Genomic DNA, 144,179 nt, shown 5'->3' with positions numbered 1-144,179 from the left:
TTTCTCTCATGTGAGAGATTATGATAATGATGATGATAATAATATCACAACAAATTTAAATGATAATAAACATTTGTGTTGTCTTCAGAATAACATGATATCAAATTAAATATATTTGTGTTTTTAAGACAAACATGAAAACAAATTTAAAATTTCACAATTGTTCTCGCCGGTTGATTTTGACAAATCAATTTAATATTTTATTGAATTGATTTAATTATGAATTAAAAAAGAATTTTATTATTATTCATTATTTCATGAATTCTAAAAGAAATGAGTTGAACTTCATTTTTCTAATAATTCAATTTTGTAATATTGATTGATTTATGCATTACTCTTTTATAAATGGATGTTACAAATATGAGTTTTTGTTTAAAATAAAGGAGCAATATCAACTTTGTTAATATTTCTCCTTTATATTGGATTAGTAATCTTTTTTTTTTAGATTTATACATACATTTTTTATTTATACAACTGGTGTTATCACCATAACCATGGACCTCCTAAACACCCAATCAATGAAGACCTCATTTCATTTTACCAAAGCCACCACCATCTCCTCGACTGGTACACTGAAAACATAACCCAATCCCCAACCCACACCATAATGGTGACGACGAACTTTGGAAATTTCCCTAAAGGAAAACCCTTCACCGAAATCTTTGGCAACACTCCCTTAAGTTCTTCATCGTGTTGCCTAGACCTAAACAAGCCGCTTCCACCTCTTCTCACGTTGTTAATGATGACTTTTTTACGGCAAGTGCATAGCGTTTGTCAGAAGTAAGAATTGTCCCTAAGGACAGATATCGATCCCACAAGGAACAATGAATTATCGAGTACAATATTCGCTAAATATAACAACATAACAATAAAAAAGTTTGAAGTGATGATGTTTGCACTGATCAATAAGAAAAACAAACAAAGAATTAGTTGCTTCAATTGGAAAAATAGGGATTAGGTTTCATCTCTTTCACTCTCATGTATTTTGATTAGCATGTTAATATTAAGTTCTTTGATTGAAATTGATGCCCGTAGAAAATTCATTTATATCGATCTCGCATATAAAATTCTTAAGAATGTTTCCTAAATATCGATCTCTCGCATACTTATAAAAACAACTTAGAAATCACACTCAGACGTTAATGACAATTAACATTTCAAGTCTATCTCTAGCACTCAAATATGCTAAGTATTGATGTTTAGGTCTGAACCCCAAAAATACCTCTCGGTCAGATTTAAGATTCTCAATTTGTCACGAAAAGTTAAAAGTAAAACAACAATACCAATAATCAATCAAGAACTGAATATTAATATATAAGATATCACCTCAATACATAAGAGTTTGAGCAGATTACTCACAATCCCAAAGGGTAGAATTAGCTACGCATACTTCTAGCACCTTCCATTCTCCCAATTGGTTACAATTCACTCTATGTTGTTTTCCTCTCAATCTGGCACACTAAGGTTGAGCCTCTAGCCCTCTATTTATCCTAGTTTTCTAGGGTTAGGTTGTTTATTGTGTCGCGCTAATGGGCTAAATGATAAAACATAAAAAAGGCCCAATCTTTCTTTGCATCTTTTTAAATTTTGGGACCTTCTATCTTTATCTTTTTAGCTCAAATCATTCATCTTTAATCCAAATCTCCAATCTTCCTTAGAAATCTGCAATTAACACCAAATTTGGGAATAAAATACTCTTATTCAAATAAAGATCATAAAAAATGTAAAAAGGTATAAATTCATAAATTAGGGATTATTTTATATGTAAAATAGCAATAAATCCTCATAAGTGCCTATATTTTCATATGAAATATTACTGAAATTAGACACTTATCAGTTAACACTGCGTCGAAGATAAGCGTCGAGCGGGTCGCGTCGCTAGTGTTTCTAGTGTGGAAGGTGAAGAGAATGTTGAATGTGAGGTTAGAGAAGGCTCTGAAGGAAGCCGTGAAGCTGGTACACAAGTCAGCGATGAAGATCGTAAAAGTAAAGAAAGATGAAATCACATCTAATGGAAGAAAAGGCTGCACCGATTTGCTGGTACGGTTGCTGGAGGCAGGCAAGGCAAGAGGAGACAATGGTGAGGGATATGGTTATAAGTATGATAATGGCTGGGAGAGACACCACATCCGCGACGTTGACGTGGTTGTTCTGGTTGTTATCGAAGCAAGGAGAGGAAGACGCGTTACTTGTGAATGAGATTTATTGTGCAAATGAGAAAAATGAGAGTTTGAATTATGAGTGTTTCAAAGAGATAAATTGTTAAAGTCGTGTTTGTGTTACCTGATGAGACCCACATTCGGAAAAGGATTAGAGTGACTCATTTTCCATGGTGAGAATGAAGGGTTTGTGGGGGAAGGATTGTTGTTGTTAGTATGTATGGCTTTAAACTAGAGGGGGGGGGGTGAATGGTTTAAAGAGGGTTTTCTTAAACTTTTAAGCCAAGAATGAAATTATTTCGAGAAACACTTGAATCAGAATTCAGTTTGCCAAAACACAAAGCAAATAAGCACACCACCAGAAAAACAATCGGTTGTTTCGTAGAAACAATCGGTTGTTTATACCAGTCCAAAAATATAAAAACTAAATTTAAAGAGATTAAGGATAGAGAGAATGCACACAGAGGTTTATACTGGTTCACTCTAAACCCAGAGCTACATCCAGTCTTCCCAGAAACCACTAGGAAATCCACTAAGCAATCAACCCTAGATTACTTACAACACAACCAAAGAAGTGACCTTGATCCCCTCAAGACACACACTTCCTTTGGTCAAGCACAACAACACTAAGAATGCTGATCTTGATCCCCTCAAGAACACACAACACTTCTCAGCAATACACACAAAGTTTCTTTCAAAGATACAAAGGATTACACTTGTTACAAAACAAATCTGAAATCAATACAAGATGAAAATCCTATCTCACACTCTTTGATCAATGCAATCTTTAAGCAATTCTCAACTTTTCAAAATCTCAAATCAGTTGAAAAACTCAAATCTGTTTTTCTGTATTTAAAACAAAGTTGTTTGTTGCATAATCTTAACAAACTATTAATTGCATTTAAAGATTGGTCAAAGCATTAAAAACTAGAGCGTAAACAGTTAGAAAATCAATTAATGCTCAGTCAAAGCACAAAACAATTTTCTGTTATGGTCCCTGTTCCGTCCGGTTGACCGGGACGTCTTCGTGCACGACCTCAATCGTCAGCTGGGGTCTCCTTCCCGCTGGTTGCCCGCGGATTCCTGCAAAAAAGAGGACAAAGAGGCGCCCTAGCGGCCGTGTGCACTCCGACGCTCAAGTCAGCCAGCAAGAAACACCAAAAAACTGTCCACCCACGTATCTGAGCACCGCGTGTGGCACTCTGAAGGTGGTAAAAGAACTGTGTATATGTGTGTGTTGTCTCCTTCAGGCAAAATTATTCTCCAGTCACTTGTACGTAACCTTAAAGCACGGGCAAGCAACCAGAGAGTTTTTCGTAAATTTGCCAAAGGTTCCAACCTTTTTCCGACATTCCCAGCGCTATTTAAACTGCCCCAGCATTTAAAAGCGCCTTAAAGCGCTTTTAATCTCAAACGTAACGCACTCATTAAAGCGCTTAATTACGAAACGTAGCGCATTTAAGACGTTGAAACGCTCGGGAGCCATAATAGTACCTGAATGCTCGAAAGGGAAACTGTATTGAATATCTTTAATTACCTGGCACCTGACTAGAGGGTGTTTCTATTCCGGCATGGCCGTCGTACACGTGGAGGGCCTCACGACGCCATGACCCCATCTGGGGGCGTTTCTGCCCATCTGGGGATGTCTCTACGTGTGAGTCCTCCTGCTTGGGAGTGCTGCTGCGCTAGGGGTGACTTTTTGGGTGCAAACTCATGCCCCCAAGTATCTAGCCACTTACTTTGAGAGCGTATCTGCCTTCCTCTCGTACCCTGCACCCGCTTACCCTGGGCGTGACCTTCCTCTTGGGTCGTATCTGTCCCGAAGGCGTCTCTGGGGTGGCAGGGGTACTTCACGAGTCAGGCTGCCCTACCCTTATGGCCTTGAAGCCACCTTTTTTTCCTCTTTATCACTTTCCCGAGATATCGGGTCATGAGGCTTTCCCACGGCGTCGCTCCCTCCATGGTCTTTCCTACCCATGGGTATCGGGGAACCATACCGTGATTGCCTTACTTTTACACTGTTTGATCTGGCTACACCCTGGTTGGGCGACGCCTCCACCCAGGCGACACCTTGCCTTGGCGACGCCTCCACCCAGGCGACGCCTTGCCTTGGCGACGCCTTGTCCTATCTTGGCGACGCTTCCTCTTGGCGTCTCTACATCTGGGCGACACCTTGAGTTGACTTTGACTTTCCAGTCGTTGACTTTGACTTAGTCAACGCCCTGATACGGGACGGTACACAAGGCCCCCAGTCTTAAGCCGAAGACTTGTCTTCAGCGCAAAGACTAAAGCCTTGCCCCCACCATCCGCGTGCCTTCCTGATGACGTGTCATTCTCTGCTGACTCAGCAATTTTTTGAATTACTGACGCGACACTTTCTGAACCACAGGGTATTCTTAATGACCGATTGGACATTCCCTGAAATGGGGATGATAACGCCTTTTGGGCTACCCTTGATCGCGCGCCACGTGGCCCATCGCGTGGTCCTCCTTTAGGGACCTTTGCGTTTCCCCTGGGCAATCGACCCTCTGACGCGTGGCCCGATCCTGCGGCCCTTAGTTTGCACCTCTTGAGTTGCGAAATGTAACGTTTAAGTTACTCCAAACCCCGCGCTCACCCTACTGTTACATTCATTCACTCTGCTACTTCGCACTGTTCATCGCCTCCAAAACCTTTTTTCTCTGCAATTGCGATTCTCCCCTTCCTGCGCTCTCCTACTGCCTCCATTTCAACAGCAAAGGTATGGTTTCGAGCACTCACAACTCTTCACTTTCGTCGCATTATAGGAAACTGCCTGGGACTGTTGTTACTCTCGTATTTCCCTGGATATTGTTTGTATGCTTCGTTGTTCCTCTCGCTTCCCTTCGTTCTCTTGTGGGTAGGGCGCTCCTAGGGTTCTTCCATTTTCCCCTTTTCTTCTCCCCAACCCCTTTTCTCTGAACCCTTTCTTTCTCTTTTGATCTCCAGCATTGGCATTGATGGCGAAAACCAAGACCACCGCGCCTCCCCCGCTCCCTAAGTCTTATTATAAGGGCGAATATGACTGGGCCCCCGACGAACTTCTGGACGAATGTTCCCTCCTAAACTCTGTTGAGGACGTGGAGGCTCACAGGGGGGACCCTGCTCTCTATAACTTCAATGCGTTCCACAAAAATCACGACTCCCAAGTCCTGGTAAGCCGGGTGCGACCTGGGATGCCCGTTTGTGCGGACTCACGGGATACTAGGGGATGCCCTTTCTTCTTCCTCTATCAGATGGTGCTCAAGAGGGTGGGCCTGCGTCTACCCCTCACTCCCTTTGAAAAAGAGCTACTGACAGAGATAAACACTGCTCCTGCCCAACTCCATCCCAACAGTTGGGCTTTCGTGAGGGGGTTCCAAATTCTCTGCGGCTATCTAGGCGTTCCTTCCTCTGTGGACGTTTTTCTTCACTTCTTCGAGGTAAAGAAGCAAGGGAAGAGTCTCTGGATGAGCTTTTCTGGCATCGCCGGGCGCATCATCCTTACGCTCTTCCAGAATTCGTTCAAAGGATGGAAGGGGAAATTCTTCAAGGTACGCGCGACCAAGCGCGATCCTTCCATCCTAGAGGGCTTTCCCCTGTACTGGACAGACAAACCCATAACCATGAAGCCCTTGGCTCTGGACGAGCTCGCCCCGCCTGACCGGGATGTATGCAAAGCCTTGGCGGGACTGGGAATAGTCTTCGATACCGCCAAACTCATCACGAACGAATTCAATGACCATGGGCTTTCTACCTACTTCGGTATCTGCTCTTGGTGATTTATGATGCATTAGTTGTTGTGGTTATCTGCATGTATTTGGCCATAGAATCTTCCTTCTGATTCATCTGAATTAAACTCATGCTACCATTTTTCGCTGTACAATGTTACTTGCATTTTCACGCCTCTTCATGTATTGTGAATTCGCATAACGGTTCTAGTGCTAATCCTTCTTGTTTGGCCTGTCTTGATATAGGATCGGTGATGGGTGTTTCCAAAAGAATAATGTTGGCGAAAGCACTAAAGGAGGCTCGTGCCGCCAAAGCAGGCGTCTCCTCCAGCCCTGTGGCCAATCCAGTTCTCCCACCGGCTCCGTCATCGCCGCCTCCAGTCACTGCTGAAGCTGCTTCTAGCCCATCTCCGACGTCTCCACCTGGCTCCGACTTGCTTCCAACTCCCAACTCTCCTTCGCCTATCGCCGCTGTCCCCCTAGCTGCAGCCTCGTCACCGGCTCCAACCCCCCTTGACAAAGGGAAAAGGGTTTTGGAGATTCTGTCAAATGACGAGGATTCGGAAGGGGTGGCACCCTTCAGAAGGAGAAAATCCGCGCGGGTTCCTCTTCTGGTAGAGACGTCGCCGCAGGGAGGGAACCCCTTTATGCACAACCCTCCAAGCGCAACCTCACTCCCTCCTAGGATACTCCAAGAGGAAAGGGGCGAAGGCGCCGAATCTGCGCCGCCTCCGCCGCCACCAGAAACCACTGCTTCCCCGGCTCCCGACGCTGCTGCCCCCGACTTCATCGCCATCCCTCCTCCAATCATGCATCTGATGAGGGGTTTCAGTGGCGGGACTATGCCAGAAGGTACCGACAGGAGGGAAGGCATGCCTTTCTATTTGGGGGCCTTCTTGGCGGTGGCTCTCGAATGGCGCTCCCAGGCCAGAAACGCGGTCTTGCAAGCTCAAACCCTCCAAGCCTTGGAAACAAAAGCATCTACTCTGGAAGAGGAAATGAGGACCTTGGGACGCCAGAACGAAGCCTATCAAACTTCTCTGAGACAAATACAAGAGTCTAAAGCGGAAACAGAGAGGCAACTGGCGGAGGCATTGGAGCTCCAGGCAGGCTTCTACACTCGGGAAGTTGCTCTCCAAGTACAGGTAGCGGGTCTTCAGGAATTGGTCAAAGCGGATGCAGAAACTCAAAAGGACCTGAAGGACCGTTGCTGTGAACAGGCTGCCAAGGCGGAGCGAATGGAGGAGGAAATGGCCACCCAGGCCAAAGCTATGGACCTTCTCCGAGTTGACTACGACAAACTGCGGGTCGAGGTTAGCCGGCTTCGCATGGAGAAAGAGGCTCTGGAGAAGCAGGTGACCTCTGGAGACGCCGCCATTGAGGAACTGGAGAAGGAGAAAAAGTCCCTTATCCAGGAGATGGCGGGTACCTTCGAGGAGGGGTTCCAAGAGGCCCTGACCCAGGCGTCCTGCGAGAATCCTGGCATCAACCTTTCGAACTGCGACCCCACACACCACGTCGTCGACGGGAAGGTCGTGCCCATGGATCTGGATGACTGAACCGCTGCCTCTCATCCGCCGCCTTCCTCTTCAAGCTCAACTCTTTTATTCTTTACCTTCGTTTTTTGATTTTATCTGTCAAAACTTGTAATTCTTTGAACTATCCGCACTCTTGTTACTGATTTGGGACGTTCGCATGGTTGTCTTTATTTCTTTGTCACATACGATTCTGCCTATGCGATCTCATTCTCATCTTTTCCCTTCACACGCTTCAATTATTTTATCTGTGTTCTGCCCATTTCTAACACTTCGTTGGGCGGTTTGGTATGATCGGGAAAGGTTGCGCGCCAACCCTCACGCCCATGGAGAGGCTCACTAAGTGGCGCCGTATCGTCCACGGGACGTCTCTGATACCGAAAGGCCCTTTTCTTGATCTTTAACGCTCGGCGCCCACGCCTAAGGAGAGGCCTGCTAAAGCAGCACCGTATCGTCCCCGGGTGTCTAAAACGCTGAGTGCTGTGGGGGTCTGTTCCCTCCATGGTCTTTCCTTCCCATAGGTATCGGGGAACACCCTGCCAGCGATTCGCTGGCGTTTGGCGATCTCATCTCCCTCCACAGTCTTTCCTACCTGTGGGTATCGGGGAGGTAACGCCTGTGACTAACTTTGCCTTTCTTTGATTTCTTCTCCCTCCACAGTCTTTCCTACCTGTGGGTATCGGGGAGGTGACGCCAGTCGGTATTTGGGTTGGCGACGCCCGCGACATCTCGCGCTGTCGTCGCCCTTTACATCCTTCCTGGCAACGCCTCGGGCGTTACCTTTACTTCGACATTGACCTTAATTCTTGCCTTGGTCAACGCCTGATAACAGCGAAGAGCCCAAGGCTTTGCCTGTGCCATCCACGTGGCGCTCCTTGTATAGCTGATGGGACCTTCTGTCATTCGACTTGATCCACGTGGCGCTGTTTGCATGGTTGATGGGGTATCTAGTCATTCCATTTTCTGACTCCTGCTGTACCCCTGGCTCACTTTCGACGGCGCATCGTACCACTGGATATTCTGCTGATACGACGTTTTCTGACTTAAACCAGTGGTGCCAGCGTCATCCTTTCATCTTCTGCCACGTGTATCAATCGCGCGGTGCATCCGTTCGCGTCGTTTGGCGCTCTAACCGCTTTATTTAACTCTTCAAACTCTGGAACTATCTTCATCATTTTCTCACTCTTCATAACCTACTTGCGTTCTTTCTCCTCGCACCCTTCCTTCTTGCACCCTTTCTTCTCTGTCGAAGGGTTGTTCTAACCTTCGCTCCCCTCGCTCAACTCTTGCATTTCTGGCCATCCTGATCTTGTTAAAGAATGTCTTCTCACGATGCTTCCTCCAGGGTCCGTCCCAAAGACTTGTACCCTTGGGCCTCGAGTGAACTTCTTAATGAGTGTTCATGCTTGCTCTCCACCAGGGCCGTACGGGAACACAAAGGGGAGTTATGCTCTTATGACCACCGGGCCTTCGCAAGGAGGCACGATGACGACATCGTTGTGCTCCCTTGCACTCTGGGGGAGCCAGTGTGTGGAGACGAACGGGCCAACGACGGGGTCCCCTTCTTTTACTTTTACCAGGTGGCGTTCAAGACCATCGGGGTGCGCTTACCCTTCTCCTGGTTCGAGAAGGAACTGCTGACGGAGATCAACGTTGCTCCGGCCCAGTTATACCCCAACAGTTGGGCCTTTGTCAAAGCCTTCGACGTTCTCTTCGGGTTTCTGGGTTGTGCACCCTCGGTTGACCTCTTTCTTCACTTCTTTGAGGTGAAGAGACAGAGACACAACCTCTGGGTAACTCTCAGTAATGTGCCCGGGAGGGTTCTCTTCACACCCTTCCAGAGCTCGTTCACCGGGTGGAAAGGCCGGTTCTTCAAGATCTGTCGTACTGACCTTGTTCCCGACGCTCTGGATGGGTTTCCGCTGTATTGGGTGAGAGAGGAAAAGGCCCTCAAAGCCAAACCCCTCAAGAATATGGCTCCAAGTGATCAAATAGCTTGCCGGATTCTTGCTGAGGCGGGAGGCTTTGACTCTGCTACGGTGATCAGCTTGGAGTTCAACGCTAGGACTCTTGAGAAGTACATATGTGAGAACCACCGCCTTAGGCAACTTCGGCCTTCGTTACTTTCTAACTGTGCCTGTCTTTCTTCACGGTGTCTCTAATACATCTGTTCCCTTTGTGCAGGTTCGAAAATAAGCCAAGAAAAGAGGACACGACTTACTCGAGCGCTGTGGGCTGGGAAAGGGGCTTCGCCTTCCTCCAGTGATGACTCTGATGAGCGCTGAGAAGTGGCTTGTTTGTGTTTTTGCATGATTTGTAGCGTTTGCTCCGTTTCTGCCGAACATTGCTTGTAACAACAGCTTTTCAATATCATAATTCTTTACAACGCCACTTTACTTTGCATATGCTTCATATACCGCGCGACTTCCTTTTGTCTCGTTCTGCCAACGATGCATGCTTTTGTTTGGGCGACGCCTTCTTTCTGGGCGACGCCAAGACATAGGCGACGCCTTCTTCCTTGGCGACACCATGGCCTAGGCGGCGCCTTCTTCCTTGGCGACACCATGGCCTGGGCGGCGCATCACATTATTTCTAACAAGGAAAGATAAAGGCTGAAAACCAAGGCACTTCTTTTTCTCAACTGGTTTTTCCATTTATTAGGGTGACCTCATTAAAAAACCCCCGAAAGGGAAAAAGAGCGTCCCCTTCAACTAAATTGTTACATGCTGCTTACATAGGTCAACTGAAATAAAATTTTAAGTTGGCTGCATTCCAACTGCGCGGGATAGGGCCTCCATCTAAAGTCTCCAGGTTGTACGAACCGTTGCCCTTAGCCTGAGTAACTCTGAAGGGCCCGGTCCACTTGGGAGACAGCTTATTCTCCAACTCGTATGGGTGAGCTTTCCTCATCACTAGGTCGCCCACCTGAAACTGTCGTGGCTTTACCTTAGAGCTATATTGCCGCTCCACTCTCCTCTTCATCGCTTCAGCTTTTATTCTAGCTTCTTCCCTGGCCTCTTCTAGCAGATCCAGGTTTACCCGTCTCTCCTCATTAGATTCCTCCACCACAAAGTTTTGAAAACGCGGTGAGCTTTCGTGTATTTCTACTGGAATCATCGCGTCCGACCCGTACACCAAACTGAAAGGCGTCTCCATAGTAGAGGATTGGGGCGTGGTGTGGTATGCCCATACAATCCTTGGCACCTCTTCCGCCCACGCCCCTTTGGCCTTCTCTAACCTTCTTTTTAGCCCCCTCAGCAGAACTCTGTTTGCTGACTCTACTTGTCCATTGGTCTGGGGGTGTTCGACCGACGCGAACACTTGCTTGATTCCCACTTCAGCGCACAGATTTCTCAACTGCTGACTGGCGAACTGGGTCCCGTTGTCGGATATCAGGCGCCTGGGTACGCCAAAGCGACACACGATGTTTCTCCACACAAAATGCTGTACCTTATGCGCAGTGATTTGTGCCACGGGCTCTGCCTCTATCCACTTAGTGAAGTATTCGATGGCGACGATCAGATACTTCATCTGCCTGATTGCCAGTGGGAAAGGGCCCAGGATGTCAATTCCCCATGTGTGGAAAGGCCACGGGCTGTATATGGACCGCAACTCTTCTGGCGGCGCCTTGTGCCAGTCGGCGAGCTTTTGGCATTGCTTACACCGCTGGGCGTGCCGTTCACAATCCTCTTTCACTGTTGGCCAGAAGAAACCTGCACGTATTACCTTGGAGGCTAAGGACCTTCCTCCTACATGGCTTCCGCAGATGCCTTCGTGTAGCTCCGCCATATCCTGGTGCACTCATCGCCACTGACGCATGTTAGGATAGGGTGAGTGAAACCGTGCTTGAACAGCACCCCATCCACCAAAGTATATCTTGCGGCATTTCTTTTGATTTTCTTACCCTCATCAGGGTCCACTGGAAGAGCCCCATCCGCCAGGTATCGTTTATAGGGCGTCATTCAGGTGTCTCCCTTGGACAGGACACAGACCTGCATCTGCTCTTCCTCAGACACACCCGCGTATATACTGATGCGGGGCGCCCTCTGCGTATCTTGGGTCAAAGAGGAGTGACTCCTCGGCCTTCCCCTTGATGCATAAATCTGGAGGACATCCACCCTGTTGTCTTCCACGAATCGACGCGGAGCTTTGAGAGTCTCCTGGATCACTGTCCTTTGTCTACCCCCCTTGCCTGAGCTGGCCAGCTTTGCGAGCAGGTCAGCTCTAGCATTCTGCTCCCTCGGGACGTGTATTAACTCAAGAGCGTTGAACGCCCCTCTCAACAACTGGACGTATTTTAGATACGCCGCCATCTGTGGGTCCTTCGCCTGGAACTCACCCGACACCTGCCCCATAATCAACTGGGAGTCGCTCTTCACTAGGAGGTTCTGTGCACCCATCTCCTTGGCCAAGAGCATTCCTGCAATCAGGGCTTCATATTCTGCTTGATTGTTACTTGCCTTGAAGGCAAAACGCAAGGCCTGCTCGATCAGTATGCCGTCGGGTCCTTCCAGCACTATTCCCGCACCACTCCCTTGTTGGTTTGAGGAGCCATCAACCGAGAGCAGCCACTGTGAACTCGCTTCCACCTCCTGCTCACCTCCGGACGAAAGCTCTGCTACAAAATCCGCGTACACCTGCCCTTTGATGGATCCTCTAGGCTCGTACTGTATGTCGAATTCTGACAGTTCCACTGCCCAGCGTACCATTCTTCCTGCCACATCGGGTTTCTGCAGCACCTTCTGTATAGGGAGGTTGGTCATCACCACCACCGTAAAACTGTGGAAGTAATGACGGAGCCTCCTAGCCGAGAACACTACCGCCAGCGCCGCCTTCTCCAGTGCTTGGTACCTTGTCTCAGCCCCCTGTAAGGCCTTGCTTACAAAGTAGATGGGCTTCTGATTCTGGTCCTGCTCTTGGACCAACACAGAACTGATGGCCCGCTCCGTTACAGTAAAATACAACCGGAGGGGCATGCCCGTTACCGGCTTGCAGAGAACCGGAGGCGTCGCCAGGTACTCCTTCAGCTTAACGAAAGCCGCTTCACATTCCTCAGTCCATGCAAAGCGACTGTTTCTCTTGAGGCACTGGAAGTACGGGTGCCCCTTTTCTCCTCCGGCGGAAACGAACCTCGAGAGCGCCGCCATCCGCCCTGTCAACTGTTGCACCTCCTTTACCGATGTCGGACTCCGCATGGCGATAATAGCTGCACATTTGTCGGGGTTCGCCTCTATCCCCCTCTCGGTGAGCAGAAAACCCAAGAATTTACCGGCCTCTACCCCGAAAACACACTTCTCGGGGTTCAACTTGAGGCAGTATTTGGATATTGTGTTGAACAACTCCTCCAAGTCTGCCATGTGCTGCGCCCTGTTCTGCGACGCCACCACCATGTCGTCTACATAAGCGTATACGTTCCTCCCAAGCATTGGCGCCAGGACCTTGTCCATTAACCTCTGGTACGTGGCGCCCGCATTTTTGAGCCCGAAGGGCATCACCTTATAGCAATAACTGCATGTTTCAGTCATGAACGCAGTCTTGCTCTCGTCTCTTGGGTGCATCTTGATTTGGTTGTACCCTGAGAAGGCGTCCAGGAAGCTTAACACCTTGCTGCCGGACGCGCTGTCCACTAAGGCGTCGATGCTGGGCAACGGATAGGAATCCTTTGGGCACGCCTTGTTCAGGTCCGTGAAGTCAACGCACATTCTCCACTTCCCGCTCGCCTTTTTCACCAAGACGACGTTGGCGAGCCACTCAGGGTACTGAATCTCCCTAATGTGGCCAGCACTCAGCAGCTTCTGCGTTTCGTCTTTCACCACCTGTTGTCGCTCCTCATTGAACTTCCTCCTTCTCTGACGCACAGGGCGGACCGTGGCGTCCATGCTGAGGTGGTGACACAGGAAATCGGGGTCAATGCCCGGCATATCCGAGGCGGACCATGCGAAGGCATCCAGGTGGCGCGAAATCACTTCTGCCACCCCTTCCTGTTCCTTTGGACTTAGCGAACTTCCTAACTTGAAAGCTTTGCCGCCAATCTCCCTTTCTATAGCTGCAGGTTGCTCCCTACTATCATCCTCGACAGGCGCCGCTTCTTCTACGGGCGCCTCCTCCATTGGCACATCTGCTTCGGGCGTCGCCCTCTCTGCTATGGCCTCTTCAGACGTCAGCCCAGCGGGCGTCGCCTCAATCATCGTTGCGTCCGCGCTCGGCGGACGTTCGTACACCATGAATACGCCTCTCTTCGTCTTCAGGCTGTTTTCGTAGCATTTCCTCGCCTCCTCCTGGTCTGATCTGATGACTATCACTCGGCCGCTGAGGTCTGGTAGCTTCATCTTCACGTGACGGGTGGAGGACACTGCGCTTAAACGGTTTAACGCCGGTCTGCCCAGCAAAATATTGTAGGCAGAATTAGCGTTCACGACGAGGTACCGGATACTCTCGGTGCGGGAGGCCTCTCCGTCCGTGAACGTAGTCCTCAACTCCAGGTACCCCCGGACTTCTACCTGGTTGTCCCCGAACCCATACAAACATCCTGTATAGGGACTCAGCAGATCGGGGGACAACCGTAACTTGTTAAAGGTCGACAGAAACATGACGTCTGCCGAACTTCCTTGATCAACAAGCACTCTGTGAACCTTCCTTCCGGCCGTGACAACAGAGATGACAACGGGATCGTTGTCGTGGGGTACCACATCTCGGAGGTCTCTTCGGGTGAACACGATATCTGACTCCCATGGCTCCCCCGAGAGCCTCTCTTCAACTGAATTTACCCCCCTCGCGTATTTCTTCCGCTGGGAGGCGGTGGGCCCTCCGCCAGAGAAACCTCCAGCAATGGTATGGACCTCGCCAAGCACTGGCATCTCGTGCGCTGGTTCATCTGCCGGCGGCGGCGAAGCGGTGGTCGTTGTGGGATCTGTGACATAGTCTTTCAAAAATCCAGTCCTCACCAGCTCATCTAGCTGGTAGCCCAACGACAGGCAATTATCAATTTGGTGTCCGAACGCCTCGTGGAATTCGCACCAAGAGTCTTTACGGGGCCCTAACACCTTGTCGGTCTTCGCCGGTCGCCTCAGCCTCTCGGCTATGTTGGGTACGGCGATCAAATCCTTCAACTCAACCACAAAGTTGTACCTCGCCGGTCTTGCTCTTTCTCTGGCGGGGCGTTGGTCTCCTGCTGGACCCCGGGGCTGGGGCTTTCTGGCCTCGTAGGGGCGTCTCGCCTCTGGTTTCTTTCTTCCCGTCGTGGTCTCATTGACTCGGACGGGTTGAACTCGTGTTGGTCCCCTCGGGCGTGAGGGTACGGCGCTGGTGCGCTTCACACATACCTCCCCTTCCGAAGCAATATGCTCTACCGCCCTACGCCGTAATTCAACGAAGGTCCTAGGGCGATTGCGGATAATAGATTCTCCAAAGGGGCCGGGGCATACGCCTTTCACAAATGCGTACACGATCATAGGCTCCTCTGTTGTACCAACCTTCACGACCTGGGCCCCGAAGCGATTGATATACTCCTTCAGGGTCTCCCCCTGATACTGCTTCACATCAAACAGATCGTAAGAGACCGGCGGCGGGGCCTTGTTGGCCAAGTACTGTTCTCTAAATAACCGCGACAATTGGCGGAAAGATGTGATATGGCCCTCGGGGAGGCTAATGAACCAGTCCATAGCCATCCCGGTCAGGGTGCTCATGAAGAGCTTGCACTTGGCAGCATCAGAACCGCCTATCAGGACCATCTGTGTGTGAAATGCAGCAAGGTGCGTCTCTGGGTCCTCCATCCCAGTGAAGATTACCATGGGTCCCGCGAACGTGTTCGGGATCGCTGCGTCTAGGATCTCCTGCGAGAAAGGAGTGGAAAACTCCCTTGGTGGGGAATGGTTCTCCGTCTCGTCATGCCCAGGCCGCCTCCTATCGTTTCTCAGGCCCTGGCGCAACTCCTCATTCACACGGTGGAGTTCTTCGTTCCGCTCATGCGAGGCGTCAAGGTCTGCCTGCATGCGTTCCTGCTCCATTTTCGAATCCGCCATGTCCTGTTGCAGCCCCCTCATTATTTCCAGGACCTGCTGCATGGATAGGTCTGCTGGGGCTGCGCGCGCTGCTCTTCGTCTGGTGGGGGCCATTGTCACTCCAATCTCCTTCAACGTTACTATAACTTGATAAACCTTCTCGAACTTGTGATGGGACTGATGTTTTATATTGGCCCCACGGTGGGCGCCAAATGTTCCGTCCGGTTGACCGGGACGTCTTCGTGCACGACCTCAATCGTCAGCTGGGGTCTCCTTCCCGCTGGTTGCCCGCGGATTCCTGCAAAAAAGAGGACAAAGAGGCGCCCTAGCGGCCGTGTGCACTCCGACGCTCAAGTCAGCCAGCAAGAAACACCAAAAAACTGTCCACCCACGTATCTGAGCACCGCGTGTGGCACTCTGAAGGTGGTAAAAGAACTGTGTATATGTGTGTGTGTTGTCTCCTTCAGGCAAAAATATTCTCCAGTCACTTGTACGTAACCTTAAAGCACGGGCAAGCAACCAGAGAGTTTCTCGTAAATTTGCCAAAGGTTCCAACCCTTTTTCCGACATTCCCAGCGCTATTTAAACTGCCCCAACATTTAAAGCGCTTTTAATCTCAAACGTAACGCACTCATTAAAGCGCTTAATTACGAAACGTAGCGCATTTAAGACGTTGAAACACTCGGGAGCCATAATAGTACCTGAATGCTCGAAAGGGAAACTGTATTGAATATCTTTAATTACCTGGCACCTGACTAGAGGGTGTTTCTATTCCGGTATGGCCGTCATACACGTGGAGGGCCTCACGACGCCATGACCCCATCTGGGGGCGTTTCTGCCCATCTGGGGACGCCTCTACGTGTGAGTCCTCCTGCTTGGGAGTGCTGCTGCGCTAGGGGTGACTTTTTGGGTGCGAACTCATGCCCCCAAGTATCTAGCCACTTACTTTGAGAGCATATCTGCCTTCCTCTCGTACCCTGCACCCGCTTACCCTGGGCGTGACCTTCCTCTTGGGTCGTATCTGTCCCGAAGGCGTCTCTGGGGTGGCAGGGGTACTTCACGAGTCAGGCTGCCCTACCCTTATGGCCTTGAAGCCACCTTTTTTTCCTCTTTATCACTTTCCCGAGATATCGGGTCATGAGGCTTTCCCACGGCGTCGCTCCCTCCATGGTCTTTCCTACCCATGGGTATCGGGGAACCATACTGTGATTGCCTTACTTTTACACTGTTTGATCTGGCTACGCCCTGGTTGGGTGACGCCTCCACCCAGGCGACACCTTGCCTTGGCGACGCCTCCACCCAGGCGACGCCTTGCCTTGGCGACGCTTCCTCTTGGCGTCTCTACATCTGGGCGACACCTTGAGTTGACTTTGACTTTCCAGTCGTTGACTTTGACTTAGTCAACGCCCTGATACGGGACGGTACAGTCCCAAAACAAACAATCGGTTGTTTCCACGATTCAATCGGTTGTTTTGGTTTTGACAGCAAGTCAACCATTGAAAACAGTTTTCAATCTTTCTAAAAACACCTAAGTATAAAACAATCGGTTGTTTCGACAAAACAACAGGTTGTTTTTCCCTTAGTTTGAAAAACACTTTTCTTTTAAAAGGATTGAGAATGCTTATGCTTTGGATTCAATCAAGAGTGGATTATACATAAAGTCTACCCCATATCCTATCTAAAAGACAGCTCAGCAACAACAAGCACATCTAGCCTTTCATCATCCTTCAAAGGGTTTGGATTCTTCAAAGCTTGAACACACTTGGTTCAACAATATCCCCCTATTTGATGAAGACAAATCCCTGATTGCTTGTGTTGATTTGATTGAATCTGAAGCAGTTCCTGCAAGACACTGTTTAAGCAAAGCATAGAACTTCTGATATATGGTTAGCACAGAAACAGAAACAGTATATCAGAGCAAAATATCTGAGCAAAAAAACCTATAAGGCTTTCAACCATACAAACTGTTTTGCAGAAATTAAAAACAACAACACAACATAAATCTTCCCCTATTTATCTTCACAAATAGACAAAAAGAAGAGATATAAAGATAATTGTTCTTGATAAAACAGAATTAAAGAGCAGAAGCAGAAAAAAAAAAAAAACTGATACAAGCCATAAAAAACAATCGGTTGTTCCCAGATATCACCCGGTTGTTTTTCTTCTTCAGTCAGCTTTGGCATATTGTAGATCAAAAATCTGATTTTGAACAGCTTCTATATGTTCATCCAATGTCATGAAGTGTGCATCCATGCTGTTGAACCTGTTATCAATGCTCTGGAAGTTGCTTACACACAGATCATGGAGATTTCTTTGATTCTCCGCAAATCCATCAAGCCTATTGACCATGTATCTCTCAAAAGAAGACATGGAAGGCAGTCCATCTTCTTGATTTCCAGCACTGGGTCCAGCATCTTGATTTGTTTCAGGATGATCTTCATGTTGAAAATCCATATCAGCAACATGCTCCTCTTCATCAAGATCAGCAGCAACACTTGATGAGGCACCATGGTCACCATCTTTGCTTACCCATTTGCCACCTATTTTGGTGAATCCCATCTTGCTAAGAGATCCATTGTTCATCTCTTGAGTTGACTTAACCAACTCAGATGTCTCATCTTCCAGATTCACTTCAAAATACAACAAAAATTTAGAAAACAAAACAGCATATGGATAGTGATAGTCACTTAACCTCATGGCTTTTTGCATGTGTTCCTTGATGATGTGGATCCAATTGATTCTGATCTTCTTCATTATGCAGTAGATATACACAAGGTCTTCCTTTGTAAGCACAAAATGATTGCTCCCCCTTGGAGTTAGAATTCAAGTAACAATAAGGGCCAGCAACCTTTCATCAAGCCTCAAGCCTCCAACCGAACAATTCCTTACTTGAACATTTTGATTCTTCAAATAGCTTTTGTAGTATTGGACTTTGTTGAAATCCTCTACTATGCCAAGGTTTCCCTTGTTGGTTCTAAGGCCAGAAAACTTCAGACCCGCCACTGCAGTCCACACATCATAGGTGATCTCCATATCTACACCCTTCACATGAGAGACAAGGTTGTTTCCCTCAAATTTGAGATTTGTGTAGAACACTCTAATCAAATATGGGTAGATGTTCACCTTCATCTCCAAGAACTTTCTGAGAGATTGATCTTTGAGCAGCCTCCTCACATTATCTAGCTTTTGGCTTTTCAGCCAATCAAAGGAAACAACTTTGGGGTTGTTTATCACCTTTGTACTAGTTTCAAACCTATACCTTTCAATAATATCATTATCTCCAGAAAACTATCCTTCTAGTCTCCCTCCAGACCTCAGTGCTCTAGTTTTAACTCTCTTTGAAGTGGGAGTAGTTGATTCCATGATGGCAGAAAAGGGGCAGAGAGAACTCACACAAAAAGATAAAGAGATGTTGCAAGAGATGGCTCAATTGGTTGTTCTTGTGAAAGAGATCAGCTGCAACAGATTTTAAAGCAAAAACAGAATTACAAAGCATTCAATGACATGAGTGGGTACCAGATTTTCAGAGAGAAAAGACTTGACCAAGCCCTGCACAGAAAACGTCAGAAAAAGAAGAAAATCACATGGTCATCACATGTGATCTTTGACTAGTCATAAAAGCTCTTAAATTTTCAAGATTGTGGAATATATTCCTTTATGACTTGTTGTTGAAACTTCTTTCTGAATGTGATGAGCTTTTAACACAGGTTCATTGACCAAGGATTCTTTCTTTAATGTGATCTGCAACAGACAAAAATTCAAAAACGAAATTAAATCTATTCTTTTCAAAGTGCTGTCAGACACAAAACAATCGGTTGTTTCGAGGAAACAATCGGTTGTTTTTCTGCAGCAGTAAAACTGATTTGAATTTTTAAACATGAGCAGAAAGAATTCAAAGCAGATGAAATTGAACATTTAAAAAGGACATTTAAACATGATTATGAACTTGAACATGAATAAAAGTTAGAGATAAGGAAGGTCTTATCCTTTATGATGATCCTTCATTGAATCATATGCTTTTGATCAAGTAGCCTCTTTCTGACCATAGAGACCCTTTGGAGAGATACAAAACATTGATTCAGCTTCAATGTTAACCTTTTTCTTCCAAGAACTTGATCAGATGACTCAGTCCCTCCTATTTCTTTAGATTTCCTGCACAAACATGAGTTCAAGCAACAAGATTTGGCCCCTTTACAAATGTGGGTCCATTTGATTTCTTTTTCTCATTTGAAACCACACATCCTTTAGGAATCCATTTCATGAAGCCTCTTGGAACAAAAAACTTTCTTATTTTACAGAATCTAACCGAATGGCCCTTTTTCATGCAGTAAAAGCATGTAACAACTGGTTGTTTCGACTTAACAATCGGTTGTTTTACTGGCTTTCTTGAAAAACTTTTTGAAATCTTATCTTGTTTGTTTTGTGGATTAAAACCTAAACCAGCCTTTCCAAAAACACAATTTTGAGATGCCAAGACATTCTCAAAGTTGGATTTTTCTTTAGAAAGCTTATCCACAGTATTAACAAGATAAAACACTTTCTTTTCAAGGTTTTCACAATTTTCACAAATGAGAGTGTCACACTTGCAAGAAGAGTTTTTGAAATGTTTTTCAAGATTTTTAAAATCCTTTTTAGATTTTTCCAGCTCTTCTTCAAGTGCCTTCACTCTCTTTTCAAGCCAACTGTTAAGTTCTTTCAATCGGTTGTTTGAAAGAACCAATCGATTAGCTTCATGATGAGTTTCTTGAAAAGCTTCAAGCAATTCACTATAATTTTGTTCATTTAAAGAAGCATAAGAACTTACTTCACTTGAGCTGCAGGATTCATCATCTCCTTCGGCAATCAAACAAATGTTTGCTCTTTCATCTTCACTTGATGATGAACTTGATGAGGATACCTCATTTTCATCCCACGCTATGTAGGCTCTTTTTGTCTTGCCCTTTTTTTCCTTGTAGCTAGGCTTTTTCTCCTTTCCTTCTTTTTCTGGGCAATCTGCCTTTATGTGCCCTTGCTCACCACAACCAAAACAAGTATAATTATTGGAATTAAAATCATTGGATTTCTTGTTTCCATACCTATCTTTGTTGTTGTCTTTGTTGCGGTTCCTCTTCAAGAATTTGCTAAACTTTCTAGATAGCAAGCTAAGGTTCTCTTCATCACTATCATCGCTGGATTCTTGTTTGCCGTTGTGCTTGACAGCTTTTAAGGCAATACTCCTTACGTGCTTGTCTTCGCTTTCTTGAACATTGAGTCGATTCATCTTTAACTCATGTTCCCTAAGCTTGCCAAACAAAGAAGCCATACTCAATGATGTTAGATCTTTAGATTCAGATATCGCAGTTACCTTAGGTTGCCATGCTCTATCAAGAAATTTTAAAATCTTGATGTTTAGCTCTTCCTTTTCAAAGGTCTTGTCAAGGCTCATGAGATGATTGATGATGTGCGTGAATTTTTTCTGCACTTTAGCAATTGTTTCACCCTTGAGCATTTTGAATATCTCATACACTTGGATTAGAGTATGCTTTCTATCTCTCTTCACCTCATCGGTACCTTCATGAGTTACCTCCAAGGTGTCCCACATCTCCTTTGCTGATTTGCATTGAGAGACCCTGAAAAACTCATTTGAATTTAAGGCAGAGGTTATTATGTTTTTAGCAATGCAATCAAATTTGGCCTTCTTGCTTTCAGAATCAGTCCATTGAGACCAAGGCTTTTCAATGGAAGATCCATCTTTTTCAAATTTTGGGACAAAAGGACCATTTTCAATTGCATCCCAAATACCTTTGTCAAGTGATTCCACAAAGAATTTCATTCTGACTTTCCAAAATTGGTAGTTCAAACCACAAAACAGAGGTGGTATGTTGATTGAAGCACCTTCCCCAAAAGGTAGTCTATCTGCCATTAAAAAACAGTTTTAGGATCACACTTGAATAAGTTTCAAGAATCAAGCTCTGATACCAATTGTTAGTATGTATGGCTTTAAACTAGAGGGGGGGGGGGGATGAATGGTTTAAAGAGGGTTTTCGCAAAATTTTAAGCCAAGAATGAAATTACTTCGAGAAACAATTGAATCAGAATTCAGTTTGCCAAAACACAAAGCAAATAAGCACAACACGAGAAAAACAATCGGTTGTTTCGCAGAAACAATCGGTTGTTTCGTAAAAACAATCGGTTGCTTCGCAAAAACAATCGGTTGTTTCGCAAAAACAATTGGCAGTCCACAAATATAAAAACTGATTTTAAAGAGATTAAGGATAGAGAGAATGCACACAGAGATTTATACTAGTTCACTCTAAACCCAGAGCTACATCCAGTCTTCCCAGAAACCACTGGGAATCCACTAAGCAATCAACCCTAGATTACTTACAACACAACCAAAGAAGTGACCTTGATCCCCTCAAGACACACACTTCCTTTGGTCAAGCACAACAACACTAAGAATGCTGATCTTGATCCCCTCAAGAACACACATCACTTCTCAGCAATACACACAAAGTTTCTTACAAAAGATACAAAGGATTACACTTGTTACAAAACAAATCTGAAATCAATACAAGATGAAAATCCTATCTCACACTTTTTGATCAATGCAATCTCTAAGCAATTCTCAACTTTTCAAAATCTCAAATCAGAGGAAAAACTCAAATCTGTTTTTCTGTATTTAAAACAAAGTTGTTTGTTGCATAATCTTAACAAACTATTAATTGCATTTAAAGATTGGTCAAAGCATTAAAAACTGGAGCATAAACAGTTAGAAAATCACTTAATGCTCAGTCAAAGCACAAAACAGTTTTCTGTTATGGTCCCAAAACAAACAATCGGTTGTTTCCACGATTCAATCAGTTGTTTTGGTTTTGACAACAAGTCAACCATTGTAAACAGTTTTCAACCTTTCTAAAACACATAAGTATAAAACAATCGGTTGTTTCGACAAAACAACAGGTTGTTTTTCACTTAGTTTGAAAAACACTTTTCTTTTAAAAGGATTGAGAATGCTTATGCTTTGGATTCAATCAAGAGTGGATTATACATAAAGTCTACCCCAGATCCTATCTGAAAGACAGCTCAGCAACAACAAGCACATCTAGCCTTTCATCATCTTTCAAAGGGTTTGGATTCTTCAAAGCTTGAACACACTTGGTTCAACAGTTGTGACTTTAAACCACAACGTTGGTTTGATTAAAAGAATGTAGCTAATGGTAGTTTCTATCCTTAATCATTTTTAAAACTTTTATTAACTCACATATTACACCGGTTGCACCATCCAACCGGTGTAATATGTCATGTAGAATTAAAATTTATGAAAACTTTTTTTTTACTCTGTGCATGGCATATTACATCGGTGTAATATGTCATGCTCAGAATTAATTTTTTTTTTTAACTTTTTTTTTTACTTTGTACATAACATATTACATCGATTGGACCATCGAACTAGTGTAATATGTGTCAAATATTTACAAAAATGCTACCGTATTTTTGTTTACACCAGTTCTCATTTAATCGATCTAAAATGTTATTATAGAAAACATTATTTGTACTAGTTAAACCATAATATTACTATTATTAACATTCATATTAACAGTATTATCTATAACATTAATAATAAAGTGAATTCCTCTATTTAATGTAAAAAAATAGCACTTTTTAACTTAATTTATTTTATATTCAAAATGACATTGAAAATGATAGAAACGGTAAGGAATTAAACGACATTGTCAAATTTGATATTATTAAAACTTAATTAATTCATATGTTTGAAATGATCGAATATTACTTTAATATAAGATAATTGTATTATATAAAAAAAGGTTTTACTTACTAATCATCTATAAAGTAACACATTTAATACATTTTTTCCTTATTTTTAACACTAATATAGTACTATAAATATGTACATCACTTGAATCCAGAAGGAGAACTAAATTAATATTATTAAAAAGTAAATTAATTTGTATGAGTTCATGTTACCTTGATTTCTAGAAGCATAAAATGAATATATTTATGATACAATTTTAATTATTTATTAAAATAAAAACCATGTTACATTCATTAAATGAGTATTTCAAACAGAATAAATATATTTTAAATAATGAAATATTATTTTAATATAAGAAAAGAGTGTTACATATAAAAAGTTTGACTCACCAAATATGTAATAAAGTAAATATTTAATACATTTATTTCTTACTTAAAAAAGATACATAAAATTCTTAATTGTCACTTTTACACTAAATATAACCTCATTTTCTCTTTTAACACTAATATAGTACTATAAATACGTGGATGACTTGAATCTTGAAGGAGAAGAAGGAAATCCTGAAGAGTGAGTCTAAGAAGTAGTAAAGTAAAAGAAGGTAAAGGATGACTCTAGTAAAAGTTGCTTATTTTTTCTTTTGCTTTGATAGCTTGTAATGGTATGTTATTTGATCTTTTTCTATTTTAGCATTTGATAAATTCTCTATTGAATTTAGGTTTTTTTAGTGATTTAAAAGTTTTATAGCTAACATGAATTTATATTGTAACATTGGGATGTGTTTTTTGTAGGGTTTGCTTTAGAAGAGGATACATGTAAGGAGAATGATGATTGCAAGGGAAAGTTAAGTTTATGTAAAGATTCAACCATTTGTGTTGATGAAGTTTGTAAGTGCAGGACACCCTTACTAGGGAAGCTAGCAAAATGTACAAGTGCATCTGATTGTCCATTCTGTGTGACCCCATGTGATAAGTATTGTGATACAAACACTGGTCTATGTAAATGCATGTGTCATTAAGTCTCACAAACCTATCAATAAAAATTCATTTGGAATTTACTTTCAATAAACAATATAGATTTGTTAGAGTTATTATGCTACTGCAATCGGATTACCCATAAGATGACAAAGAATGTCACAAATTAGACCACTCACTAATATCATCAAATCTTATGTTCGAGATGTAGATGATTTCACGAAGTGTAGAATACAAAGCTTAACACTCTCACACTAAAGAAAAGATAACTGGAGATAACTTACAACAAAGACACTAGAAAAAAACATTGTAGTTTAGTTGTCTCTTACACTCGTTTCCATTGAAAGAAAATCATATAAAAAAATACATTAAATTTTAAATTTGTATTATAAAAAATATTTCTAAATTTTTTACTATAATGGGTTGAATGTTCATATGTAGATCCCCTCAATGTGGTTTACACGGGTTGCATGTGCATCATCATCTACATCGTCATCTTTATTCATTATTATTGATGTGAATGAACGAGGGTCACCATTTTCAATATCATCAATAGTGTCGCCTTTTTTTTTCTCGTGTAAAATGACATACCAATGTTCTATCATAGGATCTTTGAAGTAGAAAACCTGAGATGTTTGTTGAACAATTATAAATAGCTCATCTCGATAACCTATCTTTAGAAAGTCCATACAATTGGAGGAGTAGTAGAAAAATAGATGTATTAAATCTCAAACGGGAAACTAAGGGTCTCTTATACAGGAAACAATTGGTTAGGGTCGAACACCCCCAAACTGAATACCAACACATATAAAAGAATTACAAATATACATGCAAATTAAAATTGATAAACTTAATCATACATACAATTATACATAATGAAGAATATCAATTGAAAATCAATAAATTACTTATAATCTAATTAACAAAAAAATCATTAAATTAATTATAAATACTAAATAATATTACTCTAATTACAATCTAACAAATTAATGATTTTATTCTAACCTAACAATTAACACAATACAAGTTAATAATAAATACAAATTATAATAAATACTAAAATGTACAAAATTAATAATACTAAAGAAATATTAAAAAGAATTAAGAAAAACCAACCTGTAGTGAAGGGCGGCGTCGAAGACAATAAAACAATAAAGAGGGCGCAAATGTGGCAATGGTGATAGTGGTGGCAATAAAAAGGAGAGGCAAAACAAAGGCAATGAAGACCTTGACTAATGAACCGAATGAATGAAATGAGCATTGAACAATGAGAGAAAGAGTAATAAGCAATGAAAGAATGTCATAATGAGTGTGAATGCGAAGGAAGAACTTACAAAGGTTTGCAGAGATGGAGAACCAGAGAGACGTTCACGAAGAAGACAAAACAAAAGAACAAAAGCATAGTGGCGGGCTTCAAAATAAGGTAATTTAAGAGGTCTAAAACGGTGATTCTTCGGTAAAACTGTCGTGTTAGACCCAAGCCCATTAAAATATACGACGGTTTCACTTTAACTGCCATCTTACACCCAATCTCTTTGGTCCAAAATGGTGATTCCTCCCACAACTGCCGTTTTACTCCCGTTTTAATTTCAAAAATGTCACCGCATTTTGATGGACAACGTATAACACTAAACCTGATATATATATTTGGCGTCGTAAATGGACTTTTTCCACTAGTGGATGTCAATTATTTTTATATGGATTTACTCAAAGATAAAGTACTATTACACACTTTAAACATAATTAAAATAAATAATATTTCTTTTAACTTAATTTATTTCATATTCAACATAACATTGAAAATGATAGAAAGACTAGTGCAGAAAACACATATTACCTCAATTCTGGGAGATATATTACACCGGTTCTATCACCGTTGCAAATCCCAGCGATGCAAAATATCAATTTCATATTACACCGGGGTTGTAAAAATTAGTGTAATATGTACCAAAATTTAAATAAAATAGTTCAAAAAGTTGTGTTCCAAAAGGGACATACTACACTGGTTGAGACAAACAACTGGTGTAATATGTGACAAAGGTGTTATCACCATAACCATGCACCTCCTAAACACCCAATCAATGGATACCTTGTTTCATTTTACCAGAACCACCACCGCCTCCTCGACTGATACACTAAACTCATAACCCAATCCCGAACCCACACCATAGTCATTCATCGCGTCAGTGCGTGCTTCATAGTGGTGACAACAAACTATTGAAATTTCCCCAAAGGGAAACCCTTCACCGAAATCCTTGGCAAGACTCCCTTAAGTTCTTCATCGTGCAACCTGTAGAACATGAAACTTTGATGAAACCAAAACCTATGAAGAAAGCTTGATGCTTTGCTGCTTTGATTAAAGCTTAGTTCTAGGGTGTTTAGAATTTGTGTAAATTTCATTCTTAATCCTATGCATAAGCTAAATCAATCTGTTTTGAAAGAGAAAAATGTTTTTCTAAGCCAAGAGAAAAACAACAGGTTGATTTCAAAGTTTAGTTGGTTGTTTTACACTTAGCTTGTTTGAAGGTTTTCAAAACTATTTTTGACTTGGTTGACTAACTGCCAAAACCAATTCAACCGGTTAAAACGATATTTCAACCGGTTGATTGTCACATTTCTTAACAACTTTTCAAAAACATGTTAAAACTGTTTTCCATTGATTTAAAACTATTTTGGCTCATGATTAACTGCCTAAAACGACTAGATTTAAGAGCTACAAATATGGTTTCTCTCTATATTCAAAAAGACATAGAATGTGAGATTGAAAACGTTTTTGAGAAGAGATTTGATTAAAAGTTTTGCAAGATTGCCTAGAAGCTGTGTATTGGTTCAAGAACTGATCTTTTGAGCTTTGTGATTTCGGAAATACCAGGTGTAATCTGTTCCATTTTGAGTCTTGTAATTGTTTTTCTTTCTATACTTGTAAGTTTGTAAACCTGTAATTGTTAGAATGCATAACTTTAAACGGGAGGGGGGGTGAATTGTTTAAAGGGGGTTTTCGAAAACTGTTTAACCTAGAATGAAATTCTTTACAAGAAACCAGATTAGGAATTCAGTTAGCCAAGAAACAAAGCTTAAAACAGTAAAACACCAGAAAAGCAATTGGTTGATGATCCTGCCTGTTGACCAGAACGTTGGAATCTGCCTCGTCAAAGGATCGACGTGTGCACCGCTTCAAACCTCCGTCCTTCTTCAAGATCCACCTCAAGAACCTGCAAAAGAACAGAGCGGCGCCGCTGTGGCCGATCGCACTCCAACGCCCAAGTCAGTGACCGAACCACCAAATACTAAGAGCAAGAACACTCAAGAAATCTCAAGGAACCGTGCAATGTTCTCTCTCACAGTAAGCTCTAGAACACGCAAGCGTAAAGAGTATATTCTGAACGTGCGTACCTCAGAAAGTTCGTTGAGAACTCTTATATACCTGGTCACTTTCTCTCTCCTGGCAGTTACAGACCTGGACACGTGGCTCGCATCCAGTCGTACACGTGCCATCATCTGGAGCCTCCTTGACTTGGGCGCTGCTTCTGACTCCCTTTTTGGCTAAGTTATTTATGCATGATACTGCCCAGTGCATAGCTAACTTGGGAGCGTGATCTTTACTGGAATAGGCGAGTTAGGGTGCTCTCGTACACCTTCCCTGTGGTCTCGCCGGCCGCCTTCATAATCTGCACCACCTTCATATCCGGCGATGTGCTTGCTCTGGCGATCTCCAATCGCTTGGTCGCCTGAGTTTACATCTGGCGACTTCACCTTCTACTGGGCGATCGCCTGGTATGCCGGAGATCGGAACACGCCAACTTAATAACTGGCGACTTCACGAGCCCCCCGACTTCCTCCTCTTCTGCCAACCTGGCGCCTTGTCAACACGCCTGCACTGTAGCTTGGTGCCACGTCATCACTTCCGACTACCAGGACGGTACACAAGCCCCCCAGTCTTAAGCGAAGACTTGTCTAGCGTAAAGACTGAAAGAGTCACGTCAACACCGACCTACGTGGCACTGACGCAGAATTCCAAGCGGTTGTACTTTCTGCTTCTCTGACACTCCACCAAACCCCTCACCCATCGCTCGACACGTGGCTTCATCAACGGTTACCTTCAGTTACCGTTTGCGCTTCCCAAACCCATTTCGAAAAACCCTTAAACCCATTTTCACTCCACTGTTCCATCACTTTTCTTCGTATTCGCAAACGCTCTAACTTCCTTCTGCAAAAAAGCTCTCAGCGTTCTCCAATATTCTGAATCACCAGCATCCTTCATCGTCTTCCTGATCATCAAAAGGTACCTCCTTTCCTTCTTCTGCTGGTTTTTCCTGCATTTTAACCGATTCGCATCATTCTGTAACTGTCTGGTGCATACGTTGTGGGTTGTTTTTGCGATTTCTCCTTCTTCGTAACTTAGGGCTCTGTCAACGTCACAACGAACCTACGTTCGTTCGTTTTTCACCTTTCTTCCATGATCGAGTCAGCCTCTGTGACCCCTGATCATTTTTCCTTTTCTTCTTCCTTTGCAGCTGCAACAATGACTCGCTCAAAGATCACCCCAAATCCTCCTCCTTCATCACGAAACCCCTCTTCACAAGCACACGACCCACCGCGAGTACGTGGCGCTTCGTCTTCTCAGGCTGAGAGGCCTGCACCTTCCCTCCCCAACCTGGCTCAGGCTACTCCGCCTGTCACCGGAGGAGCCTCCGTCCCCCCACCAGACTTCAAAAAACTATACCCCTGGGCCAACTCAACCCTGTTGGGGGAAACATCTTCTGTGAACACTGCTGGGGCGGTTCTGCGATTGACGAAGGGGGATGAGCCTCACCAATCATTCCACAAGGAGCACGACGAGAAGATGACAGTGCTACCTTGCCCCCCTGGCCTGCCAGTTTGTGCTGACGACAAGGCAAACACCGATGGAGCCTTCTGTTTCGTCTACACAACCCTCTTCAAGAAGGTGAAACTCAGGTTTCCCTTCACCCGCTTTGAGAGGGAGCTTCTCACTGAACTCAACATCGCCGCCGCCCAGCTTCATCCCAACAGCTGGGCGTTCGTGCGAGCGTTCCAAGTGATGTGCGACCATCTGGGGTTGCCAGCATCTGTAGATGTATTTTTATTTCTCTTTGAAGCCAAGCACCCAGGAGACCGCCTGTGGGTAAGCTTGAATGGGATTGCTGGGAGATCAATCCTCTCCATCTTCCAGCAATCCTATAAAGACTGGAAGGGCAAATTTGTTCAGATACGCTCCAACGAGAAAGACGCGTCGCTGCTCGACAGTTTCCCCTTGTATTGGGTAAACAAGGGGAACAAAGAGTCCAAAAGCTGCTTCAGGAGACCCAGAAGTCCTGATAGCATGGGCGCTTTGGACAGAGATCTCTGTTTTTTCTGGAAGAGTGTGGCAGACGCCAACATCACCTTCCTCACCACCACACTTATCTGTTTCGAGTTCTTCGAGGACCAACTCGAAATTCGAATAGGTTAGAACGCTTAAGCTCTTGTTTTAACACTTACTTCTGTTAACTGTTTCTGGGCATCTTGTGCGTTGTGCGCAAGACTTTGGTTTTATTTTTCTGCATTCTCTATCTGCTTTGTTGTTGCATACTGCCTTATGCATTTATCTTCTCTCTGAACTAACTCATGCATTTTTGCTTTATGCAGATAACATGTTGGGTCAGGGCAAGCTTGCTGAATTAAGGGCGCTCGCCCGAATCCACGGGTTGGCAACGGGTTCCAAAACAGTGCCAAATTCGGTGGTGGAGATCGCCGCTGCACAGGGCCGATCGCCACCCAAGGGCCCAGCTCCTTCCGATGTCCAACCCGCCGCTCAACGCAAGAAACTTGTCCTCAAAAGACCCAAGAGGAAAACTCCCCAGGTAGTCAATGAGGAGGAGGAGGAAGACGACGAGGCCACTGAAGATGGCCTTGTCACGAAGAGGAAGAGGGTGGCACCTTCTTCACCATCTGCACCACCCCCTCTTCCAGCATCAACACCGCTATCCACGCCTGCCCCTCCTCCATCATTGCCACCTCCATCAGCTCCTGCTTCACCAGTCCAAGCCATTCCATTGGCATCCGCGCCACCTGCGGTTGAGGCCCCCGAGCCAAACTTCATGGAGGACCCCCCGAGCGCCTCCACACCTTGTGCAATAGTTGGAGGGGGTCCTCCTTCAAATGCCTCAGCCGCAGGCGTTGCTCCACTCGGGGATGAGGTTGCCCATGCCTCTCCAATTCTGATTACCGAATCCCCGACGTCGCCACCACGCCCAGAAGCGCCTACTGAAGAACCAACTAAAGAAGGTGGCGACGAAAACCAACAGGCCCACCCAGCGCCTCTACAAGCAGCAAACCTCCCTCTTGAGGTCACGAGGATGTGGGAGCCTTTATCTGCCAAGCTGAAGACGATAGCAGAAGACATCCCCGCCATCATAACTAGAGCTGTGGAGAGCTCCACCAGGAAGCTCCAGGACGACCTCTTCAACCTTAGAACTGAGAACAGCACCATGAGGGTTGAGGTGGAGAAGTTGTCCTTCAATTTGACGCTCGCGGAGATTGAACACTCCCGAGTAGAAGATGCGATGAGCACCGAGCTCCGGTTGGCGCGCAAGGAGGCCACCGATCTTTGCCACAAGGTGCAGCTTCTTGCTCAAGAGAAGATTGAGCTGGAAAGCAAGATTGTGCCTTATCGCGTTAAGGTGGCGGACCTAGAAGCCTTGATAAAAACTGACGCCGCCAAGGTGAAGAAACTGGAGCAGAGGTCCGCTGATCGGAGATCTTCCTTGGTAAGGTGGAGAAGGCGAGGGATGACGCCATGGCTGAGCTTGCCGAGGCCAACAAAGAGAAGGGGAAGATCACTGCTGAATTGGGCCAAGTGCAAGCAGAATCCAAGAAGGTTGCTGAAGACCTTCTCCAGACTCAAGAAAACAACGAAAAACTTAAGAAGCAGGTCGAAGAGCTGGAGCAGCAGAATAAGGGGCTGAAGGAACAAACTGAAGGACTCCAGAAACAGATTGAAGAGCTTAATATGAGTTCTGCCCAAATTCTGGCTGCTGGATTCGCGGCTGCACGGGAACAGTTCGCATGCTTGTTCCCCGATCTGGATCTCAGCATGGTGTCCTTAAACAATGAGGTGGTGGATGGGAAGGTGGTTCCCGTCGAAGACTAATCAATTTCCCCTCATCCACCACCTTTATGCTTTTTCTTTGTATGCAATTGTAATGAACTTTCTTCTTTTTCTATTTACGTACCCCGAACTGATATTTACTTAATGAAATTGCCTTTGCATTTCCTCTTGTGACTTCCTTGGCTGCTTTAACTTCCCTTGCGCAATTTACTTCAAAGAAATAACTTAGCAATTTCGTAGGCACGATCTTGTACTTAACTGTTTCGAACCATTTCAACTTCGAATAATAATCACTTTAACAACTCGTAATCTTAAGGCAATTAACCTTAGCGTAAAATCACTCTTCAAGCAACGAACCTTAACTCAACCCCTGGCTTAAAACATTTCTTCACCCGATCTGCTTCATCAAAACGGGTCTTTAGCTTTCTCGCCACTGTTTGGACTTTTCCTAGTCGCCAAAGACTCTTGGCGATATCAGCTTCTTTCTGGCTTCATGCCTTGGCCATTGTTCTTTTATCTGGGGGTAGAGGCGCCTTTCGGATCCTTCTCTACCTTCCTGAACTTCAGAATAAAAGACCGGGTGGCTAGGCGTTCTCTTCGAACCTACCTTAGCCACCTTCCAAACTTCGTCCACCCTTAACACCATACCTGAACTCGTTCGAGACGAGAAGGATTTTATCTTGCCTGAACTCGCTCATAGGCGAGAAGGTCTTTTACTTGCCTGAACTCGCTCATAGGCGAGAAGGTCTTTTACTTGCCTCTACATTGCCCCAGGGGTTACATCTCCTCGCCCCCAGAAACACTGAGGACTTTTCGCTCTTCCTCGCCTGCACTCGCTCGACGGCGAGGAGGTCTTTAACTCGCCTCAGGACGCGCGAGGGCGTTGAGGTCTTTTAGCTGGTGCCTCCGATCGCCGAAAGACGATGAGGACTTTAACTTTTAACTGGTGCCTCCGATCGCCGAAAGACGATGAGGACTTAAAACTTTTAACTGGTGCCTCCGATCGCCGAAAGACGATGAGGACTTAAAACTCTTTAGAAAGCATGCAATATATCAGTAACTTGCCTTAAGCCACATACAAGTGACAAGGTCTTTCTTCAAAACTTTCTGAAAACAACAGGCACGCAATCTAAAACAACTTGTACTTCGAAAACTTCTCTTTATTGGGTGGCCTAATTAAAAACCCTCCTTAGGGAAAAAAGAGTGCCCCCTTCAAACTGTTTTAACAGAGACATTGTAATATAACTTCGTGTTTGTCTTTACTTACAAGGCTTCTTAACTGTAATACAACTTCAGGTGTGTGGCGTTCCAAGTGCCAGGAATCGCCCCTCCTTCCAATGTCTCTAAGCGGTAGGCGCCGTTCCCGAGCGCCTCGGTCCACTTGGGCGACAGCTTATTCTCCATCTCGTACTGGTGGGCTTTCCTCATCACCAGGTCGCCTTCTCTAAACTGTCTTGGCATCACCTTCGAGTTGTATCTTCGTTCAATCCTTCTCTTCACCGCTTCAGCCTTCAATCTCGCCTCTTCCCTGACCTCATCCAGTAGATCCAGGTTCAGCCTTCTCTCTTTATTCGAGTCTTCCTCTACAAAGTTCTGGAATCTCGGCGAGCTCTCCTGGATTTCTACTGGAATCATTGCATCACACCCATAGACCAAGCTGAACGGGGTCTCATGGGTTCCTGACTGCTCGGTGGTGTGGTACGCCCAGACTATACGGGGTACCTCCTCAGCCCAGCTTCCTTTGGCTTTCTCTAGTCTTCTCTTCAAACCTCTCAGCAACACTCGATTAGCTGACTCCACCTGGCCATTCGTTTGAGGGTGCTCGACGGATGCAAACACTTGTTGAATTCCCACCCCTTCGCACAGCTTCTTCAACAAGTGGCTTGCAAACGGAGTCCCATTGTCTGACACCAGGCGCTTGGGCACTCCAAACCGGCACACAATATTCTTCCACACGAAACCTTTGATCTTGTGTGCGGTGATCTGGGCCACTGGCTCTGCTTCGATCCACTTGGTGAAATACTCAATCGCCACCACCAAGTACTTCATCTGCCTGATCACCAGCAGGAATGGTCCCAGGATGTCGATTCCCCAAGTATGAAACGGCCAAGGGCTGTAGATCGACTTCAACTCCTCGGGAGGCGCCTTGTGCCAATCGGCGTGCTGTTGGCATTGTTTGCAACATTGGGCATACTTCTTGCAGTCTGCTCTCATCGATGGCCAGTAATACCTTGCACGGAGAGTCCTCGCGGCCAGAGCTCGACCCCCGACGTGGCTTCCGCATATACCTTCGTGGAGCTCTGCCATGATTCTCGTGCACTTCTCGCCATGTACGCATTCCAGGAGTGGGTGAGTGAACCCAAACCTGTACAGATCGCCATCAATCAATGTGTACTTGCTAGAATTTTTCTTTACCTTTCTAGCCTCTGTCGGATCCAGTGGGAGAAGGCCATCTGCCATGCATCGCTTGTATTGTGTTATCCAGATGTCTGGTTCATGGATAGCGCAGACCTGCGTCACGTTCACCTTCTCTCCTCGACATGCTCTAATTCTCGGCGATCTCAAAGTTTCTTGCGTTAGGGACTTATGACTTCTCGCTGCTCTCTCCGTCGACTTGCTTATCTGAAGAACCAGGTGATCTGCCACAAATGCTCTCGGCGTCTTCAGAGTTTCTTGAATCACCGTCCTCTGCCTACCCCCCTTGCCTGAACTGGCGAGCTTAGCTAGCAAGTCAGCTCGGGCATTCTGCTCTCTGGGCACATGCACTACTTCAAAGGAGGCAAACAAACTCTTCAATTCCTGCACATACTCCAAATAGGCCGCCATTTGTGGATCTTTAGCCTGGAACTCGCCTGTTACTTGCCCGGTGACTAGCAGCGAGTCACTCTTAGCCATTAGCACCCTGGCTCCCATCTCTTTGGCTAGCAAAATCCCGGCGATCAGCGCCTCATATTCTGCTTGATTGTTACTGGCTTTGAAGGCAAATCTCAAAGATTGTTCGATCAGCACGCCGTTGGGTCCTTCCAAAATGACTCCAGCACCGCTACCCTGCTGGTTCGACGATCCATCCACCGAGAGTACCCAACGGAAATCGTCCCCTTCAACTCGTGTCGCCTCAGACGAGAGCTCGACCACGAAATCCGCAAAGATTTGCCCCTTGATCGGGCCTCGGGGCTCATATTTAATATCAAACTCTGACAATTCTACTGCCCACTTCACCATCCTTCCTGCAACGTCGGGCTTCCTCAAGACCTTCTGGATGGGCAGGTCAGTCATCACTAGTATGGTGAAGCTATGGAAATAGTGGCGCAACCTCCTCGCCGAAAATACCACAGCCAGCGCAGCCTTCGTTTCGAGGCCCTGCAACACCTTACTCACAAAATAAATAGGCTTCTGGGCCTGATCTTGATCCTGGGCGAGCACCGCACTCACCGCCCTCTCAGTTACAGCAAAATACACCCTGGGAGGGGTTCCTACCAGCGGTTTGCACAAGATCGGCGGGCTCGCCAGATATTCCTTCAGCTTGACGAAGGCTTCCTCGCACTCCTTCGTCCAAGCAAACTTGTTATTGCGCCTCAAGCACTGAAAATAGGGATGGCCCTTTTCTCCGCTAGCTGACACGAAGCGAGACAGGGTTGCCATCCGACCCGTTGGCTGTTGAACTTCCTTCACCGTAGCTGGGCTCCTCATCGCCAAGATGGCGGCACACTTATCAGGGTTGGCCTCTATGCCTCTTTCAGTCAAGAGGAAACCCAAAAACTTTCCAGCCTCCACGCCAAAAATGCATTTCTCTGGATTAAGCTTTAATCTGAACTTGGCGATCGTCGTGAACAATTCTTCCAAGTCTGCAACGTGCTTGCTCTTTTCTGGCGAGGTCACGACCATGTCATCGACGTACGCTTGCACGTTCCTTCCCAGCATTGGTGCAAGTACTCGATCCATCAACCTCTGGTACGTGGCCCCCGCGTTCTTCAGCCCAAACGGCATCACCTTGTAGCAGTAGGACGATCTCTCCGTCATGAAGGCTGTCTTCTCTTCATCCATGGGATGCATCTTGATTTGGTTATACCCCGAGAAGGCATCCAGGAAGCTCAACAACTTACACCCTGCAGCACTATCTACCAGGGCGTCTATGCTTGGTAAAGGATACGAATCCTTTGGGCAAGCCTTGTTCAGGTCAGTGAAATCGACGCACATGCGCCATTTCCCATTACTCTTCTTCACCAGCACGACAATCGCCAGCCATTCAGGGTACTGGACTTCCCTGATGTGGCCTGCGGCGAGGAGTTTCTGGGTTTCGTCCCTGATCGCCTGCCTCCTCTCCTCGTTGAACTTTCTTCTTCTTTGTCGCACTGGTCTCACCAAGTTGTCCATCGCCAGATGATGGCACAAGAAGTCGGGATCGATCCCGGGCATGTCCGAAGCGGACCATGCAAACGCGTCCAGATGCCGCTCAATCACCTTGGCGATCTGGTCCTGGAGCTCAACCTCCAGGGATCTTCCCAGCTTGAAGATCTTTCCCCCGATTTCTCTCTCGAGCCACTGCTCGACGGGTTTTGGTCTGGTTTCTCTAGCGATCACCGCCCTGGCGATTCCCAGCTCTCTCGCTTCCTCAGGGCGATTCCTTGCCTCTTCCTCCTCCAGACCAGTGTTCCCCTCCCCCAGCTCAGCGTCCACCATCTCCACGTCCCTTCCGGCGATCTCTTCTGTTACCGTCGATCTGGGCTTCACACCAGGAGGCGGGGTGGTTGTTACGTAACTCACCGATCTCTTGTTTTTCAGGCTATTCTCATAGCACTTCTTCGCTTCCTTCTGATCGGACTTGATGGTGATAACCACCCCCTCCATGGACGACAACTTCACCTTCATGTGCCGGGTCGACGGTATGGCACCTATCCTGTTGAGCGTGGGTCTTCCCAACAGGATGTTGTATGCTGAAGGAGCGTTTACAACGAGGTATTTGATTTTCTCCGTTCTTGAACTTGCCACGTCTGTAAACGTTGTCCTTAATTCTATGTACCCCCTGACCTCCACTTGGTCACCAGCGAAACCATACAAACACCCTCCATAGGGCCTCAACTGGTCAAGGGGCAGCTCCAACTGCGTGAAAGTCGGCCAAAACATCACATCTGCCGAGCTTCCTTGGTCCACTAGCACCCTGTGGACCTTTCTTCCTGCTGTTATCAGCGAAATTACTATGGGATCGTTGTCATGAGGCACAACATCCCGGAGATCTTGCTTGGTGAATGTAATATCCACTTCTGGCGAGTGGTCTTCAAACATATCCACCGTCATCACAGACCTCGCGTACTTCTTCCTCTGTGATGCGGTGCATCCACCTCCTGAGAAACCCCCTGCAATGGTGTGGATCTCTCCATGCGTGGGCATCTCGTGCTGCTGAGCCTCAGCACCTGCTGGTTGGGAGCTCGACGCGCCCCCCGTCCTTCTATCCAGCAAATAGTCGTTTAGGAACCCGCTCTTAACCAGATCGTCGAGCTGGTATCCTAATGCTAAGCACGAGTCCACTGTATGGCCAAAGCCCTGGTGAAACTCACACCAGGCGTCTGGCTTTGGTCCCAGCACCTTGTCGCCCACCTTTTCTGGCGCCTTCAACCTAGCGGATATATTGGGAATGGCGATCAGATCCGCCAATCCCATGACAAACTTGTGCTTAGGCGGGCGATTGTATTCCCGGCGTGCTGGTTGTTGGCGTCCTTGGCCCCTGCCCTTGTTCTTCCTTGGATCATAAGGATGGCGAGTCCTCTGATCCCTTCTGGCCGCCGCTGTCTCCAGCACCCTCTGCGGCTGGATCCTGGTCTGGGCGCGTGGCCTAGTGGGGGCCACGCTTCCCCTCTTCTCGGCGACTTCGCTCTCGTCGGCGATGTGGGCTACCGCAAGTCGCCTAACCTCAGCAAACGTGGAGGGGTGTGCCCTGATCAACGCCTCGCAGAATGGTCCCGACAGCACGCCCTTCTTAAATGCATAGACTAGCATTTCTTCATCTTTGGCCGGCGATCTGACCATCTGCGCCCCAAAGCGATTTAGGTAGTCCCTGATACTGCCTTATATCAAACAGGTCGTAAGACACCCTGGGCGGTGCCTTATTCAGGATGTACTGCTCGACGAAAATCTTCGAGAACTGCTGAAAACTGGTTATGTGACCGTTAGGCAGGCTCACAAACCATTCCAGTGCCGTTCCCTGGAGCGTGCTCACAAACATCTTGCAATACACGGCGTCTGATCCCCCTGACAGCATCATCTGCGTATGGAACGTGGTGAGATGAGCCTCAGGATCCTCCACGCCGGTGAAAACAGCCTTAACAGGAACCACACTCGTAGGAATAGGCGTGTCAGTAATCGCCTGATCGAAAGGCATAGGAAAAACACGAGGTGGCGACGACGGCGCGACCTCTTCAGCAATAGAACGCCCTTGCTGCTCCTGAAGAGCTTGACACAGCTCCTCCGTCACCTTGCTAACCTCATCATTCCTGGCCCGAGAGGCGGCCAGGTCCTCATGCATTCTCGCCTGTTCTATGCGCGAGGCTTCCACAGTTGCCTGCAACGAGCGCATAATCTCTACCATCTGCGCCATGGTCATGGCGGCGGCGCCTTCAGCAGCGACTGGCGCAACTGGACTTGAACGATTGCTTCTCATTTTTCTCATGAAACTTGGCGAATCACAGAATGCAGCGAACAACACTTACTCCAGCTACGATCGATTCAGCGATCAATCGGAAAACTGCGCGAAACTCTGCAAGAAACTCAAGAACACCGCGAACCTCCAAAGAAACCTGCAACTCCACCAGAAACCACCGCTTCTCCCACGGATAACCAAACGAGCGAAGGGACTCAAACTCCTCCGAACAAATCACGCGAAAACAGTAGAAAACTTCACTTCACCGGACAAAAATCCAAACGATCGGTGGAAAACGCGAAAACACCGAACAAATCTCAAACGAACAGCGAACGATGGTTGCACCAGCACACAACCACGCAGAAAACCACGAAAACATCCAAGAACTCACGCTGTGGATGGGAACAGGTTTTACTCGGTCCAACGGTGGGCGCCTGATGATCCTGCCTGTTGACCAGAACGTTGGAATCTGCCTCGTCAAAGGATCAACGTGTGCACCGCTTCAAACCTCCGTCCTTCTTCAAGATCCACCTCAAGAACCTGCAAAAGAACAGAGCGGCGCCGCTGCGGCCGATCGCACTCCAACGCCCAAGTCAGTGACCGAACCACCAAATACTAAGAGCAAGAACACTCAAGAAATCTCAAGGAACCGTGCAATGTTCTCTCTCACAGTAAGCTCTAGAACAGCAAGCGTAAAGAGTATATTCTGAACTTGCGTACCTCAGAAAGTTCGTTGAGAACTCTTATATACCTGGTCACTTTCTCTCTCCTGGCAGTTACAGACCTGGACACGTGGCTCGCATCCAATCGTACACGTGCCATCATCTGGAGCCTCCTTGACTTGGGCGCTGCTTCTGACTCCCTTTTTGGCTAAGTTATTTATGCATGGTACTGCCCAGTGCATAGCTAACTTGGGAGCGCGATCTTTACTGGAATAGGCGAGTTAGGGTGCTCTCGTACACCTTCCCTGTGGTCTCGCCGGCCGCCTTCATAATCTGCACCACCTTCATCTCCGGCGATGTGCTTGCTCTGGCGATCTCCAATCGCTTGGTCTCCTGAGTTTACATCTAGCGACTTCACCATCTACTGGGCGATCGCTTGGGATGCTGGAGATCGGAACACGCCAACTTAATAACTGGCGACTTCACGAGCCCCCCGACTTCCTCCTCTTCTGCCAACCTGGCGCCTTGTCAACACGCCTGCACTGTAGCTTGGTGCCACGTCATCACTTCCGACTACCAGGACGGTACAGTTGTTTTGTTGAAACAATCGGTTGTTTATACCAGTAAAAATAACAACAACTGAATTTAAAGAGTTTGAGGAAGAAAGAGATGCACAAACAGTTTATACTGGTTCACTCTTAAACCAAGAGCTACATCCAGTTTCCCAGAAACCACTGGGTAATCCACTAAGTAATCAAAACCAGATTACATACACACACCACCAAAGAAGTGACCTTAAACCCCTCAAGAAACACACTTCCTTTGGCTCAGCACACACACCAAGAATGTTGATCTTGACAACCTCAAGAGCACACAACCCTTCTTGGCTTTAGAACACCATAATGTACAAAGTATTCAGAACAAATTAAACTTGTTACAGAATGAACTGAAATCAATACATACGTAATCCTATTCCACTCTCTCTTGATAAACCAAAGCTCAAAGGTGAAAACTCAAATCTTTGAAAGCACTTTGAAAAACTCAAATATGTTTTTCTATCTTGTTGTTTGTTCTAAAACTTAAACAAACTATCTATAGCATTCAAAAAATGGTCAAAGCATTTAAAGCAAGAGCGTATTCAGTTATAATATCATTTAAAACTCACTTAACTAACAAAATTGTTTCTGTTAGGATTTTCAAACAAACAATCGATTGAAAGTGCGAATCAATCGGTTGTTTTGGTTTGACAGCAAGTCAACCAACCAAAACAGTTTTCAAACTTTTCAAAAACACCTAAGTATAAAACAATCAGTTGTTTCTAGAAAACAACAGGCTGTTTTTCACTTAGTTTAAAAAACACTTTAAACTTAAAAGATTTGAAAACACTTAAGCTTTAGATTCAACAAAGAGTGGATTACAAATATAAACTACCCCAGATCCTACTCTAAAACACAACGACAACTTCAAGCAACTTCAGCCTTCCATCAAACGCTAGGATTTGGATTCTTCAATGCTTTGATCACGCTTGATTCAACAGTAATGTCAGAGGTTGTTCTGAATGTGGTTGTCTGAAAAGAAAAGAGGGTGAGTGTTCTTATGTGATCAAGATCACCTTTTTGTGGTGTTGATTGTTTGTAATTTGTGATTGATTGTTAGTGGAATACCTACTGGTTGTTCTGGGGACTGGATGTAGATCAGGGGTTGAGTGAACCAATATAAATTGATTGTGTAATCTCCCTCTCTCTCTTTCTCTCTCTCTCTCTCTTTCTTACTGATTACAAATTGTTTGATTTGATTTTTGTCTCTACTGTTATAAACAATCAGTTAAAACGAAATTTCAACCGATTGTTTCTTTTGCAAACAATTTTAATTGCTTTGATTGTTTGGCTTTCCTGATTGTCCTTGTTGTGATTGTTGATAAATCTTCATTCTTAGCCAATCTTTGCGAAAATCTTTTCACAAACAATTTACCTCCCCTCTTGGTTAGCCCATTAATTCTAACAATTGGCATCAAGAGCTAGGTTCTTGAAATATAATCAAGTCCTTTTTAAAACTGTTTTAATGGCTGATAAACTACCTTGGGGAAGGTGTTTCCATAAATAGACCACCAATGTTTTGTGGTGTGAATTACCAATTTTGGAAAGTTAGGATGAAGATTTTAATGCACTCCACAGATAAAGGAGTTTGTGAAGCAATTGAAAATGGTCCTTTTATTCCTCAAGTAAAAAATGATGATGTATTTGTTGATAAGCCTCGATCTGAATGGACTGGGGCTGATAGCAAGAAAGCAAAGTTTGATTGGATTGCAAAAAATATTATAACTTCTGCTTTAAGCTGTGATGAATTTTTCAGGGTTTCACAATGCAATTTTGCAAAAGAAATGTAGTATATCCTTGAGGTCACACATGAGGGAACCAATGATGTGAAGAGGGCAAGAAAGCATGCTCTCATCCAAGAATATGAATTATTCAGAATGCAGAAAGGGGAAACAATTTTTGATGTGCAGAAACACTTTTCTTACATTGTGAATCACGTAATGAGTCTTGGAAAAAGCTTTGACAAAGAGGAGCTGAACATAAAGATTTTAAAGTGTCTTGATAGGTCTTGGAAAACAAAGGTCACTGCCATTTCTGAATCAAAGGATCTAACATCCTTGACAACAACTTCATTGTTTGGTAAGCTAAGGGAACATTGTTGAGCATGGGAGCTTTGATGTTTTAAATCCATGATGAAGCTTGAAGTTGTGATGCTTTTGGTTTGGGTTTAGAATAGAATATTTAGAATCCATGTAAAGATCAGTTCTTGTCACTTGCACAAAGCTTGCCCAATGTGTTTTAAAAAGAGAAGATTTTTTCTAAGCAAAGAGAAAAACAACCGGTTGAATTATCGAAATAATCGGTTGTTTGTCACTTAGCTTGCTTAGAGTTTTTGAAACTGTTTTAGACTTGGTTAGATAACTGCCTAACCAATTCAATGGGTGAAAACATGTTTTCAACCGGTTGATTGTGTGTTTTCATAACAGTTTTTTGAAAACTTGTTTTAACTCTTTTGGATGTGATCAAAACTGTTTTAGGTCATAAATGTTGCCTTGAACGACTATATTTTAAGTGTTTTAAATATAGCCCTTCTTTCAAAGCAAAGTGAAGAAGTTTTTACACAGATTTGAGATCAAAGAGAGATTGAGATTAGTTTTTGAAAGATGTTTTCAAAAGGTTTGCAAGATTGCTGTTAAATCTTTGCACTGGTACAAGATTTGATCATAGGACTTCCTGGTTTGTGTAATCTCAGGTGTTTTCTATTACTTTCAAGATTCTTGTAATTGTACTTTCATAAAGTTGTAAGTGTGTTTGAAATCCTGCAAAGTCAGAGGCTGTTCTGACTTGGGGTGTGTGGTGTTGCAAAGAGGGTGAGTGGGTCTTGTGGTTTTCAAGGTCACCTCTTTGTGGTGTGTTGGTGTAATCTGTAAGTGATTACTAGTGGAACTCAGAGGTTGTTATGAGAACTGGATGTATCTCAAGGTTGAGTGAACTACTATAAATTTCTCTGTGTAAACCTCTTTATCTCTAACTCCTTATAACTGTTTGTTTTAATTTGGGTTCTGATGCTGATATAAACAACAGATTAAAACACAATTTTAATCGATTAAAATTTTGAAAACAGTATTTGTATCATTGATTGATTGCTTTCCTTAATTGTTTATCTGTGATAGTTTGATAAAGGTTAATTCTTAAACAATCTTTGCGAAAATCTTTGATAAGCAATTCACCCCCCTCTTGTTTAAGCCATCAATTGATACGATTGGCATCAAGAGCTAGCTTCTTGAAAAATATTCAAGTTTCTGTTTTTTCTAAAATATCTTTTTACATGGCTAACAAGTTGCCTTTTGGGGAAGGTGCTTCCATAAACAAACCACCACTGTTTTGTGGTGTCAATTACCAGTTTTTGAAGGTGAGAATGAAAATCTTTATTTATTCAACTGATAAGGGTATTTGGGAAACAATTGAAAATGGTCCATTTATACCTCAAGTCAAAAGAGATGAGGTTTTAATTGATAAACCTTCATCTGATTGGACTGAGGCTGAAAGCAAGAAAGCCAAGTTTGACTGGATTGCTAAGAATATAATAACCTCTGCCTTGAGTTGTGATGAATTTTTCAGGGTATCACAGTGTAGCTCAGCAAAGGAAATGTGGGACATTCTTTTAAGTCACACATGAAGGGACAAATGATGTTAAGAGGGCCAGAAAGCATGCTCTTATTCAAGAGTATGAACTCTTTAGAATGCAGAAGGGAGAAACCATTTGTGATGTGCAGAAAAGGTTTTCTCTCATAGTGAATCATTTGATGAGTCTTGGTAAAACTTTTGATAAGGAGGAGCTGAACATCAAGATATTGAAATGTCTTGATAGAACATAGCAGCGAAAGGTCACTTCCATCTCAAAATCAAAAGATTTGACATCAATGACAGCTGCTTCATTGTTTGGTAAGCTTAGGGAACACGAGCTCGAAATGAATAGGTTGGTTGTCCAAGAAAGCGAGGACAAACACAACAAAGGCATAACACTCAAAGCATGCAATCACAAACATCAACAAGACTCAAGTGGGAGTGATGAAGACACCATGTGTCTGCTGTCAAGAAAATTTAGCAAGTTCTTGAAGAAGAAAAGCTAAGCTTCAAAGAGGAATAGCTTTAAAACACCTAGTGATTTTAGTCTTAACAAGTACACTTGCTATGGCTGTGGTGAACAGGGTCATATCAAGGCAGAATGCCCCAACAATGAAATCAAAGAAAGAGCAGATTTCAAAAATGAGGAAAGAGGAAAGCCAATGATGTGAGTTAATTAAGAGATGGTTCATTAAGTGACACTTTCAAGAATTAGGATCAAGATTCTCAAGCAATTCAAGAACACAAATCAATAAAAAATAACTGAGTGGAAACCCATGAAAAGGAAAATGAACCGATTGAAACACAACTAAAGACACATGAATCGGTTAGAAATATGAAACAAGAAAATCTACAGATCGAAAAGAAGAACAACACAATACAAACCAATTAGAATCAAAATTTTACAACATTCAATCGATTAAAGATCAAGAACAATGAACAAGACATGTTTAGAGTTTGATATGGAATGGAAATGGAAGAAGAAAATGAAAGGTTGGAAAAATTTATGTGGTTGATGCAAGGGAAGATGAACACGCCACTTGGAAGGTGAATATGCTCTAAGATGAATGAAGGTTGCCGCCACTTGAGAGATCCCAAAAACTCATAAGATAAGACTAAGGGAAGGAGAACAAGTCTCACAAAATCTCTCTCAATTTGAGAAGAGTAACTCTACTTTCAAAAATCAATATCAATGTGTCTTTACAAGAGCCGAGCACCTCTTTATATAGAGTAGAGGGCCGGTCATAACAAGGCAAAGGGAAGTGAAAAGTTATTGAAAATGCCGTGCCAAACAAGTCATTCTTATTCTAGAAAATGTGACTTTTCAACTACTTCTCTTTTATGTTCTATTTTAAATCTACTCTAAAGATATTACAAAAAGATATATCAAATGAAGGTCATGTACTAGTGCTTGTGCCCTTGCTCTTAGTAATCTTTTGTTGGGCTTGGGCCTCAATATTAAGAAAACTAATAATAAGAACATCAAGTTTTGTGGTCCTTGGCCATTCTTCCTATTGATGGAATCTCCATTTTCTTGTTGAGATGAACCTTCAAAGTTAGCATGCATGGTCATCTTCTTATGGATTTGGTTCATATTAGCCAAGAAGGCATATGTGGCATGGGATGACAATGAGGTATCACCCTTTAGCTCTTCTGATGATGAAGAAGCAAACCTGTGCCTTAGAGTATTTGTATCCAACAACATGATTTCATCATCTTCAATAAAAGGTAACAACTATTATCAATTGCTTCAAGCTTTTAATGAAACTCATGAAGAGGTTAACCGATTGACACTTTCTCACAACCGGTTGAAAGGTATAAATAACTGGCTGGAAAACAGAGTCAAGTCTCTGGAAGAAGAGTTGAGAAAAACAAAGGAAGATTTTGAAAACCTTGATTTAATTTAAAAAAACTCAACTTGCAGTTGTGAGCCAAAAGTTTGTGAAAATTGTGAAAATCTTGAAAGAAAGATTCACTATCTTTTGAAAACCTTGGACAAACTTACAACTGGAAAATTCAACTTTAAAGATGTTCTTGCATCTCAAAATTGTGTTTTTGGAAAAGCTGGTTTAGGTTTTTATCCACAAAGCAAAGGAAATGGGATTTCAAAACCTTTGTCAACTGTACTAGAAAAATAATCGGTTAAAAGGTCGATTCAACCGGTTGTTACATGCTTCTATTGCATGAAGAAAGGTCATTCAGTTATGTTCTGCAGGTTTTGGAAGTCTTTTGTTTCTAAAGGGATCTTTAAATGGATTCCCAAATGTTTTGATGGTTCCAAAGACAAGTCTAACAGAAAGGGTCCCAAGTTCTTTAAGGGATCAAACCTTGTGATTTAAGAAGTTTTGTTTTGCAGATTTTTGACTCTACTTGAAGGGTCAGAAAGATCAGGATCTCAAGAAGATTCGTGAACAAGTCAAAGCCTTCTTCTGATTCTATATACTGCTTACATTTGTGTACCTTAAATCTGAGGATAATTTTCTTGTTCATCTCTTTGTTGAACTTTAGTTTTTAAATCCAATCCCATTTTCCCTATGTCTATGCTTGGATTATAATTAACTTGCATTTGTTCTGTTCTTTATACAATTATGTGTGCTTTATAAACCTTGATGTTTGGATATAGCATGATTGTTGAAAATCTGATTTTTTCAAAAATTTTCCATCAGTGCAGAATTTCAACCGATTGTTTCCTCGAAACAACCGATTGTTTTCTCTCTATCAGCATTGGGCAATTTTTTTTTTAATTTCTAAGTCTTGATTTGTAATTATGTTCAAACCCAGTGATATCTGTGGTCAATATTGTATCAATTACATGTTTGAATACAAATTACCTCTGCTCTAACTGCCCTTTATGAATCAGATTCCTCTTAATCTTGGAAATTAAAACTGCTTTTAAAGTTTGGTCAAATCAACATGTGATTTTCCGTACTTTCTGTTTGACTGAAAAAAATTTATGGTTCAAATTTGATTCGTTTTTCTATTTTGAAAACAACCCACATAATGCCAACTTTGACCAAGGGTTATGGCTATATAAGTAATACAATTATCGATTGTTTTTCACACAAACAACCTATTGTTTTTCTGTTTCCTCTACTCTAAGTTTTCTCTGCAGTCTGCTAAAGTTCCTCTTTGAATTGAGTTATGGTTGGAACTCCTCAATCTGTTACAAGGATGAAAACCAAGGTTGTTAGAAGTGGTGGGAAGCTTGAAGGGTGGTTTTCAGGAGAATTTGAACTCATCAACAAATACCTACATGAAACTAGTAGGAAAAGTGTAAATACACCCAAACTTTTCTCCTTCACTTGGATGAAGCAACCAAATCTGTCCACTGTGAGAAGCCTCCTCAAGGAACAAAGATTGAAGAGATTTCTTGAGCTAAATGGAAAGATTTATCCAGATTTGGTGAAGGTATTCTTTAAAAATTGATGGCTTAAACAAGAGAGGGGTGAATTGTTTCATGAAAGATTTTCACAAAGACTTGATTTAGAATGAATCTTTATCAAACAATCTAGATAAGCAATTAAGGAAAGTAATTAAACAATGTTACAAAAACTGTTTTAAGAAATTTAATCAGTTAAAATTGTGTTTTAATCGGTTCTTTATACCAGCAACAAAAATGGAATTAACACAAACGGATATAGGAAGCTTGAGAGAAAGAGAGATTTACACAATAGGTTTATATTGGTTCACTCAACCTTGAGCTACATCCAGTTCTCAGAACAACCTCTGAGTCCCACTAGTAATCAAAATAGATTACACACACAAAGAGGTGACCTTGAAAACCACAAGATCTACTCACCCTCTTTGCAACACCAAACACCTCAAGACAGAACACACTCTATCTTTACAGGATTTCAAACACACACAACAGATAAAAGGAAGTACTATTACAAGAATTAGCTGTAAGAAAGTTTTAAGGAAGTTCTAATCAGCTGAATCAGTTAAAACAAGTTTTCAAAAAATCTGTTATGAAAACACACATTTAACCGGTTGAAACTACGATTTAACTGGTTGAATGAGTCAGGCAGTTGCATGACTAATTCAAAAAGTAGTTTCAAAACCTTAAGCCAACTAAGTGACAAACAACCGATTATTTCGATAAATCAACCGATTGTTTTCCCTTTGCTTGGAAAAAGACTTTGTTTCTTTAAAACTGTTTGATCAAGCTTTGTGTAGGATTAAGAACTAATCTTAACAAAGATTCTAAACAACCTAATCTAAACCCAAACCAAAGAGCAACATATCTTCAAGCTCCATGTGGATTTAAAACATTAAAGCTCCCATGTTCAACAATCTCCCCTATTTGATGGAGACAAATCCTTGGGGTGCTTTCAGGAATGTTCTTTGTTAGAATCTATGCAACCTGCATTCATGAGCAAACATACAAACACAGGGTAATCTATTCCAAATCAAATAAGCACCAAAAATCAGTTCTCACTAGGTGATTTCCAAAGAGGAACATCAGCCAAATCAGACGAGAAACCAACACACAAACACAAGTGCAAAAATAGCTAACCAATTGGTTATTTTGCAGGAATAACTGGTTGAAATTTTGTATATCAGAGTTTAACAGTTAACAAAATTCAAATTTAAACCAGTTAAACAGTTCATAGTAGTAATGTTCAAAGCAGTATTGAAAGCAGTTAACAAGAACATTAGAAAACCAACTTCTCCCCCTATTTGTCTCATCAAATAGACAAAAGGCAGGATTAAAGACAACATGTATAGATTCCTCAATAGTCATAAGCTTTTTAGTATAAAATCCTATAAGCATGTCTAGATAGAGAGTAACAAAGAAAGATACCTTTGTCTAATTTAGCATCAAACTTACCCAAACTTTCTTTGCCATTGTTTAGAATGTAGCACTTACATCCAAAGACCTTTAGATGGCGTATGTTTGGCTTTCTTCAATTTAGTAGCTCATATATGGTTTTCTTCAAGATAGGTCTAATTACCACACGGTTCATCAGATAGCAAGCAGTACTTACAGCATCAACCCAAAAGCATTTAGGCAGGGAAGAATCATTCAGAATAGTCCTTGCAAGCTCTTCTAGAGATCTATTCTTCCTCTCCACCATTCCATTCTGTTGGGGTGATCTTGGTGCAGGTTAGTTGTGGAAGATTCCTAGCTTGTTGAAAAAGCTAATGAACTTCTCATTTTGAAATTCTCCTCCATGATCACTTCTGATAGCTCCAATGTTGCTACAACATGTGTTTTGCAACCTTTTTGCTAGCTTTTTGAATTCTGATATGCTTCCTTCTTTGAGTGTAGGAAAAGAGTCCAAGTAAACCTGGAAAAGTCATCTACAACCAAAAGTGCATACAAATTTCCTCCAAGGCTCATAGTCCTAGAAGGACCAAAAAGATCCATGTGCAAAAGCTCAAGAGGTTTTGAAGTTTAAACACAATTTTTCAAATTAAAGTATTTTCTAGTTTGTTACCCTTTTTGACAAGCTTCACACACATGTTCCTTCTCGAACTTGAGTTTGGGTAAGTCATGAACAAGTTCATTTGAAACAAGTTTATTCAAATGATTCATATGAATGTGTGCAATTCTTCTATTCCAAAGCCATGATTCCTCATGTTTTCTTAGAAGACAACCTATTGATGTGGAGCTGGATATATCACGCAAATAGATGTTGTTAGACCTCTTACCAATGAGCATAACATCTTTTGAATTTGGCAACCGAATCTCACACGAATTCGTTCTAAAGGTGACTTGATATCCTCTGTCATAGAGTTGACTGATACTCAACAGGTTGTGCTTCAGACCTTCAACATAAACCACATCATGAATAAGCAAGTTATTTTCATTGCCTCTGGTACCTTTACCAAGGATCTTTCCCTTGTTGTTGTCACCATAGGTTACATGCCCATCTTGTTTGAGAGAAATGCTGATGAACTTGGATGCATCTCCAGTCATATGCTTGGAACAACCACTCTGTAGATACCATAAGTGTTGTTTTCTCTCCAAGCAACCGTGCAAAATTTAAAATCAGGTGGCTAGATCTGGTCCCCTTACAAATTTGGGTTCATGAGTGTTAATATGCTTCCAAGGAACCTTAAGAACCCATTTCAGGATACCTTTGGGAACAAAAAACTTCCTGATTTTACAGAATCTAACAGAGCGACCCTTTTTCATACAGTAGAAACAACAAAACAACCGGTTGTTTTGACTTTTTAACCGATTGATTTTTGGTGAAGGTTGAAAAAGGTTTTGAACATCCACTTTGTTTGCTTTGAGGGTTAAAACCCAAGTTAGATTTCCCAAAAAACACATTTTTGAGATGCTAACACATCTTCAAGATTTGATTTTCCTTTTGAAATTGTATCAATCGTTTTCACAAGATATGAAACTTTCTTTTGAAGGGACTGAAAATTTTTACAAACACTTGAATCACATTTGAAAGATGAGTTTTGATAAATCAGTTCATGATTTTTAAAATCAACATTTGAATTGTGCAAATCATTTTCCAGAACTTTGATTTTCTCTTTCAACCTGTTGTTTTCACTTTTCAATCGGTTATTTGAAAGAGTTAATCTTTTAGCTTCTTCATGGGTTTCTTGGAAAGCATCAAGAAGTTGAAAATATTTTTCACATTTGTTGGAAGAAGATGTTCTTACTTGGTTTGATCCAGATTCTTCTTTGACCATTAGACAGACTTCCATCTTGGTTTCTAAAGAGGATGAATCAACAGAAGAGTCTTCCTTGTCCATGCAAGCACTCCTTGAATTCTTATGATATTTCTCAAGTGTATCCCACATGTCTTTAGCTGAGATACATTCTGAAATCTTGAGCAACTCATCAGAATCGAGAGCAGAGACAATTATATTCTTTGCTACACAGTCAAGGTGTTTTTTATATGATGCAAAGTTATTTTCAGGCATATGCATGTAGGCATTGTTTGAAATAACATTCCAAATTTCCTTATCTAATGATTCAATAAAGAACTTCATTCTTATACACCAAATTTGATAGTTTTTACCACAAAACAAAGGTGGTTTATTCAAGGAAGCACCTTCCCCAAAAGAGAACTTGTTAGCCATGTAAATCACTTTTTCAGAAAAAAAAAAAAAACAGAAACTTTAGTATCTTTCAAGAACCTAGCTCTGACACCAATTGTAAGAATTGATGGCTTAAACAAGAGGGGGTGAATTGTTTTATGAAATATTTTCGCGAAGACTTGATATAGAATGAATCTTTATCAAACAATCCAAATAAGCAATTAAGGAAAGTAATTAAACAATGATACAAAAACTATTTTCAGAAATTCAACGGGTTAAAATTGCGTTTTAATCAGTTGTTTATACCAGCAACAAAAATGGAATTAACACAAACAAATATAGGAAGCTTGAGAGAAAGAGAGATTTACACAATAGTTTTATACTGGTTCACTCAACCTTGAGCTACATCCAGTTCTCAGAACAACCTCTAAGTTCCAATAGTAATCAAAACCAGATTACACACACAAAGAGGTGACCTTGAAAACCACAAGATCTACTCACACTCTTTGCAACACCAAACACCTAAAGACAGAACACACACAATAGATAAAAGGAAGTACTATTACAAGAATCTACACAAGGATAGAAAACACCTGAATTAGCACAATACGGGACGCCCTATGATCAGATCTTGTTACCACAACAAAGCTTGAACAACAATCTTGCACTTTGAAAAACTCCTTTAAAAAACAAAAAGTCTTTCTTTCATCTCAAATCTGTATCAATAATTGTTGTATTTGTTGTTGTATTTTGATTTAAAAGAAAGGATATATTTATAGCACTTGGAATGTAGCCATTTAAGCTAGCTTTAATAAGCTGAATCGGTTAAAACAAGTTTTCAAAAAATTTGTTATGAAAACACACATTTAACCGGTTGAAACCACGATTTATCCGGTTGAATGAGTCTGGCAGTTGCATAACTAATTCAAAAACCAGTTTCAAAACCTTAAGCCAACTAAGTGACAAACAACCAATTATTTCGATAAATCAACCGCTTGTTTTCCCTTTCCTTGGAAAAACACTTTGTTTCTTTAAAACTGTTTGATCAAGCTTTTTGTAGGATTAATAATTGACCTTAACAAAGATTCTAAACAACCTAATCTAAACCCAAACCAAAGAGCAGCATATCTTCAAGCTCCATGTGGATTTGAAACATGAAAGCTCCCATGTTCAACATATTCTACACTAACCTTCAATTTAATGGTGACACACTTGTTTCTTATGTGAAAGGTGTAGACATGGTCATTATCAATGATGTGTGGACTGTTGTGACTACATTAAAGTACTCTGGGCTGAGGCTCAATAGAGGAAACCTAGGGATAGTTGAAGAATTCAACAAGATGCAATTCTACAAGAGGTGTCTCAAGAATCCCCTCTCCAAAGTAAGAATTTTTTCTATTAGAGGATTAAAGCTTGATGAATGGCTCATAGCCTTCATTGTGTCATGGATCATCACACCAAGGGGGATAAATTACTCCACTCTCTTTGAGGAAGATTTGTTGTCGATCTATTGAATTATGAATAAAGTAAAGATCAAATGGATTTATACCATAAAGGATCATATGCAAAAAGCCATGAGGCTTCACTACCCCTATGCAATTTTAATCTCTAAATTTCTACCCTATTTTGAATTGAATATTGAAGAAGAGCTGACTGAAGTTATCAAGCCTTCAAGTGAGATTAACAGTGGCTCCCTAAGCAAAATGAGATTTACCAAAATCGGTGGGAGATGGGTTAGCATAGATGATGACCAAGCTGGCCCTAGTGGAACTAATGAGGGTAATGAACCTAAAAATGCAGCAACTCAAGAGGAACCTGTTATTGAGACTCAGGAGGCTGGTCACAATGATGCTTACATGGGAGAAAGGATGACCACAATGTCTCCTTTTGAAAGATTGATGATCAACCACATGGACACTTTTACTGAAAACCAAAGGAATCTCCATGATTTGTGTGAGTAAAGGTTCAATCATATGGATTCACGTTTTTCAAACTTGGATGGACAGATAGAATAGGTTCAAAATCAGATTCTGGAGCTACAATTTGAAAGGGAGAATAATACTTCTTTTTAAATTGTTGGTTTATATTTCTGAACAATTTCTTTTTTCATTTATGCTGTTTTTAATCCTTCCTTTTGTCAATTTGTGAAGACAAATAGGGGGAGGCGTGTGTTGGGATGTAATGTTATAATTATTTGTGCTTTTACTGCCGTTGAACATTGCTTAACACTGTTATAACTGGTTTAAATTTGAAATTTGAAATTGTTAAAACTCTGATACAAAATTTAAACCGGTTATTCCTGCGAAATAACTGATTGTTTATCTGTGTTTGCACCTTTGTATGTTGACTGGTCTCTCACATTGATTTGGTTGATGTTCCTCTTTGGAAATCATCTAGTGGGAACTGGTTTCTGGTGCCTTGTTAAATGGAATAAATTATCTCGTGTTTCTATGTTTGCTCATGAATGCAGGTTATACAGATTCTAAACAAGAACATTCCAAAAAGCATACAAGGATTTGTCTCCATCAAATAGGGGGAGATTGTTGAGCATGAGAGCTTTGATGTTTCAAATCCATGGTGAAGCTTGAAGCTGTGCTAATTTTGGTTTGGGTTTAGATTAGAATGTTTAGAATTCATGTAAAGATAAGTTCTTGTCACTTGCACAAAGCTTGCCCAATCTCTTTTAAAAAGCTAAGATTTTTTCTAAGCAAAGAGAACAATAACCAATTTTATTATCGAAATAATCGGTTGTTTGTCAGTTGGCTGGCTTAGAGGTTTTGAAATTGTTTTTAACTTGGTTAGATAACTGCCTTTCAATTCAACCAGTTAAAACGTCTTTTCAATCGATTGATTGTGTGTTTTTATAACAGTTTTTGGAAAACCTGTTTGAACTATTTAGGATGTGATCAAAACTATTTTAGCTCATAAATGCTGCCTTTAACGACATGATTTTAAGTTCTATAAATATAGCCCTTATTTCAAAGCAAAGTGAAGAAGTTTTGACACAAATTTGAGATCAAAGAGAGATTAAGATTAGTTTTTGAAAAAAGTTTTCCAAAGGTTTGCAAGATTGTTGTTAAAGCTTTGCACTGATACAAGATCTGATAATAGGACTTCCTGATTTGTGTAATCTTAGGTGTTTTCTATTCCTTTCAAGATTCTTGTAATTGTACTTTCATAAACTTATAAGTGTGTGTGAAATCCTGCAAAGTCAGAGGGTGTTCTGACTTGAGATGTGTGGTGTTGCAAAGAGGGTGAGTGAGTCTTGTGGTTTTCAAGGTCACCTCTTTGTGGTGTGTTGGTGTAATCTGTAAGTGATTACTAGTGGAACTCAAAGGTTGTTCTGAAAACTGGATGTAGCTCAAGGTTGAGTGAACCAATATAAAATTCTCTGTATAAATCTCTCTATCTTTAACTCCTTATAATTGTTTGTTTTAATTCTATTTCTGCTACTGATATAAACAACCGATTAAAACACAATTTCAATCGTTTAAAATTCTGAAAACAGTATTTGTATCATTGGTTGATTGCTTTCCTTAATTGCGTATCAATGATTATTTGATAAAGGTTCATTCTTAAAATCCTTTGTGAAAATCTTTGACAAACAATTCACCCCTCTCTTGTTTAAGCCATCAATTCTTACAAACATGAGCTTGAAATGAATAGGTTGGTTGTCCAAGAAAGTGAGGACAAACATAGCAAAGGGATTGCCCTTAAAGCAGCTAGCCAGAAAAGGCATCAAGATTCCAGTGATAGTGGATAAGACACAATGAGCTTGCTATCAAGAAAGTTCAACAAATTTTTGAAAAAGAACAGCAAAGGCCAATCCTCTAAAAGGTACAGTTCCAAGAAACTAAATGATTTCAATCCTAATAAATACACTTATTTTTGTTGTGGAGAACAGGGACACATCAAGGCTGAGTGTCCTAACAATGAGAACAAAGAGAAAACTGATTTCAAAAGAGAAAAGAGAGGAAAATCCAAGAAAGCTTACATAGCTTGAGATGACAATAAGGTATCCTCCTCCATCTCCTTAGAAGATGCAAAAGTTAATATATGCTTAAAGGCATCAATATCAAGCAGTTTAAGTTCAACCTCTTCATCTAAAGGTAACAACTACTATCAACTTCTTGTAGCTTTTAAAGAAACACATGAAGAAGCTAATAGAATGGCTCTCTTGAACAATCGGTAGAAAGGATTGAATAACTGGCTTGAAAACAGAGTTAAATCACTAGAAGAAGAGTTGGAAAAATCTAAAGTTGATTTTGAAAATTTGGATTTGATCTACAACAATTCTTCTTGCATGTGTGACTCAAGTTTTTGTGAAAACTGTGAATCTCTTGAAAAGAAGATTCACTATCTTGTGAAAACCGTGGATAGGCTTTCAACAAGAAAATCCAACTTTGAGAGTGTTCTTGCATCTCAAAATTGTGTTCTTGGAAAACCAAGTTTAGGATTTTATCCACAGAGCAAAAAGAATGGGATTTCAAAACTTTTTCGACTGTGCCCGAAAATCATCCGATTAAAAGATCGAAACAACTGGTTGTTACATGCTTTTATTGTATGAAGAGAGGTCATTATGTTAGATTCTGTAGAATTCGTAAATTTCTTGTTCCTAAAGGTATTTTAAATTGGATTCCAAGAAATATTAATGGTTCTAATGATAAATCTAACATGAAAGGTCCCAAATTCTTTAAGGGATCAAATCTTGTTATTTGATAAGCTTTCTTTTGCAGAACTTTGCCTCCATACGAAGGATCTGTAGAATTAGGATTTCATGGATGCAAATAAGCAATACAATGCCTTAGTTCTGAAATTATGAACTACTTCAAATGTGTACTATAAACTTGAAGGATAATTCTTTGTTCTTCCTATGCTTGAACATTCAATTTTAAATCCAATTCTGTATTTTCACTCTTGGGTTCTGGATTATTTTGTTTTGTATTCCTTCTATTTCAATACAAAAACTATGTGCTTTAATCTGAATCCTTGTATGTTAAATTTCTGTTAAAAGAATTTGGTTTTCCAAATCTTATTCAGCTGTTGCAGAAATTCAACCGATTGTTTCTTTGAAACAACCTATTGTTTCAACCCTGTTAGCATTGGTCAAATCTATTTTAATATTGTGTGCTTTGATTTGCTTTTCTGATCAATTCCAGTGACGTTTGTGGTCAATAACGCATTAATTACAACTTTGAATATGAATTCTCTCTGCAATAACTACTCTTCATGGAATATATTCTTCTAAACATTGGAAATTAAAATTCCTTTAAAGCTTACTCAAATCAGCTGTGATTTTTCTGTGCTTTCTGCTAAGGTCTGACAAACTGCTTTATTGCTTCTGATTTGATTCCTTTTTCATTTGAATTTAACCCACCAAAAGGCAAAACTTTGACTAATTGTTCTGAATATAAATTTGTGGTTACTAGTTGCATTTGTTCACAAGAAACAACCTGTTTTTTTTCTCTCTCTACACTAATTTGTTCTGCAGTTTGCCCACATCCTCTCTCTCTAAACTAAACCATGGGATCAACACCTCCATCATTTAAGAGGATGAAGACAAGGAGAGTAAAGTGTGGAGGAAAACTGGAAAGCAGGTTTTCAAGAGAATCTGAACTAATTGAGAAGTTCCTACATGAAACAAGTAGGAAAATTGTTAACACTCCAAAACTTGTTTCCTTCACCTGGATGAAACAGCAGAACATCACTATGGTGAGGAACCTATTGAAGGAGCAAAGGTTGAAGAGATTCCTTGAGATGTCCATAAATATCTATCCAGATTTGGTGAAGGTATTCTAGACAAACCTACAATTCAATGTTGATATTCTCAACTCTCATGTGAAAGGGGTGGATATTGAAATCACCAATAAGGTTTGGATTGCCATAACTAGGTTAAAATACTCTGGATTGAGAATCAACAAAGGCAACCTTGGAGTGGTAGAAGAGTTCAACAAAATGCAATTCTACAAGAGTTGTCTCAAGAATCCTCTTTCAAAGGTGAGAAATTTTTCTGTTGGAGGGTTGAAGTCGGATGAAAGGCTCATTGTTTCCTGGATTGTCACACCTAGGGGGAGCAATCATTCCACTCTCTCAGAAGAGGATTTTCTTTTAATCTACTGCATCATGAACAAGGTTAAGCTCAACTGGATCCACATCTTCAAAGACCATATGCAAAAGGCGAAAAGGTTAAGTCATTTCCACTACCCCTATGGCATTTTGATTTATAAAATTCTACATTATTTTGAAGTAGATATAGAAGAAGATCTGGCTAAGACTGTAAAGCCTTCAATTGAAATCAATAGTGGTTCCCTAAGAAAAATGGGGTTTACTAATATTGGTGGAAGGCGGGTAAGGAAAGATGGAGATCAAGCTGGCCCAAGTGGAACTCATGCTGAAGAAGAGAATGAAGTTGCAACAAACACAGAAGAACCTGCTGTTGGAGCATATTAAGCTGAACCAAGTTCTGATAACATGAATGAGAGGATAACTTCAATGTCTCCTTTTGAAAGGCTCATGGTAAGTAGGATGGACAACTTTGCTGAAAATCAAAGAAGCCTTCATGAGCTATGTGAGTCAAGGTTCCAGCATATGGATTCAAGTTTCCAGACCTTGGATGAACAAATTGAGGAAGTACAGAACCAACTACTTGATTTGCAATATGGAAGGGATGAATGAAGCAAGATTAAAGCTTTCATTTAAAATTCGGGTTTACCTTTCTGAACAATTTCTTTTCTTTTATGTTGTTTTTAATCCTTCTTTCACTCTATTTGTGAAGACAAATAGGGGGAGAAGTGTGCTTTGGGTTGTAATGTTCCTATATTTGCATCTGATTTGCTTGCAAATTTGCTTGAACATTACTCTAACTGGTTTAAGTTGTTGTTATAAACTCTGAAAGATATTTTAACCGGTTATTCCTGCGAAATAACCGATTGTTTTTCTAATGTTGCACCGATGCATATTTGACTGGCTTCTCACGTTGATTTGGCTAATGTTCCTCTTTGGAAATCACTTAGCGGAAACTAGTTTGTGGTACCTAATTAATCTGGAATAGATTATCCTGTATTTCTATTTTCTGCTTATGATTGCAGATTGAGAAAGATTCTAAACAGAACATTCCAAAAGTATCACAGGGATTTGTCTTCATCAAATAGGGAAAGATTGTAGAATATGAAGCTTTGATGAAACCAAAACCTGTGAAGAAAGCTTGATGCTTTGCTGCTTGGATTGAAGCTTAGTTCTAGGGTGTTTAGAATTTGTGTAAAGTTCATTCTTAATCCTATGCACAAGCTGAATCAATCTGTTTCGAAAGAGAAAAATGTCTTTCTAAGCCAAGAGAAAAACAACCAGTTGATTTCACGGTTTAGTCGGTTGTTTTACACTTAGCTTGTTTGACTTGGTTGACTAACTGTGAAAACCAATTCAACTGGTTAAAACAACATTTCAACCAGTTGATTGTCACATTTCTTAACAGCTTTTCAAAAACCTATTAAATCTGTTTTCAGTTGATTTAAAACTTTTTTGGCTCATGATTAACTGCCTAAAACGGCTAGATTTAAGAATTATAAATATGGTTTCTCTCTATATTCAAAAAGACACAGAAAGTGAGATTAAAAACGTTTTTGAGAAGAGATTTGATTCAAAGTTTTGCAAGATTGCCTAGATGTTGTGCATTGGTTCAAGAACTGATAGTAGGAGCTCTGTGATTCCTGAAATACCAGGTATAATTTGTTCCTTTTTTATTCTTGTACTGGACAGGAGCTCGGTCCTCGGTTTTGGACCAGCTACTACTCGGTTCCCGGGTAGGGTAGAAGTCAGCTCGACCATGGACTTGGAGTCAAGGTAGCGGTGTTGGGCTTGAAATAATTTTCTAATGATGTGCTATGATTTAAATTCAAGTTGTATGTGCTTAAAGATAAAATATAAGAGATATTTTATAAAGATATAAGAAAAAGTATAAAGAGATATTTTATAAAGATATAAGATAAAATATAAAGAGATATTTCATAAAGATATAAGATAAAATATAAAGAGATATTTTATCTGTTGCGCGTACATGTTTGTTGCACGTAAAATACCTGTTGATAGATGTTGCTAACCCAAAAAAGATAGGGAGGTGTATGCATAACATAATGTGGCTTGCAGTTTAACACCTAAAGGTCATTGCTCCACGTGGCAGGTGGTTTTATGTTAGAGATATAAGATAATGTGCTTATTTTCAGTTAATATTTTCTTATCTCAGGTGCAATTGTTGCATGTGCGGTTATAAAAAGGGGCTAAAACCCTAGGTGAAGGTACGCTGTTTTTACACACTACACTGACACTTATTGTTGCTTTTGTGAGCCCTTACTGACTTGATCGTCGAAGTGAGATCGACCGTTAGGGCGCCCTCTGTCTTAACAGGAACAACATCCAGACATTAAGGAAAGCACGAGTTCCATCACGAGGCAAACGGAGTCCAAGTTCACCTGCAGAAGTTTACTGGCAACCAAGTCAACCGAAAAGAACAATTGTTGTAATTATTTTTTTTCTATAGTTGTAAGTTTGTAAACCTGTAAGGTCAGAGGTTGTTTTGACTATGGTTGTGTGAAAAACTAAGAGGGTGAGTGTTCTTGTGTGATGAAAATCACCTTTTCAGGGTGTTTAGTGTTTGTAATCTGTGATTGATCGCTAGTGGAATATCGAGTGGTTGTTCTGGGGACTGGATGTAGCTCAGTGGTTGAGTGAAGCAGTATAAATTGATTGTGTAATCTCTCTCTCTCTCTCTCTCTCTCTCTCTCTCTCTCTCTCTTACTTATTACAAATTGTTTGATTTGATTTTTTTCTATGCTGCTATAAACAACCGGTTAAAACGAAATTTCAACCGATTGTTTTTCTGCAAACAATTTTAATTGCTTTGATTTTTTGGCTTCCCTGATTGCTTTTTCTATGATTGTTGATAAATCTTTATTCTTAGCCAATCTTTGCGAAAATATTTTGACAAACAATTCACCCCTCATCTTGTTTAGCCCATTAATTTTAACATTGCCTAGACCAGAACAAACCAGTTCTGACTATTTTCACGGTGTTTAACACCGCGTCAGAAATAAGGGTCGCGCGGGTCGTGTCGCTAGTGTTTTGGTGTGGAAGGTGAAGAGAATGTTGAACGTGAGGTTAGAGAAAGCTCTGAAGGAAGGCATGAAGGTGGTGCATGAGTCAGTGATGAAAATCGTAAAAGCAAAGAAAAATAAAATCACATCTAATGGAAGAAAAAGTGGCACCGATTTGCTAGTACGGTTGTTGGAGGGAGGAAAGGCAAGAGGACACGGTGGTGAGGGATATGGTTGTAAGTATGATAGTGACTAGGAGAGACATCACATCCGTGACGATGACGTCGTTGATCTAGTTGTTATCGAAGCATGGAGAGGGAAAAGTGTTGCTTGTGACTGAGGTTTATTGTGCAATAAAGAGAAATGAGGGTTTGGATTATGAGTGTTTCAAAGAGATAAATTGTTGAAGTCGAGTTTGTGTTACCTGATGAGACCCACATTCGAAATGGGATAGAGTGACTTATTTTTCAAACAGGATGGGGAGAATGAAGGGTCTGTGGAGAAAGGATGGTTGTGAGTTTAAACCACAGCGTTGGTTTGATGAAGAGAATGTTGTTAATGGTACCTTCTCTCTTTTATCATTTTTAACACTTTTATTAACTCACATATTACACTGGTTGCACCATCCAACCGGTGTAATATGTTATGTACAAAGTAAATGAATTTGTGTGAGTTAATGTTTCTTTGATTTCTAGAAGCATAAAATGAATATATTTATGATAAAATTTTAATTATTTATTAAAAAAAACTATGTTAAATTTATTAAATTAGTATTTCAAACACAATTAATATGTTTTAAACAATGAAATATTATTTTAATATAAGAAAAGAGTGTTACGTATAAAGTTTGACTCAACAAATATGTAATAAAGTAAATATTTAATACATTTATTTCTTACTCTAAAAAAGATACATAAAATTCTTAATTCTTAATATGACAGACCAATATTCGGACATAGGATCTTTGACGTAGAAAACTTGCGATGCTTGTTGAATAATTATATATAGCTCATCTGGATAACCTATCTTTTGAAAGTCCACTAACGTGAATCTTGATTCATCAATTTTAAAATCTTTTAAAAAAACATACAATTGGAGTAGTAGTAGAAAAATACATGTATTAAATCTCTAACGGAAAACTAAGGGTCTCTTATACAAGAAACAATCGAGCACCCCCAGACTCAATACCAACACATATCAAATAATTATAAATATACATGGAAATTAAAATTGAAAAATTTAATCATACATACAATTATACATTATGCAGAATATGAATTGAAAATCAATAAATTATTTCTAATCTAATTACAAAAAAAATCATTAAATTAATTATAAATACTAAATAATATTACTCTAATAAAAATCTAACAAATTAATGAATTTATTCAAACCTAACAATTAACATAATAGAAACAAATTATAACAAATACTAAAAGTTACAAAATTAATAATAGTTAAAAAATATTTTAAAATATTAAGAAACACCAACCTGTACTAAAGGGCGGCAACGACGACAACAAAAGAAATGAGGAGGGCGCAAATGTCGCAACGACGATAGTGGTGGCAGTAGAACGAAATGAGCATTGAGCCATGAGAGAAAGAGCAATAAGCAATGAGAGAATGTCGCAATGAGTGTGAATGTGAAGGAAGAACTTAAGAAGGTTTGCAGAGATGGAGAACCAGAGAGACGTTCACGAAGAAGACAAAAAAAAATGAAAGTATAGTGGTTGACTTCAAAATAAGGTAATTTAAGAGGTCTAAAACGGGGATGCTTCGGTAAGACTGTCGTATTACACCCAAGCCCATTAAAATATACGACGGTTTCACCCTAACTTCCATGTCACACTCCATCTCTTTGGTCCAAAATGGCTATTCCTCCCACAACCGCCATTTTACTCCCATTGTAATTTAAAAATGCCACCACGTTTTGATGGACATCGAATAACAATAAAACTGATATATATATATATATATATATATATATATATATATATATATTTGGTATCGTAAATGGACTTTTTCCCCTAGTGGAAGTCAATAATTTTTAATTGAATTTACTCAAAGATAAAGTACTATTACACACTTTAAATATAATTAAAATAAATAATATTTATTTTAAATTAATTTATTTCGTATTCAAGATAACATTGAAAATGATAGAAACACTAATGCAGAAAACATATATTACACCGGTTCTGGGAGACATTTTACACTGGTTCTATAACCGATGTAGATCCCATCGATGTAATATATCAATCTCATATTACACCGGGGTTGTGAAAATTGTTGGAATATGTTCCAAAATTTAAATAAAATAGTGTTCCAGAAGGGACATATTACACTGGTTGAGACAAACAACTGGTGTAATATGTGACAAGGGTGTTATCACCATAAACAGACACCTCCTAAACACCCAATAAAGGGATACCTAATTTTATTTTCGCTGAACCACCACCGTCTACTCGACTCGTACACTGAACATATAACCCAATTCCCAACCCACACCATATTCGTTCACCGCCTCAACTTTGGAAATTTCCCCAAAGGAAAACCCTTCACCGAAATCCTTGGAAACACTCCCTTAAGTTCTTCATCATATTGCCTAGACCTGAACAAGCCGCTTTCGCCTCTTCTAACGATGTTTAACATCGGGTCGGAGATGAGCATCGCGCAGGTCGCATGACTAATGTTTCTGGTGTGGAAGGTGAAGAGAATTTTGAACGTGAGATTAGAAAAGGCTCTGAATGAAGGTGTGAAGGTCGTGCATGAGGTAGTGATGAAGATCGTAAAAGCAAAGAAAGGTGAAATCACATCTAATGGAAGAAAAGGTGGCATCGATTTGCTGGTACGGTTGTTGGAGGGAGGCAGGGCAAGTGGACGGTGGTGAGTCATATAATTATAAGTATGATAATGGCTGGGAGAGACACCACATCCATGACGATGACGTCGTTGATCTAGTTGTTATCAAAGCATGGAGAGGAAGAAGTGTTGGTTGTGAGTAAGGTTTATGGTGCAAAAGAGATAAATGAGGGTTTGGATTATAAGTGTTTCATAGAGATAAATTGTTGAAGTCGTGTTTGTGTTACCTGATGGGACCCACATTCGGAAAGGGAATAGAGTGACTTATTTTCCAAACAGGACGGGGAGAATGAAGAATTTGTAGGGGAAGGATTGCGATGAGTTTAAACCACAACGTTGGTTTGATTAAGAGAATGTTGCTAATGGTAGCTTCTCTCCTTAATCATTTTTTAAACTTTTATTAACTCACATATTACACTGGTTGCACCATCCAACCGGTGTAATATGTCAAGTAGAATTAAAAAATTTCAAAACTATTTTTTTACTCTGTGCATGACATATTACACCGGTGTAAGATGTCATGCTCATAATTTTTTTTTTACTTTGTACATAACATATTACACCGGTTGGGTCATCCATCTAGTGTAATATGTGTCAAATATTTACAAAAATGTCACCGCAATTTTAGTTACACAGGTTCTCATTTAACAGATATAATATCTACAAAACGTTATTTGTATTAGTGAAACCGTAATATTACTATTATTAACATTCAGATTAATAGTATTATCTATAACATTTATAAATAAAGTGAATTCCTCTATTTAATGTACACAAATTCTTATCATCGTATCCTTTAAGTAACAATTTTTTACTTAATTTATTTTATTTATAAAATAACATTGAAAATGATAGAAACGGTAATGAATTAAACCACATTGTCCAATTTGATATTATTAAAACGTTAATTAATTCATATGTTTAAAATGATCGCATATTACTGTAATACAAGACAATTGTGTTATATAAAAAAAAAGGTTTTACTTACAAATCATCTAATAAAGTAACACATTTAATACAATTTTTCCTTATTTTTAACACTAATATAGTACTATATATATCCACATTACTTGAATCCTGAAGAAGAACTAAATTAATATTATTAAAAAGTAAATTAATTTGTGTAATTTCATATTACCTGATTTCTAGAAGTATAACATGAATATATTTATGATACAACTTTAATTATTTATTAAAATAAAAACTATGTCACATTCACTAAATGAGTATTTCAAAAGCAATTAATATGTTTTAAATAATGAAATATTATTATAATATAAGAAAAAAGTATTACATATAAAAAGTTTGACTGACCAAATATGTAATAAAGTAAATATTTAATACATTTATTATCAAGTCTTATGTTCCAGATTTTCATTTCTTAGCGTGACAGGACATGTTAAAGATCTCATTTTATGACACAAGTGGATGATTTCATAAAGTGAAGAATGCAAAGGTTAACACTCTCACACTAAAGAAAAGATCAACGAAAATAACTTACAACAAACACATTAGAAAAAACCTAGTAGTTTAGTTGTCTCCTACACTGGTTTGCATTGAAAGAAAATAATATAAAAAAATACATAAAATTCTACATTTGTATTATCAATAATATTTCTAAATTTTTACTATAATGGGTTGAATGTTCATTTGCCAATTCCCTCACTGTGGTTTACACGGGTTGCATGTGCATCTACTACATCGTCATCTTTATTCATTATCATTGGTGTGAATGAACGGGGGTCACCATTTTCAATATCATCAATAGCGTCGCCTTGTTTTTTCTCGTGTAAAATGACAGACCAAGTTCGGACATAGGATCTTTGACGTAGAAAACTTGTGATGCTTGTTGAATAATTATATATAGCTCATCTGGATAACATATCTTTTGAAAGTCCACTAATGTGAATCTTGATTCATCAATTTTAAAATCTTTTAAAAAAACATACAATTGGAGTAGTAGTAGAAAAATACATGTATTAAATCTCAAACGGAAAACTAAGGGTCTCTTATACAAGAAACAATTGTCGACGGTCGAGCCCCCCTAAACTCAATACCAAAACATATCAAATAATTATAAATATACATGGAAATTAAAATTGACAAATTTAATAATACATACAATTATACATAATGAAGAATATCAATTGAAAATCAATAAATTATTTCTAATCTAATTACAAAAAAAATTATTAAATTAATTTTAAATACTAAATAATATTTCTCTAATAAAAACCTAACAAATTAATGATTTTATTCAAACCTAACAATTAACATAATACAAACAAATTATAATAAATACTAAAATTCACAAAATTAATAATAGTTAAAAAATATTTTAAAATATTAAGAAACACCAACCTGTACTAAAGGGCGGCAACGGCGAGAATGAAGTGTTTGTGTTACCTGATGGGACCCACATTCGGAAAGGGAATAGAGTGACTTATTTTCCAAACAGGACGGGGAGAATGAAGAATTTGTAGGGGAAGGATTGCGATGAGTTTAAACCACAACGTTGGTTTGATTAAGAGAATGTTGCTAACGGTAGCTTCTCTCCTTAATCATTTTTAAAACTTTTATTAACTCACATATTACACCGATTGCACCATCCAACCGGTGTAATATGTCAACTATAATTAAAAAATTTCAAAACTGTTTTTTTACTCTGTGCATGACATATTACACTGGTGTAAGATGTCAAGCTCAGAATTAATTTATTTTTTTTACTTTGTACATAACATATTACACACGTTGGACCATCCATCTAGTGTAATATGTGTCAAATATTTACAAAAATGCCACTGCAATTTTAGTTACAACGATTCTCATTTAACCGATCTAATATCTAATTGTACAAAGCGTTATTTGTACTAGTGAAACGGTAATATTACTATTATTAACATTCAGATTAATAGTATTATCTATAACATTAATAAATAAAGTGAATTCCTCTATTTAATGTACACAAATTCTTATCATCAGTTTTTTACTTAATTTATTTTATATTAAAATAACATTGAAAATGATAGAAACGGTGAGGAATTAAACCACATTGTCCAATTTGATATTATTAAAACGTGAATTAATTCATATGTTTAAAATAATCGCATACTACTTTAATATAAGACAATTGTTTTATATAAAAAAAAGGTTTTACTTACAAATCATCTAAAAAAGTAACACATTTAATACATTTTTTTCTTTATTTTTAATACTAATACAGTACTATAAATATGTACATTACTTGAATCCTGAAGAAGAATTAAATTAATATTATTAAAAAGTAAATTAATTTGTGTGAGTTTGTTACCTGATTTCTAGAAACATAACATGAATATATTTATGATACAACTTTAATTATTTATTAAAATAAAAACTATGTTACATTCATTAAATGAATATTTCAAAAACAACTAATATGTTTTAAATAATAAAATATTATTTTAATATAAGAAAAAAGTGTTACATATAAAAAGTTTGACTCACCAAATATTGAATAAAGTAAATATTTAATACATTTATTTCTTACTTTAAAAAGGATACTTAAAATTTTTATTTGTCACTTTTTAAACTAAATATAACTTCATTTTCTCTTTTAACACTAATATAGTACTATAAATACGTGGATGACTTGAATCTTGAAGGAGAAGTAAGAAATACTGAAGAGTGAGCCTAAGAAGCAGTAAAGTAAAAGAAGGCAAAGGATGGCTAGAATGAAGGTTGCTTTGGTAGCACTTATTTTTTCTTTTGCTTTGATAGCTTGTAATGGTAAGTTTTTCAGATTTTCTATTTTAGCATTTGATAAATTCCCTATTTGAATTTAGGTTTTTTTTTCCAGTGATTTAAATTTTTTATAGCTAACATGAATTTATATTATAACATTGGGATGTGTTTTTTAGAGGGTTTGCTTTAGATGAGGATACATGTAAGGAGAATGATGATTGCAAGGGAAAGTTAAGTTTATGTAAAGATTCAGCCATTTGTGTTGATGAAGTTTGTAAGTGCAGGGCGCCCATACTAGGGAAGCTAGACAAATGTACAAGTGCATCTGATTGTCCATTCTGTATAACACCATGTGATAGGTATTCTGATACAGACACTGGTCTATGTAAGTGCTTTTGTCATTAAAGTCTCACAAGTTTATCAATAAAAAATCATTTGGAATTTACTTTCAATAAACAATATAGATTTGTTATAGTTATTATGCTACTGGGATCGGATTGCCCATAAGATGACAAAGATGGTCAGAAATTAGACCACTCACAATTATCAAGTCTTATGTTCCAGATGTTCATTTCTTGGTGTGACAGGACATGTTAAAGATCTCATTTTATGACACAAGTGGATGATTTCATAAAGTCAAGAATGCAAACCTTAACACTCTCACACTAAAGAAAAGATCAACAGAAATAACTTACAACAAACACACTAGAAAAAACATAGTAGTTTAGTTGTCTCCTACACTGGTTTCCATTGAAAGAAAATCATATAAAAAATACATAAAATTCTACATTTGTATTATCAATAATATTTCTATTTCTTTACTATAATGGGTTGAATGTTCATATGCAAATTCCCTCACTGTGGTTTACAAGTGTAGCATGTGCATCTACTATATCGTCATCTTTATTCATTATCATTGGTGTGAATGAACGGGGGTCACCATTTTCAATATCATCAATAGCGTCGCCTTGTTTTTTCTCGTGTAAAATGACAAATAAATGTTCCGACATAGGATCTTTGACGTAGAAAACTTGCGATGCTTGTTGACTAATTATATATAGCTCATCTGGATAACCTATCTTTTGAAAGTCCACTAATGTGAATCTTGATTCTGTTGGGTTCAATAGAGTCAAAGTTCAAGAGGGAGGGTGAATTGACCTTTTAAAACTTTCGTGCAGATTCATATTTTATCACAGTACACAGAAAATAAATCGATTTATTTAGCAATGCACATATTTATTTTTACACAGTTTATGTATTAAAATCGTTTATATCAGTTAAGTAATTCGTGATGTTAAGCAGATTAATTCTCAAGCTACACACACATTGATTTTAGAGAGGAAACTATGAAAAGCAAGACCAGCGACCTTCAACTTCTAAAGCAAGAGATAAAAGTTCAATTACAAGTTTGACAATTAATTGGGTAACCTTCCACAATCAAACTGTTCCAGTTGTATTACACAGTTCGTATACCTTTTTAACAGAACCAAACAAATTTTCCAGAAAATAAGAACATTACGAACAAGCCCAGAAAGAACACACAACAATTATACTGATTCACTCAAATGAGCTACATCCAGTCTCACCTAATCCAAGGTGAAATCCACTAAACAAACGTATCAAACACACTTACACAACCACTGTTCTTGAACCCTACAAGAAACTTGGCACACTAGATGAAAAACACTATTCCAGCACACACACTCTTCAAGAAACACTATCAAGAAGAGATCACAACCACACTTTACAAGATATTGAAATATGAAACGAATACACCTGATAGAGAATGCAGAAATTTGCCTTAGACCAGTAGAATAGATTGCTCACACAGTGACAACACCTCTAATCAAGCCTTAGAACCAACCAAGAACAAGCACACTTTGTGATTTGGAAAATCTTTCAAGAACACATGCTAATCCTCTGAAAATCCTTATTTCTCTATTGTAAAACTTGTTTTCTCAATTGTATGATCAATCTTTAAATGCAGGAACAAACTCTCCTTTTATCGAAAAACATCTTATAACAGATTTTCAAAAAACAGTTAAAGCTGCTATAAAAAGAACAGATTTAAAATAAAACAAACAGATTTATTTTCCAAGGCAGTTAGAGAATCTGTTATGTGAAGGAGACTTAGTCAAAACCTTGGTGCAAGGATAAAGCGTAAAAAGCTTTTTAAGGTAAACATGGCAACTGACTAAAAAGAATGTATTCATTTACAGATGAACAAATTTATTTTCAAAACGATAACAAAAACTTCTTAACAAGTGAAACACAGTCGTTTTGATGGAATACATGTGAAAAATAGTTTCATAAAACTTGTGCTTGCTCTTATCACATGGTCATGGGTCAAAAGGTGACTTACCTAGAAAAAAGCCTACTCTAAACAACCTCTAAACTATACCTAAGACATTCTTAAAGCAAATGTAAATAAAAATGAAATTTACAGAAATGGCTTCATCAAACACATGTCTTGAAGGGGAAGCAACAATCTTCAGCAGATTCATCAATTTTAAAATCTTTTAAAAAATTATACAATTGGAGTAGTTGTAGAAAAATACATGTATTAAATCTCAAACGGAAAACTAAGAGTCTCTTACACAGGAAACAATTGTCGACGGTCAAGCACCCCCAGACTCAATACCAACACATATCAAATAATTATAAATATACATGGAAATTAAAATTGACAAATTTAATCCTACATACAATTATACATAATGAAGAATATCAATTGAAAATCAATAAATTATTTCTAATCTAATTATAAAAAAAATCATTAAATTAATTATAAATATTAAATAATATTACTCCAATAAAAATCTAACAAATTAATGATTTTATTCAAACCTAACAATTAACATAATATAAAGAGAATATAAAAAATACAAAAATTTACAAAATTAATAATAGTTAAAAAATATTTTAAAATATTAAGAAACATCAACCTGTAATAAAGGGCGGCAACGACGACAAAAAAAAATGAGGAGGGTGCAAATGTCCCAACGACGATAGTGGTGGCAATTGAGAGAAGAGGCAAAATGAAGGCAATGAAGACCTTGAGTAATGAACCAGATGAACGAAATGAGCATTGAGCCATGAGAGAAAGAGAAATAAGAAATGAGAGAATGTCGCAATGAGTTTGAATGTGAAGGAAAAACTTAAGAAGGTTTGCAGAGATGGAGAACCAGAGAGACGTTCACGAAGAAGACAAAAAAAAATAAAAATGAAAGCATAGTGGTTGTGATGGAAGAGGCCGAAGCTCAGGCCCTTGTTCAAGCCCAACAAATAGGTCTATGGCACAGAGGATTCAAGAAGATTGGAACTCTGCTACTATTGGCAGAGAAACGTTTCTTTATATGTTCAAAGAGGACCACAAAAGCCCAAGCCATGAGAACCAATTTCTTTATTTGTAATTTCAGTAGAACAGGGTTCCTTTATCATAATGGGGGGCGTGCTTATCATTGTAGCTTGAGTAAAGCCTTTTAGGGTAAGAAGTTAACCTAACTTCTAGAAGTTTCCTCCTAGGGTGCGACATTGACTTTATTCAAAACCCTAACAGTCGCTCTTTTGTGTATTCCCCTTTCTACCCTTACTCATTGTTATCCAAGGCACTTGCATCTATATAATGGGGTGCTTGGCTCATGTTTTGTAAAATCAATTTTATGAGTAAAACGCTGCCAAATATTGCAAGCTTCTACTCCCTTATCTAGTCTCTCTAGGTTAGACACTTTTATCTTCACCTCCACCTTTCTCCAAGTGATATGGCCCAACCAATCAGTCTTCATACCTTTCATGCACCTAAAAGGAACCCATAGCTCTATATGTGCCCTCCTTGATCCAGCACATCCATTGCTTCCGCCACCCTTTTCAAATCTCTAAGAAGAACAACCCATCTATTGGTATCAACCCATCAGGTTGGCTTCAAAATAAAGTAATTTCAGAGGTCTAAAACGGTGATGCTTCGGTAAGACTGTCATGTTAAACCCAAGCCCATTAAAATATATGGCGGTTTCACCCTAACTGCCATGTTACACTCAAAATGGTCCAAAATGGTTATTCCTCCCACAACCGCCGTTTTACTCTCATTTTAATTTAAAAATGCCACCACGTTTTGATGGACATCGAATAACAATAAAACTGATATATATATATATATATATATATATATATATATATATTTTGCATCGTAAAGGGACTTTTTCCCCTAGTGGAAGTCAATTATTTTTATTTGGATTTACTCAAAGATAAAGTATTATTACACACTTTAAACATAATTAAAATAAATAATATTTATTTTAACTTAATTTATTTCATATTCAACGTAACATTGAAAATGATAGTAACACTAATGAAGAAAACACATATTACACCGGTTATAAGAGTCATTTTGCAATGGTTCTATAACGGATGTAGATCCCAGCGATGTAATATATCAATCTCATATTACACCGGAGTTGTAACAATTGTTGGAATATGTTCTGATCTTGCAGGGAATTCGAGCGTCAAAGGATTCGCCACGTCAAACTCTATCTTCCACCTCCTCAATCGCAACAAGTGCAAGAACGCTCCAAGCAGTCCACCAGAACTCCAAGCAAACCTGCGAAACACACCAAACGGCGCCTCTAGCGATCGATTGCACTCCGACACTCAAGTCAGCCTTGCAAAACCACCAAAGAACTAGGAATCTCTGTGAGACTCCTGTGCACTTTGTGTGTGTGTAAACTACTAACTTGCAAGAATGAATCTTACCTCCCTCTGCATGAGCGCGGAATGCCCTTTATATACTCTGTTGCGCGCCTAAGTTATCCGTGTATGAAGTAACTTAGCGCGTTTTCTTCCACTAGGTGACTCGTGCCACCTCAGCGTGAATACCAAGTGTGGCTTGGCTAAGCGCACGCACCAGGCATCACCTACTGTGTGAACGATCACCTCTGCTTTGCACCATGCACGTTATGGGTTAAGAGAACACCAATCACCGACTGGCTTACTAGCTCTCTTAGGCCACTCTCGTGCACGACACTACAAAGCACATAACTTCTCCTTTCTCTGATACCCTGCCACCCAAGGCTCGTATGCAACGCTCTCGCTGGGAATCACCCCTCGTTTCCAGCTTAACTGCGCGTAACGTGAAAACCCGACGATCATCACTCACCCCAGACGACCGATCAGTTCCCCCTAGCGCCACGCCTTATGCTTCCTGGCGCTCATCTAGGCGGTGATCGCGCATCCTCTCTGACCACCGCCCACTGATCACCGATCACCACCCTGGGCGATTCTCTCAATGACACATCCGCTTCCTTGGCCCACGTGTCCCACTAAGAACGGTCCACGTGGCTATCTGTTGCTGATGTCACCGACTACCGATGACCGACCGGATCACAAGCCCCCCAGTCTCGAGCTGTACACTTGTTTTCAGCGAAGAGACTAAGTGATCGTCCTCAGTGGCCACGTGGACCCCAGTCTTTGCGCTTCTCATATTCAAAACTTGCGCGCCTCCACTGTTTCTCTACCTTCTCCAGCACTCTTCTCTGAACTTTCGAAGCCTTTCTCTGCGCGTTCCATCTTCCTCAATCTCAAGCTTTCAGGAACCACTTGCAATCATCAAAAGGTACCCCTTTTCTCCATCTATGTCATATTTGAATACTTTCTACTGATTGCATCATCCAATAACTGTACTATGCATACGTTGTGGGCTGTTTTCCCTTTCCCAGCACTGTACCAGGGTTTCTTCTGGTTTTTCTGCATTTTTCTGTGTTTTCACTTCTTCTTCTTCGTCGCTTTTGCTTTTACACTTCCTTCAAACCATAGCATTTTCGTTCTCCTCACCTTCCTCTTGTTTTTCGCTGAACCCTGTTTTTCATTGGTCCCTCATTCCTTCTTTTCTTTCTCCATTGTAGCTACTGAACAATGGCTCGCACAAAAACTACCACGCGTCTCGCTTCCTCCTCCGGTGCATAGCCTTCCGCAAGTGCACCACCACCGCCTTCGACGAGTGCGCCCCCCTCAACGAGTGTGCACCCCCAAACGGCGCCTCCTCCGCATAACTATGCGCGGGTGTATCAGTGGGCTCCCCTCCACCTGCTCGCCGAGACGTCTACACAACTCCCCGACGACCATCTCACCAACCTATTGAGCAGCGACACAGACGAACCCACCTGCGCCCTTGACAGGGAGGATGACTCACACTTGAATGTGTGCATCCCCCCTCGAGGCATGCCAATATGCGTGGACGATAGGGCCAACAATGGAGTGCCCTTCACCTTCATCTACTCCGCCATCTTCAAGAGATTGCGCCTCCGCCTCCCCTTCACCTTCTTTGAGAAGGACCTCCTCACCGAGCTGAACGTGGCTCCCTGCCAACTCCATCCAAACGCTTGGGCTTTCATCCGAGTGTTTGAGATTCTCTGCAACCACTTCGGACACCCTCCTTCAACCGACGTCTTCCTCCACTTCTTCGAGGCCAAGAACCCAGGTGATAGGTCATGGGTGAGCCTGAACAGCGTGACAGGGAGAGTGATCTTGGGCCTATACCAGCAATCCTTCAAGCACTGGAAGGGTAGGTTCTACATGATCACCTCCAACGAGCATAGCCCGACTCTACTTGAGGGCTTCCCACTCTACTGGGTTCCCAAGGTAGAGTTCAAAAAACCTCGGGGCTTGGAGGCTATGGCACCTTACGAGCGCGAGCTGTGCGGCCTACTCTCGAGCTTGAGCGCTAAGTTCGGCTCCTCCACCCTCATCAAGCACGAGTTCGACGCGGAGATGCTTAAAAAATACATTGGTTTGCACTCTCCCCTTCCCTGCATGCTACTACTCTACCGATTGGCTTGATTCACTCTTTTGCACCTTGTTTGCTTTCTTGGCTCTTTGTGTACTAACCCTTTGCCATGTTTAACTGGTGCAGATATGACTTCCAACAAAGAACGACGACAGAAGCTAATCGCGCTAGCCAAGAGCCGACGAGCTATCGGGTCGTCCTGGGGGACTGAAGCCACCTCTTAGCCTATCTCTGCCTCCCCCATCTCGGTCGCGCCAGCTGAAGGCCCCGAGACCAGGGGTGAGAAGAAAAGGAAACGGTTGGTGAAGGCTCCCACCACCGTCGTATCCGTCGAGGAGGAGAGCTCGGGGTCTCCTCTAGTTCAACGAAGAAGAAGGGGAGCCGAGGGCGATGAGGGAGATGCCTCTCCAATCCCTCCAGCACAGTTTTCTCCTACACGCCCCCCTTCTCCAGCTCCTCTTCCTCCAATCTCTCCAGCACAGGTTTCTTCCCCGCCCCCAGCCACCCAACCCCTCATCTTACCCTCTCAAACTGCTGGGAGCGGGGCTGCTCGCTCGAAGAGGACCTCTCACCCCTCAAGCTCACCACGTCCTCAACCCTCCGCCGCCACGACCGAGGGTGGTGGTGAGAGTTCCCACCGAGCCTCGGGTTCCAGTACTGAAGGGCTCACCCGGGTTATCCAACTGACCAGGCAACTGCTTCAAAACCGCGAGCTGGTCAAGTGGAGCGGGAGCGAGGTGGACCTTCATCTAGCCCGCCAACTGGTGCTCTCTCTGGAGTTCTCCACCCAGCATCGCCGCATCGAGAAACTGGAGGGAAAGATGGGCGAGCTGATCAACCAAAAAGAGTCGCTACAAAGCGACTACGAGGCCCTGCAGAGCACCAACGAGATGCTGAGGGACATGGTGGAGGAAGCCAAGAGAGGGCGCACCCTGCAAGTCCAAGAAACCATCAAGACGAAGATGTTGATGGGGGACGCCGTCGCCGCTCTTGACGCTGAGCTGGTCGAGACCACGGCTAGGGCCATCCAGCTTGAAGCCGAGAATGCCTTCCTGCGCCAACAGATCGCAAATCTGGCGGAGGCTCTCGCAGCGAACGAGAGGCGTGCCAATGATCAGGGGTCCGAGCTTAAGGAAGCTGAGTCCGCCATCGCCACCCTTGTCACTGAGAAGGTCGTGCTCGAGACCGACAAGGCTGAGCTCGAGGCTGAGAAGACCAAGCTCTAGGAAGAGGCTGCTGATACCTTTGCTGAGGGATTTGACTTGGCCCTTGAGCAAGTTAAGTGCGTCTTCCCAGAGGCTGACTGCTCTCAGTTCGCCATCGACTTCGAAGTGGTGGACGGCAAGATCGTTCGCCCTTGATCATTCGCTATTTTGTTTATACCTTTTTGTACATAAACTTTGAATGTAAAAACTCTAATTGCATATATAAAATGCCACTTTCCTCTTACTGTTTCTTCTGCTGTGTATCTCTTGGTTTTTATCTCTTGTCATGCACGATTAACTGCTAACCTGCTCGAACTTGGCACGAATCTTCACTGTGCTTGACTTCTCTACTTCTGACTTCGATCACAACTAACGACACTTGATAACTGATCTGGCGTGGCTTTGCTTGCTTAGGCCTATCGCGCAAGAACTTGTTTAAAACTTCTTAAACAACGCTCTAACCACTGATAACCGATCAGAATGCTACAACCACCCACTCATCAGTCATCGCGCCTTTGCTTCCACCTTACATCTCTCTAGATTGCTTGTCGTTCCAGCGCTAAGTGCGTAGAGGACTCCTATACCGATCGGTCAAAGATGATGCCCTGTTTTGGGGAGAAGAGTGTTTGTCGGTAACCCCTCTTGCCTGCCCCAAGGTCATCAACCCTTAACACGTCGGGTCGTACTTCCACCTTCTCACTCCTGGGGTGAGAAGGGTTTTGACTAAGAGTTTTACTGCGCCAATATTGATGCTATGCCACTTGGGTAAAGGCGTTTCTCGAAATCCTTCCTTTCCCTTCTTGGGCTTACTAGCACCCCTGGCTTTTCGAACCTTGGCTGCCTGCACTCACACCTGGGGTGAGGAGGACTTTAAACCGGTTGCCATGCTCGCGCCTGGGGCGAGGAAGGCCTAACCGATTACCTGCGCTCGCGCCTGGGGCGGGGAGGATTTTAACTTTAAAACTTTGCAAACTCTTATACTGATAACTTTTTTTTTTATTGGGTGACCTCATTAAAAACCCTCTTTTGGGAAAAAGAGTGCCCCCTGAATTGTTCAAACTGTTTAGCGCGAAAGCGCGACTACTTTACAATTTCAACTAAAATAGAACTTCAAGTGTGTGGCGTTCCACGTTCTGGGGATCGCCCCCCCGTCCAACGTCTCCAGCCGATAAGCACCATTCTCCAACGTCTCCACCACTCTGAACGGGCCAGTCCACTAGGGGGACAGCTTATTCTCCATCTCGTGTTGGTGTGCCTTTCTCATCACCAGATTCCCTTCCTGAAACTGCCTTGGCCTCACCTTGGAGTTGTGCCTACGCTCCACCCTCATTTTCACAGCTTCGGCACTGACCCTAGCCTCTTCTCGCACCTCTTCCAAGAGGTCTAGGTTCACCTTCCTCTCCTCATTGGACTCTTCAGCGACGAAGTTCAGAAACCTTGGTGAGCTTTCTTGTATCTCCATAGGGATCATAGTGTCTGACCCATAGACCAAGTTGAACGGTGTCTCATGGGTGCTAGATTGTGGAGTGGTGTGATAGGCCCACACGATCCTGGGAACCTCCTCTGCCCACGTCCCCTTGGCCTTCTCCAACCTTCTCTTCAGTCCTCTGAGCAGTACTCGGTTGGCTGACTCTACCTGCCCATTCGTTTGTGGGTGCTCCACCGAGGCAAACACCTGCTGTATCTTCATCTCTTCACACAGGTTCTTCAGTTGATGACTCGTAAACAAAGTGCCATTGTCAGAAACCAAACGCTTGGGCACTCCGAAACGGCACACAATGTTCTTCCACACGAACTGTTGAACCTTGTGCGCGGTGATCTGTGCGACCGGCTCTGCCTCTATCCACTTTGTGAAATACTCAATGGCGACGATCAGGAACTTCATCTGCCTTACTGCCAAGGGGAAGGGTCCCAAGATGTCAATTCCCCAAGTGTGGAACGGCCATGGGCTGTGAATTGACCTCAGTTCTTCAAGGGGCGCCTTGTGCCAATCTGCGTGTTGCTGGCACTGCTAGCAACGCTGAGCATACCCCACACAATCTTCCTTTAGCGTTGGCCAGTAGTACCCCGCACGGAGGACTCCGCTTGCCAAGGCACGACCACCGACGTGGCTCCCGCACACTCCCTCGTGGAGCTCTGACATAATTCTCGTGCACTGCTCCCCGTGCACACAAACCAACACCGGATGGGTGAACCCAAACCTGAAGAGATCCCCATCAATAAGAGTGAACTTACTTGAGCTTCTCTTTACTCTCTTTGCCTCTATCGGTTCCAGCGGAAGCACCCCATCTGCCAAGTACCGCTGGTACAGCGTTATCCACGTATCAGCCCTTCCAACAGTGCAAACCTCCATCACCTCATCGGTCCTCACCGGTCGCGCTCTCACCTTGGGTGCTCTCAAGGTTTCTTGAGTTAGAGACCGATGATCGATCGCTATACGCTCCCTTGACTTGTACACTTGAAGTACCTGGTTGTCTGTCACGAACGCGCGAGGCACCTTCAAGGTCTCTTGGATGACGGTCCTCTGCCTTCCCCCCTTGCCTGAGCTGGCTAGCTTGGCAAGCAAGTCAGCTCTGGCATTCTGCTCTCTCGGCACATAGACCAACTCGAACTCTGCAAAGGACGTCTTCAGGGTGCGCATATACTCGAGATATGCAGCCATCTGAGGGTCTTTGGCCTGGAACTCTCTTGTTACCTGCCCAGTGAGCAACAGAGAGTCGGTTTTGGCCATCAAACTCCTTGCTCCCATCTCTCTTGCCAGCAACATTCCAGCAATCAAGGCCTCGTACTCCGCCTAGTTGTTGCTAGCCTTAAAGGCGAAACGCAGAGACTGCTCGATCAGCACTCCGTTTGGGCCTTCCAGGATTACTCCAGCGCCACTCCCTTGCTGATTGGAAGAACCATCCACTGATAAGACCCAGCGAAAGCCCAAACCCTCTGAAGGTGTAAGGCCTGATGACAACTCGACGACGAAGTCCGCAAACACCTACCCCTTGATCGGTCCTCGGGGCTCGTATCTGATATCAAACTCAGACTGCTCTACGACCCACTTCACCATTCTCCCAGCTACATCTGGCTTCTTCAGCACCTTCTGGATAGGCAGATCGGTCATCACCACCACCGAGAAGCTGTGAAAGTAGTGGCGGAGCCTCCTCACCGAAAACACCACCGCCAGAGCCGGCTTCTCCAGGGTCTGATACCTTACTTCAGGACCCTGCAACACCTTACTCACAAAATAAATAGGTCTCTGAACTTGGTTTTGCTCTTGGACCAGCATTGAACTGACAGCCCTCTCCGTCACAGCGAAATATAAGCGGAGAGGGGTGCCCACTTGTGGCTTGCACAAAACTGGTGGGCTTGCCAGATACTCCTTCAGCTTGACAAAAGCCTCCTCGCATTCCTTAGTCCAAACGAACCTGCTATTCCGTTTGAGACATTCGAAGTAAGGGTGGCCCTTCTCTCCCCCGGCAGACATGAATCGCGACAATGCCGCCAACCGACCGGTGAGCTGCTGCACCTCCTTCACCGACGCTGGGCTCCTCATTCCCATGATCGCCGCGCACTTCTCGGGGTTTGCCTCAATTCCCCGCTCTGTCAAGAGGAAGCATAAGAACTTCCCCGCTTCTACGCCGAAAATACACTTCTCTGGGTTGAGCTTCAACCTGTATTTGGCGATTGTCGTAAACAGTTCCTCCAAATCAGTGACATGTTGTTCCTTCTCTCGTGAGGTTACCACCATGTCATCGACATAAGCTTGCACATTCCTTCCCAGCATCGGCGAGAGCACTCTATCCATCAGCCTCTGATACGTGGCTCCCGCATTCTTCAGCCCGAATGGCATTACCTTATAACAATAACAAGACCGCTCAGTCATGAACGCGGTCTTGCACTCGTCCATCGGATGCATCCTGATCTGGTTGTAGCCTGAGAATGCATCTAAAAAACTAATAAGCTTGCACCCCGACGCGCTATCCACCAAAGCATCTATGTTGGGTAGGGGATAGGAGTCCTTGGGGCATGCCTTGTTCAGATCTGTGAAATCCACGCACATCCTCCACTTGTCGTTTGACTTCTTCACCAGTACCACGTTTGCCAGCCACTTTGGGTATTGGATTTCTCTGATGTGCCCTGCGGCCAAGAGTTTGCGGGTCTCTTCGTGGATCACCTGCCTCCTCTCCTCATTAAACTTTCTCCTTCTCTGTCGCACCGGTCGGACCTGAGGGTCCATTTCAAGGCGATGGCAGAGAAAGTCTGGGTCAATACCTGGCATGTTTGAGGCTGACCACGCAAACGCGTCCAGATGCCTCTCAATCACCCCGGCTATTTGTCGTCGCGTGTCCTCGCTGAGCGGCCCTCCCAGTTTGAACTTCTTTCCCTGGATCTCCGTCTCCACCCACCCCTCAGCAGGGTGGGGCCTCCTATCACTGGCGATGACCGCCCTCGCGATCCCTGACTCGCGGGGCGTGATCATGCTCTCTTTCTCAGCTTCTTCTTGGGCCACCCCCGAGCCCCTCGGCACTGCTTCCTCCATCTCCACATCACCTTGTGTACCTCTTACCATCTCCACCTTCAATCGCCTCTCGTCCACACCCGGCGGTGGTGTCGAGGTAACATGGCACACACTCATTTGCTGCTTGAGGCTGTTCTCATAGCAGCGCCTAGCCTCCTTCTGGTCCGACTTAATGGTGATTACCACCCCTTCCATCGACGGCAACTTCAACTTCATGTGCCTCGTCGATGGTACAGCTCTCAACCTGTTGAGCGTCGGTCTTCCCAACAGTATGTTGTAGGCGGATGGGGCATTAACCACTAAGTATTTGATCTTTTCAGTGCTGATGTGAATGTAACTACAAGAATACATGATTCTTTGACATTCTTAGGAGCAACTTGAGCTGGTCATAAATGGCACCTTACTTTAGAATTGGATCAATGTTCTAATTCAAGAACTCACCAAGACTTAGCACCAACCAAGACTCATATGGAAGTCCATATATTGTCAAATGGAATCAAAGCACAAGAAATGAAGAACAAGAATTGAAAGCTGGACAGAATTGAAATAATAAACTACTGCACCGAACAGAAACTAGAAGCAAAGCTGGAAATCAGAAATTTAAACGGTAGAAATGAAAAGAAACAACAAACAAAGCTACTCTACCGAATGGAATTGAAAGAACATGAAGGAAGAACACTTATAGAAGGAGTTTGCTGGATTTTGAGAATTGGAAGAACACTTCACGCCACTTGGTTCCTTGATCCAAGATAAGTGATGGAGTGCCGCCACTTGAAGCTCACCATAGCTCACAAGATAAGGCAAAGGAAGAAGAAGACTCAAGACTCACAATTTCTCTCCAAATTTGAGTATAGTCTCTCTACTATAAAATTCCAATCTGAATTGTGAAGGACCTAAGCCCTCCTTTTATAGGAGTAAGGGCTGGTCATTTACATAGCTTATTCCCTAAGCTACCCAAAAAACTCCTAAGATCACACCCCCCTTACTAAGCTCACTCCCCAAGCTTCTAGAATTTGCTAAACTAAAACCTAAAGATGGTTTTACAAAAGAGGTGTCTAATGTTTCCCTCTAAGCACCTTTCTAAACATTATTCTATATTATTTACAATTTAAAAGAAACTATAAAGAGAGATATTTAATATGAAGCCTATTATTTGAGAGTTTGTAGACTTCTTTATCTTTAGGCTTGATCTTCTCTTTGACTTCTTTTAATTTGTGAGAAGACTAGAAGGAAGAACTTCAAATGTGTAGGTGAAAATCCTCTTCCTTCATTAATAAAATCCTCTCCTATTGGATATCCATCAAGTGCGAGCCCCGGCTCCATCCGTGAACGTGGTCCTCAGCTCTATGTAGCCTCGCACCTCCACTTGGTCCCCTGCGAAGCCATACAAGCACCCTGCGTACGGCCTCAGATGATTAAGGGACAGTTGCAGCTTGTTGAGCGTCGGCCATAACATCACGTCCACCGAGCTTCCCTGGTCCACAAGGACCCTGTGCACCTTTCTCCCTGCCGTAACAAGGGAGATGACTATAGGATCGTTGTCGTGAGGCACAACGTCCCGGAGATCCGCCTTTGTGAAAGTAATGTCAGCATCGGGGAAATGATCTTCTTCCACCAATTCGACAGTCTTTACCGAACGAGCGTACCTCATCCTCTGAGAGGCTGTACACCCCCCTCCAGAGAAACCCCCCGCGATCGTGTGCACCTCCCCGTGCACAGGTACCTCGTGCTGCGGATCTTCTGCTGGTGGCCCCGACGCCCGATCACCTTGCGCCTCCCGTAAGTAATCGCTCAGAAAGCCACTTTTTACCAACTCCGCGAGTTGGTGTCCCAACGCCAAACAAGAGTGGAGTGAGTGACCATAAGCCTGGTGAAACTCACACCACACGTTCTTTTTCCTTCCCAGCACCTTGTCAGTCTTCTCTGGTGCTCGCAACCTTGCCGCTATGGTTGGAATGGCGATTAGCTCCGCCAATTCCACCACGAAGTCAAACCTGGGGGGCACGTTACTCTCCCTCGCGCGCCCCCTGCCCTGGTCCATAGGCTCGTAAGGGCGATGCTTTCCCTGAGCCTTCTTTCCTTCTTTGGCCTCATGCACCCTCATCGGTTGCTGAGGCCTGCTCGGCCCTCCGCGCGACTTGGTCAGGGCCGCGCTTCCCCTCTTCTCAGAAACCGCCGTCTCTACTACGATGTGCGCCACAGCACGGCGCCTAATCTCCGTAAAGGTGCTGGGGTGATTTCTGATCAACGATTCACTGAAAGGGCCCGGCAGAACCCCTTTCTTGAACGCATGCACCAACATATCTTCATCTTTGCTGGGCAGTCTCACCACCTGAGCTCCGAAACGACTAAGGTAATCCCTGAGGGACTCACCTTGGTTTTGTCGCACGTCGAACAAGTCATACGACACCACTGGGGATGCCCTGTTCACGATATACTGCTCCATGAACAACTTAGAGAACTGCTGAAACGAGGTTATGTGGCCATCTGGTAGGCTCACGAACCACTCCAAAGCAATTCCGTTCAGGGTGCTCATGAACAGCTTGCAATACACCGCATCCGAACCCCCAAAGAGCATCATCTGGGTGTGAAACGCTGTCAGATGCGTCTCTGGGTCCTCCACCCCAGTAAACAAGGCTTTCACTCCCACCAAGTTTGGTGGCACCACCGCGCTCATAATCTCCGATGAGAATGGCATGGGGAAAGTCCTGGGGGAGACGGCGGCGGCGCCACTCTTTCTTCTGTCGCGCGTTCCTTCTGCGCTTGCAGCGCCTTGCACAACTCTCCATTGATTTTGTCCAACTCCTCGTTTCTGCTCTGCGATGCAGCTAAATCCGCTTGCATCCTTTCTTGTTCCATTCTTGACGCTGCCACATTGTCTTGCAGCATTCGCATCATTTTCAAGACCTGCACCATCGTCACAGCTCCTTCTTTAGCTGATGGCGCGGGTAAAGTTTACCTTGTCCTCCTCATTTTCTCAGCAAAGAACCTCAAGAACAAACGAAAACTGACAGCAAAGTGTGGATGGGATCACAAATTCACACGGGCCCCACGGTGGGTGCCAAATGATCTTGCAGGGAATTCGAGCGTCAAAGGATTCGCCACGTCAAACTCTATCTTCCACCTACTCTATCACGACAAGTGCAAGAACGCTCCAAGCACTCCACCAGAACTCCAAGCAAACCTGCGAAACACACCAAACGGCACCTCTAGCGGCCGATTGCACTCCGACGCTCAAGTCAGCCTTGCAAAACCACCAAAGAACTAGGAATCTCTGCGAGACTTGTGTGCACTTTGTGTGTGTGTAAACTAGTAACTTCCAAGAATGAATCTTACCTCCCTCTGCATGAGCGCTAAATGCCCTTTATATACTCTGTTGCGCGCCTAAGTTATCCGTGTATGAAGTAACTTAGCACGTTTTCTTCCACTAGGTGACTCGTGCCACCTCAGCGTGAATACCAAGTGTGGCTTGGCTAAGCGCACGCACCAGGCATCACCTACTGTGTGAACGATCACCTCTGCTTTGCACCATGCACGTTATGGGTTAAGAGAACACCAATCACCGACTAGCTTACTAGCTCTCTTAGGCCACTCTCGTGCACGACACCACAAAGCACATAACTTCTCCTTTCTCTGATACCCTGCCACCCAAGGCTCGTATGCAACGCTCTCGCTGGGAATCACCCCTCGTTTCCAGCTTAACTGCGCGTAACGTGAAAACCCGACGATCATCACTCACCCCAGACGACCGATCGGTTCCCCCTAGTGCCACGCCTTCTGCTTCCTGACGCTCATCTAGGCGGTGATCGCGCATCCTCTCTGACCACCGCCCACTGATCACCGATCACCACCCTGGGCGACTCTCTCAATGACACATCCGCTTCCCTGGCCCACGTGTCCCACTAAGAACGGTCCACGTGGCTATCTGTTGCTGATGTCACCGACTACCGATGACCGACCGGATCATGTTCCAAAATTTAATTAAAATAGTCCAAAACCTTGTGTTTCAGAAGGAACATATTACACCGGTCGAGGCAAACAACTAGTGTAATATGGGACAAGGGTGTTATCACCATAAACAGGCACCTCCTAAACACCCAATCAAGGGATACCTCGTTTTATTTTCCCTTAACCACCACCATCTACTCGACTGGTACACTGAACACATAACACAATTCCCAACCCACACCATAGTCGTTCACCGCCTCAACGCGTGTTACATAGTGGTGACGATGAACTTTGGAAATTTCCCCACAGGAAAACCCTTCATCGAAATCCTTAGCAACACTCCCTTAAGTTCTTCATCATGTTGCCTAGACCTGAACAAGCCGCTTCCACCTCTTCTGACAATGTTTAACATCGGGTCGGAGATGAGCATTGCGCGGGTCGCAACACTATTGCTTCTGTTGTGGAAGGTGAAGAGAATGTTGAACGTAAGGTTAGAGAAGGCTCTAAAGGAAGGCGTGAAGGTGGTGCATGAGTTAGTGATGAAGGGAGGCAAGGCAAGTGAACACGGTGGTGAGTCATATAATTATAAGTGAACACAGAGGGTTTTCGAAAACTTTTAAGTCAAGAATGAAATTATCTCTTGAAACAAATGATAAAGAATTCAGTTTGCAAAAAACTAAAGCAATCGGTTGTTTATACCAGTTTGCAAATATCAAAACTGAATTTAAAGAGTTAAGGGATAAAGAAAAGCGCACAGAGATTTATACTGGTTCACTCTAAACCCATAACTACATCCAGTCTTCTCATAAACCACTAAGGAATCAAACCTAAATCACTTACAACACAACCAAGAAAGTGACCTTGATCCCCTCAACACACACACTTCTCTTGGCCAACACACCAACACTAAGAATGCTGATCTTGATCCCCTCAAGAGCACACAACACTTCTCAGCAAACACACAATGATTCTTGTTCAATAGATACAAGGATTACACTTGTTACAGAAGCAAATCTGAAATCAATACAAGCAGAAATCCTATCGCACACACTTTGATCAATCTCAATCTCTAAGCAATCTCAACTCTTTGAAAAACTCAAAAACTTGTGTTAATTGTTCTTACTCAAATCTATTTTTCTGAACATATTCAAAGATGATGTTTGTTACGAAATCTTAATAAACTATTCATTGCATTTAACGATTGGTTAAAGCATTAAAGACTGGAGCGTAATCAGTTAAAATCATTTAAAGCTTAGTCAAAACAAAAACCATTTTTCTGTTATGGTACCAAAACAAACAATTGGTTGTTTCCTCGAATCAATCGGTTGTTTTGGTTTTAACAGCTCAACCATTTGAAAAACAGTTTTCAATCTTTTCTAAAAACACCTAAGTATAAACAATCGGTTGTTTTTGACTTAGGTTAAAAAACACTTTTTATTTTAAAAAGATTGAGAATGCCTATGCTTTGGATTCAATCAAGAGTGGATTACAAAACTCAATCTACCCCAGATCCTATCTAAGACAACTCAGCAATAGCAAGCACAGCCTAGCCTTCAACATCCTTCAAAGGGTTTTGGATTCTTCAAGGCTTGAACACCACTTGGTTCAACAATCTCCCCCTATTTGATGAAGACAAATCCCTGATGCATGTGTTGTATCTGATTGAATCTGAAGCAGTTCCTGCAAAGCACAGTTTTAAGAAAAACACTGAACTTCTGATATTTGGTTATCACAGAAACAAATATAGAAATTTAGAACATAATATCAGAGCAAACAATCAAACAAAATATAGGAGCAAAAACCTATAAGGTTTTACTCATCCAAACTGTTTTTTACAGAAAAAAAAACTGAAATCAAAACACAGCATATATCTCCCCCTATATGTCTTCACAAATAGACCAAAAAGAAGAGATGAGAAATATAATTGTTCTTAGTACAACAGATCTAAAACACAAAAGCAGAAAGAATAGAAAACTTATACAACCACCAAAAAACAATCGATTGTTTCGATACATCAACTGGTTGTTTTCCTTCCTTCATCATCATCAGCATATTGAAGATCAAAGAGAGAAATGAGGGTTTGGATTATGAGTGTTTCATAGAGATAAATTGTTGAAGTCGTGTTTGTAGTACCTGATGGGACCCACATTCGGAAAAGGAATAGAGTGACTTATTTTCCAAACACGACGAGGAGAATGAAGGGTTTGTGGGGGGAAGGATTGCGGTGAGTTTAAGCCACAACGTTGGTTTGATTAAGAGAATGTTGCCAATGGTTGCTTCTCTCCTTAATCATTTTTAAAACTTTTATTAACTCACATATTACACCGGTTGCACCATCCAACTGGTGTAATATGTCAAGTAGAATTAAAAATTTTGAAAACTGTTTTTTTACTATGTGCATGACATATTACACCGGTGTAAGATGTCATGCTCAGAATTAATGTTTTGTTTTTTTTTTTTTACTTTGTACATAACATATTACACAGGTTGGGCCATCCATCTAGTGTAATATGTATCAAATATTTACAAAAATGTCACCGCAATTTTAGTTACACCGGTTCTCATTTAACTGATCTAATATCTTCAAAGTGTTATTTGTACAAGTGAAACGGTAATATTACTATTATTAACATTCAGATATAACATTAATAAATAAAGTGAATTCCTCTGTTTAATGTACACAAATTCTTATCATCGTATCCATTAAGTAGCAGTTTTTTACTTAATTTATTTTATATTAAAATAACATTGAAAATGATAGAAACGGTAAGGAATTAAACCACATTGTTCAATTTGATATTATTAAAATGTTAATTAATTCATATGTTTAAAATGATCGCATATTACTTTAATACAAGACAATTGTGTTATATAAAAAAAGGTTTACTTACAAATCATCTAATAAAGTAACACATTTAATTATTTTTTCCTTGTTTTTAACACTAATATAGTACTATAAATATGTACATTACTTGAATCCTGAAGAAGAACTAAATTAATATTATTAAAAAGTAAATTAATTTGTGTGAGTTCATGTTACCTGATTTCTAGAAGCATAACATGAATATATTTATGATACAACTTTAATTATTCATTAAATGAGTATTTCAAAAGCAACTAATATAGTACTATAAAGACGTGGATGACTTGAATCTTGAAGGAGAAGTAAGAAATACTGAAGAGTGAGCCTAAGAAGCAGTAAAGTAAAAGAAGGCACAGGATGGCTATAGTGAAGGTTGCTTTGGTAGCACTTATTTTTTCTTTTGCTTTGATAGCTTGTAATGGTAAGTTATTTGAGATTTTTCTATTTGATAAATTCCCTATTTGAATTTAGGTTTTTTTTTTCAGTGATTTAAATTTTTTATAGCTAACATGAATTTATATTATAACATTGGGATGTGTTTTTTTGATAGAGTTTGTTGTAGATGAGGATGCATGTAAGGAGAATGATGATTGCAAGGTAAAACTAAGTTTATGTAAAGATTCAGCCATTTGTGTTGATGAAGTTTGTAAGTGCAGGGCACCCATACTAGGAAAGCTGGACAAATGTACAAGTGCATCTGATTGTCCATTCTGTATAACATCATGTGATAAGTATTGTGATACAGACACTGGTCTATGTAAATGCTTTTGTCATTAAGTCTTACAAGTTTATCAATACAAATTCATTTGGAATTTACTTTCAATAAACAATATAGATTTGTTATAGTTATTATGCTACAGCGATCCGATTGCCCATAAGATGACAAAGATGGTCAGAAATTAGACCACTCACAATTATCATCAAGTCTTATGTTCCAGATGTTCATTTCATGGCGTGACAGGGCATCTTAAAGATCTCATTTTATGACACAAGTGGATGATTTCATAAAGTGAAAAATGCAAACCTTAACACTCTCACACTAAAGAAAACATCAACGAAAATAACTTACAACAAACACACTAGAAAAAACATAGTAGTTTAGTTGTCTCCTACACTGGTTTGCATTGAAAGAAAATCATATAAAAAAAATACATAAAATTCTACATTTGTATTATCAATAATATTTCTATTTTTTTACTATAATGGGTTGAATGTTCATATGCATATTCCCTCACTGTGGTTTACACGGTTGCATGTGCATCTACTACATCGTCATCTTTATTCATTATCATTGGTGTGAATGAAAGGGGGTCACCATTTTCAATATCATCAATAGCCTGTGATGCTTGTTGAATAATTATATATAGCTCATTTGGATAACCTATCTTTTGAAAGTCCACTAATGTGAATCTTGATTCATCAATTTTAAGATCTTTTAAAAAACATACAATTGGAGTAGTAGTAGAAAAATACATGTATTAAATCTCAAACGGAAAACAAAGGGTCTGTTATACAGGAAACAATTGTCGACGGTCGAGCACCCCAGACGCAATACCAACACATATCAAATAATTATAAATATACATGGAAATTAAAATTGACAAATTTAATCATACATACAATTATACATAATGAAAAATATCAATTGAAAATCAATAAATTATTTCTAATCTAATTACAAAAACAATCATTAAATTAATTATAAATACTAAATAATATTACTCTAATAAAAAATCTAAAAAATTAATTATATTATTCAAACCTAACAATTAACATAATACAAACTAATTATAATAAATACTAAAATTTACAAAATTAATAATAGTTAAGAAATATTTAAAATATTAAGAAACACCAACCTGTACTAAAGGGCGGCAAGGGCGACAACAAAAAAAATGAGGAGGGCGCAAATGTCACAACGACGATAGTGGTGGCAGTAGAGAGAAGAGGCAAAATTAAGGGAGTGAATGTTGAATCAAGTATGTTCAAGCTTTGAAGAATCCAAACCCATTGAAGGTGGATGTGCTTGCTGTTGCTGAGCTGTCTTTAGATAGGATCTGGGGTAGATTTTTTGTGTAAATCCACTCTTGATTGAATCCAAAGCTTAAGCCTTCTCAAACCTTTTAAAAGAAAAGTGTTTTTCAAACTAAGTGAAAAACAACCTGTTGTTTTATACTTAGGTCTTTTTAGAAAGGTTGAAACATGTTTTTGATGGTTAACTTGCTGTCAAACCAAAACAACTGATTGATTCGAGCATTCAACCGATTGTTTGTCTTGGGACCATAACAGAAAATTGTTTTGTGCTTTGACTAAGCATTAAAGGATTTTATAACTGAATACGCTCCAATATTAAATGCTTTGACTAGTCTTTGAATGCAATAAATAGTTTGTTCAGATTATGTAACAAACAACAAATGAGATTTAATAACACAAAAACAGATTTGAGTTTTTCATTGTTTTTGCTTTTGAAGAGTTGGAGATTGCTTTTGAGATTGCTTCGATCAAAGAGAGTGTTATATAGGATTTTCATCTTGTATTGATTTCAGATCTTTTTGTAACAAGTGTAATCCTTTGTACCTTTGAAGAAACTATGTGTGTGAAGCTGAGAAGTGCTGTGTGTTCTTGAGGTTGTCAAGATCAGCATTCTTAGTGGAGTTGTGCTGAGCCAAAAGAAGTGTGTGTCTTGAGGGGATCAAGGTCACTTCTTTGGTGGTGTTGTAAGTAATCTAGGGTTGATTGCTTAGTGGATTCCCCACTGGTTTCTGGGAAGTCTGGATGTAGCTCTTGGTTACAAGTGAACCAGTATAAACCTGTGTGTTCAATCTCTCTATCCTTTAAACTCTTTAAATTCAGTTTTATATTTGTGAACTGGTATAAACAACCGATTGTTTTTCTGGTGTTGTGCTTATTTGCTTTGTGTTTTTGGCAAACTGAATTCTAATTCAAGTTTTCTCGAAGCTGTTTAAAGTCATACATTCTAACAATTGGCATCAAGAGCTTGGTTCTTGAAATTTATTCAAGTGTGATCCTAAAACCTTTTTTAAATGGCCGATAGACTACCTTTTGGGGAAGGTGCTTCAATCAATAGACCACCTCTGTTTTCTGGTTTGAACTACCAATTTTGGAAAGTCAAAATGAAAATATTTGTGGAATCACTTGACAGAGGTATTTGGGATGCAATTGAAAATGGATCTTCCATTGAAAAACCTTGGCCTCAATGGACTGATTCTGAAAGCAAGAAGGCCAAATTTGATTGCATTGCTAAAAACATAATAACTTTTGCCTTGAATTCAGATGAATTTTTCAGGGTCTCTCAATGCAAATCAGCAAAGGAAATGTGGGACACCTTGGAGGTAACTCATGAAGGTACCAATGAGGTGAAAAGAGCTAGAAAGCATACTCTAATCCAAGAGTATGAAATGTTCAAAATGCTCAAGGGTGAGACAATTGCTGAAGTTCAGAAAAGGTTCACGCATATCATCAATCATCTCATGAGCCTTGAGAAAACCTTTGAAAAAGAAGAGCTAAACATCAAGATCCTCAAATGTCTTGATAGGTCTTGGCAACCTAAGGTAACTGCTATATCTGAATCTAAAGATCTAACATCATTGAGTATGGCTTCTTTGTTTGGCAAGCTTAGGGAACATGAGTTAGAAATGAATCGACTCAATGTTCTGGAAAGCGAAGACAAGCATGTAAGGAGTATTGCCTTAAAAGCTGTCAAACACAAAAGCAAGCAAGAATCCAGTGATGAAACTAATGAAGAGAACCTTAGTTTGCTATCTACAAAGTTTAGCAAATTCTTGAAAAGGAACCAGAACAAAGACACCAACAAAGAAAGGTATGGAAACAAAAAATCCAATGATTTTAATTCCAATAACTATACCTGTTTTGGTTGTGGTGAGCAAGGGCACATAAAGGCAGATTGCCCAAACAAAGAAAGCAAGGAGAAAAAGTCAAGATACAAAGAAAAGAAGGGAAAGTAAAAATGGGCCTACATAGCTTGGGATGGGAATGAAGTCTCCTCATCAAGTTCATCATCAAGTGAAGAAGAAAAGGCAAACATATGCTTGATTGCTGAAGCAGATGATGAGTCTTGTAGCTCAAGTGATGTAAGTTCATGTGCTTCTCTAAATGTTGAAAATTATAGTGAATTGCTAAAAGCTTTTCAAGAAACACATGATGAAGCTAATCGATTGGTTCTTTCAAACAACCGATTGAAAGATCTTAACAGCTGGCTTGAAAAGAGTGTTAAGGCACTTGAAGAAGAGCTGGAAAAATCGAAAAGGGATTTTAAAAATCTTGAAACACATTGCAAAAACTCTTCTTGCAAGTGTGACACTCTCATTAGTGAAAATTGTGAAAATCTTGAAAGGAAAGTGCATTATCTTGTAAGTACTGTGGATAAGCTTTCAAAGGAAAATCCAACTTTGAGAATGTCTTGGCATCTCAAAACTGTGTTTTGGGAAGAGCTGGATTAGGTTTTAATCCACAAAACATGCAAGATAAGTTTTCAAAAAAATTTTCAAGAAAGCTAGTAAAACAATCGATTGTTAAGTCAAAACAACCGGTTGTTACATGCTTTTATTGCATGAAGAAAGGCCATTCTGTTAGATTCTGTAAAATAAGAAAATTTTATGTTCCCATAGGCTTTATGAAATGGATTCCTAAAGGTTGTGAGGTTTCAAATGATAAAAGTAAACCAAATGGACCCACATTTGTAAGAGGACCAAACCTTGTTGCTTGAATTTATGCTTATGCAGGGAATCTAGAGGAATATGTGGAACTGAGTCATCTGATCAGATTATTGGAAGAAAAAAACTAACATTGAAGCTGAATCAATGTTAAGTATCAGTTCAAGGCTCTCAATAGTCAAAAGAGGCTTATTGATCAAAAGGCATATGACTCATTGAAGGAACATCATAAAGGATAAGACCTTCCTTATCTCTATATTTAATTCCTTCTTAAATTCATATTCATGCTTAAATATCTCTTTCAAAATGTTCAAATACATCTGGTTTGGATCCTTTCTGCTCATGATTAAAAATTCAAAATCTGTTTTACTGCTGCAGAAAAAAAACCGATTGTTTCCTCGAAACAACCGATTGTTTTGTATCTAACAACACTGTGAAAGAATGGATTTAATTTCTTTTTAATTTTTGTCTGTTGCAGATATCAATTACGAAATGATTTGGGTCAATAAAGATGTGTTGAAACCCTGTTTATGTTCTGAAGGAAGTTACAACATGTCATAAAGGAATATATTCCAAAATCTTGAAAATTTAAGAGCTTTTATGACTAGTCAAAGATCACATGTGATGACCATTGCTGCTCATTGCCCTTCTAAACGAAGTATGTACATGCATGAAGGCATTGTAGTTAGTGAGCATGATTCCAATTCACCTAGGCATTCTTCACCTTCTAGACCATCAAGTGAAAATGAGAGTGAAAGTCCTTGTGAAGGTGACTTATTGATGGTAAGACGTATGTTGGGCACAATTCCAAAATCTTTGAATGATACTAAAAAAGAAAATATTTTTCACACCCGATGTCTTATCAACAACAAGTTATGTTCCTTGATTATTGATGGGGGAAGTTGCACTAATGTGGCGAGTACAAGAGTTGTGGAGAAGTTAGCCTTACCCACTATCTCTCATACCAAGCCCTACAAATTACAATGGCTTAGTGAAGTAGGTGAAATCATGGTGAATAAACAAGTCCTCATTAACTTTGCAATAGGAAAGTATAAAGATGAGGTTTTATGTGATGTTGTGCCCATGGAAGCATCTCATCTTCTTTTAGGAAGGCCTTGGCAATATGATAGACATGTTTTACATGATGGCCTATCCAATACAATGTCTTTTTCCTTCCTAGGGCGCAAGGTTATATTAAAACCCCTCTCTCCCAAAGAGGTTCATGAGGACCAAATAAAAATGAAAACTAAAAGAGAAAATGAGAAAGAAAAAGAAGTAAGTACTACACCGAGTCACACCATTTTCTCCTCTAAATCCATCATGTTGACTCGTGCTATACCTCAAATGGACCCTCCAAGGTCTTCTTCTTCTTTATCTTTTTCATTACCCAAGGTTCCTATTTCAACACCACCTTGGTTAAAATATGTTAGGGATGATTTTTTCATACCTCCTAATGGGTTTCACCATTTAAGAGGTCTTTTTCCAAAAAACATCATCATTCCCAAACAAATTTTTCCAACTTGGTCGATTTATAGGACATCCTTTTCTGCAATCCCTTTGGTTCCATGTGCTAAGTCATGTCTTCCTTTTTCTTACACTTTTGATTATAAAAGTAAACTGACTTTGTTATATGCAGGGATTCAGAATTCGTGGACGAATTCTCTCCAACTCGGGGAGTATGATGAGAGTCAAGTAAAGGAGGTTTTTATTAATGAGGGAAGAGGCAATTCACCATCACACTTGAAGTTCTTCCTTCTAGTCTTCTCAAAATTAAAAGAAGACATAAAATAAAGAGAGGCCCAAGCCCAAAGCCCAAGCCCAAACCCAAGTCCATCCTATGAAGGGCAAGGCCAAGTATTAAATAATAAAGAATATTGTTGAAGGTGCTTAGAGGGAAACATTAGAAACCTCTATTGTTAAAGCATCTTTTAGTCTTTAGTTAAGAGTCTTAGGGGGGTGTGTTAGTAGATAGGTGTAGGAGTAAATAAGGAGGTGCCAAAGTAAGAGAAGGGATCACACCTTCCTCATGCTTTGTTTTAGGCGCAAATTCTAGAAGCTTTTTAGGAGGGAGTTTTTGAATTTGTGTAGCTTACATTTCAGCACCTTAGGCTATAAATAGAGGTGCTCTCTTTGTAAATTTCAGATTTGAATTTATCTAAAGAAACTATACTCAAAATTGGAGTGAGCATTGGAGAGCTTTTGAGCCTTCTTCTCTAGTCTTATCTTGAAGGATCCATGGTGTCCTTAAGTGGCGACAACACTCTCATCTAGGAGCATCCACACTTCTAGTGGCGAGATCATCCATCATTCATCCATCTTCATGAGCAATTCTTCTCTTCTCACTACAAAAAAACGTGTATAAAGTGGCGGTTTTAATATGGCGGTTATTAATAACCGCCACAATCTGCCGTATAATACGACATTTTAGTAACCGCCACAATGATCCTTTAGAATATGGCATTTTTAACTGCCATAATTATCCTTCAAAATAAAATTCCCGCCTTTGCTTTCCCTCCTACATCATTCTTCTTTATTTTCAATTTTCTTTTAATTTTTTGGAAATTGATTTTGTTTTTGAAATCAGGTGCGTCCCACTCTTTAGAAACCAACATCTTCCCCCACTCTTTCCCCTGTCTGCCAACTCTCTTCCCTCTTTGTCTGCTAACACGACCCTTACGCGACCTTTGTGAAACCCTCAGGCGACTTTCACGAAACTGTCATGAAACCCTTATGCTACCTTCACTAACCCTTCCTCCGTCCTTCACGAAACCCTAAAACCCTAACGCTCACTTCTCTGTCTGCCATTGCTGCCTCCGCGCAAGGTTGTTCCTCTGACCTTCATGAAACCCTAACGTTCACTCCTTTGTCCGCCATTGCCGCCTCTCACTCCTCTGCCCGCCATTGCCGCCTCCGCGCAAGGTTGTTTTAGGTTTGTGCTTGCGCGCCCTAAACCTCTGTCTTGGGAATCTATTGTTTGAAATCATTATAGGTTGAAATTGTTCAAAATCTTACTTCTGATTCTTGTTCATTGATACACTCCTTACAAAATTACAATTTTGATGTGTTTTTGCTTTGTAGTTTACCTCAAATTATATTTTGTATTCTCTTTATCACATAATATATCTGTATAAATTTTTATTTCTCAACAGCTACCCTATGATAGGATTGCAAAGATTGATGAGTTGGGAATTGCTGGAAGCAAGCTGCTGTCTGGATTTCAACAAGCGCTTGGTAATTATACAGAATTTTTTTAGCACGTGTTACTGTAAACTAATGATATTGCTTATTATTCACTTTCGGGGCGTTTGCTTCAAGTCATGATTTATCATTCCCAGGAACGAAGTCTACACAGGAATGTTATAATTGGAAAGTTATTCCTAGGCATATCTAAAATATGTTTGGTTAGCTTTCATATTTCTGATAATACTTTTTAAATTCTAAATTAATTAAAGTAATAAAATAAAATAATGGACTTTATAATGGAGGTTACAAAGTAACTTCTATCATGCATATAAAAATTGTACAAACAAATGTATCCAGCTTTCTAACAAACATAGGAATAAAGATTTGTACTTTCATTTTTCCGGAATGCAAAAGGATTCCATGGAACAAAACGCCTCCTTATTTTATTAGGAGGCCTCCTATAGATATGAATTCTAAATTAGTGGAGAAGATAATTGTGGCTAATGAAACTAAGAGTTAAAGCCTATATAAATTCTGGATGTAGGAAGCTCAACAACAGTATCCAGAGTTTAACAAACTGTAAGTACTGCTCTTTATTTTTTATTGGGATTGGTTGTCTCATTCCATTATTAGGGTATATCTCTAGACTCAACATGGGCTTAGTGACTCATAAGTACATTTATTTTTCTTAACCCTTTTAATTTAGTATGATGTATTGAGAATGTTGATCTTTATTTGAGTCTGATATTTTAAAAGTGAACCAATACTGTGTTACCAATGAATCTTCTTTATTCTACTTAACAGGAGTATGACAGATTGATTTTCTTTGAGTGCAGTGTTAAGTTAATATTAGATTATTTCATAACTTTTTACAAAACTATACTCATGCAGTTTTACAATAGTTACTCTTTTTATTCATGAATTTTGTTCTCATTAAATTATCCTATTTTTTATTTATTTTGAAAATTTAGCAAAGCATTGTCTTCAAGATCAGTTTGGTTTGGGGTATTCTGCCAGTCATAAAGGATATATGTGTTTATCTTCAGCTGGCAGAATCTTTATTTCTAAAGATGACATTTTTAATGAGCATAGTTTCGATATCCACATCTTTTTTCAACCACTTCCACATTAATTCCTCTTTGGTTTCTACCTATATTCCTGAAATATTTCATCCTAATCCTATTGTTCCTGCAACTCCACAAGTGACTCAATCAAATCCAAAACTGTAAAATAAGCTCTTCAAGACTCTTAATGGTGTGCTGCTATGAGTACTAAATAGTTTTATGAATGTAGAAATTTGGTATTCTTTTTTGTATTTTTTATCTTTACATAATAAAATTCGAGTATCAGTGTTTGCTATCAGCTTGCAATTTTGTTTCTTTACATTTATCCTGTCTGCTTTTCTCACTTATTTAGCTTCTCTCTAATTCTTTTATGTGTCTTTGTTCCAAAAAAATATTTGCTTGAATATGCATTGTACAATCTTTTGTGATCAATTCACCGATTAAATTCTACTTATTAATTTATTGCTATTTATTCTGCTGCTGACTATACAACTGTTTCAATATGGCAAAATATGCATACGGAAGTTCACTCATGCACACGTGGACTCCGTAACCATATAAGAAAAGGTATGGCCTCGTGTTTTTGCTTTGTAGTTTTATAAATTTAGTTCTTAGAAGAAAAAGTTGTTTCGAAGTTGAAAATTGATTTATAGATGACATGCATAATATATTTGGTTGATTATATTGGTTATGAAATGCTTTTTTCTGTAAAGAATCATTATGATAATCAATGACTGCTTGGATTTTTTTCTGAAAATGGGAAGAAAATATTCTCCATTTGATTATGATCCTGATTTGAAATGTTAAATGGGTGCTTTTTAAAATTCCCATTACTGTAAATGAAGTACATTTGGATAGCTACGACTGAAAACCTAAAACATATTCCTGCCACTGGATTTTAAGCCTTGATATATACTTAATCTACAGAATAACAAACCAGTTAACAGGGACAAATGGGTTGGAAAAGTCAATTTTGTTGAGATAAGATCATTTTGGCATATTTTCAGAAGTTTTGATCGCATGTGGGGTTTTTTTATTCTATGCTTACAGGTAATAATTTGTCTGTTGTCCTTCGCAATCTATGTGTATGATTTTTCCCTTCATTCAATATCTAGCAAAATATATCCATTTCTGAAAGAGCTAATTTATCTTAGGCTATGATTATTGTTGCTTGGAATGGAACTGGGGATCCAAGTGCAATCATTGATGTGAATGTTTTCAAGAAGGTGCTTAGTGTGTTTATAATTGCTGCTATCTTGAAGCTTGGACAAGGTAGGTAATAGCAAATATTACCAGCACATATATTGCTTGTGGATATTTCTCAATAGCCATATTCATATTTTTGTACAAAATTTTAGGCTATATTGCTACTCTGGCTTCTATTCAAGAGCCCTTTGTTCTTCTATTTTAATGCTTGTTTGTTTAACATGCAACTGCTGATAGACATCAGAAGAAGATTTATTTAGTGATTTTTTTTACTTGCTATTTAAAGGCCATTTTTGTGTACCCACATTGTTTTAAACAATCTTGGCATTATGAAAGTGTAAGTTGCTTATGGTAATAATTTTTACTTTATGTTTATATAGGCAGCTATTCTGGATGTGATCCTCAGTTGGAAATCACAATGGAGCATGTCTATGCATGTTAAGTTGAGATACATTCTAAAAGTTGTTTCAGCTGCAGCATGGGTGATTGTTCTATCAGTTAGTTATGCTTATACTTGGGAAAATCCTCCTGGGTTTGCTCAAACGATACAAAGTTGGTTTGGAAGCAATTCAAAATTCGCCTTCATTCTTTATTATGGTCGTTGTTGTATACCTGTCACCAAATATGCTAGCTGCCATGTTGTTTTTGTTCCCACTCATTCGCCGTTTTCTTGAGAGGTCAAACTATAGGATTGTGATGCTTATGATGTGGTGGTCACAGGTAGGTGATATGGCTACCCTTTTTCCTATGCATACTTTTCGGCTGGTACACATAGGAACAATCATTTTTTGCCTCTGCACCTGAGATATACTGAATTTAAAATAGCTATTTTGATTCTTTGTAATTGGCAGCCTCGACTCTACTAGGGGAATGCATGAGAGCACATTTTCCCTTTTCAAGTAAGAATCTAGTTTTAGAAGTTCCTCTCAATTGTGAATAGTATTATTTTCCTTGGATCTAATCATAATGTATCATTGTTTATAATGTAAGGTACACAATGTTCTGGGTTCTCCTCATAATTACAAAGTTAGCTTTCAGTTACTATATAGAGGTGATGATTTATTTTCATTCATGATTTGTGGATAACTCTAATCTTTCCCTTCTTTTCTTAACTTCCCTTGATTGTAGAAATGAATGTATACTTTTTTGTCTTAAACTTCAATGTCTTGGTTCTTGTATTTTTTATGACCAACCTTTGTCAAATTGACTTTAGTTTAACTATATCATCTATAATATTAATGTACTAATTTACAGAAAAAATCAGCTTGTGTAGTCCCATTAAATGTGGACCACAATGTCTCAGCTTGTGTACTCAGAAAATGAAGCTCAAGGTTAGGATGCTCATAATTGGCCCGTTGGAATACATGTGGTTGTCAGCTATGATGACAACTTTCAGGCACCGGATGTTGCTAGTGGTGCTCCATCACCAATCCAGAATATAAGATCAAGTGGAGGGAGTAAGACAAATTAGGATTGAGAATTTACTTGTAATATGTTTAGAAAGTGAAACTATTTATATTTTGACAATTTAATTTACTTGTTGTTTGGATTAGTTTGACATTATCAACTTTGTTTTTTCAATGAATGAATGAACTTATCTTTTGATTATTATATTTATCAATTTTAATTATATTATGAAATTAGTTTATGTTATAACTTCATTATATTATGAAACATAATTGTGTAGTGGAATTTAATTATAATATCAAAATAATTAATATTATAAAATCAAATTATAAAATAGAATTAAATAAATTATTATAAATGTTAAAAATAAAATTAAAGTTTAATTATAATATGAAATTAAATAATATTATGAAATCAAATTATAAAATAGAATTAAATAAATTATTATAAATATTAAAAATAAAATTAAATATTTAATATTCGAATTATGACAGTTATAAAATGTATTATAAATGTCATACTGTATCAAGTGGCGGCGGTTAAAAATGTCATTATTTACGTTAGAATTGGTTTACCCAGTTTTAAAATTACGACATTTATAACTAACGCCAATTACATGCTTAAAACCGCCACTTTATACAATGCATAATATGGCGTCTGCTACAACGGTTCTCAATTGACCGCCACATTAAACTTTGTGGCGGGAAGAATTCTGGCGGTACGCGGTACCGCCACATACGTATAATGCGGCGGTTAAAACCGCCAGTTTTTACGAAAATAACCGCCGCATTATACACGTTTTTTTGTAGTGTTTTCCTTTCTTCTTTGTTAATTCCTTGTTCTAAGCTTGTTGTCTTGTTGTTTTGGTTCGGCTGTTCTTGTTTTCCAGCACCTATTTTATGTTCTTTGCCTTTTAATTTCACTTTGTTCGGTTCAGTTTGCTTATCATCCTTTTCTGTTCGGTGTGTTTTAATTTTACCTCTCTTTGTTGATTCAATTTGACAATATGTGGAACATCCAAAGGAGTTTGGGATTTGGTACTAGTTTTTGGTGAGTTCTTGTCTTAGAACAATGATCCAACTCTAAGAAAAGTGCCTCAAATAATGTCCAGCTCAAGGTGATTCCTAAGAATGTCAAGAATCATTCTCTATATGGCTAGTGGAATCACATCATGTGGTATCATGAGTCTTAGGTTCTTCTTGTTTAATTGTTGAGTTGTGTGTACTTTAATTTCAAGAGCTCTTTAATTTTCTTGCAATTTAAGTTTCTGTTTTAGGTGTTAATTGAGTTTTTCTTGCTGTTTTTCTTTTGTTACACCAAGTGCTTGTGAAAAGGTTTATGGCACTCATTATTCATATGAGTATGGTTGCTCTTTTGGAATGGCATTCTCCTTCCTAGAGTTTACCTTAAGCTTCCTTTCACTTGTTGTTATTTTTTTGTCATGTGTCTTTTAATTTTGTAATCATGTCAAGTTTTGTCTTAGTCATGTTATTCCATAATTGTCATTACTTCTAGTAGTACTTTTATTGTTTTTGATTGTTTCTTGCTTTAGTGTCATATAATTTTCTGAATTGATATTGATCCTTTGTGCATTTTCTTTTTAGAATTGAGTTCATACTTGTATTCTAGACCTATACAAGTTCCAATACATCATTTTCCATTATGTCTTTGCTAGTTCATAATTCTGTTTTTTATTCCTATTAGGATTCCTCTGTTTCTGAAAAAAGTGCTTACTGTTTTTCCTTATTGCAATTGATTTACTCACTGGAAAATTCTGAAATTCTGGATTTGTGATATTCAAAGTGTTAGAAAAGAGTAAAAAAAGAATCATTCAAAAATTCAAAGTACACAAAAAATGATAAATAAAATAAAAAAAGTGTACAATTTTCTGCCGAAAAGAATACGGTAATCTGGCAGCGATTTTAAAAAATTTATCTCAATTAATTGGCTTACTGTTTTTAATTGATTCCAGTGCCATTATTGAGTTAACATCTTGACGTTTCTGTGGTTTAAATTTCATAATCCAGTTCGCTCTACATCATTCCAGTTAAATCAGTGAATATCAAGCACAGTTTGCATTTTAAAAAAAAATATTTCCAGTAGCTAATTTTTTGTTTTCTTCATCTACTCTAGTGCTTTTCCTTAAGTATTCTTTTGTGTGCCTACTTTCTCATTGAGTTCTTTATTTTCTTGATTGTCTTTCATTCTTACTCTTTGAGTTTGTCTTACATATAGTTTTCCTTTTGCAATTACCTTTCCTTGCTTATACCTTTTCTTGTTTGTCTTTATTGTTTCATTGGTTTTGTGGTGGTTGCTTTTGAGATTGGTGTGCTTGCTTTGACATCTTTCATTTGAGGATTCCAAGACCTCAAGATCAGATTGGTGCAAGGACATTATTTCTTTGAGAGTGACCTCTTTTTCTGCCTCATTTCACTTCGGCATTCTTGCTGGCCACACTCACTGTTTTTGCTAATTTTTGTTGCTTAACTTGTTTGCTGTTTTTGTGTGTTTGCTGTTTTTTATTTCCAAAATGCTGTATTTTCAAGTGATGAATCATACAAGCAGAATTCTCCATCCAAAGCTTCAATCCTTGGTGAATTACATGAAGCACAAAGAACTATTAGACGATTGGAAGAGAAAATGCAAAAGATGGAGGTCCAACAAGCTAGACCATCTCCTTCTATCCATGATGGGCATCATTCTCATAGACCATCTTCAAGAGCCTCTTCAAATGATTTTGGCCGTGAAGAAGAGCATAGGAGAAGGAGGAATCCACCACAATTTCATGGACAAAGACCTCATCATCAAGGAGAAAGACATCACTACGGCAATGGTTACTACCAAGATGCAAAGGCTAGGCTACCTTCGGTCAAGCTTCCTTGTTTTAATGGCTCTAGTGATCCTAATGTATATTTAGATTGGGAGGCTAAGTGTGAACAAATATTTGAGATCCATGAGATCCAAGATGAGCATAAGCTTAAGCTAGCCACCCTAGAGTTTAGTGATTATGCCATGAAATGGTGGCATGTAATTGTAAAGGACATTATCTATCACAAGGGTCCTCCCGTGGACTCTTGGAACTCTTTAAAGGATCAAATGCGCGCTAGATTTGTGCCCCCACATTTTAGGAAAGACCTCATGTTGAGACTCCAACGGTTTCAACAAGGCACGCTAAATGTGGATGAATATTATAAAGAGCTAGAAACGCTTGTGCTTAAAATTGAATTAGAGGAAAGTGAGGAAGCTATGATTGCTAGGTTTGTGAGTGGTCTTAGGAAGGATATTCAAGACATTGTTGAGTTACAAGAGTATTCATCATTGGGCTCTTTAGTTCATCTTGCAATGAAGGTGGAAGCCCAACTTGCTAAGAAAAACTCTTTCAAAAATGCTTCCAATGATGGATACTACTCCAAGTCTTGGAGAAACAAAAATTCTTTTTCTAAACATCCTTCCAAAGATTCTTCTTTCAAACCCAAGGATCCTACGCCATCTACTTCTAGGCCTAAATCCCCAATTAAATCGTCTAGTCAAAAGTGTTTTAAATGTTTGGGATATGGTCACATTGCTGCTCATTGCCCTTCTAAACGAAGTATGTACATGCATGAAGGCATTGTAGTTAGTGAGCATGATTCCAATTCACCTAGGCATTCTTCACCTTCTAGACCATCAAGTGAAAATGAGAGTGAAAGTCCTTGTGATGGTGACTTATTGATGGTAAGACGTATGTTGGGCACAATTCCAAAATCTTTGAATGATACTCAAAAAGAAAATATTTTTCACACCCGATGTCTTATCAACAACAAGTTATGTTCCTTGATTATTGATGGGGGAAGTTGCACTAATGTGGCTAGTACAAGAGTTGTGGAGAAGTTAGCCTTACCCACTATCTCTCATACCAGGCCCTACAAATTACAATGGCTTAGTGAAGTAGGTGAAATCATGGTGAATAAACAAGTCCTCATTAACTTTGCAATAGGAAAGTATAAAGATGAGGTTTTATGTGATGTTGTGCCCATGGAAGCATCTCATCTTCTTTTAGGAAGGCCTTGGCAATATGATAGACATGTTTTACATGATGGCCTATCCAATACAATGTGTTTTTCCTTCCTAGGGCGCAAGGTTATATTAAAACCCCTCTCTCCCAAAGAGGTTCATGAGGACCAAATAAAAATGAAAACTAAAAGAGAAAATGAGAAAGAAAAAGAAGTAAGTACTACACCGAGTCACACCATTTTCTCCTCTAAATCCATCATGTTGACTCGTGCTATACCTCAAATGGACCCTCCAAGGTCTTCTTCTTCTTTATCTTTTTCATTACCCAAGGTTCCTATTTCAACACCACCTTGGTTAAAATATGTTAGGGATGATTTTTTCATACCTCCTAATGGGTTTCACCATTTAAGAGGTCTTTTTCCAAAAAACATCATCATTCCCAAACAAATTTTTCCAACTTGGTTGATTTATAGGACATCCTTTTCTGCAATCCCTTTGGTTCCATGTGCTAAGTCATGTCTTCCTTTTTCTTACACTTTTGATTATAAAAGTAAACTGACTTTGTTATATGCAGGGATTCAGAATTCGTGGACGAATTCTCTCCAACTCGGGGAGTATGATGAGAGTCAAGTAAAGGAGGTTTTTATTAATGATGGAAGAGGCAATTCACCATCACACTTGAAGTTCTTCCTTCTAGTCTTCTCAAAATTAAAAGAAGACATAAAATAAAGAGAGGCCCAAGCCCAAAGCCCAAGCCCAAACCCAAGTCCATCCTATGAAGGGCAAGGCCAAGTATTAAATAATAAAGAATATTGTTGAAGGTGCTTAGAGGGAAACATTAGAAACCTCTATTGTTAAAGCATCTTTTAGTCTTTTGTTAAGAGTCTTAGAGGGGTGTGTTAGTAGATAGGTGTAGGAGTAAATAAGGAGGTGCCAAAGTAAGAGAAGGGATCACACCTTCCTCATGCTTTGTTTTAGGTGCAAATTCTAGAAGCTTTTTAGGAGGGAGTTTTTGAATTTGTGTAGCTTACATTTCAGCACCTTAGGCTATAAATAGAGGTGCTCTCTTTGTAAATTTCAGATTTGAATTTATCTAAAGACACTATACTCAAAATTGGAGTGAGCATTGGAGAGCTTTTGAGCCTTCTTCTCTAGTCTTATCTTGAAGGATCCATGGTGTCCTTAAGTGGCGGCAACACTCTCATCTAGGAGCATCCACACTTCTAGTGGCGAGATCATCCATCATTCATCCATCTTCATGAGCAATTCTTCTCTTCTTCCTTTCTTTTTTGTTAATTCCTTGTTCTAAGCTTGTTGTCTGTTGTTTTGGTTCGGCTGTTCTTGTTTTCCAGCACCTATTTTCTGTTCTTTGCCTTTTAATTTCACTTTGTTCGGTTCAGTTTGCTTATCATCCTTTTCAGTTCGGTGTGTTTTAATTTTACCTCTCTTTGTTGATTCAATTTGACAATATGTGGAACATCCAAAGGAGTTTGGGATTTGGTACTAGTTTTTGGTGAGTTCTTGTCTTAGAACAATGATCCAACTCTAAGAAAAGTGCCTCAATAATGTCCAGCTCAAGGTGATTCCTAAGAATGTCAAGAATCATTCTCTATATGGCTAGTGGAATCACATCATAGACAATGTGAGGAAGCTGCTCAAAGATCAATCTCTATGAAGATTCTTGGAGATGAAGGGAAACATCTACCCTGATTTGATTCAGATCTCAAGGTTGAGGGAAACAACCTTGTTTCTCATATGAAGGGAGTTGACATGGAGATCACTTATGATGTGTGGACTGTTGTTGCTGGTTTGAAATATGTTGGCCTAAGAATCAACAAGGGAAACCTTGGAGTAGTGGAGGATATCAACAAAGTCCAATACTATAAGAGTTGCTTGAAGAATCAAAATGCCCAAGTAAGAACTTGTTCGCTTGGAGGCTTAAAGCTAGATGAAAGGTTGCTTGCTCTTATTGTAACTTGGATTCTTACTCCAAGGGGGAGCAATCATTCTGTCCTAACAGAAGAAGATCTAGTGTACATCTACTGCATCATGAAGAAGATCAGAATCAACTGGATCCACATCATCAAAGAGCACATGCAAAAAGCCATGAGGTTAAGTGATTATCACTTTCCCTATGCTGTTTTGATCTCTAAATTTCTGCTTTATTTTGAAGTGAATCTGGAAGATGAGACATCTGAGTTGGTTAAGTAAACTCAAGAGATGAACAATGGCTCTCTTAGCAAGATGGGATTCACCAAAATAAGTGGCAAATGGGTGAGCAAAGATGGTGATCATGGTGCCTCATCAAGTGCTGCAACTACTGATTTTAAAGAAGAAGATCAAGCTGCTGACATGGATTTTCATCAAGAAGAGCAACCTGAAACCAATCTAGGTGCTGGAACCAGTGCAGGGAATCAAGGAGATGAAATGCCATCCATGTCTTCTTTTGAAAGATACATGGTCAATAGGCTTGATGGATTTGCCGAGAATCAAAGAAATCTTCATGATTTGTGTGTAAGCAACTTCCATAGTATAGACAACAGGTTCAACAACATGGATACACGGTTCATGACCTTGGAGGAACAGATAGAAGATGTTCAGAATCAGATCTTTGAACTCCAGTATGGCAAGGAAGATTAAAGGAAAACCAACCGGTTGAATTCACGCGACAACCGATTGTTTTTGGTCTTGTATCAATTTTATTGCTTTTGTTCTCTTTTTCTGTATGATCTGGAACAATTATCTTTTTATCTCTTCTTTTTGTCTATTTTTGAAGACAAATAGGGGGAGATTTATGTTGTGTTGTCTTTCGTTTTCTTTTATTTCTGCAAAACTCTATGTGGTTTATGGATGTTTAAGTAAGCCTTATTTTTTATGGTTATAGAACTGCTGATATACTGTTTTGATATAATGTTTCTGCTTTTTCTCTAACCCTATATCAGAGATATTGTGCTTTGCTTAAACTTTGTCTTGCAGGAACTCTTTCAGATTCAATCAAATCCAACACAAGCAACCAGGGATTTGTCTTCATCAAATAGGGGGAGATTGTTGATTCAAGTGTGTTCAAGCTTTGAAGAATCCAAACCCTTTGAAGGTTGATCGAAGGCTGGATGTGCTTGTTATTGCTGAGCTGTCTTTAGATAGGATCTGGGGTAGATTTTCTGTGTAAATCCACTCTTGATTGAATCCAATTCTCAAACCTTTTAAAAGAAAAGTGTTTTTCAAACTAAGTGACAAACAACCTGTTGTTTTGTGGAAACAACCGATTGTTTTGTACTTATGTGTTTTTAGAAAGGTTGAAAACTGTTTTTGATGGTTGACTTGCTGTCAAACCAAAACAACCGATTGATTCGAGCATTCAACCGATTGTTTGTTTTAGGACCATAACAGAAAACTGTTTTGTGCTTTGACTAAGCATTAAATGATTTTATAACTGAATACACTCCAGTTTTAAATGCTTTGACCAATCTTTGAATGCAATAAATAGTTTGTTCAGATTATGTAACAAACAACAACTGAGATTTAATCAAAGAAAAACAGATTTGAGTTTTTCATTGTTTTTGCTTTTGAAGATTTGGAGATTGCTTTTGAGATTGCTTGGATCAAAGAGAGTGTGATATAGGATTTTCATCTTGTATTGATTTCAGATCTTTTCTGTAACAAGTGTAATCCTTTGTACCTTTGAAGAAACTCTGTGTGTGAAGCTGAGAAGTGCTCTGTGTTCTTGAGGTTGTCAAGATCAGCATTCTTAGTGGTGTTGTGTTGAGCCAAAGGAAGTGTGTGTCTTGAGGGGATCAACGTCACTTCTTTGGTGGTGTTGTAAGTAATCTAGGGTTGATTGCTTAGTGGATTCCCAGATGTTTATGGGAAGACTGGATGTAGCTCTTGGTTAAGAGTGAACCAGTATAAACCTGTGTGTTCAAAATCTCTATCCTTTAAACTCTTTAAATTCAGTTTTATATTTGTGAACTGGTATAAACAACCGATTGTTTTTCTGGTGTTGTGCTTATTTGCTTTGTGTTTTTGGCAAACTGAATTCAAATTCAAGTTTTCTCAAAGTGATTTCATTCTAGACTTAAAAGTTTGTGAAAACCCTCTTTAAACCATTCATCCCCCCTCTAGTTTAAAGCCATACATTCTAACAGTGAAGACCTTGAGTAATGAACGGGATGAACGAAATGAGCATTGAGCCATGAGAGAAAGAGCAATAAGCAATGAGAGAATGTCGCAATGAGTGTGAATGTGAAGGAAGAACTTAAGAAGGTTTGCAGAGATGGAGAGCCAGAGAGACGTTCACGAAGAAGACAAAAAAAAGTGAAAGTATAGTGGTTGGCTTCAAAATAAGGTAATTTAAGAGGTCTAAAACGGTGATGCTTCGGTAAGACTGTCGTGTTAGACCAAAAACGATTAAAATATACGGTGGTTTGACCCTAACTGCCATGTTACACTCAATCTCTTCGGTCAAAAATGGCTATTCCTCCCACAACCGCCGTTTTACTCCTGTTTTAATTTAAAAAATGCCACCACGTTTTGATGGACATCGAATAACAATAAAACCGATATATATATATATATATATATATATATATGTTGGAAAAGATGGCTTTAAACTAGAGGGGGGTGAATTGTTTAAAGGGGTTTTCGCAAACTTTTCAAAGTTAGAATGAATTTATTTCAGAAACCAATTGATTCAGCAATTCAGTTAGCCAAAACAGCAAGCAAAAATTGTAATACTAGAAAAAACAATCGGTTGTTTCTTCGAAACAATCGGTTGTTTATACTAGCAAACAACAAACAAACTGAAATTAAAGAGTTAGAGATAGAAAGATTCTACACAGTTGTTTATACTGGTTCACTCCAAACCAGAGCTACATCCAGTCTTCTCAGAAACCCTGAGGATATCCACTAAGCAACCACACCTTGATCACTTATACAACAACCAAGAGAATGACCTTGAAAACCTCAAGAAACACACTCTCCTTTGCACACACTAAGATTGCTAATCTTGAACACCTCAAGAACACACAGCCAATCTCAGCAAAAACACACAAACGAATTGTTCAGCAGTTTACAAAGATTACACTTGTTACAGATGAATATCTGAAATCAATACAAGTAGAATCCTATTCCAGCACCTTGATCAATCTCTCAACTCTTTTAGAAATCTCAGAATTCTTTGAAAAACTCTTAGTTTAAAAACTTTGTCTCAAGATTCTTGATCCTTAAAAACAGTTTTTCAGAATATATTCAAGGATATAGTTTGTTATCAAATCTTAACAAACTCTTAATTGCATTTAAAATAGATTGGTCAAAGCATTTAATGACTGGAGCGTATTCAGTTAAAGCATTTAAAGCATTTGGCATCGTAAATGGACTTTTTCCCCTGGTGGAAGTCAATTATTTTTATTTGTATTTACTCAAAGAAAAAGTACTATTACACATTTTAAACATAATTAAAATAAATAATATTTATTTTAACTTAATTTATTTCGTATTCAACATAACATTGAAAATGATAGAAACACTAATGCAGAAAACACATATTACACCAGTTCTGGGAGACATTTTACATTAGTTCTATAACCGATGTAGATCCGAGCGATGTAATATATCAATCTCAATTTACACCGAGGTTGTAAAAATTGTTGGAATATGTTCCAAAATTTAAATAAAATAGTCCAAAACCTTGTGTTCCAGAAGGGACATATTACACCGGTTGAGACAAACAACTGGTGTAATATGTGACAAGGGTGTTATCACCATAAACAGGCACCTCCTAAACACCCAATCAAGGGATACCTCGTTTTATTTTCCCTAAACCACCACCGTCTACTCGACTGGTACACTGAACACATAACCCAATTCCCAATCCATAACATGTTCATATCATATCCATATCTTGTTATTGGAATCACATCATGTGGTATCATGAGTCTTAGGTTTGTTCTTGAGTGTGTTTGAGTTGTTTTGACACTTTTAATTCAAGAACTTTACATTCTTGTCTTTACCATTATGTTTTAGGTTTATTTTTGGGTATTTCTTACTGTTTTCTTGTTCTTATTACATTGTGTTTGTGTCATTTTGATTTTTGAATCTCTATAAGTTTTGTCAAAGTCATGTTTCTCCAAAAAATGTTATCAATTTTATGTAGTCCTTTTGTTGATAATTTTGGTTTCTTGATTTTTCATTGAGTGCGGTTTTATGTGTTTGTTTTCTTGATCCTTTGGTGCATTTTCTTTTTAGATTTGAGTTCTTACTTGTATTTTAGATCTATATAAGTTTATGAAACATCAATTCTATTATGTCTTTTGAAGTTCTCACTTCTGTTTTTCATTCCAATTAGGTTTCCTCTGTTTTCTTGAAAATGTGCTGACTATTTCGATTTATTAAAATTTCTGTGATTACTGGAAAATTCTGAAATTCTGGATTTGAGTTCTTGAGAGTGTTACAAAATAGTAGAAAAAAGAAGTACATCAAAATTCAATATACAAAAAAATGATAAATGAAATACGTACAGTGTGTAAAATTATGCTTATGAAAAAACGGTGAATCGACAGTAATTTTCGAAAATTTATCACAATTAATTGACTTACTGTTTTTGAGTGATTCCAGTGCCAATTTTTAGATAACATTTTGAATTTCCATTTGTTAAAATTTCAGAATCCAGTTTGCTTTCTTCAGTTCCAGATAAATCTGTAAAGTCACACATAGTGTACATAAAATTCCAGTAGTTCTGTTTTTGTTTTCTTCATTTATTCTAGTGTTTTTCTTTAGGTTTCTTTTGTGTGACATCCTTTAATTGAGTACCTTATTTTTTCTTGCTTGTCTTTTCTTCATTATTCTTTGAGTTTGTCATATATTTTGTCTTCCTTTTGCTATACCCTTTCTTGTTTACACCTTTTCTTGATTGTCTTTTCTTGTTCTTTAAGTTTTGTGGTGTATTGGCTTTAAGAAAGAGTGGTTTGCTTTGACATATTTCATTTGAGAGTTACCAAAACCTCAATAGCAGATTGGTTGAGGGAAGTATTCTTTCTTGGAGTGGTTTGAGTGTCTTTTAATTTTCATTACAACACTATAATTGTTCCATTTTCTAACCTTGTTTTTCTTGATATTGTTTGTTCTTGTGTTAGCTGTTTTGATTTTGCAATGACTACTCTATCAAGTGCAGCACCTTCTAAACGTCATTCCCATTCAAGTGCATACTTCATTACTGAATTACAAGAAATTAAAACAAAACTTGCACAACGAGATGAGGAATTGAGACAAATGGAGACAAAGCTTCAAATCTTAGACGTAAAACACATGCAGAAAAGATTGTGAAAACTTTCCATGAAGCATGAAACATCCATTCCTCACGACCAACATCATCATGGGCATGTTTTAAGGAGTTCCAACAACTATGGCAGCTTTGAAAAAAAGGAAGAATGGAAAATACATAAACGTGAAGATAGGCGCCAACATGTGGCATTGCCTTATTTTCAAACTGTAGAAGTACCTAGCTTTAGAGGTGATAGTGATCCTAATGTGTATTTAGATTGGGAGGCTAAATGTGAACAAATTTTTAAATCCTATGGGGTCCATGAAGACCAAAAGGTGAAAATAGCCTCTTTAGAATTTTTAGATTTTGCCAAGAAATGGTGGCATAGCATTGTAATGGACATTGGATATAACAAGAGACCTCCCGTGGTTTCTTGGAATGATTTAAAAGAGTGTATGCGCGCGAGGTTTGTTCCTCCTCCTTCTAGGAAGAAGCACTTGTTGAAGTTCCAAAGGCTTCCTCAAGGACATAGGATGGTAGATGAATACTTTAAAGATTTTGAAACAACTTTGACTAAAATGAATATGCATGCTAATGAAGAGTCAAAGATAAAATGGTTTGTACGTGGTTTGAGAAGAGATATTTAAGAATTTGTAGAATTAAATGAGTACTCTTCTTTAAAGAAAGTGCTTCGCATAGCCATCAAGGTGGAATCATATCTTTTGAAAACAACTTTCAAAAATACTCATGATGATGGTTTCTACAAATCTTTTAGGAAGGATGCAAACAAAATTTCTACTCGAATTTCTCCTTCCAATTTTTGCAAACAAACCACTTCTCCAAAAAAAGTTTCTACTCCAAATCCTTCTACTCCAAATCCTTCTACTTCTAAGTCACCTACTAAAACTTCAAAAATGAAATGTTTTAAATGTTTAGGTTTTGGGCACATAGCTCTTCATTGTCCACTAAAACAAACCTTCATGATGAACAAGGTAAAACAAGACCTAACTCCACTACCTATCAAAAGAGAAAATGATAAAGACAAAAAAGGCCAAGATGACATGGGTCTTATCCTTTCACCTCCAAGGTGTTTTCCTTCCTTTTCTTTTTCATTACCAAAGGTTCTTACTTCACCACCATCTTGGTTAAAGAATGTTAGGGATGATTTTTTCATACCTCCTAATGGTTTTCACCATTTAAGAGGACTTTTCCCAAAATATATCATCATTCCCGAACAATTTTTTCCAACTTGGTCTGTCTATAGGACCTCCTTTTCTGAACACCCACTGCTTACAAATTCTAAGTCATGTTTGCCTTTTTCTTATTCAACTGTTAATTTTGATAGTAAACTGACTTTGTTATATGCAGGGATTCAAAATTCGTGGACGAATTCTCTCCAACTCGGGGAACATGATGGAGATAATGTAAGAGAGGATTTCACTAATGGAGGAAGAGGCCATCCACCCAAGCATTTAAAGTTCTTCCTTCTAGTCTTCTCAAAAATTAAAGAAGAATTAAATAAAGAGAGGACCAAGCCTAAAGCCAACAAGAAGACTACAAGCATTCAAGAGTGGGCTCCAATTAATATCTCTCTTTATAGTTTTTTTGTATAAATTTGTAAATAATATAGAATAGCTTTAGGATGTGCTAAAGAGGGAAACCTTAAAGGCACCTCCATTGTATAGCACTTTAGGCGCTAGTTTTAGGAAAAATCTAGAAAGTTGTCTCTTCAAACTCCTTTGGGTGCTAGAATAGAAGGAGTTAGAGGGTGACCTTTCAAAAGCTTTTCTTGTAAGCTTCTCTTGTACTTTGTGACCTGCCCTCTCTATTATAAAAGGGATGCTTAGGTCTTTGAAATAATAAGAATTGATTTTTGAGTAAAGAACCTCTCCCACATTGGTGAGTGAATTGAGAGAGACTTGTGTCTTCTTCTCTTCTAGTCTTATCTTGAGTGCATTCTTGGACTCTCATATGGCGGCAACTACACTCATCTTGAAGCCTTTCATCCTTCAAATGGCGTGCACATCTCCAAGAGCTCCAACCACTTAAGTTTCCTAGATCTTTTCATCTTCTACATCAATTTCCATTCCAAAACAAACTCTAAAACATGTCTTTGATGCTTCTTGTCTTTTCAATCGGTAGAACTAGTTTGTTTTATGTTTTTATTCGGTAGTTTCTTTTAGTTTGTTGTTCTTGTGGTTTTGGTTGTGTTTCCTTGTGTTTTAATTGGTTCATTTGTGTTCTTTCTTGTTTTAATCAGTTCATATGCCATAATATGGGTTTCAATATGAGTTTGGTTTGGTTACTTATGTTTTTGTGAGTTCTTGATGATAAGAACATTGATCCAATTCTGAAAAAGTGCCTAATCATATTCCAACTCTTGTTGAATCTATAACATGTCCATATCATATCTCTATCATGTTATTGGAATCATATAAGGTGTTATCACCGTAAACAGACACCTACTAAACACCTAATCAAGGGATACCTGGTTTTATTTTCCCTGAACCACCACCGTCTACTCGACTGGTACACTGAACACATAACCCAATTCCCAACCCACACCATAGTCGTTCACTGCCTTGGCGCGTGTTGCATAGTGGTGATGATAAACTTTGGAAATTTCCCCAAAGGAAAACTGTTCACCGAAATCCTTGGCAACACTCCCTTAAGTTCTTCATCATGTTGCCTAGACCTGAACAAACCGCTTCCGCCTCTTCTGACGATGTTTAACATCGGGTCATTGATGAGCATCGCATGGGTCGCATCACTATTGTTTCAGGTGTGGAAGGTGAAGACAATGTTGAACGTGAGGTTAGAGAAGGCTCTGAAGGAAGGCGTGAAAGTGGTGCATGAGTTAGTGATGAAGATCGTAAAAGCAAAGAAAGATGAAATTACATCTAATGGATGAAAAGGTGGCATCGATTTGCTGGTACGATTGTTGGAGGGAGGCAGGGAAAGTGGACACGGTGGTGAGTCATATAATTATAAGTATGATAATGGCTGGGAGAGACACCACATCCCTGACAATGGCGTCGTTGTTCTAGTTGTTATCGAAGCATGGAGAGGAAGAAGTGTTGGTTGTGAGTAAGGTTTATTGTGCAAAAGAGAGAAATGAGGGTTTGGATTATGAGTGTTTCCTAGAGATAAATTGTTGAAGTCGTGTTTGTGTTACCTGATGTGACCCACATTCGGAAAGGGAATAGAGTGACTTATTTTCCAAACAGGACGGGGAGAATGAAGGGTTTGTGGGGGAAGGATTGCGGTGAGTTTAAACCACAATGTTGGTTTAATTAAGAGAATGTTGCTAATGGTAGCTTCTCTCCTTTATCATTTTTAAAACTTTTATTAACTCACATATTACACCGGTTGCACCATCCAACCGGTGTAATATGTCAAGTAGAATTAAAAAATTTCAAAACTATTTTTTTACTCCGGTGTAAGATGTCATGCTAAGAATTAAATTTATTTTTTTACTTTGTACATAACATATTACAGCTGTTGGGCCATCCATCTAGTGTAATATGTGTCAAATATTTACAAAAATGCCACCGCAATTTTAGTTACACCGGTTCTCATTTAACTGATCTAATATCTGTTAGAATGTATGACTTTAAACTAGAGGGGGTGAATTGTTTAAAGGCGGTTTTCGCAAACTTTTTACGCTAGAATGAAATTCTTTGCAAGAAACCAGATTAGGAATTCAGTTATCCAAGAAACAAAGCTCGAAACAGTAAAGCACCAGAAAAACAATCGGTTGTTTCGTAGAAACAATCGGTTGTTTATACCAGTAAAAATAACAACAACTGAATTTAAAGAGTTTAAGGAAGAAAGAGATGCAAAAACAGTTTATACTGGTTCACTCTTAAACCAAGAGCTACATCCAGTTTCCCATAAACCATTGGGGAATCCACTAAGTAATTAAAACCAGATTACATACACACACCACCAAAGAAGTGACCTTGATCCCCTCAAGAAACACACTTCCTTTGGTTTAGCAGTCACCAAGAATGTTGATCTTGACAACCTCAAGAGCACACAACCCTTCTTGGCTTCACAACACCTGAATGTACAAAGTATTCAGAACGAATTACACTTGTTACAGAATCAACTGAAATCAATACAAATGTAATCCTATTCCACTTCTCTCTTGAATAACCAAAGCTCAAAGTGAAAACTCAAATCTTTGAAAAACTCAAATTTGTTTTTCTTTCTTGTTGTTTGTTATAAAACATTAACAAACTATTTATAGCTTTCAAATCTTGGTCAAAGCATTTAAAGTAGGAGCGTATTCAGTTATAAAACCATTTAAAGCTCACTTAACTAACAAAATTATTTCTGTTAGGATTTTCAAACAAACAATCGATTCAAAGAGTGAATCAATCGGTTGATTCGGTTTGACAGCAAGTGAACCAACCAAAACAGTTTTCAAACTTTTTCAAAAACACCTAAGTACAAAACAATCGGTTGTTTCGACAAAACAACATGTTGTTTTTCACTTAGTTTGAAAAACACTTTAAACTTAAAAGATTTGAAAACACTTAAGCTTTAGATTCAACAAAGAGTGGATTACAAAGATAAACTACCCCAGATCCTACTCTAAAACACATCAGCAACTTCAAGCAACTCCAGCCTTCCATCAAACTCAAGGATTTGGATTCTTCAAAGCTTTGATCACACTTGATTCAACAATCTCCCCCTATTTGATGAAGACAAATCCCTGGTTGCTTGTGTTAGACTTGATTGAATTTGAAGCAGTTCCTGCAAAAAACAACACATATACAATCCAGTGTATCTTACAGCAGCAGGTTAGTTTTTCACATTTACAAAACAGTATATCAGACAAACAATCGATTGTTTGTACGAATCAATCGGTTGTTTCTGTCAGCAGAAGCAAAAACAGTTTTTATTTCAGAGTTTCCAACAGTTTAAAACAATTTTCTAGAGAAAGACAGACAAGAATCAATCAATTGTCCCCCTATTTGTCTTCACAAATAGACTGTAATAGTTATAAAGCAGTTTATGAATGATTTTGAGAGTCAAGAATGCCTAACTCATTTCTCAAAAAGAAGAACCTTTCTTTTGGTAGAGGTTTTGTGAAAATATCAGCTAGTTGCAGTTTTGTCTCAATGAACTTCACTTCACAGTCTCCATTGTTCACATGATCCCTTATAAAATGATGGCGGATCTCAATGTGCTTAGTTCTTGAGTGCTGAATCTGATTTTTGGTAAGATTTATGGCACTTGTGTTGTCACACATCAAAGGGACCTTGCTAATCTTCAATCCAAAATCTGCAAGTTTTTGTCTAAGCCAGAGAATTTGTGCACAGCAGCTTCCAACAGCAATGTATTCAACCTCTACAGTAGAGAGAGACACACAAGCTTGCTTCTTACTATGCCATGAAATGAGACTTTAACCAAGAAGGTGGCAAGTACCACTTGTGCTTTTTCTGTCTAGCTTACACCTTGCAAAACAAGAATTTGAATAGCCAATTAAATGCATAGGAGAGTGAGAAGGATACCATAGACCAACATTTGTTGTTCCTTTGACATATTTCAGAATCCTCTTTGCAGCTTTGAAGTGGGATTCCTTTGGATTTGCTTGATATCTTGCACAAAGACATACCGCAAACATTATGTCCGGTCTACTTGTTGTGAGATAGAGCAATGAGCCAATCAAACCTCTATATTTTGTTTGATCTACCCCTTTTCCAGCAACATCTGCATCCATATAACAACTTGAGGGCATAAGTGTGCTTGCTTCCTTGCAACTTTCCATTTCAAACTTCTTGAGAATTTCTTTGCAATACTTTGATTGGCATAAAAAGATTCCATCCTTTGTTTGCTTGACCTGCAATCCAAGAAAGAAAGAAAGTTCCCCCATCATAGACATTTCAAACTCACCTTTCATAGCTGCCACAAATTCTTCACACAAACTATCTTGTGTAGCACCAAAGATGATGTCATCAACATAGATTTGCACAAGGATAATTTCAGAATTTGACTTCTTGATGAAGAGAGTCTTGTCAATCATTCCTCTTTCATAACCATGTGACAAAAGGAAGTTGCTAAGACTCTCATACCACTGCCTTGGAGCTTGCTTAAGCCCATACAATGCCTTTTTCAGCTTAAAGACATTATTAGAGTGTTGATGATCTTCAAAGCCAAGTGGTTGATCCACATATACTTCCTCATTGATGTAGCCATTGAAAAAAGCACTCTTTACATCCATTTGACAGAGTTTAAATCCACTCATATATGCAAAAGCCAACAGCAACCTCACAACCTCCAATCTTGCAACACGAGCAAAGGTTTCCCCATAGTCAATCCCCTCCTCTTGATTGTAGCCTTTGGCAACTAGCCTTGCCTTGTTCCTTGTGATCATTCCATCCTCATCCAGTTTGTTCCTGAAGACCCATTTCGATCTAATGATGTTCATCTCAGATGTTTTAGGGACAAGAAACCGTACCTAATTTCTAGCAAACTGATTCAGCTCTTCATGCATAGCTTCAACCCAATTTTCATCTTTGAGAGCTTCTTCAATAGACTTTGGTTCAATTTGAGAAACAAAAGCAGTGTACCTGTAGAAGTTTGAGATAGAGCTATGTGTAGAAACACCCTTCTTTATCTGCCCAATGATGTTCTCCACGGACAGATCTCTAGGGATTCTCCATTCTTTAGGTAACTCACTCTGCTACAGAATTTCAATCGGTTGTTTTGAGCATTCAACCGGTTGTTTCTCTGCACAGCAGTCCAGCTTCTCCAGATTGATGTTCTGCTCATCCTCTTTTGTGCTGTTCTTTGAGACTTGAATGCTTTTATGATCAACTTCATCAAAGACCACATGAACAGATTCTTCTACAGTCTTTAGCCTCTTGTTGTAGATCCTATATGCATGACTATTTAGGGAATAGCCAATAAAGATTCCATGATCAGCTTTTTCATCAAATTTTCCTAGGTTTTCCTTTCCATTGTTTAGAACAAAACAGTTGCAACCAAATACTCTAAGGTGACTGATGTTTGGTTTCCTTCCATTGAAGAGTTCATAGGGAGTCTTCTTCAAGATTGACCTTATTAGCACTCTATTCATCACATAGCAAGAGGTGCTAACAGCATCATCCCAAAAATACTTGGGTAGGGAAGATTCACTTAGCATTGTTCTTGCTAATTCTTCAAGGGATCTGTTCTTCCTTTCCATTACATCATTCTTTTGGGGAGTTCTTGGAGCAGAGAAGTTGTGCAGAATTCCCATTTTTTCATAGAATTTGCTGAATTTTTCATTTTGAAATTCCCCTCCATGATCACTTCTTATTGAGCCAATGTTGTTGTTCTTTGTATTTTGCAACCTTCTAGCAAGCTTCTTAAAGGCAGAGAAGGCATCACTTTTTGATTCCAAGAAGAGAGTCCATGTGTACCTAGAAAAGTCATCCACAATAACAAGGGCATAATAGTTGCCACCAAGGCTCATGGTTCTTGAAGGTCCAAAAAGATCCATGTGAAGTAGCTCAAGGGGTTTTAAAGAAGAAACAACATTTTTTATTTTGAAAGAGTTTTTAAGTTTTTTCCCCTTTAGACATGCTTCACAAATGTGGTCCTTCTCAAACTTGAGCTTGGGCAGCCCAATCACAAGATCTTTTGAGATTAATTTGTTTAAATGATTCATGTGAATGTGAGCAATTCTTTTATGCCATAGCCAGGACTCATCATGCTTAAAAAGAAGACAACCAATAGAGCAAGGAGAAGAGATATCCAAGAGATGGACATTATTGATTCTCTTACCAATCAACATTACCTCTTTTGAGTTGGGAAGATAGATTTCACAGGAGTTTGTATTGAAGATCACTTGATATCCTTTGTCACACATTTGGCTAATGCTTAGCAAGTTGTGCTTTAAGCCTTCTACAAATAGAACATCATGGATGATCAAGATATCCTTGTCTCCTATAGAGCCTCTTTCAATAATTCTTCCCTTGTTGTTGTCTCCATATGTTACATGGCCTTCTTGTTTAAAGGTGATGCTTACAAACTTTGATTTATCTCCAGTCATGTGTTTTGAGCAGCCACTATCCAGATACCATTGTTGCATGCTTTCCTTCAAAGTTTCTTACAAAGGTGATTTTCAAGTACAAAAATTTGGTCCCCTTATGAATGTGGGTCCAATTGGTTTACATTCATCATTTGAAACTTCACAACATTCGGGAATCCACTTCATGAAACCTTTAGGAACAACATATTTCCTTATTTTACAGAATCTGACAGAATGGCCTCTTTTCATGCAATAAAACCATGTAACAACCGGTTGTTTCGACAGATCAATCGGTTGTTTTTCTGGCAGTTTCAAAAATGACTTTGAAAACTTGTCTTGCTTGTTCTGTGGATTAAAACCTAATCCTGCTTTTCCAAAAACACAATTTTGAGATGCCAAGACATTCTCAAAATTGGATTTACCTTTTGAAAGCTTATCCACACTTCTAACAAGATAATGAACTTTCTTTTCAAGATTTTCACAATTTTCACAAATAAGAGTGTCACACTTGCAAAAAGAGTTTTTGTAAAGGTTTTCAAAATCAATTTTTGAAATTTCTTGTTCTTCTTCCAGTGTTTTGACTCTTTTTTCAAGCCAGATGTGTTGAAGATGGATGAAGCTTCTTCTCTACCTAGTTTTAGTGTGTGTTTGATGTAGAAAATAACTAGCTTGCTTTGAAGTTTGTAATAGGTTTAGATGATCTTGTATTTAGGCTTGTGTATGTGTAAGGTTGCCTTTTGCTACATGATCTATCCTAGATGCCTAACCAAGCCTAGAATAAGCACATGAAGTGGTTAAAAGTTTTTCCAAAAGCTTTCTAGAGGTTTCTTCAAAAATCAGGACTTTGCACAAAAATAAATCTGTTTCTCTGTAAAAGAACAAGTTTATTCTTTGGTTTGCTGAAAGGATTTTCGAAAGTTAGTTAGGGCACCAAAGGTACAACTCAGACAGTTATTTCAGTTAGCTGAGTTGGCAGTTTTCATAAAATAAATCTGTTCAGTTTTAAAACTGAATCTGTTGTTTTCATAACAGCTTTTCAACTGTTTTTTGAAAAGAAGTTAGAAACTGTTTTCTATATAAAGAAAAGTCTCTCTCACATGAAAGGATGCTGAGCAATTACGTTTTTGACAGAGATTAAACACTTTCCATGTGAGAAGAAGGATTGAAAAGATTTTTGAAAGGTTTTCCAAAGGGATTTTCAAGTGTGCTTGTTCTAGGAAAACTTTGATCTTGGTGAAGGTGTTGGTGCAGTTCTGCAGCAAATTGAACTACAGGATTTGAGTTCTTGCATCTTCTTTTCGGGTGTTATCTTTCCTTTATTCTGGTTTGTAAAGGTGTAAGTGTTAGTCACTCCTTGATAGGGTTTCTTGGGGTGCAAGGTGTGCTGAAATAGGGTTTTTCAGCATTGGTTGTATTGTTCTTGTAGTGTTCAAGAACAGTTGTGTTTGTAAGTGATTGATACTGTTTTTAGTGGATTCCATCTTGGAGTAAGGTGAAACTGGATGTAGCTCTATATGAGCGAACCAATATAAAAACTTGCTTGCCTTTTCTTCTCATCCCTGCACTCGTTTCTGGTTTTGCTTAATTCTGTCAAGAACTGAATCTGTTCTTTTGAAATCAAATCTGGGTTTAATAAAAACTGTTATTCCTGATCTGTTAAAGCTCTCTAATCACTAACAAGGTATTTGTATATGAGGTTTTAGTTGGTTTGTGAACAAATAGTCTTATTCATTAAAACCTGACAAAGATTCATTCTCTTTAAAATCTTGTGTTGAATGAACTTGGTTGATTTCTTGGCATAATCTGTATTCTTCAAGTTGATAAAAGCTAACCAATCTGATTCAGTTATATCTCTCTGGTTGATTGCAATTTTAATCTGAACAAGTTCAAATTGTGTTAGACTGTTCTGAAGAATCAATCTGTTCCTTTTAATAACAATCTGTTCTTTTTCTTCTGATATACTAAAAACTGTGTGCATTTGCGAAAATTTTATATGTTCAATTCACCCCTCCCCTCTTGAACTTAGACACTAATAGACTCAACAAGATGTTCATTCCCTTTAACCGGTTGTTCAAAAGAGCCAATCGATTAGCTTCTTCATGTGTTTCTTGAAAAGCTTGAAGCAATTGACTGTAATTTTCAGTATTTGAAGAATTAGAGGAACTTACACTGCTTGAATCATCTTCCTTTTTGGCCATGAAGCAGAGGTTGAGGCTTTTTCGATTTTTCCTCCTTTTTCTTCTCGCTTGACTTTTTGTCTTTTGATGAGAATTGATGTTGATCCTTTGTGCATTTTCTTTTTAGAATTGAGTTCATACTTGTATTCTAGACCTATACAAGTTCCAATACATCATTTTCTATTATGTCTTTGCTAGTTCATCATCCTGTTTTTTTATTCCTATTAGGATTCCTCTGTTTCTGAAAAAAAGTGCTTACTGTTTTTCCTTATTGCAATTGATTTACTTACTATAAAATTCTGAAATTATGGATTTTAGATATTCAAAGTGTTAGAAAAGAATAGAAAAAAGAATCATTCAAAAATACTAAGTACACAAAAAATGATAAATAAAATAAAAAAAGTGTACAATTCTGCCGAAAAAAATACGGTAATCTGGCAGCGATTTTGAAAATTTATTTCTCTCAATTGGCTTACTGTTTTTAATTGATTCCAGTGCCATTATTGAGTTAACATCTTGAAGTTTCTGTGTTTTAAATTTCATAATCCAGTTCGCTCTACATCATTCCAGTTAAATCAGTGAATATCAAGCACAGTTTGCATTTTAAAAAAAAAAATTCCAGTAGCTAATTTTTTGTTTTCTTCATCTACTCTAGTGCTTTTCCTTAAGTATTCTTTTGTGTGCCTACTTTCTCATTGAGTTCTTTATTTTCTTGCTTGTCTTTCATTCTTACTCTTTGAGTTTGTCTTACACATAGTTTTCCTTTTGCAATTACCTTTCCTTGCTTATACCTTTTCTTGTTTGTCTTTATTGTTTCTTTGGTTTTGTGGTGGTTGCTCTTGAGATTGGTGTGCTTGCTTTGACATATTTCATTTGAGGATTCCAAGGCCTCAAGATCAGATTGGTGCAAGAACATTATTTCTTTGAGAGTGATCTCTTTTTTCAGCCTCATTTCACTTCGGCAGTTTCATTGCCAAAGCTCACTGTTTTTGCTAATTTTTAACTTGTTTGCTGTTTTTGTGTGTTTGCTGTTTTTAATTACAAATGGCTGGATTTTCAAGTGATGCATCATACAAGCAGAATTCTCCTTCCAAAGCTTCAATCCTTGGTGAATTACATGAAGCAGAAAGAACTATTAGACGTTTGGAAGAGAAAATGCAAAAGATGGAGGTCCAACAAGCTAGACCATCTCCTTCTATCCATGATGGGCATCATTCACATAGACCTTCAACAAGAGGTTCTTCCAATGACATAGGCCGTGAAGAGGACCATAGGAGAAGGAGCACTCCACCCCAATTCCTTGGACATAGACATCACAACCAAGGGGAGAAACCTCAGTATGGCAATGGCTACTACCAAGATGCAAAGGCTAGGCTACCTTCGGTCAAGCTTCCTTGTTTCAATGGCTCAAGTGATCCTAATGTATATTTAGATTGGGAGGCTAAGTGTGAACAAATATTTGAGATCCATGAGATCCAAGATGAGCATAAGCTTAAGCTAGCCACCCTAGAGTTTAGTGATTATGCCATGAAATGGTGGCATGGAATTGTAAAGGACATTATCTATCACAAGGGTCCTCCCGTGGACTCTTGGAACTCTTTAAAGGATCAAATGCGCGCTAGATTTGTGCCCCCACATTTTAGGAAAGACCTCATGTTGAGACTCTAACGGTTTCAACAAGGCACGCTAAATGTGGATGAATATTATAAAGAGCTAGAAACGCTTGTGCTTAAAATTGAATTAGAGGAAAGTGAGGAAGCTATGATTGCTAGGTTTGTGAGTGGTCTTAGGAAGGATATTCAAGACTTTGTTGAGTTACAAGAGTATTCATCATTGGGCTCTTTAGTTCATCTTGCAATGAAGGTGGAAGCCCAACTTGCTAAGAAAAACTCTTTCAAAAATGCTTCCAATGATGGATACTACTCCAAGTCTTGGAGAAACAAAAATTCTTTTTCTAAACATCCTTCCAAAGATTCTTCTTTCAAACCCAAGGATCCTACGCCATCTACTTCTAGGCCTAAATTCCCAATTAAATCGTCTAGTCAAAAGTGTTTTAAATGTTTGGGATATGGTCACATTGCTGCTAATTGCCCTTCTAAACGAAGTATGTACATGCATGAAGGCATTGTAGTTAGTGAGCATGATTCCAATTCACCTAAGCATTCTTCACCTTCTAGACCATCAAGTGAAAATGAGAGTGAAAGTCCTTGTGAAGGTGACTTATTGATGGTAAGACGTATGTTGGGCACAATTCCAAAATCTTTGAATGATACTCAAAGAGAAAATATTTTTCACACCCGATGTCTTATCAACAACAAGTTATGTTCCTTGATTATTGATGGGGGAAGTTGCACTAATGTGGCTAGTACAAGAGTTGTGGAGAAGTTAGCCTTACCCACTATCTCTCATACCAAGCCCTACAAATTACAATGGCTTAGTGAAGTAGGTGAAATCATGGTGAATAAACAAGTCCTCATTAACTTTGCTATAGGAAAGTATAAAGATGAGGTTTTATGTGATGTTGTGCCCATGGAAGCTTCTCATCTTCTTTTAGGAAGGCCTTGGCAATATGATAGACATGTTTTACATGATGGCCTATCCAATACAATGTCTTTTTCCTTCCTAGGGCGCAAGGTTATATTAAAACCCCTCTCTCCCAAAGAGGTTCATGAGGACCAAATAAAAATGAAAACTAAAAGAGAAAATGAGAAAGAAAAAGAAGTAAGTACTACACCGAGTCACACCATTTTCTCCTCTAAATCCATCATGTTGACTCGTGCTATACCTCAAATGGACCCTCCAAGGTCTTCTTCTTCTTTATCTTTTTCATTACCCAAGGTTCCTATTTCAACACCACCTTGGTTAAAATATGTTAGGGATGATTTTTTCATACCTCCTAATGGGTTTCACCATTTAAGAGGTCTTTTTCCCAAAAATATCATCATTCCCAAACACATTTTTCCAACTTGGTCGATTTGTAGGACCTCCTTTTCTGCAATCCCTTTGGTTCCATCTGCTAAGTCATGTATTCCTTTTTCTTACACTTTTGATTGTAAAAGTAAACTGACTTTGTTATATGCAGGGATTTAGAATTCGTGGGCGAATTCTCTCCAACTCGGGGAGTATGATGAGAATCAACTAAAGGTGGTTTTTTATAATGAAGAACAAGATCATTCGCCTTCACATTTAAAGTTTTTCTTGTTAATCTTTGCAAAAGATAAAGCCCAAGCCCAAGCCCAACTGAAATCAATACATATGTAATCCTATTCCACTTCTCTCTTGAATAACCAAAGCTCAAAGTGAAAACTCAAATCTTTTAAACACTATTTGAAAAACTCAAATCTGTTTTTCTTTCTTGTTGTTTGTTATAAAACATTAACAAACTATTTATAGCATTCAAAGAATGGTCAAAGCATTTAAAGCAGGAGCGTATTTAGTTATAAAACCATTTAAAGCTCACTTAACTAACAAAATTGTTTCTGTTAGGATTTTCAAACAAACAATCGATTGAAAGAGGGAATCAATCGGCTGTTTTGGTTTGACAGCAAGTCAATCAACCAAAATAGTTTTCAAACTATTTCAAAAACACCTAAGTATAAAACAATCGGTTGTTTCGACAAAACAATAAGTTGTTTTTCACTTAGTTTGAAAAACACTATAAACTTAAAAGATTTGAAAACACTTAAGCTTTAGATTCAACAAAAAGTGAATTACAAAGATAAACTACCCCAGATCCTACTCTAAAACACATCAACAACTTCAACCAACTTCAGCCTTCCATCAAACGCAACAATTTGGATTTTTCAAAGTTTTGATCACACTTGATTCAACAATCTAGTTGTACAAAGCGTTATTTGTACTAGTGAAACGGTAATATTACTATTATTAACATTCAGATTAATAGTATTATCTATAACATTAATAAATAAAGTGAATTCCTCCATTTAATGTACACAAATTCTTATCATCGTATCCTTTATGTAGCAGTTTTTTACTTCATTTATTTTATATTAAAATAACATTGAAAATGATAGAAACGCTAAGGAATTAAATCATATTGTCCAATTTGATATTATTAAAACGTTAATTAATTCATATGTTTAAAATGATAGCAGATTACTTTAATATAAGACAATTGTGTTATATAAAAAAAAGTTTTACTTACAAATCATCAAATAAAGTAACACATTTAATACATTTTTTCCTTATTTTTAACACTAATGTAGTACTATAAATATGTACATTACTTGAATCCCGAAGAACTAAATTAATATTATTAAAAAGTAAATTAATTTGTGTGAGTTCATGTTACCTGATTTCTAGAAGCATAACATGAATATATTTATGATACAACTTTAATTATTTATTAAAATAAAAACTATGTTACATTCAATAAATGAGTATTTCAAAAGCAACTAATATGTTTTAAATAATGAAATATTATTTTAATATAAGAAAAAAGTGTTACATATAAAAAGTTTGACTCACTAAATATGTAATAAAGTAAATATTTAATACATTTATTTCTTACTCTAAAAAAGATACATAAAATTCTTAATTGTCACTTTTTTAAACTAAATATAACCTCATTTTCTCTTTTAACAGTAATATAGTACTATAAATACGTGGATGATTTGAATCTTGAAGAAGAAGTAAGAAATACTGAAGAGGGAGCCTAAGAACCAGTAAAGTAAAAGAAGGCAAGGGATGACTTTAATGAAGGTTGCTTTGGTAGCACTTATTTTTTCTTTTGCTTTGATAGCTCGTAATGGTAAGTTATTTGAGATTTTTCTATTTTAGCATTTGCTAAATTCCCTATTTGAATTTAGGTTTTTTTCTTCAGGGATTTAAATTTTTTATACCTAACATGAGTTTATATTATAACATTGGGATGTTGTTTTTATAGGGTTTGCTTTAGATGAGGATACATGTAAGGAGAATGATGATTGTAAGGGAAAGTGAAGTTGATGTAAAGATTCGGCCATCAATAGCTTCTCTCCTTAATATTTTTAAAACTTTTATTAACTCACATATTACACCGGTTGCACCATCCAACCTGTGTAATATGTCAAGTAGAATTAAAAAAATTTAAAACTGTTGTTTTTACTCTGTGCATGACATATTACACCGGTGTAAGATGTCATGCTCAGAATTTTTATTTTTTTTTACTTTCTAGGTAACATATTACACCGGTTGGGCCATCCATCTAGTGTAATATGTGTCAAATATTTACAAAAATGTCACCGCAATTTTAGTTACACCGGTTCTCATTTAACTGATATAATATCTACAAAGCCTTATTTGTATTAGTGAAACAGTAATATTACTATTATTAACATTCAGATTAATAGTATTATCTATATCATTAATAAATAAAGTGAATTCCTCTATTTAATGTACACAAATTCTTATCATCTTATCCTTTAAGTAGCAGTTTTTTACTTAATTTATTTTATTTATAAAATAACATTGAAAATGATAGAAACAGTAATGAATTAAACCACATTGTCCAATTTGATATTATTAAAACGTTAATTAATTCATATGTTTAAAATGATCGCATATTACTTTAATACACGACAATTGTGTTATATAAAAAAAAAGTTTTACTTACAAATCATCTAATAAAGTAACACATTTAATACATTTTTTCCTTATTTTTAACACTAATATAGTTCTATATATTTGTACATTACTTGAATCCTGAAGAAGAACTAAATTAATATTATTAAAAAGTAAATTAATTTGTGTGAGTAAATGTTACCTGATATCTAGAAGCATAACATGAATAAATTTATGTTACAACTTTAATTAGATATTAAAATAAAAACTATGTTACATTCATTAAATGAGTATTTCAAAAGCAACTAATATGTTTTAAATAATGAAATATGTAATAAAGTAAATATTTAATACATTTATTTCTTCCTAAAAAAATACATAAAATTCTTAATTGTCACTTTGTAAACTAAATATAACCTCATTTTCTCTTTTAACACTAATATAGTACTATAAATACGTGGATGGCTTGAATCTTGAAGAAGAAGTAAGAAATACTAGGGAGCCTAAGAAGCAGCAAAGTAAAAGATGCAAAGGATGACTTTAGTGAAGGTTGCTTTGGTAGCACTTATTTTTTCTTTTGCTTTGATAGCTTGTAATGGTAAGTTATTTGAGATTTTTCTATTTTAGCATTTGCTAAATTCTCTATTTGAATTTAGGTTTTTTTTTTAGTGATTTAAATTTTTTATACCTAACATGAATTTATATTATAACATTGGGATGTGTTTTTTATAGGGTTTGCTTTAGATGAGGATACATGTAAGGAGAATGATGATTGCAAGGGAAAGTTAAGTTTATGTAAAGATTCAGCTATTTGTGTTGATGAAGTTTGTAACTGCAAGGCACCCACACTATGGAAGGAAGGTAAATGTACAAGTCCATCTGATTGTCCAGTCTGTATAACACCATGTGATAAGTATTGTGACACAGACACTGGTCTATGTAAATGCTTATGTCATTAAGTCTCACAAGTTTATCAATAAAAAATCATTTGGAATTTACTTTCAATAAACAATATAAATTTGTTATAGTTATTATGCTACTGCGATCGGATTGCCCATAAGATGACAAAGATGGTCAGAAATTAGACCACTCACAATTATCATCAAGTCTTATGTTCCAGATGTTCATTTCTTAGCGTGACAGGGCATGTTAAAGATCTCATTTTATGACACAAGTGGATGATTTCATAAAGTGAAGAATGCAAAGCTTAACACTCTCACACTAAAGAAAAGATCAACGAAAATAACTTACAACAAATACACTAGAAAAAACATAATAGTTTAGTTGTCTCCTACACTGGTTTTCATTGAAAGAAAATCATATAAAAAAATACATAAAATTCTACATTTCTACTATCAATAATATTTCTCAATTTTTACTATAATGGGTTGAATGTTCATTTGCAAATTCCCTCACTGTGGTTTACACGGGTTGCATGTGCATGTACTACATCGTCATCCTTATTCATTATCATTGGTGTGAATGAACGGGGGTCACCATTTTCAATATCATCAATAGCGTCGCCTTGTTTTTTCTCGTGTAAATTGACAGACCAATGTTCGGACATAGGATCTTTGACGTAGAAAACTTGCGATGCTTGTTGAATAATTATATATAGCTCATCTGGATAACCTATCTTTTGAAAGTCCACTAATGTGAATCTTGATTCATCAATTTTAAAATCTTTTAAAGAAACATACAATTGGAGTAGTAGTAGAAAAATACATGTATTAAATCCCAAACGGAAAACTAAGGGTCTGTTATACAAGAAACAATTGTCGACGGTCGAGCACCCCAGACTCAATACCAACACATATCAAATAATTATAAATATACATGGAAATTAAAATTGACCAATTTAATCATACATACAATTATACATAATGAATAATATCAATTGAAAATCAATAAATTATTTCTAATCTAATTACAAAAAAAATCATTAAATTAATTATAAATACTAAATAATATTACTCTAATAAAAATCTAACAAATTAATGATTTTATTCAAACCTAACAATTAACTAATACAAAAAAATTATAATAAATACTAAAATTTACAAGATTAATAATAGTTAAAAAATATTTTAAAATATTAAGAAACACCAACCTGTACTAAAGGATGGCAACGGCGACAAAAAATAATGAGGAGGGCGCAAATGTCGCAACGACGATAGTGGTGGCAGTAGAGAGAAGGGGCAAAACGAAGGCAGTGAAGACCTTGAGTAATGAACCGGATGAAGGAAATGAGCATTGAGCCATGATAGAAAGAGCAATAAGCATTGAGAGAATGTCGCAATGAGTGTGAATGTGAAGGAAGAACTTAAGAACGTTTGCAGAGATGGAGAACCAGAGAGACGTCCACGAAGAAGACAAAAAAAAATGATGAAAGCATAGTGGTTGGCTTCAAAATAAGGTAATTTAAGAGGTCTAAAACGGTGATGCTTCGGTAAGACTACCGTGTTAGACCCAAGCTCATTAAAATATACGACGGTTTCACCCTAACTGCCAAGTTACACTCAATCTCTTTGGTCCAAAATGGCTATTCCTCCCACAACCGCCGTTTTACTCCCGTTTTAATTTAAAAAATGCCACCTTGTTTTGATGGACATCGAATAACAATAAAACTGATCTATATATTTGGCATCGTAAATGGACTTTTTCCCCTAGTGGAAGTCAATTATTTTTATTTGGATTTACTCAAAGATAAAGTACTATTACACACTTTAAACATAATTAAAATAAATAATATTTATTTTAAATTAATTTATTTCGTATTCAAGATAACATTGAAAATGATAGAAACACTAATGCAGAAAACACATATTACACCGGTTCTGGGAGACATTTTACACTGGTTCTATAACCGATGTAGATCCCAGCGATGTAATATATCAATCTCATATTACACCGGGGTTGTAAAAATTGTTGGAATATGTTCCAAAATTTAAATAAAATAGTGTTCCAGAAGGGACATATTACACCGGTTGAGACAAACAACTGGTGTAATATGTGACAAGGGTGTTATCACCATAAACAGGCACCTCCTGAACACCCAATCAAGGGATACCTCGTTTTATTTTCCCTGAACCACCACCGTCTACTCGACTGGTACACTGAACACATAACCCAATTCCCAACCCACACCATAGTCGTTCACCGCCTCAGCGCGTGCTGCATAGTCGGACAACGACCTTTGGAAATTTCCCCAAAGGAAAACCCTTCACCGAAATCCTTGGCAACACTCCCTTAAGTTCTTCATCATGTTGCCTAGAGCTGAACAAGCCGCTTCGCCCTCTTCTGACGATGTTTAACATCGGGTCGAAGATGAGAATCGCGCGGTTCTCATGACTATTGTTTCTGGTGTGGAAGGTGAAGAAAATGTTGAACGTGAGGTTAGAGAAGGCTCTAAAAGAAGGCGTGAAGGAAGTGCATGAGTTAGTGATGAAGATCGTAAAAGCAAAGAAAGATGAAATCACATCTAATGGAAGAAAAGGTGGCATCGATTTGCTGGTACGGTTGTGGGAGGGAGGCAGGGCAAGTGGACACGGTGGTGAGTCATATAATTATAAGTATGATAATGGCGGGGAGAGACACCACATATCGAAGCATGGAGAGGAAGAAGTGTTGGTTGTGAGTAAGGTTTATTGTCCAAAAGAGAGAAATGAGGGTTTGGATTATAAGTGTTTCATAGAGATAAATTGTTGAAGTCGTGTTTGTGTTACCTGATGGGACCCACATTCGGAAAGGGAATAGAGTGACTTATTTTCCAAACAGGACGGCGAGAATGAAGGGTTTGTAGGGGAAGGATTACGGTGAGTTTAAACCACAACGTTGGTTTGATTAAGAGAATGTTGCTAATGGTAGCTTCTCTCCTTAATCATTTTTAAAACTTTTATTAACTCACATATTACACCGGTTGCACCATCCAACCGGTGTAATATGTAAAGTAGAATTAAAAAATTTCAAAACTGTTTTTTTACTCTGTGCATGACATATTACACCGGTGTAAGATGTCATGCTCAGAATTTTTATTTTTTTTTACTTTCTAAGTAACATATTACACCGGTTAGGCCATCCATCTAGTGTAATATGTGTCAAATATTTACAAAAATGTCACCGCAATTTTAGTTACACCGGTTCTCATTTAACTGATCTAATATCTACAAAGCGTTATTTGTACTAGTGAAACGGTAATATTACTATTATTAACATTCAGATTAATAGTATTATTTATATCATTAATAAATAAAGTGAATTCCTCTAATTTAATATACACAAATTCTTATCATCTTATCCTTTAAGTAGCAGTTTTTTACTTAATTTGTTTTATTTATAAAATAACATTGAAAATGATAGAAACAGTAATGAATTAAAGCACATTATCCAATTTGATATTATTAAAACGTTAATTAATTCATATGTTTAAAATGATCACATATTACTTTCATACAAGACAATTGTGTTATATAAAAAAAAAGGTTTTACTTACAAATCATCTAATAAAGTAACACATTTAATAAAGTAACATGAATATATTTATGTTACAACTTTAATTAGATATTAAAATAAAAACTATGTGACATTCATTAAATGAGTATTTCAAAACCAACTAATATGTTTTAAATAATGAAATATTATTTTAATGTAAGAAAAAAGTATTACATATAAAAAGTTTGACTCACCAAATATGTTATAAAGTAAATATTTAATACATTTATTTCTTACTCTAAAAAAATACATAAAATTCTTAATTGTCACTTTGTAAACTAAATATAACCTCATTTTCTCTTTTAACACTAATATAGTACTATAAATACGTGGATGACTTGAATCTTGAAGAAGAAGTAAGAAATACTAGGGAGCCTAAGAAGGAGCAAAGTAAAAGAAAGCAAAGGATGACTTTAGTGAAGGTTGCTTTGGTAGCACTTATTTTTTCTTTTGCTTTGATAGCTTGTAATGGTAAGTTATTTGAGATTTTTCTATTTTAGCATTTGCTAAATTCTCTATTTGAATTTAGTTTTTTTTTTCAGTTATTTAAATTTTTTATACCTAACATGAATTTATATTATAACATTGGGATGTGTTTTTTTTAGGGTTTGCTTTAGATGAGGATACATGTAAGGAGAATGATGATTGCAAGGGAAAGTTAAGTTTATGTAAAGATTCAGCCATTTGTGTTGATGAAGTTTGTAAGTGCAGGGCGCCCACACTATGGAAGGATGGTAAATGTACAAGTCCATCTGATTGTCCAGTCTGTATAACACCATGTGATAAGTATTGTGACACAGACACTGGTCTATGTAAATGCTTATGTCATTAAGTCTCACATGTTTATCAATAAAATATCATTTGGAATTTACTTTCAATAAACAATATAAATTTGTTATAGTTATTATGCTACTGCGATCGGATTGCCCATAAGATGACAAAGATGGTCAGAAATTAGACCACTCACAATTATCATCAAGTCTTATGTTCCAGATATTCATTTCTTAGCGTGACAGGGCATGTTAAAGATCTCATTTTATGACACAAGTGGATGATTTCATAAAGTGAAGAATGCAAAGCTTAACACTCTCACAGTAAAGAAAAGATCAACGAAAATAACTTACAACAAACACACTAGAAAAAACATAATAGTTTAGTTGTCTCCTACACTGGTTTTCATTGAAAGAAAATCATATAAAAAAATACATAAAATTCTACATTTGTACTATCAATAATATTTCTAAATTTTTACTATAATGGGTTAAATGTTCATTTGCAAATTCCCTCACTGTGGTTTACACGAGTTGCATGTGCATCTACTACATCGTGATCCTTATTCATTATCATTGGTGTGAATGAACGGGGGTCACCATTTTCAATATCATCAATAGCGTCGCCTTGTTTTTTCTCGTGTAAAATGACAGACCAATGTTCGAACATAGGATCTTTGACGTAGAAAACTTGCGATGCTTGTTGAATAATTATATATAGCTCATCTGGATAACCTATCTTTTGAAAGTCCACTAATGTGAATCTTGATTCATCAATTTTAAAATCTTTTAAAGAAACATACAATTGGAGTAGTAGTAGAAAAGTACGTGCATTAAATCTCAAACGGAAAACTAAGGGTCTCTTATACAAGAAACAATTGTCGACGGTCGAGCACCCCCAGACTCAATACCAACACATATCAAATAATTATAAATATACATGGAAATTAAAATTGACCAACTTAATCGTACATACAATTATACATAATGAATAATATCAATTGAAAATCAATAAATTATTTCTAATCTAATTACAAAAAAAAAATCATTAAATTAATTATAAATACTAAATAATATTACTCTAATAAAAATCTAACAAATTAATGATTTTATTCAAACCTAACAATTAACTAATACAAAAAAATTATAATAAATACTAAAATTTACAAGATTAATAATAGTTAAAAAATATTTTAAAATATTAAGAAACACCAACCTGTACTAAAGGGCGGCAACGGCGACAAAACAAAATGAGGAGGGCGCAAATGTCGCAACGACGATAGTGGTGGCAGTAGAGTGAAGAGGCAAAATGAAGGCAGTGAAGACGTTGAGTAATGAACCGGATGAAGGAAATGAGCATTGAGCCATGATAGAAAGAGCAATAAGCAATGAGAGAATGTCGCAATGAGTGTGAATGTGTAGGAAAAACTTAAGAAGGTTTGCAGAGATGGAGAACCAGAGAGACGTCCACGAAGAAGACAAAACAAAAAAAATGAAAGCATAGTGGTTGGTTTCAAAATAAGGTAATTTAAGAGGTCTAAAACGGTGATGCTTCGGTAAGACTGTCGTGTCAAACAGGACGGCAAGAATGAAGGGTTTGTAGGGGAAGGATTGCGATGAGTTTAAACCACAACGTTGGTTTGATTAAGAGAATGTTGCTAATGGTAGCTTTTCTCCTTAATCATTTTTAAAACTTTTATTAACTCACATATTACACCGGTTGCACCATCCAACCGGTGTAATATGTAAAGTAGAATTAAAAAATTTCACACATTACAGAATTTTTATTTTTTTTTACTTTCTAAGTAACATATTACACCGGTTGGGCCATCCATCTCGTGTAATATGTGTCAAATATTTACAAAAATGTCACCGCAATTTTAGTTACACCGGTTCTCATTAAACTGATCTAATATCTACAAAGCGTTATTTGTACTAGTGAAACGGTAATATTACTATTATTAACATTCAGATTAATAGTATTATCTATATCATTAATAAATAAAGTGAATTCCTCTAATTTAATGTACACAAATTCTTATCCTTTAAGTAGCAGTTTTTTACTTAATTTATTTTATTTATAAAATAACATTGAAAATGATAGAAACTATAATGAATTAAACCACATTGTCCAATATGATATTATTAAAACGTTAATTAATTCATATGTTTAAAATGATCGCATATTACTTTAATACAAGACAATTGTGTTATATAAAAAAAAAGGTTTTACTTACAAATCATCTAATAAAGTAACACATTTAATACATTTTTTCCTTATTTTTAACACTAATATAGTACTATATATTTGTACATTACTTGAATCGTGAAAAAGAACTAAATTAATATTGATCCTGCCTGTTGACCGGAACGCTGGAAACTGCCTCGTCAAAGGATCGACGTGCGCACCGCTTCAAACCTCCGTTCTTCTTCGAGATCCACCTCAAGAACCTGCAAAGGAACAGAACGGCGCCGCTGCGGCCGATCGCACTCCAACGCCCAAGTCAGTGACCGAATCACCAAATACTAAGAGAACAGGAACCGTGCAAATTCTCTCTCACAGTAAGCTCTATAACTCGCAAGCGTAAAGAGTGTAATCTGAACGCGCGTACCTCAGAAAGTTCGTTGAGAACTCTTATATACCTGGTTACTTTCTCTCTCCTGGCAGTTACAGACTTGGACACGTGGCTCGCATCTAGTCGTACACGTGCCTTCATCTGGAGCCTCCTTGACTTGGGCGCTGCTTCTACTCTCATTTTGCTAAGTTACTTATGCATGGTACTGCCCAGTGCATAGCTAACTTGGGAGCGCGATCTCTACTGGAATTGGCGAGTTAGGGTGCCTTCGTACACCTTCCCTGTGGTCTCGCCGGCCGCCTTCATAATCTGCATCACCTTCATCTCTAGCGATGTGCTTGCTCTGGCGATCTCCAATCACTAGGTCGCCTGAGTTTACATCTGGCGACTTCATCTTTAACCCGGTGATCGCCGGTCTTGGTATGCTGGAGATCGGAACACGCCAACTTAATAACTAGCGACTTCACGAGCCCCCCGACTTCCTTCCCTTCTGCCAACCTGGCGCCTTGTCAACACGCCTATACTATAGCTGGATGCCACGTCATTACTTCCGACTACCAGGGCGGTACACAAGCCCCCCAGTCTTAAGCGAAGACTTGTCTAGCGAAAAGACTAGAAGAGTCACGTCAACACCGGTCTACGTGGCACTGACGCAGAATTCCAAGCGGTTGTACCTTCTGCTTCTCTGACGCTCCACCAAACCCCTCACCCATCGTTCGACACGTGGCTTCATCAACGGTTACCTTCAGTTACCGTTTGCGCTTCCCAAACCCATTTCGAAAAAACTCTTAAACCCATTTTCACTCCACACTGTTCCATCACTTTTCTTCATATTCACAAACGCTCTAACTTCCTCCTGCAAAAAAACTCTCAACGCTCTCCAACATTCTGAATCACCATCATCCTTCGTCGTCTTCCTGATCATCAAAAGGTACCTACTTTCCTTCTACTGGTTTTTCTTGCATTTTAACCGTTTCGCATCATCTTGTAACTGTCTGGTGCATAAGCTGTGGGTTGCTTTTGTTGGGTTTAATAGTGCCAAAGTTCAAGAGGGGGGTGAATTGACCTTTTAAAACTTTCTCGCAGAAACAGTGTTTAACACAGTTTTACAGAAAATAAATCGATTTATGTTAAAATGAACAGATTTATTTCAGCACTGTTTTTGTTTGAAAAGCTTTAAATTCAGCAAGGTTAATCACAAGATTATACAGTGAGAATTTCCAGATGCACACACACAGATATCAGATTTGAAAAACAGTGAAACACAAAACAGCAAGCTTCAATTTCAAGCAAGTGATTAAGGTTCAATTGATAGTATGCTAATTAATTGAGTGACCTTAGCAAACAACCTGTTCTAGTGGCTTTTAACAGACTATGAGTGTTCTTCTTGATGTAAAGCAATTTTCCAGAAATTAAGAACAATGAATCACAGAACAGCAAGCTTCAACTTTAAGCAATTTGTTTAAGGTTCAATTGATAGCATTGATAGTTTCTTAAGCAGCCTATCACAGTCAGTCTGTTCAAATGGTTTTTAGCAGATTGTATACGTTCTTATCAGATTCAAACACCTTTTTCAGAAATCAAGAACAGTATGCACAGTGCCCAGAAAGAACAGATTTATTTTCAATTGAACAGATTTATTTCTTTGCTGTTTTATCAATTATGCAGAAACGAAATTGCAGAGAGAGAGATAGAATGAACACAAGCAATTATACTGGTTCACTCAACCTGAGCTACATCCAGTCTTCACCAACAACAGGTGGAAATCACTAACACACAGTACAACCAAGTACAATTCCCACTGTTCTTGAAACCTACAAGAACTTAGGTACTCTTGCTGAAAAAACCTATTTCAGCATACACACACACCCACTCTTCAAGAACACCTATCAAGAAGAGTGTTCAACCAAACTATTACAAGAAAGAGATGTGAAATGACTACACCTGATTGAGGATACACAGATCTGCCTTAAACCAGTAGGCAAGATTGCTAGAACGGTAGCTGGACCTCACACCAAGCTTTTGGAACCAAACCAAGAACAAACACTTTGTGATTTTTGAAATCTTTGAAGAACAAATGCTAATCCTTTGAAAACACTTAACTCTCTGCTATCAAAACTTGTTTTTTTGCAAATGTATTAACTGTTTGAATCGTTGTTAAGCTCAGAAACAAGTTTGCATTTTATAGAAAGCCAGCTTATAACAGAATTTTGAAAAACAGTTAAAGCTGTTATAAAATGAACAGATTGAAAATAAAATAAACTGATTTATTTTCAAAAGCAGTTAGAGAATCTGTTAAGTGAGGAGACTTAGTCAACCATTCTGGTGCTGAGATAAAACTGAAAAACGTTTAAGCTTGACATGGCACCAGAGGCAAAAAGAATCTATTCATTTACAGATGAAAAGATTTATTTTTCAAAACGAAAACAGAGAAAGTTTAACTATTTGAAACTCCGTCGTTTTGAAAAGAAGAAGACTTAGTCAAAATACCTGATGCACAAAATCAAATTTTTACAAGACTTTAGCCAAGGCATCAGTGAAAAAATGAATCTGTTTATTTAGAAAAGAACAGATTTATTTTTATGCAGTAAACGTGTTTTTGTGTAAAACATGTGAAAAACAGTTTAAGAAAACTTATGCTTGTTCTTATCACATGGCCAGTGGTTATGAGGTGAGTTACTCAGCAAAAAGCCCACTTTTAGACAACCTCTAAGCACTAACTAAGACATACTTAAAGCAAAGCAAAAATACATGAAAAGTACATAAAAGTCTTCATCAAAACACTACATATAGGTCTTCATCAAACACAATCTTGAAGGGTCAGCAACCATCTTCAACAGCTTTTTCCATTTCTCCTTCTGCGTAACTTAGGGCTTCGTCAATCGTCGCAACGAACCTTCGTTCGTTCGCTTTTCATCCTTCTCCCACAATCGAGTCAGCCTCTGCGAACCCTAAACCCTAAACCCTAAACAACAATATTGCATAACATGCAGAATTTGTTTAAAGGTGCAGAATTAACTCCCTGTTTCAGCTAGCATCACCTAACATGGTGAGCTATTTTTCTCCCCCTTTGGATTCATCAAACAGCATATAAGCATAGGGAATACAGGGGTATAAAGCAGAAATTATAACCATAATAGTTCAGAAACATAAAACCAAATTGTTCAGCATTACAGAAACTTGAAAACTGATAATGAAAGCATTAAAAACAGAAAACTACTGATCCTTGTAGTAAAGCTCTGCAAGCTGTGCCTGAACTCCTTCAATCTGATGATCAAGGTGTTGGAACCTTGCATGAGTAGTCTCAAAGTGTGCCCTTTGTTCTGCAGACATGACATCAAGACGGTACAGCACTTGCCTCTCAAACATAGACATTGGTTCTCCACGGTATTCTGGACTTTGATAGGCAACTATGGCATTTGCAGCAACTTCCTCATGTTCAGATTGGGCAGCAGGTGAGTCATCATCCATAGGAATAACTTCATCCTCATCCTCATGTTCTGCTTGAGTGTCCTTCTCCTTGAGAACCACCCACTTGTTTTCAATTTTGTGAAAACCCATTTTGGTGAGAGTTGAAGTATCAATCTCACTTACAGCTTTGATAGGGTCATTTCTTAATCTGGTTCATGATGCAATATAGGAGAATGAGATCCTCTTCATGTAGGACAGCATGGTTTGTCCCTCTAGGAATCAGTTGCCAAGCTATGATGTATGCAACTAGACGTGGAGTGAGGTTCAAATGCCCTGCATGGAACCTGTTTATACTTTCTGTAGGATTCCTCATGCAACTCTTATAATATTGCAGCTTGTTAAATTCTGAAATTCCACTGGTATTTCCTTTCCCTACTTTCAGTCCAGCATATTTTATTCCAGCCACAGAATTCCACACCTCACTTGTGATCTTCATCTTGATTCCTTTCACATAAGAGACAACATTCTTCCCATCCAGTGTGAGGTTAGTATAAAACACCTTAACCAAGTCAGGATAAACATTACCCGTTAATTCCAGCATCTTTTTCAGTTTCTGGTGCTTCAACACAGCCCTTGTTTCTACCAATTTTTCAGATTTCAGCCAGTTGAAATCCAGCACCTTGGGTATGTTGATCTGCTTCCTGCTTGTTTCATGAATGTAGGCATTGATGCCTTCTTCATTTCCAGTGAACCATCCTTCTAACACACCTTGAGAAGTGATTTGCTTTCCCTTGCTTTTCTGTTTTTGTCTTGAAGACGAAGCCATGTTAACCTGAATTCTTTTCTTGATTTCAAATGGTGAGAATAGAAAGAGAATGGCCAATGTGGGTAGCAAGTATTCACACAGATTTATAGCAGAATAAATGGATTGATATGGCAGTTATGAGTGGATATGCATGAAGATATTATGCTCTGAATTTGTGCAGAGAATCTTTGAAAATATGCACCAAATATTTAGGGTCACGATGCATACACTCAAATTCTTATTGAGCACCCAAACCATCAAATCGGTTACATAACCATGACCAAAACCGTCAAAGGTACAGAGGTTAATGCCCACTAAGTCAGTCAAGCAGTCAAAGATCAAAATTTCTCTTTCCTAGTCATCAATTCATATCAGTGCAGAAAATAAACACATTCAATTGCGAATAAACAGATTTAAATTTTCACTGCTAGGTACAATTGACATTTATAATACCCAATTCATTAAGCAGAAAATTAAACCTATCTTTAGCTAATGGTTTTGTGAACAAATCAGCAACTTGTAGATCAGTACCAATGAACTTAATATCACATGTTCCATTAGAAATGTGTTCCCTTAGAAAATGATGCCTTATTTCAATGTGTTTGGTTCTTGAATGCATGACAGGATTTTTGGTTAAGTTGATTGCACTTGTATTATCACACAGCAGAGGTATATGGTTAAGTAAGATACCAAAATCATTCAATTGTTGTCTTAGCCATATAGTTTGAGCACAGCAACTCCCTGCTGTAATGTATTCTGCTTCAGCAGTGGAAAGAGCTACACAAGCCTGCTTTTTGCATTGCCATGAGATCAAGCTTGATCCAAGCAAATGACAGGTTCCACTTGTGCTCTTCCTATCAATTTTGCAACCTGCAAAATCTGAATCAGAATACCCAGTTAAGCTTAATGAAATGTTACCTGGATACCACAAGCCAACTTCTTTAGTTCCTTGCAAATACTTCAAAATCCTTTTGACAGCATTGTAGTGTGATTCTTTAGGAGCAGACTGAAACCTTGCACACATGCACACTGCAAACATTATATCTGGCTTGCTGGCAGTAAGATACAGCAGTGATCCTATGAGTCCTCTGTATTTGGTTTCATCAACAGAAATTCCAGCTTCATCATGATCCAAATGACAGCTTGTTGAGAAGGGTGTGCTGATTGGTTTACACTTGTCCATTTCAAATTTCTTCAGCAAATCCTTGCAATACTTAGCCTGACTTAGGAAAATGCCATCCTTGAGTTGTTTGACCTGCAAACTTAGAAAATAGTTCAACTCACCCATCATTGACCAAACTCACTCTTCATGACCTTCACGAAAGCTTCACACAATTCTCCATTGTTTGATCCAAAAATGATGTCATCCACATATACTTGGACTAGAATTGAGTCATCTCCTTTCTTCTTAATGAACAAGGTCTTATCTAATGTGCCTCTGTCATAGCCTTGTGAGGTTAGAAAATCACTTAGCCTCTCATACCATTGCCTAGGAGCTTGCTTGAGTCCATAGAGGGCCTTTTGGAGTTTGAACACATATTCTGGATGTTGATGGTCTTCAAAACCTGGTGGTTGTGAGACAAATACCTCTTCATTTATATAGCCATTTAGAAAGGCACTCTTCACGTCCATTTGAAATAGCTTGAACCCTTTGATGCATGAAAAGGCAAGCAGCAGTCTAACAGCTTCTAACCGAGCCACTGGTGCATATGTCTCATCATAGTCTATTCCTTCTTCTTGATTGTACCCTTTAGCTACAAGCCTAGCCTTGTTTCTGGTGATCACTCCATGCTCATCCATTTTGTTTCTAAATACCCATTTTGTTCCAATAACATTCATCTCAGGTATTCTAGGAACAAGAGTCCAGACCTCATTAAGAGCAAACTGATTCAGTTCCTCTTGCATAGCTAAAATCCAGTTACTGTCCTTGAGAGCTTCCTTCAAATTCTTGGGTTCAACTTGAGATACAAAAGCCATTGCTTCACAGAAATTGTTCAAGGATTTTCTAGTTGACACTCCTTTCTCAATGTTCCCAATGACATTATCAAGGGTTAAGTCTCTTGGGGTTTTCCACTCTTTTGGCAAACCTGCAGCTGCAGTAGATTCTTGTATAGCATGTGTATCAGCAGTATCAAAATGAATCGATTCATTTTGATTTAAAACAGATTTAAATTCATTACTGTCAGGTTAATCAGCAGCAGTTTTAGATACAATGTGATCAGTTTCATCAAAAACAACATGCATTGATTCTTCTACTATAAGCAGCCTTTTATTGAAGACTCTATATGCATGACCATTCAAAGCATAACCAATGTGCACACCTTCATCAGATTTAGCATCAAACTTACCAAGATTTTCTTTGCCATTATTCAATACAAAACATTTACACCCAAATACTCTAAGGTGACTCACACTAGGTTTTCTGCCCTTATACAATTCATATGGGGTTTTCTTAAGAATTGGTCTTATTAAGGTCCTATTTAAGACATAACCTGCAGTATAAACAACATCAGCCCAAAAATACTTAGGAAGCTTAGATTCATTTAACATAGTTCTAGCAAGTTCCTCTAGTGATCTATTTTTCCTTTCAACTACACCATTTTGTTGGGGTGTCCTAGGGGCTGAAAAGGTATGAGCTATCCCATGCTTCTCACAGAACCTCTCAAACTTAGCATTTTGAAACTCTCCCCCATGATCACTTCGAATAGATTTTATGCAGCAAACATTTTCATTTTGCATAATTTTTGTTAATTTCTTAAAGGCAGAATAAGCATCATGTTTATGTGCAAGAAATAGAGTCCATGTAAATCTAGAGTAATCATCCACAACAACTAAGGCATACAAATTTCCAGCCAAGCTAGCAACTCTGGATGGACCAAATAAGTCCATATGTAACACATCCAATGGATTTTTTGTAGAGACAATATCCTTTAACTTGAAAGAGGATTTGATTTGTTTACCTTTCACACAAGCATCACAAAGCCTGTTATCCTGAAATTTAATGTTAGGTAAACCAGAAACTAAATCTTTAGATTTCAATTTATTCAAGTGATTTGTGTGTATGTGAGCTAACCTCCTGTGCCACAACCAAGACTCATCACTTCTGGACAGCAAGCACTCATTTAAAGAGTTAGTTTCCATGATATTCAACAAGTAAATGTTATTCACTCTCTTACCAGTAAACAGTGCCTTACTAGATGAATTACTTGAGATTGTGCAGCCACTTGACTCAAAATTCACTTTGTATCCTTTGTCACAAAGCTGACTTATGCTGAGAAGACTATGTTTAAGTCCTTCTACATACAGCACATTCTCAATGTTTGTTGAATTCCCTGTTCCAACAGTTCCTCTGCCCAAAATCCTCCCTCGGTTATTATCATCATAGGTCACATGTCCTTCTGCTTTGAGCTTTAAGCTGGTGAACTTTGTAAGATCTCCAGTCATATGCTTGGAACAGCCACTGTCCAAGTACCACTGGTTTTTCTTGCTTCCAATTGATTCAGAGCTTGACTCCTCATCCTTCATCATGAAGCACAAATTATTCTCCTCATCTTTTGTTGAAGAGCTGCTACTTGAGGATACTTCATTTTCCTCCCATGAGATGTAGGCTCTTCTTCCTTTGTTCCTTTCAAATTTCTTGCTGGCAGATTTGTCCCTTGTTTGATTGTCTGGACAATCTGTTTTGATATGCCCTGTTTTGCCACATCCAAAGCAAGTATATTTAGAAGAATTTGAATCATTGGGTTTAGGATACCTTCTTTTCTGCTGGTTCCTATTTTTGCTTTTCTTCCTCAGGAATTTGCTGAATCTTTTTGTAAGAAGGCTGATTGTGTCATCATCTTCAGCATCTTCTTTTTCTTCCTTGATCTCATCCAATTCAGTTGCTTTCAGTGCAAGCCCTTTGGGTTTTCTCTCTGTTGTTTCCTGCTCTTTAAGTCTTTTAAGCTCTAGCTCATGCTCCATCAGCTTTCCAAACAGTGCAGCAGTTTCCAATTTTGACAGATCACGGCTTTCAGAGATAGCTGTCACCTTTGGTTGCCAGCTTCTGTCGAGGCACTTCAATATCTTTGTGTTGAGCTCCTCTCTGTCAAATTCTTTTCCCAAGCCAGTGAGATGATTCACAATGTGGGTGAATCTCTTCTGCACATCAGCAATGCTCTCCTCGGGTTGCATTCTGAACAACTCATATTCTTGGATGAGTGCATGTTTCCTTGACCTTTTCACATCTTCAGTACCTTCATGAGTCACTTCTAAGACTTCCCACATCTCCTTAGCTGACTTACATTGAGATATCCTGAAGAACTCATCCATTGTCAATGCAGAGGTTATGATGTTCTTGGCCACAAGATCATGTTGAGCCTTCCTCCTTTCGGTCTCATTCCATTCTGATCTTGGCTTTTCCACTTGTTCATCCTTGACAACCTGCATTGGCACATAAGGTCCATTGACCACAGCTTCCCAAATTAATGCATCAATGGATTCCATAAAAATTCTCATTCTAACTTTCCAAAATGCATAATTCATTCCATTAAACATAGGTGGTCTATTAACAGCAGAACCTTCAGCAAAAAGCACATTGAACTCAGACATTATTACAAACAAACTTGATTAAAATACAAGTCCTAGCTCTTGATACCAATTGTTGGGTTTAATAGTGCCAAAGTTCAAGAGGGGGGGGGGGTGAATTGACCTTTTAAAACTTTCTCGCAGAAACAGTGTTTAACACAGTTTTACAGAAAATAAATCGATTTATGTTAAAATGAACAGATTTATTTCAGCACTGTTTTTGTTTGAAAAGCTTTTAATTCAGCAAGGTTAATCACAAGATTATACAGTGAGAATTTCCAGATGCACACACACAGATATCAGATTTGAAAAACAGTGAAACACAAAACAGGAAGCTTCAATTTCAAGCAAGTGATTAAGGTTCAATTGATAGTATGCTAATTAATTGAGTGACCTTAGCAAACAACCTGTTCTAGTGGCTTTTAACAGACTATGAGTGTTCTTCTTGATGTAAAGCAATTTTCCAGAAATTAAGAACAATGAATCACAGAACAGCAAGCTTCAACTTTAAGCAATTTGTTTAAGGTTCAATTGATAGCATTGACAGTTTCTTAAGCAGCCTATCACAGTCAGTCTGTTCAAATGGTTTTTAGCAGATTGTATACGTTCTTATCAGATTCAAACACCTTTTTCAGAAATCAAGAACAGTATGCACAGTGCCCAGAAAGAACAGATTTATTTTCAATTGAACAGATTTATTTCTTTGCTGTTTTATCAATTATGCAGAAACGAAATTGCAGAGAGAGAGAGAGAATGAACACAAGCAATTATACTGGTTCACTCAACCTGAGCTACATCCAGTCTTCACCAACAACAGGTGGAAATCACTAACACACAGTACAACCAAGTACAATTCCCACTGTTCTTGAAACCTACAAGAACTTAGGTACTCTTGCTGAAAAAACCTATTTCAGCATACACACACACCCACTCTTCAAGAACACCTATCAAGAAGAGTGTTCAACCAAACTATTACAAGAAAGAGATGTGAAACGACCACACCTGATTGAGGATACACAGATCTGCCTTAAACCAGTAGGCAAGATTGCTAGAACGATAGCTGCACCTCACACCAAGCTTTTGGAACCAAACCAAGAACAAGCACTTTGTGATTTTTGAAATCTTTGAAGAACAAATGCTAATCCTTTGAAAACACTTAACTCCCTGCTGTCAAAACTTGTTTTTTTGCAAATGTATTAACTGTTTGAATCGTTGTTAAGCTCAGAAACAAGTTTGCATTTTATAGAAAGCCAACTTATAACAGAATTTTGAAAAACAGTTAAAGCTGTTATAAAATGAACAGATTGAAAATAAAATAAACTGATTTATTTTCAAAAGCAGTTAGAGAATCTGTTAAGTGAGGAGACTTAGTCAACCATTCTGGTGCTGAGATAAAACTGAAAAACGTTTAAGCTTGACATGGCACCAGAGGCAAAAAGAATCTATTCATTTACAGATGAACATATTTATTTTTCAAAACGAAAACAGAGAAAGTTTAACTATTTGAAACTCAGTCGTTTTGAAAAGAAGAAGACTTAGTCAAAATACCTGATGCACAAAATCAAATTTTTACAAGACTTTAGCCAAGGCATCAGTGAAAAAATGAATCTGTTTATTTAGAAAAGAACAGATTTATTTTTATGCAGTAAACGTGTTTTTGTGTAAAACATGTGAAAAACAGTTTAAGAAAACTTATGCTTGTTCTTATCACATGGCCAGTGGTTATGAGGTGAGTTACTCAGCAAAAAGCCCACTTTTAGACAACCTCTAAGCACTAACTAAGACATACTTAAAGCAAAGCAAAAATACATGAAAAGTACATAAAAGTCTTCATCAAAACACTACATATAGGTCTTCATCAAACACAATCTTGAAGGGTCAGCAACCATCTTCAACAGCTTTTTCCATTTCTCCTTCTGCGTAACTTAGGGCTTCGTCAATCGTCGCAACGAACCTTCATTCGTTCGCTTTTCATCCTTCTCCCACAATCGAGTCAGCCTCTGCGAACCCTGATCATTTTTCCTTTTCTTCTTCCTTTGCAGCTTCGAGAATGACCCGCTCAAAGATCACCCCGAATCCTCCTCCTTCATCGCGACACCCCTCTTCTCAAGCACTTATCCCACCGCGAGCACGCGGTGCTTCATCTTCCCAGGCTGAGAGGCCTGCACCTTCCCGCCCCAACCTGGCCCAGGCGACTCCACCTACCGCCGGAGGAGCCCCCGTTCCCCTGCCAGACTTCAAAAAACTCTACCCCTGGGCCAACTCGACCCTGTTGAGGGAAACGTCTTCCGTGAACACTGCTGGAGCAGTCTTGCGATTGACAAAGGGGGATGAGCCTCACCAAACATTTCATAAGGAGCACGATGAAAAGATGATAGTGCTACCTTGCCCCCCCGATCTGCCCGTTTGTGCCGACGATAAGGTGAGCGCTGAAGGGCCCTTCTGCTTCGTCTACACAACCTTATTCAAGAAGGTGAAGCTCAAGTTCCCTTTCACCCGTTTCGAAAGGGAGCTCCTTATCGAGCTCAACATCGCCGCCGCCCAGCTCCATCCCAACAGCTGGGCGTTTGTGCGAGCGTTCCAAGTGATGTGCGACCATCTAGGGTTACCCGCATCCGTGGATGTATTTCTATTTCTCTTCGAAGCCAAGCACCCAGGAGACCGCCTGTGGGTTAGCTTGAATGGGATTGCTGGGAGGTCAATCTTCGCCATCTTCCAGCAATCCTATAAAGACTAGAAAGGGAAGTTCGTCCAAGTGCGCCCTAACGACAAGGACGCCTCCCTACTCGACGGCTTCCCTTTGTACTGGGTGGACAAGGGGAAGAAAGAATCCAAGAGCTGCTTCAGGAGACCCAGAAGTCCTGATAGCATGGGAGCGTTGGACAGAGATCTCTGCCTTTTCTAGAAAAGGGTGGCGGATGCCAACATCACTTTCCTTACCACCACCCTGATCTGCTTCGAATTCTACGAGGACCAAATCGAAATTCGAATAGGTTAGAACATTTAAACTGTTGTTTTAATACTGCTTCTGTTTAACTGTTTATGGGCGTCTTGTGCGTTATGCGCAAGACTTTGGTTTTATTTTTCTGCACCGATCATCTGCTTTGCTGCATACTGCCTTATGCACTTATTTTCTCTCTGAGTTAACCCATGCATTTTCGTTCTATGCAGATAACATGTTGGGCAAGGGTATGCTCGCTGAATTGAGGGCGCTCGCCTGAACCCACGGGCTGGCGACGGGCTCTCAAACAGTACCGAATTCGGTGGTGGAGATCGCCGTTGCCCAGGGTCGATTGCCACCTAAGGGCCCAGCTCCCTCCGATGTCCAGCCCGCCGCCCAACATAAGAAGCTTGTCCTCAAAAGGCCTAAGAGGAAAGCTCCCCAGATAGTCCACGAGGAGGAGGAAGAAGATGACGAGGTCACCGAAGATGGCCTCGTTACAAAGAGGAAGAGGGTGGCACCTTCTTCACCACCTGCCCCACCTCCTCTTCCAATCTCAACACCGCCATCCACGCCTGCTCCACCTCCAACAATGCCATCTCCACCAGCTCCCGCTTCCCCAGTCCAAGCCATTCCGTTGGCAACTGCGCCACCCGCGGTCGAGGCCGCCGAAGACAATTTCTTGGAGGACCCCCCAAGCGCCTCCACGCCATATGTATCAGCTGGAGGGGGTCCTCCTTCTAACGCCTCAGCTGCAGATGTCGCTCCAATCGGGGATGAGGTTGCCCACACCTCTCCGATTCTGATCACAGAGTCCCCAACGTCGCCACCACGAGCAGAAACACCCACTGAAGAACCAACTAAAGAGGGTGGCGACGGAAACCAACAACAGGCCCCACCAGCGCCTCTCCAAGCAGCAAACCTCCCTCTCGAGGTCACGAGGATGTGGGAGCCTCTATCTGCTAAGCTGAAGACGATAGCAGAAGACATTCCCGCCATCATAACTAGGGCGGTGCAGAGCTCCACCAGGAAGCTCCAGGACGACCTCTTCAACCTTAAAACAGAGAACAGCACCATGAAGGTTGAGGTGGAGAAGTTGTCCTTTAACCTGACGCTCGCGGAGATTGAACACTCCCGAGTAGAAGACGCAATGAGCACCGAGCTCAGATTGGCGCGCAAGGAGGCCACTGATCTCCGCCATAAGGTGCAGCAACTGGCTCAAGAAAAGATTGAACTGGAGAGCAAGATTGTGCCTTATCGCGTCAAGGTGGCTGACCTGGAGGCTCTCATAAAAACTGACGCCGCCAGGGTGAAGAAATTGGAGCAAAGGTCAGCCGACCGAGAGACCCTCCT

General features: G+C 39.2%; 3 protein-coding genes and 2 long non-coding RNA genes across 8 annotated transcripts; 3 read left to right on the top strand and 2 right to left on the bottom strand.

Annotated features, from left to right (window-relative positions):
• The first annotated feature begins 65,341 nt into the window (after positions 1-65,341).
• On the top strand, positions 65,342-65,837 carry LOC137832334 (uncharacterized). The gene is made up of 2 exons (XR_011084557.1): positions 65,342-65,437; positions 65,571-65,837. It is a non-coding gene; the product is annotated as an uncharacterized lncRNA (long non-coding RNA).
• A 9,549-nt stretch (positions 65,838-75,386) lies between these two features.
• Positions 75,387-76,124, bottom strand: LOC137807021 (uncharacterized). Its single transcript, XM_068607442.1, has one exon. It carries the CDS (start codon positions 76,122-76,124, stop codon positions 75,387-75,389), a length of 738 nt encoding a protein of 245 aa, XP_068463543.1.
• Positions 76,125-79,185: 3,061 nt separating this feature from the next.
• LOC137807006 (uncharacterized) lies at positions 79,186-80,562 on the bottom strand. Its single transcript, XM_068607421.1, has one exon. The coding sequence runs from the start codon at positions 80,560-80,562 to the stop codon at positions 79,186-79,188; it is 1,377 nt and encodes a 458-aa protein (XP_068463522.1).
• A 12,480-nt stretch (positions 80,563-93,042) lies between these two features.
• On the top strand, positions 93,043-96,451 carry LOC137831456 (callose synthase 3-like). 4 transcript variants are annotated; one of them, XR_011084444.1, is made up of 7 exons: positions 93,043-93,152; positions 94,163-94,204; positions 94,792-94,909; positions 95,224-95,563; positions 95,695-95,742; positions 95,834-95,894; positions 96,098-96,451. XR_011084444.1 is itself a non-coding variant. In XM_068639145.1 (6 exons), exons 1-3 carry the CDS (start codon positions 94,658-94,660, stop codon positions 95,515-95,517), a joined length of 438 nt encoding a protein of 145 aa, XP_068495246.1. In that variant the 5' UTR covers positions 94,225-94,657; the 3' UTR covers positions 95,518-95,563; positions 95,695-95,742; positions 95,834-95,894; positions 96,108-96,451. The 4 variants fall into 4 exon arrangements, 2 of the variants coding, with proteins under 2 accessions (XP_068495246.1, XP_068495240.1); XM_068639145.1 differs by lacking the exons at positions 93,043-93,152; positions 94,163-94,204 and adding an exon at positions 94,225-94,687 and having other exon boundaries at positions 95,228-95,563; positions 96,108-96,451; XM_068639139.1 differs by lacking the exons at positions 93,043-93,152; positions 94,163-94,204 and adding an exon at positions 94,225-94,687 and having other exon boundaries at positions 95,228-95,563.
• A 27,293-nt stretch (positions 96,452-123,744) lies between these two features.
• LOC137831841 (uncharacterized) lies at positions 123,745-124,366 on the top strand. The gene is made up of 2 exons (XR_011084491.1): positions 123,745-123,864; positions 123,999-124,366. It is a non-coding gene; the product is annotated as an uncharacterized lncRNA (long non-coding RNA).
• The last annotated feature ends 19,813 nt before the right edge of the window (positions 124,367-144,179 follow it).

Source organism: Phaseolus vulgaris, chromosome 11 (assembly GCF_000499845.2).
Source record: "Phaseolus vulgaris cultivar G19833 chromosome 11, P. vulgaris v2.0, whole genome shotgun sequence".
Classification (NCBI taxonomy): Eukaryota; Viridiplantae; Streptophyta; class Magnoliopsida; order Fabales; family Fabaceae; genus Phaseolus; species Phaseolus vulgaris.
The sequence above is the reverse complement of the archived record's forward strand: the minus strand, read 5'-3'. Positions and strand labels throughout refer to the sequence as shown.

What these genes read in the sequence shown, in the direction of transcription:
- LOC137807021 (XM_068607442.1), bottom strand. Translation starts at nt 76,124, where the DNA reads ATGGGAGCAAGGAGTTTGATGGCCAAAACCGACTCTCTGTTGCTCACT.
- LOC137807006 (XM_068607421.1), bottom strand. Translation starts at nt 80,562, where the DNA reads ATGAGCGCGGTGGTGCCACCAAACTTGGTGGGAGTGAAAGCCTTGTTT.
- LOC137831456 (XM_068639145.1), top strand. Translation starts at nt 94,658, where the DNA reads ATGTGGGGTTTTTTTATTCTATGCTTACAG. An exon ending in TTTTTATTCTATGCTTACAG is followed by an intron (nt 94,688 to 94,791) that starts GTAATAATTTGT and finishes AATTTATCTTAG; the next exon opens with GCTATGATTATTGTTGCTTG. An exon ending in TATCTTGAAGCTTGGACAAG is followed by an intron (nt 94,910 to 95,227) that starts GTAGGTAATAGC and finishes TTATATAGGCAG; the next exon opens with CTATTCTGGATGTGATCCTC.